Source organism: Coregonus lavaretus, assembly GCF_964263955.1.
Source record: "Coregonus lavaretus genome assembly, chromosome: 11".
Taxonomy (NCBI): domain Eukaryota; kingdom Metazoa; phylum Chordata; class Actinopteri; order Salmoniformes; family Salmonidae; genus Coregonus; species Coregonus lavaretus.
This window is the reverse complement of record NC_139998.1, coordinates 5131032-5261240: the sequence shown is the minus strand read 5'-3', so window position 1 is coordinate 5261240 and position 130209 is coordinate 5131032. Positions and strand designations below refer to the sequence as shown.

Sequence of the window (130209 nt, the reverse complement as noted above, 5' to 3'; positions counted from 1 at the left end):
TGATAATTTGAAACGGGTCCTATATGCTAGATTTAGAGTTATTTGGCAACATTAGTTGTGAATGATACAGACCTTAGAATGTCTTACAAATCTAAACATATATGGGCTGCATGATGCGACTATTGGCTATTGATGATTAGAGAAAGTCGCAAATAAAGCTTGCGCTCTGTTCCTTGCCTCGGGCTGCACAGCTGTTCTCTTATCAAGTGATCATATTTTCACCCATCAGACTAGTCTCAATTTAATCTTGTCTGTACTATTATATAAAATGAGTTTTGATTTAGAATGGCCCATTATCAAATGGGCAGGGGAAAAAGACATGTCATCTGTATGCACTCGAATAGCGAATGGAGGCCGCACGCTGTCCCGCCGGTCCATTTTTCAATGATGCCTGTTAGGTTACTTCGGTTTTATAGCAGAGCTTTGCTTAATATCAGCAGCTGAGAAATAAAATAACACTTTCACTCTGTGCACTGTTTGTGGAGCATGTTCTCCCTGCGCGACAGGTGATATTCTGCCCAAACTGTATGCCGTGGGCTCTCAACCCTGTTCCTGCATCTACCCAGTGCTTAATTTGGGAAACCAAATGATCTTTTGAACATCAACAGTAACATGTTTTCGCAACAAAACATTTCACTAAACTGAAACTGCGCTCTGTATAAAGGAGAGCGAGGAGGAGATGGAAACGCACAGTAGTGAGATTCTGTATAGGTAAAGGTAATGTCACCTAATTAATTATGAAAAATAAAAATAATGCCCTATTGCTAGGTTATTCAAAATCAAATACAAATTCACTATAATTGTTGGCTGACTCTGCACAATGAACCAACAGCAGTCCCTAGGGCTATACGTTCTGACTCGTGGATAGACATTTTGGAGCGTAGCATAAGGTAACCAGTCCATCCAGTATGAATAATAATAGTAGTCCACACTCAAAGGCGACTACTCAAATTAGTATAGGCTAGACCAATTATGTACCAAAGACAGTTTTTCTGCCATCATCAAAATCATTTTTTTTTTTTTCATAAGCCTATGCATAAGCTCTAATATGCATATGGTTGGTTTCAATTAATCGTCACCTTAGAAAGCGCTGTCCATTTCGTTAGTCTCCCGAGTGGCGCAGTGGTCTAAGGCACTGCATCGCAGTGCTAGCTGTGCCACTAGAGATCCTGGTTCGAATCCAGGCTCTGCTGTAGCCGGCCGCAACCGGGAGACCAATGGGGCGGCGCACAATTGGCCCAGCGTCGTCCAGGGTAGGGGAGGGAATGGCCGGCAGGGAGGTAGCTCAGTTGGTAGAGCATGGCGTTTGCAACGCCAGGGTTGTGGGTTCGATTCCCATGGGGTATGAAAATTAAAAAGAATGTATGCACTAACTGTAAGTCGCTCTGGATAAGAGCGTCTGCTAAATGACAAATGTAAATGAAAATGATTTCAAAGCCTGTTTTTACACTGTTTCAACATGCTGTTGAACTTTTTTCTTCAAATTGATCATCACAGTGAGGTGAGTTTTAAAAGCACGATACTGTGATTTTTCGTTTGCATTGACGTCAGTGGTTAGAGGGACAATAGAGCCCTGAGTACCAGGCCATTAGGACCTGATGGTCGTTAGCAAGTTGGGTACTACCAAATCATGTCCAGAGTGCATAAAAGGAGATTACTGTGACTCAACGGTCACGTGGAATTTTACTGCAGTTATGACGGTAATAAGGTCACCGCAACAGCCCTAGTCATGATTAAAAACCATTCTCAACGGCAAATCCGGCCCTAAATGTTTTGGGATTAAATGATTTTAAAAAAAATGTTTTATTATTTGTGTGTAGATTGAGAAGGCTATCCTGTCCCAGAGGCTGACCAAGTCTCCCTGTGCCCTGGTAGCCAGCCAGTATGGCTGGTCCGGTAACATGGAGAGGATCATGAAGGCACAGGCATACCAGACAGGAAAAGACATCTCCACAAAGTGAGTGATCTCTGTATGCACTTCAGGTGGTATTCTGAAGTTTTGAGCTTTTGTGTAACATCATTAATCTATGTCAATGGGAGACTTGCATGAATATTTGCGCTAAACCGGGATCTCATTTCAGAATACCACCCTTCTATTTTTTTTCTGTTACCCTTCTTGATCTCTTCCTTATATAATATTGTGTTCTGCTTTGTATTTCCAGTTATTATGCAAGCCAGAAGAAAACATTAGAAATCAACCCAAAGCACCCTCTCATCAAGGAAATGCTGAAACGCGTTTCTGTAAGTATTTATCACAAATACATAACCTTGTGAAGCTGTGTTCATAATACTCCATCAACTTGATTCTTGAGTGGTGCCAATGAGATCCAAGCCAGAGAATGTTCCTCATCCTTCATCAGTTGAGTGATGTCTGTGATACAATACATCTATTGATCCATTATACAGACCTCCAAAGGTATTGGGACAGTGACCATTTATTTTGTTTTGGCTCTGTACTCCAGCACTTTGGAGTTGAAATGATGTAATGACTGAGGTTAAAGTGCAGACTGTCAGCTTTAATTTGAGGGTATTTTCATCCATATCAGGTGAACCGTTTAGAAATTACAGCACTTTTTGTACATAGTCCCCCCCCCCCCCCCCCCCAAAGTATTGAGACAAATTCACTTGTGTGGATTAAAGTAGTAAAAAGTTTAGCATTTGGTCCCATATTCATAGCATGCAATGACTACATTAAGCTTGTGACTCTACAAATGTGCTGTTTTTTGTTTTGGTTGTTTCAGATTTATTTTGTGCCCAATAGAAATAAATTGTAAATAATGTAATCATTCTGGAGTCACTTTTATTGTAAATAAGAATAGAATGTTTCTAAACACTTCTACATTAATGTGGATGCTGCCATGATTACGGATAATCCTGACTGAATCGTGAATAATGAGTGTGAACGTTAAACACACATCATACCCACAAGAAATGCTAACTTCTCACCATTACAACAACAGTGGAGGTTAGAATTTCTTGTTATTGTAATGGGGAGTGGTTCGCATGTCTTGGGGTATGATATTTCTGCGTCTAACTTTCTCACTCATCATTATTCACGATTCATTCAGCATTATCTGTAATCATAGTAGCATCAACATTAATGTAGAAGTGTTTAGAAACATATTATATTCTTATTTACAATAAAAGTGATTCCAAAATGACACTACATTATTTACCATTAATTTCTATTGGCCACAAAATAATCTATGTACAGAAAGTGCTGTAATTTCTAAATGGTTCAACTGATATGGATGAAAATGGCCTCCGATTAATGCTGATAGTCTGCACTTTAACCTCATTGTATCATTCCAAAACAATGTGTCACTGTCCCAATACTTTTGGAGCTCACTGAACAGACACCGACAACTGAAATGGTAAATGTTTCTGTCAGTCTGGTGCTCTGTGGGCAGGTATTAATGTTTTAGTTTAATACTCTAACTGGATGTCACCGTCGACGAGTGTCTGCTAAATAGTGTTGAGTAGTGCACTACATTCTTCAGTAGCTTGGTGGTAGTTGAACAGAATTCAAATCTAGGTAGTGTTTTCAGTAGTTAATTACGTTCCGTGTAGCAAACTACACGACTTTTTTAGCAAAAAGAAACATATGGGTGAAGTAGGCAATTTCCATTTTCGGCATTAGAACTGGGCACGGTTTCCCAAAAGCATATTAAGGCTAGGTTCATCATTAGAACCATCGTAGGAGAATTGTTAAATCTCAGAGCTGTGTCTCAAAACCATCGTTATTAACGTTGCGCTTGAAAACGCTCGTAATCGAACATAGTCACATGGTTTATCTGTCTCTGTGACCTATAACTTCAGAACAAAATTGACTAGAAATACAAAGTTGCCAATGTCTTAATACAAACAAAGGACCTATTAAAAAGATGCTTCAAATTAACTGAGATGACTGAATTAAAATATAAATGGTAGTATATAGGCTTATTTCAGTCATATTGAAATGCATTTCATGTTCAATCAGTTCTATTTTGCTACTTGTAGACTACTCTCTGTGTAATATCTCCAATATATTTCATGTGTAGCCTAATGTGCGCAATGAAATGCCAAATCAGTGATTTTAGTGCATTTTTATTGGGTAAGTATTATAATAAGCCACCAACATTATTTGCAGCTGTAGGTGGTAATCTCTCTAGGAGCTGATCCGTCATCAGTATTGTGAAATAATGTTAAGCTAAGATTTGAATGGAGAAAGCTGATCCGAGAGCAGCACTCACTTTCTTTCTATCCTATCAGTAGAGACACATACTCCAACGACGCTCTTAGTGACCTTTCTATCTGCGTGGTGTTTTGGGAAACGCATGTTACATCTTGGGCCGTTGTTGGATTCATCGTTAAAACACTCGTAACCTTAAGTTCCATCACTAGGAAAACCGGGCCCTGCCTAATTCTCACTTAGAACATCATTTTGGTGTTTTAATAGGTTTTTACCCATTCTGTTAAAATATGACCCCAAAGTGATTTGTTTTTGCAATTTGTAGTCTGACATTTCAGATATACCTATGATAATTGTTCACCAAGTAGTTTGGATGTATTGAACTGCTTTTTCAAATTAAATTTCAGTTAAATAGTTTACTTTTCTTAAGGTTTGCTTTAACTTAGTTTACCAAGCTACCAATTACATCACACTATCTTTTCAGAATAGCTTCCCCAACACTGCTGCTAAATGACAAGGAACTGTAAATAAAACTAATTTTGTATTCCTCTCCCCATAGACGGATGCCGAGGACCAGACGGCCTCAGACCTGGCCATGGTGTTGTTTGAGACGGCCACACTGCGTTCAGGCTACCAGCTCCAAGACACCAAGGCCTATGGAGACAGGATAGAACGCATGCTGCGGCTCAGTATGAACATAGACCTCAATGAACAGGTTGAGGAGCCGGAGGAGGAGCCTGAAGAGGCAGCAGAGGCTGAGGAAGAAGAGGAAATTCAAGATGAGGATGATGAAATGGTATGTTTCTACTAAGTCCAACAACTATGTTTAGGCCAGTATCTACACATTAAGTCATTCTTATGTCCTGTTACTAACCTTTCTTCCTCTTTTCCATATAGGTAACTGATAAAGATGAATTATAAAGCACAATGAGTGGGGGTGTGATGTACCTATCCTGGAGCTGAGCCACAACCAAGACCACCCATGGCCAACCAAGTCCTAGCCTTGAAATCCAGACAGAATTTAGTGTCATTCTGTATGTTTCACTCATTATCTATGAATTAGTCATTACTATAGTGAAACATTGAATCACACTGTCTGGATTTCCAGGCTAGCCAAGACCACCAACGGTCAGTGAAGACTAGCCTGGTCCCAGATCTGTTTGTGCGGTCTTAGCCTGGTCCCAGATCTGTTGGGTAAGACCGCACAAACAGATCTGGGACCAGGCTAAGTCGAGACAACCATGGCCACCTTTCACTCACTCGGGACGATCCTGATTAGTTTTCTTTTTTAAGGCTTGGGTTTGTTTTTTGTTTTTTTACATTCCTCATGATTGTAAATTTGTTAATATTTAACTGAGCTGTCTTTGGAAAAGATGAAATATGTGATCGATACTGTCACTTGATCCCATTAAATAAATATTTCCTGGGAAAAAAGGTTACTGTGTCTTTTTATATGGTGTGATGAATATAGTTGGTTAATGTATCTGCAATACTACTTTGTACAGGTGAAGTTCCTACTTTGGTCACTAGATGTAAAAATTAACTAAATACTCTATTGAATAAAGCAATACATTAACACATTTGACAGAATACTTTACAAAATGTCTAAAGAATGTCATACTGTTGCAAGGTAGTCTCATTTCAATATTACAGAAGACCTGAAATGATAAATTACTGAAGTGATTTGTGGATAAACTATTGGCCATTGTGACAATGGACTGTTACACACTGGACCCTAGTGATTGTGTGAAAAGGAGCCATGTGTGTTTCTCTTTGTAGAAATGTATTTCTCTTTGCTCATGGCCTGACTATTTCTACCTTTCTCACAATGATGAAATGGGTTAAATGGATGGCTTTATTGTAAATCGGAAATCTCTGACAAAGTTATTTTGTTTAAATGGTTGGAAACAGGGTAGTCTATTTGGGCCTATTGCAACAAACATTGTCCAGCGTACTAACACAAGGTAATCAATCTCTCATTAAACCATCAATATGCGCTAAAATCATCCACAGAGCTGATCTCGATTGCAACCATCATTGGCCACCAATTTACCTTCCCAAAGTGGATGTTGAGGTTCTTTTAGTCCTGATTGCCAAGACTTTTCAACATAATTTCACCCTCAGTGTTATCATTGGAACAAATGAATCCTACTTTTTTTTAACAGACCAGGGCCTGGTTTCCTGATAGTGATTGAATTTAGGCTTACAAGTGTTTTAATGATTCATCGTAAAAAAATAACGGCTGAAGACGTCACACCCGTTTCCCAAAACACCACACAGTGAACTCGTTACAAAAAGTGAAACTTAATTGTGTTACAGTAGCTGTCCCGTGCTGAAAATGTTTCCAGAATATAGGTTTAAGAGCTCGCTGTAGCTCTTAAATGATATTATAACCACGATTGATAATAGACAGTACTGTGCAGCCGTCTTCATCGACCTGGCCAAGGCTTTCGACTCTGTCAACCACCGCATTCTTATTGGCAGACTAAATAGCCTTGGTTTCTCAAATGACTGCCTCGCCTGGTTCACCAACTACTTCTCAGATAGAGTTCAGTGTGTCAAATCGGAGGGCCTGTTGTCTGGACCTATGGCGGTCTCTATGGGGGTGCCACAGGGTTCAATTCTTGGGCCGACACTTTTCTCCGTGTATATCAATGATGTCGCTCTTGCTGCTGGTGACTCTCAGATCCACCTCTACGCAGACGACACCATTTTGTATACATCTGGCCCTTCATTGGACACTGTGTTAACAAACCTCCAAACGAGCTTCAATGCCATACAACAATCCTTCAGTAGCCTTCAACTGCTCTTAAACACTAGTAAAACTAAATGCATGCTTTTCAATCGAACGCTGCTAGCACCCGCCCACCCGACTAGAATCACCACTCTCGACGGGTCTGACCTAGAGTATGTGGACAACTACAAATATCTAGGTGTCTGGTTAGACTGTAAACTCAACTTCCAGACTCACATAAAGAATCTCCAATCCAAAGTTAAATCTAGAATCGGCTTCCTATTTCGCAACAAAGCCTCCTTCACTCATGCTGCCAAACATGCCCTCGTAAAACTGACTATCCTACCGATCCTTGACTTCGGCGATGTCATTTACAAAATAGCCTCCAACACTCTACTCAGCAAATTGGATGTAGTCTATCACAGTGCCATCCGTTTTGTCTCCAAAGCCCCATACACTACCCACCACTGTGACCTGTACGCTCTTGTTGGCTGGTCCTCACTACATGTTCGTCGTCAAACCCACTGGCTCCAGGCCATCTATAAATCACTGCTAGGCAAATCCCCGCCTTATCTTAGCTCATTGGTCACCATAGCAGCACCCACCCGTAGTCTGCGCTCTAGCAGGTATATCTCACTGGTCATTCCCAAAGCCAACACCTCCTTTGGCCGCCATTCCTTCCAGTTCTCTGCTGCCAATGACTGGAACGAATTGCAAAAATCTCTGAAGCTGGAGACTCTTATCTCCCTCAATAACTTTAAGCATCAGTTGTCAGAGCACCTTACCGATCACTGCACCTGTACACAGCCCATCTGAATTTAGCCCACCCAACTACCTCATCCCTATATTGTTATTTATTTTGCTCTTTTGCACCCCAGTATCTCTATTTGCACATCATCTCTTGCACATCTAGCATTCCAGTGTTAATACTATTGTAATTATTCTGCACTATAGCCTATTTATTGCCTTACCTCCATAACTTGCTACATTTGCACACACTGTATATATATTTTCTGTTGTATTTCTGACTTTATGTTTTTTTACCCCATATGTAACTCTGTGTTGTTTTTATTGCACTACTTTGCTTTATCTTGGCCAGGTCGCAGTTGTAAATGAGAACCTGTTCTCAACTGGCTTACCTGGTTAAATAAAGGTGAAATAAATAAAATAAATAAAAAATTATGGCTATTTATACAACGGGTGGGTCTAATCCTGAATGCTGATTGGTTAAAACCGCATTCCAGCCGGTGTCTATGATGTTAAAATGCCTGTTTACTCTGTTCCATCTGCCTGTGCAATCCACTGTGTCATCAGCCCAGCCAGGCAATTTATATACACTGTAAAAAGCATCTAGACATTATCTCTCATTTCGTTTAGCCTAGCATTTGGTTTTCAACAGCGGAGATTTATAATAACCTTGTCTGTCCGACATTTGCAACATTGTTTCAATATTGAAATTCGATCTCCAGCTGTCGTATGGTAATGAATGTGTCGGGACGAGACAGATAGGTTGGCAGCTTTTCTCAGCCAGTCGAAATCATTAATTACCATCATTTTTATGGATATAATTTGAAGAAATGTCAATAGAAAAACACGAAATACAGCTGGTTAGCTGTCATTTCAGCTTCAGTTTGAAGTGATTGTGTTAGCTGTGTAGTTTGCTATCTCTTCTGAACAGTGGCCTGGCGAGAGAGCAAATGTTATATGCCAGGAAAAATCGCACATCATTAGCTCATTGTTATAAATGTATTCCCCCCCCCCCCACATAAATCACTACAAAACAGCTTATGTAAATGCTGATACTTTGCTGTGATTCTGGCTACATTGTTTGACGTTACTGTGTTAGCCAAAGTTGACTAGCAAGCAAGCAAGGGATAAGAACGTTGCCAGCCATCATGGCAACAGAACATTTAGAACAAAATAATGGGTCACGTTCAAATCAAATCAAATGTCACATACACGTGTTTAGCAGATGTTATTGCAGGTGTAGCGAAATGCTTGTGCTTCTAGCTCCGACAGTGCAATAATATCTAACAAGTAATATCTAACAATTTCACAACATATACCTAATACACACATAGATTTAGAACAAAAACACTTAATGACTGGATTGCGTCTCTGGCAACCGAACCGATAGAATGAACGACCAGCCGGCTTAGGTAGCAACCCTAGATTTGTGTCGGGACTATATCTTGTGGAAGGATGAAATAGTATGAATAAATAAATTAAAATAACATTTTTCATGAAAATATATCAATCATTATTAGAATGTGTTGGTAACCCGTTGTATAAAATTGATAATGCCCTCGAAGCCGGTGTTCGTTGGATATATTGGCACAGTTTGCCGGCCCTCGACTTCATCTCGGGCCTATCAACACCTGTGCCAATATATCCTCCAAACACTGGCTTCTCGGGCATTATCACTTAACCAAAGTCATCTTTTTTTAAATTATTTATTTTACACAATACAGTTTTCCCATCAAGAGAGGAAATGTTCTGTAGCCTATGATGTATTAGTTTGTATTATGTTTGCCATGTGTTATGTATTCTAAGTGTTTTCTCGTGCTATTTTGTATGCAATGTTTGATTATGTAAATTCAGTATTTCTTTGTGAAAACTGTGAGCAAGAATTAATAGTCAAAATCACTTGTTCGCTATAGAAAATATCAACGTGACCTAAAAATAGGATATGATGACTATGGTTTTCGTAATTGCTCAACAAATCATTGTAACCTAATGGCAGGCAGGAATTGAGCTTCAAGTAAGCCTACAGATATGCTATAATTAAACAATTAAAATAATTAATACTTTCTGAAGGCACTGTAGGTCATTGCTTCACTTGTTTATAACATTGTTTAGGATATTTACAGTGCATTCAGAAAGTACTCAGACCCCTTGACCTTTTCCACATTTTGTTACATTACAGCCTTATTATAAAATTGATTAAATTGGTTTTTTCCCTCATCAATCCACACACAATACCCCATAATGACAAAGCAAAAACAGGTTTTTAGAAATTTCTACTAATTTATGAAAAATGTAAAACGGAAATATTACATTTTCATAAGTATTCAGACCCTTTACTCAGTACTTTGTTGACACAACTTTGGCAGTGATTACAGCCTCCAGTCTTCTTGGGTATGACGCTACAAGCTTGGCACACCTGTATTTGGGGACTTTCTCCCATTCTTCTCTGCAGATCCTTTCAAGCTCTGTCAGGTTGGATCGGGAGCGTCGCTGCACAGCTATTTTCAGGTCTCTCCAAAGATGTTTCATTTGGTTCAAGTCCGGGCTCTGCCTGGGCCACTCAAGGACCTTCAGAGACTTGTCCCGAAGCCACTCCTGTGCTGTCTTGGCTGTGTGCTTAGGGTCATTGTCCTGTTGGAAGGTGAACCTTTGCCCCAGTCTGAGGTCCTGAGAGCTCTGGAGCAGGTTTTCATCAAGGATCTCTCTGTACTTTGCTCCATTAATCTTTCCCTTGATCCTGACTAGTCTCCCATTCCCTGCCACTGAAAAACATCCCCACAGCATGATGCTGCCACCACCATGCTTCACCGTAGGGATGGTGCCAGGTTTACTCCAGACTTGACCCTTGACATTCAGGCCAAAGAGTTCAATCTTTGTTTCATCAGACCAGAGAATCTTGTTTCTCATGGTCTGAGAGTCCTTTAGGTGCCTTTTGGCAAACTCCAAGCGGGCTGTCATGTGCATTTTACTGGAGAGTGGCTTCCGTCTGACCAGTCTAGCATAAAGGCCTGATTGGTGGAGTGCTGCAGAGATGGTTGTCCTTCTGGAAGGTTCTCCCATCTCCACAGAGGAACTCTGGAGCTCTGTCGGAGTGGCCATTGGGTTGTTGGTCACCTCCCTGACCAAGGCCCTTCTCCCCCGATGGCTCAATTTGGCCAGGCGGCCAGCTCTAGTAAGTCTTGGTGGTTCCAAACTTCTTCCATTTAAGAATGATGGAGGCCACTGTGCTCTTGAGGACCTTCAATGCTGCGTAAATATTTTGGTACCCTTCCCCAGATCTGTGCCTCGACACAATCCTGTCTCGGAGGTCTACGGACAATTCCTTCGACCTCATGGCTTGGTTTTTGCTCTGACATGCACTGTCAACTGTGGAACCTTATATAGACCGGTGTGTGCCTTTCCAAATCATGTCCAATCAATTTAATTTACCACAGATGGACTCCAATCAAGTTGTAGAAACATGTCAAGGATGATCAATGGAAACAGGATGCAACTGAGCTCAATTTCGAGTCACAGAGCAAAGGGTCTGTATACTTATGTACTTATGTAAATAAGGTATTTCTGCTTTTTATTTTTAATACATTTGGAAAAATTTCTAACAACCTGTTTTCTCTTTGTCATTATGGGGTAATGTTTGTAGATTGCTGAGGGAAAAAAATAATTTAATCTATTTTAGAGGCTGTCAAGGCTGTAATGTAACAAAATGTGGAAAAAGTCAAAGGGTCTGAATACTTTCCGAATGCACTGTGTATTCAACTATTAAGTTTTCTGTGGTCACAGAGACACAGATAAACATCCTAATTCTATGTTTAGCGAACATTTTCTTTGTGTAAAGTGACGCGGGAGTACAAACGGGATTCTATCTACGCATTTAGCTGTTTTACGAGTGGTCTGAGGCAGGCGTTAGATTACAAGTAATTTCAAGTGCAATGTTAATAAAGACAGTTTTGGGAAACGGCTCAGGTAAATGTAAAGATGCTCTTACGAAGGTTCTAACAATGAACTTAGCCTTAATATGCTTTTGGGAAACTGGGTAGCGATGGAACTTAGGCTTATGAGTGTTTTAACAATGCATCTTTCCTACAACCGCGGAAGATGTAACATGCGTTTCCCAAAACACCACGCAGAGAGAACTGTCGCTAAGTGCGTCGCTGCAAATATTGAGGCGGCTTATTCTAATACTTACCAAAAAAATATCACAAAATCATCGATTTGGCACATCTTTGTGTGCTACACAAATACAATGAGTGTACAAAATATTAGGAACACCGTCCTAATATTGAGTTGCACCCCCTTTTGCCCTCAGAACAGCCTCAATTCGTTAGGGCATGGACTACAATGTGGCGAAAGCGTTCCACAGGGATGCTGGCCCATGTTGACTCCAATGCTTCCAACAGTTGTGTCAAATTGGCTGGATGTCCTTTGTGTTTTAGACCATTCTTGATACACATGGGAAACTGTTGAGTGTGAAAAACCCAGCAGCAGTGTAATTCTTGACAGACTCAAACCGGTGCGCTTTTGTCTTGCCCATTCACCCTTTGAATGGCACACATCCATGTCTCAATTGTCTCAAGGCGTAAAAATCCATCTTTAAACATTAAGAGTCTGTTTGTCAATTTAAGTAACATAATAACAAAAAATCCCTATCAAAATCCATCAGCTTAAGTTTTGCCTTCCGCATCTGCTGTGGAAGCTGGCCAAGCTACAGCGGTGTTTGTCAGAAAATGAGACATCCCAAAAATCGGTCTTCTCACGAAAACGTCTGTAGCGTCCTAACGGTTTGTCCTACAAATTATGACCACTCTATGGAAAGATGAGATTCTCACGAACACAATGTTTTTTTCCGTTTTGCTCTACAACCCCCACAAGTGGGCCCGGTTTCCCAAAAGCATGTTAAGGCTAAGTTCATCATTTGACCCCTCGTAGGAGCATCGTTAAATCTCCAAGCTGTTTCCCAAAATCATCGTTATTAACGTTGCACTTGAAAAACCCTCGTAATCTATCTCCTGCCTCAGACCACTCGTAAAACAGCTAAGTGAGTTGTTAAACATAGAATCACAGTGTTTATACGTGTCTGTGACTGCCAATAACAATAGTTACCGGAGTTGTAACTCCAGTTCTATGAGTGGAGCGGAGCCCCATAGGGGAGCTCTGCTCCTATTGGTTTACCCCGCTGCCTAGGCAGCGAACAGTCTGAGACAAAATTATGCACCCACCTGCAGCCAATAGGAGTACAGGTGTCCCTATAAGAGTGGATGCTTCCCCTCAATCAGCCTCCCGAGATATTTATCTTCAGCGAGACTAGAGAGGGTCGGCAGGGCCTTAAGTCCTATGGGGCTCCGCTCCACTCATAGAACTGGACTTACACTCCGGTAACTATCGTTCTATTTCGTGGAGCTCCGCCCCATAAGGGAGCTCTGCTCCTATTGGTTCAAGACGGAGCGCAACGCTCCAAAATGTACTCCCTGCCGAGCACAACACTTCCCACTTAAATTAAAAGGTCGGTCCTAGCAATGGCTGCGACCAAGTCCCACAGTACTGTGACACACTGTGTCACAATATACTGTGTCCTCGGTACAAATCCGCCCCACCTAGTCCAATGGCATTGCCAATGTCTAGTGGGCAGATAACCAGAATATGAGTCATACTAATCTGAACCAGCAGATAGATGACGTCACAATTCCGTCAATAGTTTATGACCGGTCTAATAGTAATGTAACAAATTTACAAAAACTATTTCCCTCATCATTCCACCCCAACCCAGTAACACTGGTGGGCTGAGTAATAACATTCCCTCTACTGTACTGAACATGTCAATCAGGAGTCATGTCATATATGTCTCCCTCTAAAAGGAGATGGAGACGGTGACGACCACGACGCCGCTGCACAAATATCCTCTACCCCTGTTCCTCTGAAAAGGGCAGTAGGAGGCGCTACTCCACGAGTGGAGTGGGCTCTTATACCCTGAGGCAATTGTCGCCCCGCCGCCTCATAAGCTGTCTCAATGCCTTCGCAAAGCCAATAAGACAGATGCTGTTTCGAAAGTGGTCTACCTAGTGCAGCCGCACCGTTACACACAAACAGCTGAGGCGATGACCTAATTGCTGCTGTGCGCTCAACGTAACGCACCAAAGCGCGCACTGGGCACAGGCGATGGAGCCTTTCCTCTCTCCTCTCCCCATGGGGAGGGGGAGAAAAGGTCCACAGCTCCACGGTCTGTGATCTATATGAGCTCTTAATAACCTTTGGCATAAATGCCGGGTTAGGACGTAACACCGCTCTGCTCAGATCGCCATTAATGGCCAGGCAGTTGGGTCTCGTCGAAAGAGCGCACAAATCACTGACACGCTTAGCAGTAGTCAAAGCAAGCAACAGTGCCGTCTTCAAAGACAGCATCTTGAGGAGAATTTGGTTCAATGGTTCGAACGGCGGCTTGCAGAGCGCTTCGAGTACCAGAGCCAAATCCCACTGAGGAACCGTGGCTCTAGGCGTTGGCTTAAGCCACCGTGTTCCCAAAAGGAAACGTTTCACCAGAGGGTGGCTGAAGACAGTGTCTCTGCCAAACCCCTCATGACAAGCCGAAATCGCAGCAGCAAACACCTTAATGGTGGCAGGCGATCGTTGCTTATCAAATAAGAACTGTAGGAACAAGAGAACACTCTCAACCTGACAGCACACGGGGTCCACATCTTCTGTGGCACACCACTGTGAAAACACGTTCCATTTGCTGGCATACACCCTGGAAGTGGAACTGGCACGTGAACCCTGTATGGTCCAGATTACTGAAACAGATAACCCATGGCGCTCTAGCCTGTCCCCCTCAGGAGCCAAGCCTTCAGTGGTTGGCCGATTATGGGCAACTGCCCTATCGTGCCTCCCGCCTGAGACAACGTGTCCCGTTGATGCAGAATTGGCCAAGGTGGCGCAATCAACATCTGAATCATCTCCGCGAACCATTGAGCCCCTGGGCGATCAGGAGCCACCAATATGATTGACAGCCCGCCTGATCTCACCCTGGCTAACAGTGGGAGAATGCAGGACAGCGGTGGGAAAGCATACAGGAGAACTCTCGGCCACGGTCGGTGCGCAAATGCGTCTCTCCCCAGTCCTGAGCTCGAAGGGAGAACCAAAGAGGGCAATGCGCGTTCACGCGTGACGCGAATAGATCCACTTCGGCTCTCCCGAACGGTTCCCAAATTTGGAGAACAATGTTCGGGTGCAGACGCCACTCGTCGTCCTGAGGACCCCCTCGAGACATGATGTCTGCCCCTACGTTCAAGTAGCCTGGAATGTGTGCTGCTCTCACTGAGTGAAGGTGCTCGTGAGCCCACAGCCACAATTCCGTCATCATTCCATTACCTGGCTGTGACTGCAGTCTGCTATGTGAAACCTTCACTACAGCACTCCTAGAAGTCTGTAATGTGAGGTCTTTATGAGGTAAAGCAAGGCGGCGGCTTGTTACCTTTATAACACCCGCCTCGTGTGTGCTCAGCTACGCACCCTTGGTGGGCTGAGCTACACTCAGAGTGGTGAGAGAGAGACATAGAGAGTGAAGAATCCTGAATGTTCTCAGATGTATTATGGAAAAGGGGCTCTCTTGTGACAAAGTCAATTGGAGCCAACTCTTTATTACACACAGATACATACAGTCTCCTCCGTACCCTCAACAGAAGGGTGGGGGGGGAAAGTGGGCGCAGTCGAACCAGGCGCTGTGCCAGCTTCCATTCTCTCCCCCTTGTCCCGTCATAGACGGCGTCGCTTCTGGCCGCCCTTCGGGTGATGCCAGGTCGCCGTTCCGCCGGCGGAATGGTCGGAATCTCAGGTGCTGCCGGGGCGGAGCCCTCTCTCCTGCTGCTGGAAGTCGCCGTCTGACGCCGGGCACAATGCCTCGCAGTAGACCCAGGTCTACTAGGGGCGGTGGAGGTGGACGGTTTCTGCGGCGTATGGCTAGATGCAGGTGTCTGGCCAACTGCTTCCTCTCCTCGTCCAGCTTCATGAAATGCTCCATCGCATCCTTGACAGCGACCCCAAAAAGGCCGTAGTCAGAGATGGGGGTGTTCAAGAGCGACGCTCTATCGGCCTCCTTCATGGCCGTCATGGACAGCCATAGGTGTCGCTCCGTGACCACCGAAGTGGCCATGGACCTCCCCGCACAGACAGCCAACGCTTGTGTTAGGTGGAGAATAGCGCCAGAAATCCTGGATGCCTCTTCCACCTCCTCCCTCGTGAGCGCAGTCTTACCCGTGGTTAGACTGGACAGAGAGGCCGCGAGGAGGGCAATGTTATTAGCTGCTGCTACAGCCTGGGCTCCCAACATGAAGGACTTCTCAACCAGCTGCGCTGTGAATCGGTCCTTCTGTGTAGGCAAGGTGGCTTTCTTGGACGAGGGCCAGGGACTCGAACCCGGCACAAGATACACAGCCATGGCACTCTCGAGCCTGGGGATTCCCTTTGAGAAGCCCTGCTGTCTCCCTTCCACTCTGGTGAATGGGAGGTACGCCTTGGCTGGCGAACGCGCCGCCAAAGGTGCCTCCCATGAGCCCTCAATGTATTTCCCAAGTGAGGGCATGGCTGGTGCCAAAGGCTCCGCCGCCCTCCTCGGTCGAGAATAAGAGCCACCCTCCATCATATCCACTTCCGATCTGGAGGGAATGGGAGGCAGCCTAATCTCTAAACGTTTGGCAGCCCTCTCGATGAGCCCTGGAAAGTCAGAGCGCAGAGAGGCTGCGGCGTAAGACAGGGCTGCAGAATTCTCAGAGCCCATGTCGTCATCGACCAGGGATGAACATGACCTCTCGCTTCCCAAAGGAAAGGGGGTCTTGAAAACTTGGGTCATTGAGACGGATTGTTCCAATGGAATATCCATCTCGTCCCCAATATCCCTGTCTTCTCCTGAATCGGCGCCCTCGGATGACGCCTCAGATGCTGAGGTTAACACCGATAGCACGTCCTCAAGAGGGATATTCTCCCTAAAAAATGCCCAACGCTGCTTCCTCTCCTTTAAAGAAAGGAGGGCGTAGCTGGCGCATAGTGGGGGATCAATGAGGCCGTCCCTGGCGTGCTGTGAACCTAAACACACAAAACATAAGTCGTGGGGGTCAGCAGTCGCCATGGCGGAACAGCGACATTGAGCTCTGAAAATAGCTTTTGGGGGTGGAAAATATCCTGGTGTGCTCATTAGGACGACGTCGATGACCTGGAAAATCGACTGCATTTTCTTCGTCCTGAATCTTCTTCTTCTGAACGTCGTTCAGTCCAGTCCAGTCGCTGAAGATAATGGGAGGTTGATTGATATTATAGGGACACCTGTACTCCTATTGGCTGCAGGTGTGTGCATCATTTTGTCTCAGGCTGTTCATGCTTCAAATCAAAACCAAGATGACTGCATTAAATGATAAATAGCCTACCTACAGTATAGGCCTATGTATTTCAAGATATTGAAATCAATTTCATGTTCATTCAATTTGGTTTTATTTAGCTATTTGGCTACTCTCTAATTTTTGCCTCAGTATATTTCATGATGTGTAGCCTAATATAAGCGGAATGATGTGCCAAATCTTGATTTAGTGTAGCGGACTAAACTAGATTTAGTACATTATTATAGGGCAAGCATTAGAATAAGCCGCCTCAATATTTACAGCCATAGGTGTCGTGACGTGACTTGAATTAATATGATGACTGTTATTTATCGAATCAACTAACTATGTTTAATTGTCACTCGATTAAATTAATCATGTAACAATTAACTAATTAGGAATTTGGGGCACCACGGAAGAAGTTGTTTCACGAGTTACCATCTCCCGAATAAAACTCTTAGAAGATACAGTTGAAGTCGGAAGTTTACATACACCTTAGCCAAATACAGTTAAACTCAGTTTTTCACAATTCCTGACATTTAATCCTAGTAAAAATTCCCTGTCTTAGGTCAGTTAGGATCACCACTTTATTTTAAGAATGTGAAATATCAGAATAATAGTAGAGAGAATTATTTATTTCAGCTTTTATTTATTTCATCACATTCCCAGTGTGTAAGAATTTTACATACACTCAATTAGTATTTGGTAGCATTGCCTTTAAATTGTTTAACTTGGGTCAAACATTTTACATTTACATTTTAGTCATTTAGCAGACGCTCTTATCCAGAGCGACTTACATGAGCAATTAGGGTTAAGTGCCTTGCTTAAGGGCACATCGACAGATTTTTCACCTAGTCGGCTCGGGGATTAGAACCAGCGACCTTTCGTTTACTGGCACAACGCTCTTACCCACTAAGCTACCTGCCGCCCTATACTTAAACGTTTCGGGTAGCCTTCCACAAGCTTCCCACAATAAGTTGGGTGAATTTTGGCCCATTCCTCCTGACAGAGCTGGTGTAACTGAGTCAGGTTTGTAGGCCTCCTTGCTCGCACACACTTTTTCAGTTCTGCCCACACATTTTCTATAGGATTGAGGTCAGGGCTTTGTGATGGCCACACCAATACCTTGACTTTGTTGTCCTTAAGCCATTTTGCCACAACTTTGGAAGTATGCTTGGGGTCATTGTCCATTTGGAAGACCCATTTGCGACCAAGCTTTAACTTCCTGACTGATGTCTTGAGATGTTGCTTCAATATATCCACATAATATTCCTTCCTCCTGCAGCAAAGGGACTGGTGCACTTCACAAAATAGATGGCATCATGATGCTGCCACCCCCGTGCTTCACGGTTGGGATGGTGTTCTTCGGCTTGCAAGCTGCCCCCTTTATCCTACAAACGTAACGATGGTCATTATGGCCAAACAGTTCTATTTTTGTTTCATCAGACCAGAGGACAGTTCTCCAAAAAGTACAATCTTGTCCCCATGTGCAGTTGCAAACCGTAGTCTGGCTTTTTTATGGCGGTTTTGGAGCAGTGGCTTCTTCCTTGCTGAGTGGCCTTTCAGGTTATGTCGATATAGGACTTGTTTTACTGTGGATATAGATACTTTTGTACCTGTATCCTCCAGCATATTCACAAGGTATTTTGCTGTTGTTCTGTTATTGATTTGCACTTTTCGCACCAAAGTACGTTAATCTCTAGGAGACAGAACGCGTCTCCTTCCTGAGCGGTATGACAGCTGCGTGGTCCCATGGTGTTTATACTTGCATACTATTGTTTGTACAGATGAACGTGGTACCTTCAGGCGTTTGGAAATTGCTCCCAAGGATGAACCAGACTTGTGGAGGTCTTGGCTGATTTCTTTTGATTTCCCCATGATGTCAAGCAAAGAGGCACTGAGTTTGAAGGTAGGCCTTGAAATACATCCACAGGTACACCTCCAATTGACTCAAATGATGTCAATTAGCCTATCAGAAGCTTCTAAAGCCATGACATCATTTTCTGGAAGTTTCCAAGCTGTTTAAAGGCACAGTCAACTTAGTGTATGTAAACTTCTGACCAACTGGAATTGTGATACAGTCAATTATAAGTGAAATAATCTGTCTGTAAACAATTGTTGGAAATCTTACTTGTATCATGCACAAAGTAGATGTCCTAACCGACTTGCCAAAACTATAGTTTGTTAACAAGACATTTGTGGAGTGGTTGAAAAATGAGTTTTAATGACTCCAACCTAAGTGTATATAAACTTCCGACTTCAACTCTATATGTTATATATCGATAACAGTCACTTATTAAATCATTACCTCATCAGTTTATATGCTCGGGTAAAAATGGACGTTCCATCACACCGACCCAATGTCTGTGCTCACTTGGGCGTGGTTACTGACTGGCAAAAGTTTATATGAAAAACAATTATCATTTAGAAGGCTAAAATCACATTGCTATCTTACAAACGTATTCTCATACTTAATCATATATTTTATACAACATTTAGATGCAAACCTGATAACTGAAATGTGTACACTTTCAGAGATACAGTTATTTAGTAATACCATCCTTAATGACATCACAATGGTCGCTGTCGGCGGTTCTGAAACATAACGCACTTCAGTGCGCCCTAGAATTGGCACATTTTCCTACGTTGCTATGTGCATAATAACAAAGTTGACCAGAATTTTGGGATTGAGAACAATGCGGCGGAGGCAGCAGCAGCAGAGACGAGGAAACAGCCCTTGCCTTAATTGTCCAAGAAAATTGAGGAAAGAGGAAATCCCAACTTAATTAGGTCTATAATCAATAGCCTAACTGTTAAATGGGCCTGGCTTTATAAATCATCCATATACAGTGCATAAGGAAAGTATTCAGACCACTTGTCTTTTTCCACATTTTGTTATGTTAGCCTTATGCTAAAATTGATTATAATGTTTTTTTTCCTTATCAATCTACACACAATACCCCATAATGACAAATTAAAAACAGTTTTTTGGAATGTTTGCAAATTTATACAAAATGTAAAACTGAAATATCACATTTACATAAGTATTCAGACCCTTTACTCAGTACTTTCTTGAAGCACCTTTGGCAGCGATTACAGCCTAGAGTCTTCTTGGGTATGACGCTACAAGCTTGGCACACCTGTATTTGGAGAGCTTTCCCCATTCTTCTCTGCAGATCCTTTCAAGCTTTGTCAGGTTGGATGGGGAGCGTTTCACGACTCCAACACCATCATTAAGTTTGACGATGACACAACAGTGGTAGGCCTGATCACCAACAACGACGAGACAGCCTATATGGAGGAGGTCAGAGACCTGGCCGTGTGGTGCCAGGACAACCACCTCTCCCTCAATGTGACCTAGACAAAGGAGATGATCGTGGACTACAAGCTCTGTCAGGTTGGATGGGGAGTGTCGCTGCACAGCTATTTTCAGCTCTCTTCAGAGATGTTCGATTGGGTTCAAGTCCGGGCTCTGACTGGGCAACTCAAGGACATTCAGAGACTTGTCCCGAAGCAACTCCTGCATTGTCTTGATAAAATGTGATTTGATTTGGAAGGGGAACCTTCACCCCAGTCTGGGGGTCCTGAGCGCTCTGGAGCAGGTTTTCATCAAGGATCTCTCTGTACTTTACTCTGTTCATCTTTCCCTCGATCCTGACTAGTCTCCCAGTCCCTGCCGCTGAAAGACATCCCCACAGCATGATGCTGCCACCACCATGCTTCACGGTAGGGATGGTGCCAGGTTTCCTCCAGACGTGACACTTGGCATTCAGGCTAAAGAGTTCAATCTTGGTTTCATCAGACCAGAGAATCTTGTTTCTCATGGTCTGAGAGTCCTTTAGGTGCCTTTTGGCAAACTCCAAGCAGGCTGTCATGTGTATTTTACTGAGGAGTGGGTTCCATCTGGCCACTCTACCATAAAGGCCTGATTGGTGGAGTGCTGCAGAGAAGGTTCTCCCATCTCCACAGAGGAACTCTGGAGCTCATTCAGAGTGACCATTGGGTTCTTGGTCACCTCCCTGACCAAGGCCCTTCTCCCCCGATTGCTCAGTTTGGCCGGGCGGCCAGCTCTAGGAAGAGTCTTTGTGGTTCCAAACTTGGTCCATTTAAGAATGATGGAGGCCACAGTGTTCTTGGGGACCTTCAATGCTGCAGAAATGTTTTGGTACCCTTCCCCAGACCTGTGCCTCGACACAATCCTGTCTCGGAGCTCTACGGACAATTCCTTCTACCTCATGGCTTGGTTTTTGCTCTGACATGCACTGTCAAATGTGGGACCTTATATAGACAGATGTGTGCCTTTCCAAATCATGTCCAATCAATTGAATTTACCACAGGTGGACTCCAATCCAGTTGTAGAAATATCTTAAGGATGATCAATGGAAACAGGATGCACCTGAGCTCAATTTCGAGTCTCATAGCAAAGGGTCTGAATACTTATGTAAATAAGGTATTGCATTTTTATTTTTAGTACATTTGCAAGAATTTCTAAAAACCTGTTTTCGCTTTGTCATTATGGGGTATTTGTGTAGATTGATTTATTTTATTTTTTAAATTAATTTTAGAATAAGGCTGTGATGTAACAAAATGTGGAAAAAGTGAAGGGGTCTGAATACTTTCCGAATGCACTGTATATTGTGATTGTAAATGTATTTCAGCACTCACCCCCGCCAGAGCCAGAAACCATAACATGTATTTGTATCTCTTTTGACACCCTTATAAAGTCCCAGACTTTGGTTGCGTTCCAGGCTGACAACTTTGCAGAGACGCTGCATTATCACCTTCGTAGGTGATTTGAAGATACAAATCTGATTCCTGCCCATGCGACTTGTGTCTGAACAGTCAAATCTGATTTATTTGCCCTGAAGTGGTTTTTAGACTATTATTTGGCTTATCGTGTTGCTTGCTCGCTACTCTGTTGACCGTTTGACAAGAACATGTGGTAGCTAACTAGCTTGTTAATCATTTACAAACAAATTAGTGAATGTGCTAGAAAGCTAAACAGCTACCTAGCTAGCTAGTTCTGAGCTAGTTGACTGCTGTGGCTAGCCAAAAAGGACTCGTTTTGAAAGTTGGATCATCTTATCCTTTGAGGCTTTAAACGTGTTCTTACACTATGATTTTGAACATTCAAAGCAACTGGGAAACGTCCATGGCAGGCATTGTTGTCACCTTAGCTTGCTACATAACTTCTGAGTGATAGGAAGCAACACACCCATCGTTACTATGACAACTAGCCTAGCCATGTCAGCAAATGACTGCTGTCTGAACACACACAAATCCAATTTGGTCACTTGTAACTTGCTGTTTGGACAGTCAGTATTCCAAAACGGATTTGAAAAACAAAACTGATTTGAGCATTAAGGCCTGCAGTGTGAACAAGGCTTTAGAGATGGGACAACAACCCCTAGTCCAGCTATTACATCTGCCTGGATGTAAAGCTCACTGATTGGCCAGAGTCCACACACCTGGTGTTCCTTTTTCCTGATTAGACGGAGAGAATGAGAGCCAGCAGGACATTTGAACAGACTCACTTTCAGCCAATTACGACGCAATCTGGATGCACACTAGTAAAAAATGTACATTTGACTTTTTAAAATATATATATATGGTTCAATTCTGACACATCTATTTACACTTGTTTGTCTTGTTTTATTTACAGATCCTTGCAGTACCACCACCGACTGGACCAATGCTCCCAAGACAGTTGGTATGTACTACAGTATATACATTTTACTTTCTTTACAAATTGTCTTGACAAACTTAGATTATAATAGCTGGTTAGGGTGCTCATACACACTGATTTGTGTGATCATCAGCAGTCAGGACCAACTCATGATTGGATGAGTTGGATGAGTGCTTTACTATTACCAGTCACTTTAAGAGCAGTTTTCTCCCGGTGCTGTGTGTAGTCTATACTGTACCATGCATATGTGCCTACTGTTTCTTTACTGAGGATGTAATAATGCTACCTTGCACTTTCAAATACAATTTTTTTGTAGTGTTTCTTCAATATCAACGGTTGTCTGATGCTGCTTCTTGAAAAAAACTCAAGATAAATGAGTTTGTAGATACAATAGACTTAATTTGTAGTGCATAACACATTTTCTAAATTGTTGAATATCAGCTGTGTGGTGGATGCAGAGATGGATGTTTATTTTGTGTTTGCTTTTAATTAGTTGTGTGGTGACTCAAGTGCATAATACCTACATCTGTCACTTTTAAACACTTTCCTAATATTTCAGCAATTTCTTGGACAGATTCCCTACTCCAAGAACTCCAGGAGCTCTTGGACAGTTCCGATGTTCACGATGAGGCATCACCACCACTGCTCACAGCCTCATCAGACTGGGCTACCAGACAGCAGATCTCTTCAGAAAGGCTGAGGGAGGCGAGACCATATCTCATTGACAACTGGCTGGCAGTGGAGGATGTCACCTCATCACCCTGATGTCAACAGTGCAGTACCAACCCAGCTGTCGTGTGTTGTAGAGACTGCCTACCATATCCCTTCTTCAGTGCCGATTGTGACACAGCCAGACATTCCCTAGTTCTGCTCCACAATCGGGATCCCATGGTGAAAGGCGTCCTACAGCCACTGCCTCCCACTGCAGACATCACAGTCATTGACGGCAGCCCTGCTCCAAACCAACTTGGTAACTTTTTAGTGTTTTAAAGATCTTCTAATTTGATTTACCTTCCTTGCCATGTTGAATATGCTTCAGTGTCCTTTGTCGTTAATTGTATTTTGATGTCTGATGTTTTTATTTAGCCTGTAGAGATCCTGCAACGTTTCCACAGATGGCAATTAGGATTAGCCCTGGCAGATCTGTTGCACTTGTAACCATGAATACTAAGGATGCAGTATATCTTTATTTAGTTTGTCTTATTCCAATATGTTTGACTTTTAAACCGATCAACTTTACTGACCGATTGCTTTCTTTAGGTTGTTAAAATCACCATTGCGAAACCTGCAAGGAGACCGGGACAGTAGGCATGAAAGACCTGCAAAGGAGTGGCTACTGGTCTACCACCATCAACTTTTGCACCATCTTCTCAACAGACGTGTTCTCTTCATATGAAGAGATGAAGATGGCTGCGCCAGGCAGGTCACATCAAGCATTTTTGACTATGCTTGACCAGAGGACAGAGCGTTTTGACAGAGGAAGTTTATCCTCATTATTCTAAAGCAAGACTGACAGACTGATTGTAATGCAAGACTGGTGGAGGCTATTTTATCATTTACTGCTTTTTTGTTATTTATCAGACAGGGAAAACCACCTCTGTCTTCTAAACTTCCATGTTTAGTTGCAGGTTGTAGTTTAGAAAATGCTCAGTTTTTAAATAAATACTTTTTTGCTCCATGAAGTAACCAACAGTATGCCGCCATCTTGTCTATTTCAAATCTTCTCTCATTGAGCGAGACAGGAAGGTGTCCACCCCAAAGTGCTGCATGTCATGAGCGTGTCTCAGAAATCAAGCGTTGCTTTGAATGACACTCACCTGTCTCCATTAATTTGTAGATTTTAAAAAGAGAAGATGATGACGTACACATTTATTTTATTTAATAACAGAACATTTGTAAAATTCCAACTGCAACTAGCCATGGAAGTTTAGAACACAGCGCAAGGTTTCTAAGTCGGGAATTGAGAAAGGTACCGCCAAGTAATGGTTGGTCGAAAAATTCACTGCTTACCATTAACACTAGCTACTGTACGTATCACCTGCTATCTGACAGCTGGAACAGCTAGTAATGTCGGACTAGCTATTGATTTATTAGCAAGGTGAGAGACACAGCGAGAGTGAAAGATTCCAAAGTACAACAGAAGTCTAATTCTTAATACATATCCAAACGCCTGTTGATTTGAATTGCTTATTCAGTGGCCCTCTCCTTCTCCCTGTAGATGTGATGCTGGTTGAGGTCCTGAGCGTCCCAGTGGAGGAGCGCAGACAGGGAACAGAGCCCAGACACTTACTCAAGGACCTGAACACCGGCCTGCTAAAGGAACACATCAGCGAGATGGACGGGAGAGTGACAGAAAGGTTAAGGATATTTTCCGGACATTTTGAATAAAGTTATGTCCACTGCTGGAAGTCGCTCTCTCTTGCGCTCTCTCGCTCTCATTCTCTCTCACTCATTCTCTCTCTTTCTCTCATTCTCTCTCTCCCTGATTCTCTCCTCGCTCAACCGTACACTCCTTCTTCTGTGGACGAGTTCAGACAGGGAACTGAGAACTCCAAGGCCACTCTGGTGGACATCAGGAGCGGATGCATCATCAAGCCTGTCGAGAGATGGAGAGAACTGACACTCACCTCGGGGTGAGAAAGTGTGTGTGTGTATACTGATGGAGTCTGCTTGCTGTAAAGCCCTATCTAAACCATTTACAATTGTCTGTCCCCACTTTCCAGGGGCACGTACAGACCTCAGTCAGTTCCACTATGCCTTGGGGGACTTGAATGACATCCAGAACTCCCTGGCAGACATCAGCAAGGACTGGAGGCAAAGCATCGACATCACTGAATCCTGAAGGATGTAAAATATGCTAGGATGCAACACAGTCAGCTTGCCTCAGCTGTGGAGAACCTGCAGAATATATTTTCAGGTATGCTCAGCTCCAACATAAAATGACACTTGATTGGGAACTATTATTGTTGGCTTGCGTTGCATTTGATGTGGCACTGTACGGCAGGGCTCTTCAACCCTGTTCCTGGAGAGCTAACGACCTGTAGGTTTTCGCTCCAACCATAATCTATCTCACCTGATTTCAAATGATTAGCTGGTTGATAAGCTAAATCAGGTAAATTAACACTGGGATTGGAGTGAAAATCTACAGAAGGGTAGCTCTCCTGGAACGGGGTTGGAGAGCCCTGCTGTACTGTAACAATGTATTTGTGTATTAATATTCCTCCTCCCTTCCTGTGCAGTACCTCAGATGGTGGCAGACACTCCGTAATGATAGAGCAAGCCAAGCTGCTGGAGGGCCACCACAAGCTGATGGAACCTGGAGTCTCATGGAATGACCACATGTACGAGCAGTACCGCATGGACAGCAAGAACACACACAGCATAAACCTCATTCTAAATTACTTTGGCAAGGTGCAGGGCCTGTCGGACGACCTGGCCAAGCAGCTGTGGATAGAGCGTATCAAAGGCAACCAGATGGTGACACGCGAGTCGGACAAGATGTGGCTGAAGGAATCACAAAACTAAAACCTCAGTTTTACAGCAGCACACTGACAATCTGCCACAGGGCCCTGTGTTTTGCACAATCATGTGACATAGCAAGACTTTATCCTGTATTTTAAGCCTTATCTAGAAATGTGAATTACACCAAAAATGAAAGCAACTCTGAGGATGGTGCTGGACATTTTAATGAAAAATCTTTAAGCAAACTGTCCATGCATTCGTCTCCTCCGGACTCCACTACTGTAACTCATTACTCTCCGGCATCAACTCAAGCTCTCTCCATAAGCTCCAAATGGTTCAGAACTCTGCACCCACACTTAAGTCCTGACAGCACATAATAATAATTTGGTGGGTGCTTATGTTTGTCCTATTTCACACATCTACAAGTGTTTATTAATACACATGTGTGAATTGGAAATGTGTTTTTTGCAAATACCACTCTCCCTGAGACACCCTCTCAGGAACTCCTTGTCTCCAGCCATCCGTGACTCTGTGAGTCCATCACCACCACACCACCACACCCTACTATCCTCAAACACCCACACTCTCTTGTACATCAACTTGCCTTGTGAAACAGGAGAAAGACCTACCACATGGGCCGATATGACTGGGACAAGGCTAATTATAATGCACCCACTGGTAATGTTATCTCCCAACAATTTTGCATCAAAGTTAAACATTTTAAGGTTGTTGTTTATGTTGTGCAGTACACATTTATTTTCACAGTTTACCCCGAATGATTGTGAAACCGAATTCCCGAACGGTGATTGTGCCGTTACGCACCACAGATATGTTACACAAAACAATTGGTATTTGCATTTTTTGTAAATGTGTAGCAGTTGGTATTGACTTGTTTGGTCCCCTTGACATGGTGCTCCTGGTCAACTGGTAGGTCCTCAGGAGATTACCCCTTCCAATATATGGTTAACTCTATACATGGTGTAATCCCAGCCAACTGACACTCTGGCACAAGCGATACTGGTGATAAGTCCAGTAGTGGATATCACACAACTTGTTGGATCAGCTTGAATTGAGACAAATGTATTGATACTGTTTTTACCCCTATTTATGATTTTTTTTATTGATGACTGTCCTTAGTACAACTGTCTTACCTCATCATAAATCCAAATGAAAACGATTAACCCATTATTTATTTTTGTTGTCATTTATTTGTTTTGCTCATACCAACTGAGCCATACTGTATGTTTAAAACTGTCTGTCCTTGCATCCAAAGTCCAGATAGAATAAAATGTACTGTACATTTTGGTATATTTTTCTGGAAGATAAAATTCTGGAAGCAGTAGGCATAGTAGCCCACACATATTTATTTGACTCCTAATTGTATGGTCAATTGTCTTTATTCTCATGACTTAAAGGGCTGTGAAAACATTGAACACATTATATGTTGGGATGCAAGCCAGTAATATGAATCACTGTTGATCCATCCTGTTCTGATCTAATGAGGTGGATGTAGGATAATCTGGGCCTTTCCCTTTCATGGAGGACAGAAACCTGCAGCAGTGCACCTCACTGAAGACCACTACTGAATTGGGGGTAGCATATGTTGAAGAACATCAGGGGAGTTGGTGGTGCAGATGGGCCTAGTACAACAGAAGGCAGCCATTCTCACTCAGCCTACTAGAGCCAGGCACAAAGCTCCTCTTGGTTCTCATTGGCAAAGACTGTGTCCTGCACCTTGATGGTAGGAAGGTACACTGGTCAAACAGTCTACTAAAACCTTAATGTTAAGGTTGAGATTTCATGTAAGACCCTCCAAATACCACTTTTCCCAACATGTTACACCCCAAAGATTGTTAATGAACAATTTTTAAGCTGATATGACTTGTATTATTATGATAAGGTACCAAAACACATACAGTTGAAGTTGGAGGTTTACATACACCTTAGCCAAATACATTTAAACTCAGTTTTTCACAATTCCTGACATTTAATCCTAGTAAAGAATTCCCTGTTTTAGGTCAGTTAGGATCACCACTTTATTTTAAGAATGTGAAATGTCAGAATAATAGTAGAGAGAATTATTTATTTCAACTTTTATTTCTTTGATCACATTCCCAGTGGGTCAGAAGTTTACATACACTGAATTACTATTTGGGATCACTGCCTTTAAATTGTTTAACTTGGGTCAAACCTTTCGTGTAGCCTTCCACAAGCTTCCCACAATAAGTTGGGTGAATTGCTCGCAAACGCATTTTCAGTTCTGCCCACAATTTTTCTATAGGAGTGAGGTCAGGGCTTTGTGATGGCCACTCAAATACCTTGACTTTGTTGTCCTTAACCCATTTTGACACAACTTTGGAAGTATGCTTGGGGTCATTGTCCATTTGGAAGAACCATTTGCGACCAAGCTTTAACTTCCTGACTGATGTCTTAAGATGTTGCTTCAATATATCCACATAATTTTCCTTCCTCATGATGCCATCTACTTTGTGAAGTGCACCAGTCCCTCCTGCAGCAAAGCACCCCCACAGCATGATGCTGCCACCCCCGTGCTTCACGATTGAGATGGTGTTCTTTGGCTTGCAAGCCTCCCCCAATGGTCATTATGGCCAAACAGTTCTATTTTTGTTTCATCAGACCAGAGGACATTTCTCCAAAAAGGCTTTTTTATGGCGTTTTTGGAGCAGTGGCTTCTTCCTTGCTGAGTGGCCTTTCAGGTTATGTCGATATAGGACTCGTTTTACTGTGGATATAGATACTTTTGTACCTGTTGCCTCCAGCATCTTCACAAGGTCCTTTGCTGTTGTTCTGGAATTGATTTGCACTTTTCGTACCAAAGTACGTTCATCTCTAGGAGACAGAACGCGTCTCCTTCCTGAGCGGTATGACGGCTGCGTGGTCCCATGGTGTTTATACTTGCGTATTATTGTTTGTACAGATGAACGTGGTACCTTCAGGCGTTTGGAAATTGCTCCCAAGGATGAACCAGACTTGTGGAGGTCTTGGCTGATTTCTTTTGATTTTCCCATGATGTCAAGCAAAGAGGCACTGAGTTTGAAGGTAGGCCTTGAAATACATCCACAGGTACACCTCCAATTACATTTATATTTTAGTTATTTAGCAGACGCTCTTATCCAGAGCGACTTACAGTTAGTGACATTATTTATTTTTATTTTTATTTTTTCATACTGGCCCCCCGTGGGAAACGAACCCACAACCCTGGCATTGCAAACGCCATACTCTACCAACTGAGCTACAGTGAGGGAAAAAAGTATTTGATCCCCTTCTGATTTTGTACGTTTGCCCACTGACAAAGAAACGATCAGTCTATAATTTTAATGGTAGGTTTATTTAAACAGTGAGAGACAGAATAACAACAAAAAAATTATAAATTGATTTGCATTTTAATGAGGGAAATAAGTATTTGACCCCCTCTCAATCAGAAAGATTTCTGGCTCCCAGGTGTCTTTTATACAGGTAACAAGCTGAGATTAGGAGCACACTCTTAAAGGGAGTGCTCCTAATCTCAGCTTGTTACCTGTATAAAAGACACCTGTCCACAGAAGCAATCAATCAATCAGATTCCAAACTCTCCACCATGGCCAAGACCAAAGAGCTCTCCAAGGATGTCAGGGACAAGATTGTAGACCTACACAAGGCTGGAATGGGCTACAAGACCATCGGCAAGCAGCTTGGTGAGAAGGTGACAACAGTTGGTGCGATTATTCGCAAATGGAAGAAACACAAAAGAACTGTCAATCTTCCTCGGCCTGGGGCTCCATGCAAGATCTCACCTCGTGGAGTTGCAATGATCATGAGAACGGTGAGGAATCAGCCCAGAACTACACGGGAGGATCTTGTCAATGATCTCAAGGCAGCTGGGACCATAGTCACCAAGAAAACAATTGGTAACACACTACGCCGTGAAGGACTGAAATCCTGCAGCGCCCGCAAGGTCCCCCTGCTCAAGAAAGCACATATACAGGCCCGTCTGAAGTTTGCCAATGAACATCTGAATGATTCAGAGGAGAACTGGGTGAAAGTGTTGTGGTCAGATGAGACCAAAATCGAGCTCTTTGGCATCAACTCAACTCACCGTGTTTGGAGGAGGAGGAATGCTGCCTATGACCCCAAGAACACCATCAAACATGGAGGTGGAAACATTATGCTTTGGGGGTGTTTTTCTGCTAAGGGGACAGGACAACTTCACCGCATCAAAGGGACGATGGACGGGGCCATGTACCGTCAAATCTTGGGTGAGAACCTCCTTCCCTCAGCCAGGGCATTGAAAATGGGTCGTGGATGGGTATTCCAGCATGACAATGACCCAAAACACACGGCCAAGGCAACAAAGGAGTGGCTCAAGAAGAAGCACATTAAGGTCCTGAAGTGGCCTAGCCAGTCTCCAGACCTTAATCCCATAGAAAATCTGTGGAGGGAGCTGAAGGTTCGAGTTGCCAAACGTCAGGCTCAAAACCTTAATGACTTGGAGAAGATGTGCAAAGAAGAGTGGGACAAAATCCCTCCTGAGATGTGTGCAAACCTGTTGGCCAACTACAAGAAACGTCTGACCTCTGTGATTGCCAACAAGGGTTTTGCCACCAAGTACTAAGTCATGTTTTGCAGAGGGGTCAAATACTTATTTCCCTCATTAAAATGCAAATCAATTTATAACATTTTTGACATGCATTTTTCTGGATTTTGTTGTTGTTATTCTGTCTCTCACTGTTCAAATAAACCTACCATTAAAAGTATAGATTGATCATTTCTTTGTCAGTGGGCAAACGTACAAAATTAGCAGGGGATCAAATACTTTTTTCCCTCACTGTACATCCCTGCCGGCCATTCCCTCCCCTGCCCTGGTCGACGCTGGGCCAATTGTGCGCCGCCCCATGGGTCTTCCGGTCGCGGCCGGCTACGATCACTCAAATGATGTCAAGTAGCCTATCAGAAGCTTCTAAAGCCATGACATCATTTTCTGGAATTTTCCAAGCTGTTTAAAGGCACAGTCAACTTAGTGTATGTAAACTTCTGACCGACTGGAATTGTGATACAGTGAATTCTAAGTGAAATTGTCACGACTTCCTCCGAGGCTGCCTCCCATCCTTGTTCGGGCAGGTTTTGGCGTTCGTCGTCACCGGCTTACTAGCTACTGCCGATCCCATTCTCATCACTCCACTTGTCATGTCTTGTCTTGTCAATCACACACACCTGGTGCTCATTCCCCTAATTAGTATAAGTGTTCCCTCTGTTCCCCTTGTCTTTATGAGTGATTGCCCTGGTTCTCACGGACACAGTAGTTTTTTTCTTAGCCTTTTTGACGTAGGATATGAAATATGAAAACACATGAAGCTGGGATGTCCCTCCTACCATTTCATTCGCTCTTTCGACTGTACAATAACTAACTCCTGGCTCAACCGTACATCACAGCCACCGACAAAGCACATACTTGCAATTGTTACATCGTAGCGCAACAGGAGAGAGTGGTTTAATCGCGGTATGACAGATATTTAGAGACATTAATAAAAAATTATTAATAGATTTTAAACAAAAAAAACTTTCTGTTTGTCATAGACGGAAAATATTAATATGAGATGAAAGGCGAGTTCCTAATGAGTCCAAGAAGCAAGTTAGCGCTCTGTGAGACATTCACAGCGATGGGGCAGACATTTTGATCAAGAGAGACCTTTAGAAAATATGCACATTTTCTCTAACACTAAACATAAAAATATTCCGGCTTCTTCACCTGCGTGATCGTCTGAGGCCAGTCACCCGGACAGCTGATGAAACTGTGGGTTTGCACAACCAATGAATTTCTGCACAAACTGTCAGAAACCATCTCAGGGAAGCTCATCTGCGTGCTAGTCGTCCTCACCAGGGTCTTGACCTGACTTCAGTTCGGCATCATAACAGACTTCAGTGGGATGTGCTCACCTTCGATGGCCACTGGCACGCTGGAGAAGTCTGCTCTTCACGGATGAATCCCGGTGTCAGCTGTACCTGGCAGATGGCAGACGGCATCGTGTGGGCAAGCGGTTTGCTGAAGTCAGCGTTGTGAACAGAGTGCCCCATGGTGGTGGTGGGGTTATGGTATGGGCAGGCATAAGCTACAGAGAACGAACACAATTTTATTTTATCGATGGCAATTTGAATGCACAGAGATACCATGACGAGATCCTGAGGCCCATTGTCGTGCCATTCATCCGCCGCCATCACCTTATGTTTCAGTATGATAATGCAAGGCCCCATGTCACAAGGATCTGTACACAATTCCTGGAAGCTGAAAATGTGCCAGTTTTTCCATGGCCTGCATATTCACCAGACATGTCACCCATTGAGCATGTTTGGGATGCTCTGGATCAACTCGTACAACAGCGTGTTCCAGTTCCCGCCAATATCCAGCAACTTCACACAGCCATTGAAGCGGTGTGGGACAACATTCCAGAGGCCTGACCAACTCTATGCGAAGCTGCATGAGGCAAATGGTGGTCACACCAGATACTGACTGGTTTTCTGATCCACGCACGTACCTTTGTGACCAACAGAGGCATATCTGTTTTCCCAGTCATGTGAAATCCATAGATTAGGGCCTAATTCATGTTTTTCAATTGACTGATTTCTTTATATGAACTGTAACTCAGTAAAATCTTTGAAATTGTTCTGTTTATATTTTTGTTCATTATATTTTACATTTCTTGAAATATGCCCAACTATGTATCCAACTTTGTCATCATGTAGCAACAATGTAGCTTGTACAGCAGATGGCAATATCTTTATATTTATATGAATTCATACCACATCCACATAGCTACTAATGCACCTTCTTCAGGTAAAGAATGGCATACAATAAGGATTGAGGCATATAAGGTATGTTTTAAAATGACAGTAGGACCTGTCATTGTAGATAATGGGCATCACTATTCTCAGGTACATTTACATTTTACATTTTAGTCATTTAGCAGACGCTCTTATCCAGAGCGACTTACAGTTAGTGAATACATATTTTTTTTATACTGGCCCCCCGTGGGAATCGAACCCACAACCCTGGCGTTGCAAACGCCATGCTCTATCAACTGAGCTACAGTGAGGGAAAAAAGTATTTGATCCCCTGCTGATTTTGTACGTTTGCCCACTGACAAAGAAACGATCAGTCTATAATTTTAATGGTAGGTTTATTTAAACAGTGAGAGACAGAATAACAACAAAAAAAGTATAAATTGATTTGCATTTTAATGAGGGAAATAAGTATTTGACTCCCAACGCCTGAGATGGGGTCATGTTTCTGATGTGCTTATGTCAGGCCTGTTATTTTTCTGTGTTCAAGAGACTCAAGATTATGTTCATTTAATTGGGTATAGGTAGGGATGGAAATTAAGTTGCCTGATGTTAGTACTTTTCAGACTGTAAAGTGGTATATACAGACAGGATTGTGTCGAGGTACAGATCTGGGGAAAGGTACCAAAAAAAATCTGCAACATTGAAGGTCCCCAAGAACACAGTGGCCTCCATCATACTTACAGTGCATTTGGAAAGTGTTCAGACCCGTTGACTTTTTCCACATTCTGATACATTAAAACCTTATTCTAAAATTGATAAAATCGTTTTTTTCCATAAATCTACACACAATACCCTATAACGACAAAGCAAAAACTAGTTTAGACGTTTTTGCTAATTTATAAAAACTAAACAGAAATTATTTTTACATACGTTTTCAGACCCTTTACTCTGTACTTTGTTGAAGCACCTTTGGCAGCAATTACAGCCTCGAGTCTTGTTTGGTATGACGCTACAAGCTTGGCACACCTGTATTTGTGGAGTTTCTCCCATTATTCTCTGCAGATCCTCTCAAGCTCGGTCAGGTTGGATGGGGAGCGTCGCTGCATTGCTATTTTCAGGTCTCTCCAGAGATGTTAGATCGGGTTCAAGTCTGGGCTCTGGCTGGGACACTCAAGGGCATTCAGAGACTCATCCCGAAGCCACTCCTGCGTTGTCTTGGCTGTGTGCTTAGGGTCGTTGTCCTGTTGGAAGGTGAACCTTCGCCACAGAGCGCTCAGGACTTCAGACTGGGGCGAAGGTTCACCTTCCAACAGGACAAAAGGATGAAAGGATCTGCAGAGAAGAATGGGAGAAACTCCTCAAATACAGGTGTGCCAAGCTTGTAGCATCAGACCCAAGAAGACTCAAGGCTGTAATCACTACCAAAGGTGCTTCAACAAAGTACTGAGTAAAGGGTCTGAATACTTATGTAAATGTGATATCCGTTTCTATTTTTAATATATTTTCAAACATTTCTAAAAACCTGTTTTTGCTTTGTCATTATGGGGTATTAATCAATTTTATAATAAGGCTGCAATGTAACAAAATGTGGTAAAAGTCTAGGGGTCTGAATACTTTCCGAATGCACCGTATCGTACTCTTTAAAACCACGCTAGTTAAAAATACAGATATACAAACCAAACCAAACCAACAAAAAGGGGCACAGCCTCAGAGCATCTAGATACATTTTCTAACCTCTCTGGATTACAACCAAATTATGATAAATGTACTATGTTACGTATTGGATCACTAAAATAATACAATTTTTACATTACCATTTAGTTTACCAATAAAATGGTCTGATGGTGATGTGGATATACTTAGAATACATATCCCAAATGAAATAAATGATCTCACTCCAATACATTTTAATAGAAAGTTAGCAAAAATAGATACGATCTTTCTACCATGGAAAGGTAAATACCTGTCAATTTGTTATTAACTCTTTAGTATTATCCCAGTTTACCTATTTGCTTATGGTCTTGCCTACACCTAGTGAACAGTTTTTTAAATTATGTTTAAAAAAAAATCTGTTTTATTTGTAACGGCAAGCCAGACAAAATTAAATGGGCCTATTTATATCATGAATATGAATTCGGAGGACAGAAATTATTAAATATTAAAGCATTAGACCTATCACTAAAAGCTTCAGTCATACAAAAGTTATACTTAAATCAGAACTGGTTCTCTAGCAAATTAGTACGATTGTCTCACCCAATGTTCAAGAATGGCCTTTTCCCCTTTATTCAGATTACAACCTCTCACTTTCAGTTATTTGAAAAGGAAATCATCTCCCAAATATCACTATTTCTAAAACAAGCCATAGAAAGTTGGTTGCAATTTCAATTTAATCCTCCAGAAACGACAGAACTAATAATGCAACAAATATTGTGGTTAAACTCAAATATACTAATTGATAAAAAACCTTTTTTTTGACTAAATAAAAAAAAAAGGTATAATCTTTGTAAATGATATCATCGGTAGGATTGGTGGGGTTGTCGCACATGCAGCTAACAAAAACATATGGAAATGTCTGCTCTACCCAAAATTACAACCAAATAATTGCAGCATTACCGCAAAAGTGGAAGAGGAAAGGGGAAGCGGGAAAAAGTAAGGAACTTGTCTGTCGGCCTTGCATTAAAGAACATAATTGATTAAAGAAAACTGTGATAGATGAAAAAGTATACCAGTTTAATTTAAGGACCAAAGGATTGACAGCCATCCCATATAGATTGCAAAATAGTTGGGAAGAGATTTTTGACGTACCGATCCCATGGCATAGTGTTTATGAACTGATACGCAAAACGACGTCCGAATCAAAACTTATAATTTTTCAATTTAAATTATTATATACAATTCTTGCTACCAATAGAATGTTATTTATATGGGGGATACAATCTTCCCAGCTCTGCAGATTTTGCTCCGAAGAGACAGAATCATTAGATCATTTGTTTTGGTACTGTCCATTTGTTGCTTGTTTTTGGACACAGGTTCAGGAATGCAATATTTACCTGGAACTAACCCTGCAGATAGCATTACTGGGTGATCTGAAAAGTCATGGTCAATCAATCAATAATATAATAATACTTTTAGCAAAAATGTTTATTTTCAATTTACAATCCGTAGAAACAATGAGAATAGAAAGGTTCAGAACTTTTGTAAAACATCACAGTACAGTTGAAAAATATATGGCAAATACAAATCCAATATGGATGGTGTTACAGTTTTTCTCAGTCGCTTTGGTGCATTTCTTAGATCAAAAGTGCAATTCTTGATACTACTTGTACAAATTCCAAATCATCTAGTCACTTGTGCACATCATTAAAGCAATTTCTTATTCCTTTGAACAAATTGCAATTGCTTTTGTACATATTGCAATTGATAATGTACAAGTGTCAGCTTTTTTCCACATTTTCAATTGCTCATGTCATGTTGATCAAAATATAGTAGATGGTTCTCTGTTGAATAGTCTTACCCCTCAAAACATCTAGGCATTAGTTCCTTGCATAAGCCATTACATGCAAAATTGTTGAACTATTTGTCATAAACTGTCAAGCATAGTTTTACACATTTCTATTAGACCTTTTGTACAAAAACGTAAATTGCTGAATCGTGCAGGTGAAATTAACCCTCACTCATGAAGGAATGTAAAGTGTTAGTTCAACCAACAATCAACCAGTTGTCTAAATTGCTCAAAGGTGCATCTCATGAAGAATCAATTGGCAAGCATATATAGACAGACCACAACACAGAGTTGCAATTTTCCAATAATGGATGGACCAGGAAACGAACAGGGTCAACAGCCAAGAGGAGGAAGAAGAGGAGCAAGGATGCGTGGTGGAAGGCAAAACAGAGGAAGAGGCAGAAGAGGACATAGGCGCATATCTGATGACATAAGGGCCACTATTGTAGACCATGTTGTCAATCATGGCCTTACAATGGCTGAGGCGGGTCGAAGGGTGCAGCCGAATATTGGGAGATCAACCGTGTCCTCAATAGTACAAACGTTTCGAAGAGAGAACAGGTATGTCCACCAATGTACAGTGCACTGTTACTGTATATAAGCAGTATACTGTATACTTCCTACAATGCTTCATATTACAGTAGTCCACTTGTATTTCACAGCATACAGAAATATACTCTATACAGATACATACTGCACCTTACATGCACCCACCTGTATGTTTTACAGTAAAATGTGTGTTCGCATAGTTTTTGTCTATGTGAAAGTGTGCGATGCATCACTGCATTTTTCCACACATAGGACTGCAAGATTACCTCAAACCGGTGGCAGAGGACGCCTTTTCACACCTCAACAGGAGGAGGCTATTTGCACCATGGTCCGAGCAAACAATGCCATGAGACTCAGGGAAATACAAAGGACCATTATAGAAGACAACGATGTCTTTGAAAACATCCATACGGTTAGCATCTCAACCATCGACAGGGTGCTGCATAGAAACCAGATGAGTATGAAACAGCTGTACCGTGTACCATTCCAAAGGAATGAGGACAGAGTTAAGGAGCTACGGTACCAGTATGTACAGGTAAAACATATATCTATGTAACTACTTTACAGCAACATTTTATAGTGTTACATAGTACAGTAAGCATAAACTGCACACATTTCCATTGCTGTGGAAGGAACATGCAATATATGTACATTTTATGTCACTCTTCCTTACCAAAACAAATTCAACTGTGTGTTCTGGGATATAGCGTATAATGGAGTTGGAATCAAGTGAACCCTCTCACAACTTTGTATACGTGGATGAGGCTGGCTTCAACCTGACCAAATGCAGAAGGCGGGGTCGGAATATCATCGGTCACAGAGCTACTGTGGATTTGCCAGGCCAACGGGGAGGAAATATCACCATGTGTGCTGCTATTTCGGAGCATGGTGTCCTAACCCATATCCCCCTTTTAGGGCCATACAACACCCAGCATCTACTCAACTTTTTAGAGACTCTCTACAGGGCTCTCATCCCTGATGATGAGAGGGGTCTGTTTAGAGAGGATTTGCCAAAGTATGTGGTCATTTGTGATAATGTGAGTTTCCATCGATCAAACATCATAAGGCAATGGTTTGTGACCCACCCGAGGATGCTCATAGAATTCCTCCCACCTTATTCACCATTCCTTAACCCAATTGAGGAGTTCTTTTCAGCATGGAGGTGGAAGGTGTACGATCGTCAGCCACACACACAGATGACCCTGCTGGCTGCAATGGATGCAGCATGTGAGGACACCACAGTAGACGCCTGCAGAGGATGGATAAGGCATTCCAAAAGATTCTTTCCACGTTGCATTGGAAGGGAAAATATCCGGTGTGATGTGGATGAGAATATGTGGGCTGACAGACAGGAACGTCTGGATGTGTAGAGACAGCACTAGAACAGTGCTGTGGGCAAAGTTGTGCCTTAGGGGTGGTTTCCTGTGTTTCTTTCTAATTTAGTTTTTTTTCCTTTGTGCCCCTTGGGTTGTCCAGTCTCTTTCAATCAATAACCCACATACAGTAATATGTAAATAGTACTGTTGAAATTGATATATGCCATAGAAGTGCAGCCTTGTGCATTTTCAATACAGTAACTGTCATCCAAACTGTAGCCTAAGTTTACATCAGGTAATACTGTCAAAGTACACAGTTCCATTGACAACATGCCTAAACATTTTGACAACCTTGTTCGTGAACAATGACTCAATGACTCAATGACTTATCATTCTGATGACACTGACATGATCATTGGCATGAATATTTACTTTTGAGAGATGTACTAAGGATTTTTAGTGACTGACTAGCTTTAGAAACATATCTATTGTATATTGCAGTTTGTACAAATTGTTCTGAGAAATGCACTTATTATTTTGCACATGTTAGGGATGATGTGAAAAATGCACCAAAGCGACTGAGAAAAACTGTAAGAGATAGATGGGTGGTGTTGAATGGAGTTGAAGGATGGGACTAAGAACAACTAACAACAACAAGATAACTAATGTAAAGCATACTGTGTCCATAATAAGTATATAGGTTATAGGTTGAGAGCTTTTGTGAAAGAGCACAGTTAGAAAGATATGGCATATAGAAGCAAACTGGATGGACATCATGAAAATGATCGTAGAGGTTGAGGGTAGAGGAAGTTCAGGTGTAAAAAACAAACAAAATATAATTATTGTAAAATTGACTGTGCCCATAAAAATGTATATAGTATGTATAGCTGGAAGTAGAGGCCTAAGCATTGTTGTTCACTAGTTTACTCCAATTAAGGAAGGGGTGGTGGGGTTGGAAAGTAATAAAGGGATTTTTTTTTTTGAAGGATATGTTTATGTGTATGTATGTGCATATATGTATGTATGTATGTATGTATGTATGTATATATATTTATTTACGAGAAAAAATATATAACATATGGGGGACCTTTGTAAAAATAAAAATAAATCAAGGGGCACAGGATGCGATCTCCCTTCAGCTCAAACAAACTCCATCAGCCATGTGCTTTTACCAAAAGAAGCCATCACATGCTCTGGCAAAACCTAGGCTCCATCATGCCTCCAGACTGCATTCACTTCCTGTGGGCAGCCGCCAAGAAACAAAGCTGGGTTTAAATACATGCAACTCAAGTCACATGACAAGGCAATTAACCAATATAAGTTCTTGTTAGGTTAAACGTGCAAATGAGTCACACCTGTGACATTTATATACAGTATATAAACTATACCAGGAGTATTCAACTCTATGAGGTCCGGAGCCTGCTGGTTTTCTGTTCTAACTGATAATTAATTGCCCCCACCTGGTGTCCAAGATTAGAGGGGAACAATGAAAAAACGCAGTGGAACTGGCTTCGAGGTCCAGAGTTGAGTTTGAGGGCACTATACCATACACTAGTCCCCAGCTGCAAGGAATCTGCAAAAAAAGAAAATGCATGTTATATTTTACATTTGAGTCATTTAGCAGATGCTCTTATCCAGAGCGACTTACAGTTAGTGAGTGCATACATTTTTCATACTGGCCCCCCGTGGGAATCGAACCCACAACCCTGGCGTTGCAAGCACCATGCTCTACCAACTGAGTTACAGGAGGCCTTATATAAATTCATTACATCTAAACTGTAGGCCTAGTCTATTCACCATTGCCTCATTATAATCTGGCAAACTATTGTTTCATCCATGATGTATTGTAGGCTATACCAAACTCATTGTAGGCTAGTACATTTCAGCTTCCAATGTCGACAGTTTCATTTACCATGGGCAAGTTTGTAATCAGCAGCCAACTATTAATTAAGTAAATACACACTGAGGGCACACAATTGACCTGAGACAAATTGTGAGCCGTTCAGATGGACTGATGAGTTTGTGGTAGTTGGTCTCCATGCTAGCGATGCTTGCTCCTATCTTGGTAAATAGGAGGTCAAACTGGCCTTGGTCATATCGGAAGTATAGTAAAAACTCCTCTCTAAACAGGCATAGTTGACCAGCAGATGGTACTCCCCTTGCTTTCAAACTATAGGCGGCATTCTGCGTTCTCCCTACAGTTCTCAGACATTAGCTTCGTCCACGACTTCCTGAATGAACTACAATCCTGACGCTGTGTATCACTTGCGCTACAGCATTCGAAACCTATGGCATTAAATATAATCAGCATGAAATAATATTTAAAATAAAAAAGAAACACTTACTGTAGCAGTTTCGCACAGATCCATACAGCTATGGGTGGCTACATCCGACGAAACTACACTTCCCAAGTTACACTTACACACAGGTGTTCGGGGATGCTAGATTGCTAATTAGCACAGGTGGTCGTCTCGTCTACCATATGTTTTCCATAAACAAGTGCTGTAACATGTAGCTATGGCCATGTGGGAACTCTAACCCGATCAAGGTGTGTATCAATTTAACCTTTTATTTGTAAAATATGAAAGATACCGTCCTTATGTTTCCAAAACCGTTCCCTCGCATATATTCAATAAATATTGTTGCTATCCAAGAAACACATAGCTGAAAGTTACACATAAGTACCTACTTGGGCGGTTTATCTACTTCCGTTTCTGAGACCGAACGCACAGAGGAAGATGCGTTCCTTTGGGCTTATTTTGGACCTAAACTTGTCACCTGCCTTCCCGTCTTTGGGACGACTCACATTGTTAGCGCTGAGACATGAGCATCTCGTCATTATAAACAGATCTCTGCTGCACGGAAAAGCAACCTACAAATTGGAAAAATACACTGCACGCACTGCAGCCTAGTCTGGCAGATGAGTCGCAGCAGTGCGGATTGTATATCCCATTGAAATGAATGGACCTAATGCAACTGGTGTGCACAAGGCGTTGGTGAATGTTAAATTTTTGTTGCACACATATGAAGTAAATTTTTTTGATTACATAATGAAAAAAGTTTGACTGTATAATTTATTAAGCAGCATTGATGCAATGGCTGTCATCTGATTAGGCCTACAACATTATGCCGCTGCAGTTTTTGCCTTCAATTGCAGAGCTGATTAGGCCTACAACATTATACCACTGCAGTTTTTGCCATCCATTGCATTGCTGCAGCTCGCTCTCATACGCAATCCCTGGGATGGTGGTTGCCATGGTTTCTTTGGTCACATGTGTAGCCAGCAGCAGCAGAAGATGCTGAGTCCAAAAATTCAGAGCCATTTTCATTCAGCACATTGAAAGGATTCTCTGCATTGCATGGGGATTATAAAACATTCCCGGGGCAATTAAGCGCATATCAAAGTATTTGAATTGAATAGAATTCTTTCGTTTTTTGGAAGCACAAAGATATACATTTTATTCGTATTTCTCATAGATTTGACATCAGGAATGAGTATAGAAATTCCTGAAGGATTGACGGAGCTGTTGCAGAGCTTTACCGTGGAAGTGCTGAGGAATCAGCCGGGAGATTTGCTCGAGTTCGCTTTGCAGTATTTCACCCAACTGAAGGACAGTGAAACCAGAGGAGCCGCGTTTGGCAATGACCAAAATTCGGCCACGAGACTCAGTGGGAAAGCGGTCAATTTCATCGAGGAAGCCATGCAGATTGATTCTGAAAATGGAGAGGAGGAGAGTGACGACGAGGAATTCATAGGTAGGCTAATAAATTAATAATAACAACGTTGAGCTTTCTATTATATTGTATTCTATTTCTATTATATTCTTCAACCATTGGAATATTGGAATGGAATGACAGAATAAATAGTATATGGGATGGAATGGAATCCTACAATTGCAACATGTTTGCCTCTTAGAAAATGTAGCCACTATAGCCAGTCAAAAATGTGTGATGAGCGTTCGAATCATTTGCCACATTGTAACAACACCATGCGGTGATGATTTTGTCTGGGCTGTCTTTCGCCAAATATGGACATGGTGATCGCGGCTGTTTGACACGTAATGAACATACTGTACAGCTGTGTGACATTCGATCTCTAGCAGAAAGTTTATCCTGATTCCTAATTCCTTAGAATTTCATTTGACATCATTAGGCCTACACAATGCATATAGACCAAGTTACTACAGAGGGAGCTAGAGCAACAATAGATTGCACAGTCTTCATGAAAATCACATACACCTTTGCAGTGGCGATTTTAGCATGTCAATATTGGTGGGGCAAACTCCCTTTTTTTGGGGGATGCATGCCAGCAAAGCCACAACACAACACTAAACAATACATTAATTGCACTATAACGGTGCCAAACAGTGCCCACAAAATGCAAGGGCCTACATAAAGCTGTCTCAACAGCAGATCTTTCTTTTCAGCACCATGGAGTGAATCCTTACCACCGCTACACCTGGCTATCAGCGGAGCCTTGTCTGGCAGCGAAACTGTTAATTCAGCCTCATTTACTGCCTTTTAAAAAAACACAGCTGATATTGCTGACTTGCTTAAACAAATGTGGTTTCTACTGACAATTGAGATGTACAAACTATGGCATAAGGGAGCGATGAGCGGATAAGAAGCAACCTGTAATTTCGATTAAGACATTCATGAGCAAGCTAAGATGGACGTAGTCAATATACCTATTTGTTCAGCACTTTTGAAATGTACAGCGACAGAATTCAGAACATGGGCTGTTCTTACAGTGTTCTCCCTGAACACCAAGTCAGAACCGTAGGATAAATAAAGGGGGCATATAAGCAGACAAGCTCTTACAATATTTGATGATGAAATTTCTCTAAAACAGGCTATAGGCTACATGTGCACCACCAAGTCAGAACAGGTTGAGGGGGAAGGGACCAAATTATTAGGGTGAGGCACATGGACTACTAACAGCTTACTACACAACATACACGTAGTATTACTTTCTTAGCTACAGTATACATATCTCCCTGGTATATTACATCATTTATGCAGCAGCATACAATACATTTTTGGACTCATCGTTGTGCTGTGCTCACTTGTACAGGAAGGTGGCACGGCGGTCCTTCTTGTGGGAACATTTTGTCATCAAAGTCTGGCATTCTCTGGATTTATGGTGCTTTCAAGACAACTGGGAACTCGGAAAAAAACAAGTTTGAATCATGACGTCAGTGATCTTCAGGTCGGAGCTCTAGAAAGAGGCCAGAGTTCCCGACTTGGAATTCCGAGTTGGATGACCGTTCAGCACCCAAGGGGGCTTGAACTTTCTAGCTCTCCCTGTAGATTTTGCAGTGACGTAGTGTCCCCATGAGTGACAGAACACTGAGCCAATCACGGCGCAACTAGAGAAGATTACCAACCACTACGCTCTGTATTTTCCGCTGGCTGCCCTTCCACCACAGAAAGCACTGAGCTAGGCTGAAACAGCTGCATTTTGGAGCTGCCTTACTCAAGAAAGCAAAAAAGAGACCATGTTTGTATACGGCTTTATTAACTCAATATATACAGTTGAAGTCGGAAGTTTACATACACCTTAGCCAAATACATTTAAACTCAGTTTTTCACAAATCCTGACATTTAATCCTAGTAAACATTCCCTGTCTTAGGTCACTGTCAGAATAATAGTAGACAGAATTATTTATTTCAGCTTTTATTTCTTTCATCACATTCCCGGTGGGTCAGAAGTTTACATACGCTCAATTAGTATTTGGTAGCATTGCCTTTAAATTGTTTAACTTGGGTCAAACGTTTCGGGTAGCCTTCCACAAGCTTCCCACAATAAATTGGGTGAATTTTGGCCTGTTCCTCCTGACAGAGCTGGTGTAACTGAGTCAGGTTTGTAGGCCTCCTTGCTCGCACATGCTTTTTCAGTTCTGCCCACAAATGTTCTATAGGATTGAGGTCAGGGCTTTGTGATGGCCACTCCAATACCTTGACATTGTCCATTTGGAAGACCCATTTGCGACCAAGCTTGAACTTCCTGACTGATGTCTTGAGATGTTGCTTCAATATATCCACATAATTTTCCTTCCTCATGATGCCATCTATTTTGTGAAGTGCACCAGTCCCTCCTGCAGCAAAGCACCCCCACAACATGATGCTGCCACCCCTGTGCTTCACGGTTGGGATGGTGTTCTTTGGCTTGCAAGCCGACCCCATTTTCCTCCAAACATAACGATGGTCATTATGGCCAAACAGTTCTATTTTTGTTTCATCAGACCAGAGGACATTTCTCCAAAAAGTACGATCTTTGTTCCAATGTGCAGTTGCAAACCGTAGTCTGGCTTTTTTATGGCGGTTTTGGAGCAGTGGCTTCTTTCTTGCTGAGCGGCCTTTCAGGTTATGTCGATATAGGACTCGGCTTACTGTGGATATAGATACTTTTGTGCCTGTTTCCTCCAGCATCTTCACAGGGTCCTTTGCTGTTGTTCTGGGATTGATTTGCACTTTTCGCACCAAAGTACGTTCATCTCTAGGAGACAGAACGCATCTCCTTCCTGAGTGGTATGACGGCTGCGTGGTCCCATGGTGTTTATACTTGCATACTATTGTTTGTACAGATGAACGTGGTACCTTCAGGCGTCCCAAGGATGAATCAGACTTGTGGAGGTCTACAATGTTTTTCCTGAGGTCTTGGTTAATTTCTTTTGATTTTCACATGATGTCAAGCAAAGAGGCACAGAGTTTGAAGGTAGGCCTTGAAATACATCCACAGGTACACCTCCAATTGACTCAAATTATGTCAATTAGCCTATCAGAAGCTTCTAAAGCCATGGCATCATTTTCTGGAATTGTCCAAGCTGTTTAAAGGCACAGTCAACTTAGTGTATGGAAACTTCTGACCCACTGGAATTGTGATACAGTGAATTTTAAGTGAAATAATCTGTCTGTAAACAATTGTTGGAAAAAATGACTTGTGTCATGCACAAAGTAGATGTCTTAACGGACTTGGCACAACTATAGTTTGTTAACAAGACATTTGTGGAGTGGTTGAAAAAAAGAGTTTTAATGACTCCAACCTAAGTGTATGTAAACCTCCGACTTCAACTGTATATATGTGACACGTATTAATGCCAAAATAACATGCAAAACAGGCAACCATTATTTGTTTTCTTTAGCTAAACAGGTGGGGCTCAAAACAATTGGGGCTCTGCGATGATGATACCAATTTACATTCAAAATAGAGTGAAAAAACTTCATATAAACGACCAGCCTTTTTAGGCAGTCGATACAGATGTAGGATCTTAATTTGAGCCATTTTGCTACAGCAGGAAAATAATCATGCAGCAACAGGAAATGGGAAACTTTATGTGGATTATATTTTTGGAGAGGTTGACACATTTTTCGTAAGGGCAAATCAAGTCTGACATTTTAAAGTAGAAATTACAAACGTTAAAAAACTTTTTAAACCTTTAATACACTATACGTTTGCATTTCATGCTGTGCAGGAAAATTCTCAGCAACAAAAAAGTGATGCAATTAAAATCCTACATCTGTACACAGCAGTATGGGATTGGCATACACCTCTGTAGGACTGAAAGCAAAGCAGTTGGGGGAAAAAGCACAAGTGTTTGTGACAGGTTAGCATTCCATGCCTCAGTGGTTATGGTGCTTGAGAAAGAGGAAGTCTGGATGGCTGCTAATAGGAGGATAGGCTGCCACAGGCCTATGATAAAACACATGCAGATAAAACAGAACAGACTAGAATAGAATGGAATAGATCAAGCCCCATGGATCATTACTTCATTCAGTACATATACAGTGGTCCTTTGTAGCTCAGTTGGTAGAGCATGGCTCTTGCAATGCCATGATAGTGGGTTAGATTCCAACTTTGGATAAAAGTGTCTGCTAAGTACCGGCATCTAATTTTTCTACTGCTTGAGCTCCTGCACCTCTTACATGCTGAGCAGACCACACACATGCGTGCGCCATTGTGCGCATGTTGATTTTTTTCCTCCCACATCAGACACGATCAGGACACGCAGGTTGAAATATCAAAACAAACTCAAAACCAACTATAATAACATGGGGAAAGGTCGAAAAGTATTAAACATTTATGGCAATTTAGCTAGCTAGCTTGCTGTTTTTAGCTAACTTGGCCTGGGATATAAACATTGGTTTGTTATTTTACCAGAAATGCACAAGGTCCTCTACTCCAACAATTAATCCACAGATAAAACAGTAAACTAAGTTCAGGCTTCCTTCAGGCTTCTTCTTCTTCTTTGGACTTTATATGTTGATTGGTAATCAACTTTAAGATGTATTACCACCACCAACTGGACTGGAGTGTGGACCTTAGTTCATCTTTCAATCACCCACATGGGTATATGCTCCTAAAAACCAATGAGGAAATGGGAGAGGCAGGACTTGCAGCGTGTCGAGCGTCACAAATAGAACCAAGTTCTATTTTAGCGCCTGGCAACACAGATGCTCGTGAGCAGTGTGGGTGCAATGATTGAATAACATGTATGTGTACATTTATTTTGCAACGCTTGCACACGGGACGTGTCCGGTCTGGTCAGCATGTTAATCCTGTGTCACACTAAGCAATTTGGACGCAATTGTAATTGCATGCAACGTCGGATCCTGTCATACATCTTATCATATTTTCATAAATTATTTGTTTATCCAAATGTTTGGTAATTGTAACAGCATCACTATAGACAAAATGCTGGCTGTACAATTTAGCTAGCTGGCCAAACTGTTGCCTATTTGCCAACCACAACATTTTGTTGTGTAACAGCCTGAATTTAAAATGGATAAGAATTGAGATTTTGTGTCACTGGCCTAAACACAATACCCCATAATGTCAAAGTGGAATTATGTTTTTAGAATTTGATACAAATTAATTAAAAACGAAAAGCTGAAATTAGTTAATAAGTATTCAACCCCTTTGTTATGGCCAGACTAAATAAGTTCAGGAGTATTGTGTGCAATAATAGTGTTTAACATGATTTTTGAATGACTACTTAATCTCTGTACCACACACAATTATCTGTAAGGTCCCTCAGTCGAGCAGTGAATTTCAAACACAGACTCAACCACAAAGAGCAGGGAGGTTTTCCAATGCCTCGCAAAGAAGGGCACGTATTGGTAGATGGGTAAAAAAAAAGCAGACATTGAATATCCCTTTGAGCGTGGTGAAGTTATTAATTACACTTTGCATGGTGTATCAATACACCCAGTCACTACAGATACAGGTGTCCTTCCTAACTCAGTTGCCGGAGAGGAAGGAAACCGCTCAGGGATTTCACCACGAGGCCAATGTTTTCACTTTGTCATTATGGGGTATTGTGTGCAGTGGCATGTATTCATGGATGCCAAGGGAAGCCAGGCTTCCCCACAAAATTGACCAAGAGGCAGTCAAGCACCCAAGCTAACTGGCTAACATGGGCTAGCTTGCTAGCTACATCCAGACACAAAATTGGGATTATGGTTAATTGTTTACCTCTGGATAACATTAAAACAGCCTAACCAGCTCTGCAAGGGCGAGTAAAATGGTCAGAGCTGGTTAGGCTGTTTTAATGTTATCCAGAGCGTTGGTGACTGTAACTGTGCTGCTGGCAACAATTTAATTATGCTTTTTTGCCGATGTTTACTGACTCCGGCCATATTCAACAGGTGTTGTGAGTTCATAAATTCATCAGTTATTCTGCGCTCTGGCGTACTCAGACTGAATTTATGAACGCACCCGAAATGGTTACTTGCATAGTGGAGTCTTTTGTTAAGACATGTAGCTAGCTAGCTAGGTAAACAATGAACCATAATCCCAACTCATGACATTACTACCCTGCATGAATCTGCAGGTAGCTACCCAACCAGGTTCAATGTTAGCTAGCTAACATTAGGCTCTAAATAGCCAAGCAAATGGCTCTGAAATACGAATAATAAGATCATACACGAAATATTAGCTAGCAAGCCAGCCAGCTAACCTTAGCTAGCTAGTTAAACAATGAACCATAATCCCAACTCATGACTTTACTACCCTGCATGAATCTGCAGGTAGCTAACCTACCAGGTTCAATGTTAGCAAGCAAATGGCTCTGAGATACGAATAATAAGATCATACACGTAACGTTAGCTAGTGAGCCAGCTAGCTAACAGTACGTTTTAACTTGAAATGAAACCACTTTCTGTCAAGATTAGATACGTGTAATATCTGAAAATGTAGCTAGCTAGACTATCTTACCCGTTTACATCATGCATGATGGACGCGTGTCCCTGTCACGGATGCCATGGTTGCCCTTAGTTTGAAGATGTAATCCGGAGACAGGTGTTTTCTCCATCTCTTTAGCTATCGTGCTCTAATTCCACTGATTTCAAAACTTGATCCTCCAGAAAGTGGAGAGCACCACTTATGCAGCTCCACTACACGATACATTAAAAGAAAAGCTGCGTTAGACAGGATTATCTACACATACTGACCAGCTCAAATAGACAGAAGCGTGCTATATGGCAGACCAATCCGAACTCCTCTCTCGGCATGTCCAGCCCACTCATTATCTCAGCCAATCATGGCTAGTGGGAAGGTTGCTGTCTATTTCTATGGCTTAACCAGCTAGGCTCGTAATTTAACAATTTTATTCGTATTTACAGATGGCATACAAGTTTGTTATTAAGGCACATGAAAGTTCACATGTTCCAGAAGGCATTTCAGCAAAAAAACGCATTTTGATAAAAAAAAAAAAAAATGTACGTTCAAATGGCTCTCCTGTGAAGTAGTGACCCGCGACATACACCTAGTTTCCTGAAACAAGTCACCAATGTCCTTCAATTCTCAAGAGGCTGAATGTCTCACTGGAGAAAGCATCCGAGCAAACAAAACAGCGCCCCTCTGTCTCAGTATGTTTAGCGTATCTATCTTATGCTGTCTGGTCAGAAAGAGTGTGATATTATTGTTGCCCGTAGCATTGAATGCAAGGGAAGCCAGCGAGCATTTGGCCTCCCTTGATAAAAATTTAATAAATAAATAGCCAATCAGCATTGAGCTAAACTGAGTGAGCTCAGCTGTGAATGGTCCTGACGCACCAAATAAAGTGTCAAGGGAAGTCTGTTTGGATTTGGATTCAGACCAATCACATCACAAGCCAAATGTCATTATTGAATTGTTGCATCTTGTTGTGTTGTTGTCCTCCGTTGGCTAGCTAGTTAGCTAAACTTATCCCTTTCCTAAATTAGCCATGGTTGGAGATAGGGATTTGGACCTGTGGTTTTACTTAATTCTCCATTCTGGCCAATGATTATAACGGCGATTCTGATTCAACCATTAATTCATACATTGTGCCCCTCGCCTGAGAGGATGGAAGTTCAACATGTAGCTAGGGTCGTGGAAATGTCAGTACTGAGAGAGACTTGGACAACTATTCAAGCAATCATCTTTATTTAACATCGATTAATTATTGCAATAATGAAGCCTTCGACCGCACACTCTGAAGTGTGTGTTGCCGAGAGCTTAACTAATAATGAAAAAACAGAGATCTTATATAGGAGACCTAAAAATTCTTAGTCATGGCTGGTTCCACCCCTTCCATGCAGATTGGGGGCACCATAAGCCACTTTAGGTTCATCTCCTGGTTATCTGCCTCTGGTGTTATTTTTAATCCCACCTCATCTTAGTTTCCCAGATGCCAGGATAATCAGGAATACTGAGGCCTTTGTTCTGCTCCTCCAGGCTATCTCCATTTGGTTAAACACCACATCTTGTCTATGGAATGCAGGCTCAGTCCGACCGGAGACATCTCCCACACATGCGCCACTAATCACAGAATGGAATGTGGCTGTTTTTATCACCAAGATATCAATCAATTGTCAGCTCAAGCTATCTCTAGTAAAACCATACGCCCAGAATAGCTGCAGTGTGCTAGAGTGGAGACCCAACTCAGTCCCACAGACGCAGATGAGAGAGTACTGAGAACCCTATTCCATTGCATAAAACTACCATTCAATGCATAAACAGTATTAAAACATAATCTTGTAATTTTTCTATCACACTAGATGTAGAATGCTAATGTTAACTAGCTGGCCTGGCGTATCATTGTCCATGAAAGGAAGCTAGGCTAGCGAGCAAGTATTTTAGCCAGGTAGTCTAGGACAACAAAAACTAAAAGCGTGTACTGTATGACAGAGTCACAGACCATTTAGGCAACATGAAAGAGGAGGATGGTATTGGCGTTTCTCTACAAGTAGGGTGAGTCAACATGTTTTTTTCTACTTGCACGCACACACACACACACACACACACACACACACACACACACACAAACACACAGAAATCAGTACCATGGAGACCACATCATACTGTAATTAGCTTATGTTGATTGGACTAAACAGTTTATGGTATTTTTTAGTTGTCGCTGTTTTAGACTAAGCATACAGTGAGGGAAAAAAGTATTTGATCCCCTGCTGATTTTGTACGTTTGGCCACTGACAAAGACATGGTCAGTCTATCATTTTAATGGTAGGTTTATTTGAACAGTGAGAGACAGAATAACAACAAAAAAATCCAGAAAAACGCATGTCAAAATTGTTATAAATTGATTTTGCATTTTAATGAGGGAAATAAGTATTTGACCCCTCTGCAAAACATGACTTAGTACTTAGTGGCAAAACCCTTGTTGGCAATCACAGAGGTCAGACGTTTCTTGTAGTTGGCCACCAGGTTTGCACACATCTCAGGAGGGATTTTGTCTCACTACTCTTTGCAGATCTTCTCCAAGTCATTAAAGTTTAGAGCCTGACGTTTGGCAACCAGAACCTTCAGCTCCCGCCACAGATTTTCTATGGGATTAAGGTCTGGAGACTGGCTAGGCCACTCCAGGACCTTAATGTGCTTCTTCTTGAGCCACTCCTGTGTTGCCTTGGCCGTGTGTTTTGGGTCATTGTCATGCTGGAATACCCATCCACGACCCATTTTCAATGCCCTGGCTGAGGGAAGGGGGTTCTCACCCAAGATTTGACGGTACATGGCCCCGTCCATTGTCCCTTTGATGCAGTGAAGTTGTCCTGTTTCCACCTCCATGTTTGACAGTGGGGATGGTGTTCTTGGGGTCATAGGCAGCATTCCTCCTCCGCCAAACACGGTGAGTTGAGTTGATGCCAAAGAGCTCGATTTCGGTCTCATCTGACCACAACACTTTCACCCAGTTCTCCTCTGAATCATTCAGATGTTCATTGGCAAACTTCAGACGGGCCTATATATGTGCTTTCTTGAGCAGGGGGACCTTGCGGGCTCTGCAGGATTTCAGTCCTTCACGGCGTAATGTGTTACCAATTGTTTTCTTGGTGACTATTATCCCAGCTGCCTTGAGATCATTGACAAGATCCTCCCGTGTAGTTCCGGGCTGATTCCTCACCGTTCTCATGATCATTGCAACTCCACGAGGTGAGATCTTGCATGGAGCCCCAGGCCGAGGGAGATTGACAGTTCTTTTGTGTTTCTTCCATTTGCGAATAATCGCACCAACTGTTGTCACCTTCTCACCAAGCTGCTTGGCGATGGTCTTGTAGCCCATTCCAGCCTTGTGTAGGTCTACAATCTTGTCCCTGACATCCTTGGAGAGCTCTTTGGTCTTGGCCATGGTGGAGAGTTGGGAATCTGATTGATTGATTGCTTCTGTGGACAGGTGTCTTTTATACAGGTAAAAAACTGAGATTAGGAGTACTCCCTTTAAGAGTGTGCTCCTAATCTCAGTTTGTTACCTGTATAAAAGACACCTGGAAGCCAGAAATCTTTCTGATTGAGAGGGGGTCAAATACTTATTTCCCTCATTAAAATGAAAATCAATTTATAACATTTTTTACATGCGTTTTTCTGGATTTTTTTGTTGTTATTCTGTCTCTCACTGTTCAAATAAACCTACCATTAAAATTATAGACTGATCATTTCTTTGTCAGTGGGCAAACGCACAAAATCAGCAGGGGATCAAATACTTTTTTCCCTCACTGTACGTGATTAGATTATGTTGAAATGGTGCTTGAATAGTGGAGGCAGCTCCTGTTTTCTTTGCTACTTGCAGTAACTCTCCGTGGTTCTAAATCAATAGTTGTTTAGTAGTCCGTAAATGTCGGAAACATTATCTTGCTGTAGGTAATGTAACTGTTTGTTACATGCAATATGTTTTGTGGACTTCACCGGACAGATGTTGCTCTCCGGTTTTGTAATGAAACAAATGTGTGGTTGAATATATTCTTCCACTGTGTCTTCTTATTGTCTTGGCCTTAGGCCTATATATCACGGTGTCAAGGCATACGAACTAACAGGTTATAGAGCAAACAACACAATTACCACAACACATCGGTTGTAATATGGCTTTTTTTTCTGGATTGGCTTCCCCAGTGATTTTACCCACACACCGCTACTGATTGTGTGTAGATGTGTGAGAGAAAAAACATATATTTAATCCATTTTGAATTCAGGTTGTAGCACAACAAAATGTGGAATAAGTCAAGGGGTATGAATACTTTCTGAAGGAACTGTATATTACCATGCACATAAACCATGAGTTGCCGGGGTGTCTATGCATTTCCCATTTGGCATGTCTCTTTTGTCGCGGTTTGCAGCAGCACTGACAGCTGTATTGACATGACAACTGAGTCGGAGTTCGGAATGGATATGATGAGTAATGTAAACTTTTTTCTGCTCCCTGATTCGACATTTCATACAGACAATTGCGTGAAATAGGAAGGATTTCTATCTCTTGCAATGCTATGCAACTAATTTGCAGCCAATTTTTGGGGGGTGACACACGGAGCAACCCAGATTACACTTTGTTGCAAGCAACATGAATTGCATCCAGATTGCTTCGTGTAACATTGCCGTTACACACTGAACAGAAATATAAACGCAACATGTAAAGTGTTGGTCCCATGTTTCATGAGCTGAAATAAAATATCCCAGAAATCTGCCATACGCACAAAAAGCTTATTTCTCTCAAATTTTGCACACAATTTTACATCCCTATTTTTAATTTTAATTTCAAATTTTTTTTTTTTTTACTTCTTTTTTGGGGGGATGGATCATCTTAACATTGCAGATAGATTGTATCTTCTATCAATGTAATTGTCTGCATCACTTCCAACCCCCCATGTTTTTTATATATATACTCCCCTTTATTACTTTTCAACCCCGCCATCCTTTCCCTACTTGGAGTTAATTAGTGAACAACAATGCCCAGGCCTCTACTTCCAGTCTATACTTACTATCTACACCTTATGGACACAGTTAATTTTACAATAATTCTATTATATATATATATATATATATATTTTTTTTTTTATTATAATTTTTTTGCTCCTGAACTACTTCTACTCTCAACCTCTCCGATCATTTTCATGATATCCATCCGGTTTGCTTCTATATGCCATATCTTTCTAACTGTGCTCTTTCCCAAAAGCTCCCAACATACAACCTATATACTTATTATGGACACAGTATGCTTACATTATTAGCTATCTTTGTTATTATTTGTTGTTATTTGTTATTAGTCCCATCCTTCAACTCTATTCAATACCTCCCATCTATCTCTTAACACCATCCATATAGGATTTCTATTTGCCATATATATTTCAACCGTACTGTGATGTTTTACAAAAGTTCTGAACCTTTCTATTGTCATTGCTTCTACAGATTGTTAATTAAAAATAAACATTTTTGCTAAAAATATTATTATACACTGCTCAAAAAAATAAGGGAACACTTAAACAACACTTCCTAGATCTGAATGAATGAAATAATCTTATTAAATACTTTTTTCTTTACATAGTTGAATGTGCTGACAACAAAATCACACAAAAATTATCAATGGAAATCAAATGAATCAACCCATGGAGGTCTGGATTTGGAGTCACCCTCAAAATTAAAGTGGAAAACCACACTACAGGCTGATCCAACTTTGATGTAATGTCCTTAAAACAAGTCAAAATGAGGCTCAGTAGTGTGTGTGGCCTCCACGTGCCTGTATGACCTCCCTACAACGCCTGGGCATGCTCCTGATGAGGTGGCGGATGGTCTCCTAAGGGATCTCCTCCCAGACCTGGACTAAAGCATCCGCCAACTCCTGGACAGTCTGTGGTGCAACGTGGCGTTGGTGGATGGAGCGAGACATGATGTCCCAGATGTGCTCAATTGGATTCAGATCTGGGGAACGGTCAGGCCAGTCCATAGCATCAATGCCTTCCTCTTGCAGGAACTGCTGACACACTCCAGCCACATGAGGTCTAGCATTGTCTTGCATTAGGAGGAACCCAGGGCCAACCGCACCAGCATATGGTCTCACAAGGGGTCTGAGGATCTCATCTCGGTACCTAATGGCAGTCAGGCTACCTCTGGCGAGCACATGGAGGGCTGTGCGGCCCCCCAAAGAAATGCCACCCCACACCATGACTGACCCACCGCCAAACCGGTCATGCTGGAGGATGTTGCAGGCAGCAGAACGTTCTCCACGGCGTCTCCAGACTCTGTCACGTCTGTCACATGTGCTCAGAGTGAACCTGCTTTCATCTGTGAAGAGCACAGGGCGCAAGTGGCGAATTTGCCAATCTTGGTGTTCTCTGGCAAATGCCAAACGTCCTGCACGGTGTTGGGCTGTAAGCACAACCCCCACCTGTGGACGTCGAGCCCTCATACCACCCTCATGGAGTCTGTTTCTGACCGTTTGAGCAGACACATGCACATTTGTGGCCTGCTGGAGGTCATTTTGCAGGGCTTTGGCAGTGCTCCTCCTGCTCCTCCTTGCACAAAGGCGGAGGTAGCGGTCCTGCTGCTGGGTTGTTGCCCTCCTACGGCCTCCTCCACGTCTCCTGATGTACTGGCCTGTCTCCTGGTAGCACCTCCATGCTCTGGACACAACGCTGACAGACACAGCAAACCTTCTTGCCACAGCTCGCATTGATGTGCCATCCTGGATGAGCTGCACTACCTGAGCCACTTGTTTGGGTTGTAGACTCCGTCTCACTAGAGTGAAAGCACCGCCAGCATTCAAAAGTGACCAAAACATCAGCCAGGAAGCATAGGAACTTAGAAGTGGTCTGTGGTCACCACCTGCAGAACCACTTCTTTATTGGGGGTGTCTTGCTAATTGCCTATAATTTCCACCTGTTGTCTATTCCATTTGCACAACAGCATGTGAAATGTATTGTCAATCAGTGTTGCTTCCTAAGTGGACAGTTTGATTTCACAGAAGTGTCATTGACTTGGAGTTACATTGTGTTGTTTAAGTGTTCCCTATTATTTTTTTGAGCAGTGTATTATTGATCGATTGACTATGACTTTTCAGATCACCCAGTAATGCTATCTGCAAGGTTAGCTCCAGGTAAATATTGCAATCCTTTAGCCATTCCTGGACCTGTGTCCAAAAACAAGCTACAAATGGACAGAACCAAAACAAATGATCTAATGATTCTGTCTCTTCACAGCAAAATCTGCAGAGCTGGGAAGAGTGTATCCCCCATATAAATAACATTCTATTGGTAGCAAGAATTTTATATAATAATTTAAATTGAAAGATTCAAATTTTTGAATCCGGTGTCGTTTCAAGCAACATGAATTGCATCCAGATTGCTTCGTGTAACATTGCCGTTACACACTGAACAGAAATATAAACGCAACATGTAAATTGTTGGTCCCATGTTTCATGAGCTGAAATAAAAGATCCCAGAAATCTGCCATACGCACAAAAAGCTTATTTCTCTCAAATTTTGCACACAAATTTGTTTACATCCCTGTTAGTGAGGTGTGACATATCAAGAAGCTGATGAAACAGCATGATCATTACACAGGTGCACCTTGTGCTGGGGACAATAAAAGGCCACTCTAAAATGGGCAGTTTTGTCGCACAACACAAGCCACATATGTCTCAAGTTTTGAGGGAGCATGCAATTGGCATACTGACAGCAGGAATGTCCACCAGTGCTGTTGCCAGATAATTTAATGTTCATTTCTTTCTCTACCATAAGCCGCCTCCAATGTCCTTTTAGAGCATTTGGCAGTACGTCCAACCGGCCTCACAACCGCAGACCACGTGTATGGCATCGTGTGGGCGAGCGGTTTACTGATGTCAACGTTGTGAACAGAGTGCCCCATGGTGGCGGTGGGGTTATGGTATGGGCAGGCATAAGCTATGGACAACGAACACAATTGCAATTTATCGATAGCAGTTTGAATGCACAGAGATACCGTGACGAGATCCTGAGGCCCATTGTCGTGCCATTCATCTGCCACCATCACCTCATGTTTCCGCATGATAATGCACGGCCCCATGTTGCAAGGATCTGTACACAATTCCTGGAAGCTAGAAATGTCATCCATTGAGCATGTTTGGGATGCTCTGAATCAACATGTACGACAGCATGTTCCAGTTTCCACCAAAATCCAGCAACTTCGCGCAGCCATTGAAGAGGAGTGGGACAACATTCCACAGGCCACAATCAACAGCCTGATCAACTCTATGCGAAGCCGATGTCTCGCGCTGCTTGAGGCAAATGGTGGTCACACCAGATACTAACTGGTTTTCTGATCCACGCCCCTACATTTTTATTTAAGGTATATGTGACCAACAGATGCATATCTGTATTCCTAGTCATGTGAAATCCATAGATTAGGGTTTAATGAATGTATTTCAATTGACTGATTTGCTTATATGAACTGCAACTCAGTAAAATCTTTTAAATTGTTGCATGTTGCGTTGATATTTTTGTTTAGTATAGAATATAAACTATTGTGGAGCTCCTGCACCTAAATATAAACAGTACCGGCACCCAAAATGAGTATCGGCACATATTTCAGTCCAAGTTAAGCACGGATAGTATAGAATAGAATACCATGGCCGATGCAGACCTTCTACATCCAGCAGATACCATAGTCACTTTACTCCCATGGCTGGCCCCTTGATCCTAACACAGCATCACCACAATGTGCTGTTCCAGTGAGTTATACTAGTGTGACATGCATATATGGAATTGTGGAAAGTTGTGTGTCCTGGGCTTCCGTAATCAGTGAATCTGAAGTTAACAGTCTGCGCTCACCACAGTCTGAGTCCATCTCGCTCCAACCCATCACATTTCTGTCTGATTATTTTTTATAAACAATTAGTGATGCAGCAACAGTACAAAACCTAAGGGTTTTGCATTACCCTACACTAGGCTAGCTCTGTGAGATGGTTGTTTGAGGACAGGTGCAGTAGGTGCATTCAATCTTGCTGTTACTAGCAGGCCTTGACTGCACCTTTCATGGCCCATGATGACGTGGTCCTATTATTCACCCTTACACAACACAACAAACCCAGGCCCTCAGCTCATAATTATATATTCAGACATAGACAGCGAGAGAGAGAGGCTGGCCAGCTAGGTATTCATGGATGAGATTAGACCTTCTACCTCATGTATTTTCAACCTGGACTCAGGTGTAGACGTAACATAGTAAAAGGACATTTGTCTTCCTAGTATGATATGTTACGTTTCGTATGGTATGTATTAATTTGTGGATGTCCATCATCCATTTCATATGATATGTTACAAATGAGAATTAGTATAATATGTTACGAATTTGCAATACTTAGATATGTTCCGAATTACAATTTGTTGTGGCTAACGTTAGCTAGATGGCTAATGCTAACGTTAGCTAGGCTAGGGTTTAATAGCAACAGCATAACACAATTCTCATCCAAATTGGAAAATGTAGGCTACATTGGTCCTAGCGCTAACTGAGTAAAGAGTGAGCTATTTACAATTTATCACATCACGGGTGAGCTTACCAGTTTAATTGAGTTAAACACTTTCTAAAAGTCGAAAGTAATCCGACGGTGGGTAGATTGTGTTTGCCGCCATGTTTGTTTTTCTGCATCAACCAAACATAAGTAGAGATGACAAGATGAGTTGGGTCTGTTTGCATGTAATATGCATGTTGAAGGCGAAGGGGGTGTGTCGTCTACCATCATTCACTTCCGGAAGTTTACGTGAAAGACGAGTGAACCATCCCTTCACCTCATTTTGCTATAACGTCTTTGGTCTGACAGACGGTTTACGTGACACCCAGAAAGCAATGAATGACGTCAACAAACATGGCTCCACACATAGCCGGCAAATGGCTTAGCATTAGTGCAACCTTCAAAAAAGTATTTTACACACGTGTCCATTACAGTGTTTGCAAGAATCAGACTGCTTGATTTGTCACCAGCACTTGAAACATGTGAATAAAACAGTAAATAAAGAAATTATTACTACACAAACCATTATGCTTCATATATACAGTGTATTCAGACCACTTGACCTTGTCCACATTTTGTTACGTTACAACATTATTCTAAAATTGATTTAATAGTTTTTTCCCCCTCATCAATCTACACACAGTACCCCGTAATGTCAAAGCAAAAACAAGTTGTAATACATTTTGCAAATGTATTACAAATAAAAAACTGAAACATCACATTTAAATAAGTATTCAGACCCTTTACTCAGTACTTTGTTGAAGCACCTTTGGCAGCGATTACAGCCTTGAGTCTTCTTGGATATAACGCTACAAGCTTGGCAAGTTTCTCCCATTCTTCTCTGCATATCCTCTCAAGCTCTATCAGGTTGGATGGGGAGCGTTGCTGCACAGCTATTTTCAGGTCTCTCCAGAGATATTTGATCGGGTTCAAGTCCGGGCTCTTGCTGGGCCACTCAAGGACATTCAGAGATTTGTCCCAAAGCCACTCCTGCATTGTCTTGGCTGTGTACTTAGGGTCGTTGTCCTGTTGGAAGGTGAACCTTTGCCCCAGTCTGAAGTCCTGAGTGCTCTGGAACAGGTTTTCATCAAGGATCTCTCTGTACTTTGCTCCGTTCATCTTTGCCTCGATCCTGACTAGTCTCCCAGTCCCTGCCGCTGCTGCCACCACCATGCTTCACTGTAGGGATGGTGCCAGGTTTCCTCCAGACGTGACGGTTGGCATTCAGAGTTCAATCTTGGTTTCATCAGACCAGAGAATGTTGTTTCTCATGGTCTGAGAGTCTTAAGGTGCCTTTTGGCAAACACCAAGCGGGCTGTCATGTGCCTTTTACTGAGGAGTGGCTTCCGTCTGGCCAATCTACCATAATGGCCTGATTGGTGGAGTGCTGCAGAGATGGTTGTCCTTCTGGATGGTTCTCCCATCTCCACAGAGGAACTCTAGAGCTCAGTCAGAGTGACCATCGGGTTCTTGGTCACCTCCCTGACCAAGGCCCTTCTCCCCCGATTGCTCAGTTTGGCCGGGCGACCAGCTCTAGGAAGAGTCTTGATGGTGCCACATTTTTTGGTTCCCTTCCCCAGATCTGTGCCTCGACACAATCCTGTCTCGGAGCTCTATGGACAATTCCTTCGACCTCGTGGCTTGGTTTTTGCTCTGACATGCCCTGTCAACTGTGGGACCTTATATAGACAGGTGTGTGGCTTTCCAAATCATATCCAATCAATTGAATTTACCACAGGTGGACTCCAATCAAGTTGTAGAAAAATCTCAAGGATGATCAATGGAAACAGGATGCACCTGAGCTCAATTTCGAGTCTCATAGCAAAGGGTCTTAATAGTTATGTGAATAAGGTATTTAAGTTTTTTATTTTTAATACATTTGCAAAAATATTTTAAAAAATACTGTTTAGTTTAGTCATTATGGGGTATTACCTTGTGTAGATTGCTGAGGATTATTATTTTAAAAATCCATTTTAGAATAAGGCTGTAATGTAACAAAATGTCGGAAAAGGTCAAGGGGTCTGAATACTTTCCGAAAGCACTGTACATATGGTGTGCTACAGTAGAAATGAGATAACAGGATATACAGAAACTATTATGATAAGGTAATAAGGCACTTACTTTGATAGGAACGCACACATGTCCAAAGTTATTATTAGTAAGGAAAACAATAAAGACCTGGAAAATGCACCTGTCATTCAGTTGCCAGCTTTGATACATTTTTCTAGAACATGTCCTCTGTATGGTATCACTGCAATATTGGCCTAATTTCTTGATTTGTCCTTAAAGCTGAGATCCGCGAAAGGTGCCACTGGTCGCCCCAGGCGCATTTGTTATTGTTTTTGTTTTTGAAAAGGAAGATATGAGCTTTCAGCAAAGTAATTAAAAAAAATCATAGTATACACTCTGCTGTTCTATCACGTGTGCAATGATATGCAATGATGTCCGAGGGAATAAAACAGTGTTCGTTGTTTGAAGTAACGTATTTGTTGTTGTAATATCGCAAACAGACATGGCAGTTTCCAATGTAATCCTAAATGATCACCTAACACCTCGCTTTTCCACTTTTTTCAGCTCCTGTGATGAGTCGATTCATTAGAAGAGCTTCAGGTGAGTGTGTTATTTTTTTTTGTTTCTGGTGTGTTAGTGCCGGGGTGGAACAAAAGCCTGGACATTATTAGTAGGCATATGCTTCTGCTGTAGTCTGTTTAGCTTTTCAACCGTGAGATACCCAGTCCCAGAGAGCCTGACGTCAGCAGTCATTTAGTCAGCAGCACTGTAGTGTCTGTTCTTAGAATAACACAGCACCATTTCAATAATTGACTTGCTTTACCAGTAATCTTACATTTTCTACAGTACTCTGTCTGGCCTGTTTGTTCAGTCAGCAGTCTACTTACAAAACAGAGATCTCTTACTCAAGGATACTTTCGGAAGTTACACAGGTAGTCAGGCTGCACACTTTTTTAGGTCCACTCTGTAGTAAAGATCACAGAATGTTTTTGGTTCTATTTTATCATATTCTTTTGATTTTGTTTAAAATTAGAGTAAGAATGAGTATGTAGGACAGGTAAAGTCTTCGGTCGTTGTGGTTATGAAAAACCCCTGGATAATGTAACTAACTGGTAGGGAAATCATTTAAACCAAGCTTTTCTCTGAAAACCTTTGACGCATTAACACTCACAGAGGCCGTTAATCAGATCTGTTCCTCCACTGTGTTTCATTTTACCCGGCCTCTGCTTACAATAGAGATGAATTATCACTATCATCTCAATATTCCATTAGCAAAGCCCAGGAAGGAAGTACATCACTAAATGATGTAGGGTGACATGAGATGAAACTAGCGGCAGCAGGACCGTGTTGATATGAGGATCCATCCTAGTCTGTTGTGTGGGAAGTTGATGTTATTGATGAAGACGGACAGACAGAGGAGTGACTGTACTGTTATCTGGATGGTTGGTAAGAGGATGGTTGGCTGGAGGCATCTAGGAACTGATTGGCTAGGCCGGTCAACGATACTGACCGCTGCGCTCACCAATGAGCGTAGCACTGTCTGGTTGACCAGGCTAGCTGTTGGGCACACATGCCAGAAGAAAGGTGAAAAGAGAGGCCCCCTGGACAGCCTTCTTTAAAGTCTTCAGGGGAGGTTTGGGGTCAGTGTTTTGTTTTTGTGTGGTATTAGAGAAGCTGAACTGTCGTCACACTGTGAAAAAGGTAAATGGCATCTTCAATCAAAAAGTATTTATTGTGTCAATTTATAGTGTAAAATGAAGGTATTGTCACCCCATAATAGATACAGTATGTGCTTTATATTTCTTCCTTACACTTCCCATTTATGTACTTCCTCACACGTAGGGGCTGAATTCTGGCTCAGTTCTGGTTGTGTTAACTCACTCTTTATCTCTCTGATCGGTTTAAAAAGTGATTCTTTATTATGATTACTAAATCTCTCAGAGATGTCATGGATATCTACATATTTGTACAATATATTCCTTTGTTGGAACATGGACCTCGTATTAACTTTAATGAATCTCTGACACAGACAACGTACATCTCGATGAAGCTCTTTGTAGGCCCAATACTTTAAAACAAGGAAGTTGTGTATACTAAAAATAATTTTACACTAAGGCTCTAAATCACGCCTGAATAAGACAGTTGCTTATAAGACTAGGATCAGTAATGGATTAAATACTGTGACACCTTTATGTGCACAATCCTGGATTTCTACTTTAATATAGACCATTTCTTAGATTCCTTGTAAACCTTTTCTGACAAGCAACATATGTCTTTAACAGAATGTGTCTGTTTCTGGTCAGTGTATTGTCTTTTCACTGAATGTGAATTGTCTTGCAGTAACTTTCAATAATCTCTTCTATCATACAGTGTGTGCCGAGGCATTCAACCCTGATGAAGACGAGGAGGACAAAGAGCAGAAGGTAAGATGGCCCTGCTTTTCAAACAGTGGTGCTGTACAATAAACTATTACAGAGGAACTGTCGAAGAAATGAACTCTCTGGAGATAAGAAAATGATGACAAGCCAAATGTCTTTGGCCACAGAGCTATCTTTTCTAAATGATGTTGTACTTGAGGAGTATTGGCATTAGTCCCTGGAGTATACAGATAATGGGATGTGAAGGAAAATAACAAGTGTCCTTTCAACATATCTTTGTCAATAACATAGCATGTGGGTGCTTTCCCAGGTCACCCACCCTAAAACAGATGAGCAGAGGCAGAGACTACAGGAGGCCTGCAGAGATATCCTCCTGTTTAAAAACCTGGACCCGGTAAGAATGAAGAATGTTCTATTATTATTATTCCCTCATCGTACTGTAGTGGCCCTCCCTTTCCCTCCATTCACTGTCTGCTATGGTTCAGTACACACGCACACACTATACACAGAAAGGAGAACAGACTGTAGCCCGGGGCCAGGAGCTTTGTGCCATGGCCCGATGCACTGTGGGATTTTTTTTGCCAAATATTTTTAAGTACTGTAACAGCATGTAGAGAGGAAATCAAGTTGAAGTATTCATGTATCCTACGTACTGTATGTATGATGCTGTGCAATGTGTAATGAGTAATGTGTAGCCTAGGGCCTTACTCTTACAAATACTCAATACAATGTTTTCTATTTGAATAGACTTCTAATTTAATATAATCCTCAGGTCTTTGTTTCAGTCTTTATTTGTATTTATTGTTTGTTTTCTCATACCACAGGAACAATTTTCCCAAGTACTTGATGCCATGTTTGAGAAGTTCTTTGAGGTAGGAGAGCACATCATAGATCAAGATGATGATGGGGATAACTTCTACGTCATTGAAAGGTAAACCCTGACATACTGTAGTAACCTTAACACTTAACAACCTCATCAAGCGATTTGGACCTCTTGGCGTAATGGTTAAAGTGTTGGACTGACAGCCTTTCGGGGTTACTGCCCAAATGTTCTACAATACATCACAGTATATTTGGCAATAGTTTCATTTTAGTTCATCACCGTATTTGTCTTGAAAGGACTTTTATATGATCCAATTAGTTATCTCTCTAATTCTTGTTCTCTGTCCTTCCTCTATCGCGTCCTCCCTCTCAGAGGGATATTTGACATCTGCATGAGGGTTGATGGCGTAGAGAAGACTGTGGGAGCCTATGATAACCGGGGGAGCTTTGGGGAGCTGGCCCTGATGTACAACACCCCCAGGGCTGCTACCATCATCGCCACATCGCCCGGCGCTCTCTGGTGCCTGGTGAGTGAGTTCTCTTCTGTTCCCTGAACTGTTCCTCATAGTACATGCAGTAACCGACAGTACTGTACGGTGCATATTTTATGATGGGGTAGCAGTTGTCTGGCAGTGTTCTGACTTTTCCACATTTTGTTACGTTACAGCCTTATTCTAAAATAGATGACATTGTTTTATCCCCTCATCAATCTACACACAATACCCCATAATGACAAAACAAAAACAGGTTTTTAGAAATAAAAAACTGAAATAAGACATACATAATACATAAGTATTCAGACCCTTTACTCAGTACTTTGTTGAAGCACCTTTGGCAGCGATTACAGCCTCGAGTCTTCTTGAGTATGACGCTACAAGCTTGGCACTCTTGTATTTGGGGAGTTTCTCCCATTCTTCTCTGCAGATCCTCTCAAGCTCTGTCAGGTTGGATGGGGAGCGTCGCTGCATAGCTATTTTCAGGTCTATCCAGAGATGTTTGATCAGGTTCATGTCCAGGCTCTGGCTGGGCCACTCAAGGACATTCAGAGACTTGTCTGAAGCCACTCCTGTGTTGTCTTGGCGGTGTGCTTAGGGTCGTTGTCCTGTTGGAAGGTGAACCTTTGCCCCAGTCTGAGGTCCTGAGTGCGCTGGAGCAGGTTTTCATCAAGGATCTCTCTGTACTTTGCTCCATTCATCTTTCCCTCGATCCTGACTACTTTCCCAGTCCCTGCCGTTGAAAAACATCCCCACAGCATGATGCTGCCACCACCATGCTTCACTGTAGGGATGGTGCCAGCTTTCCTCCAGACGTGACGCTTGGCATTCAGGCAAAGAGTTCAATCTTAATTTCATCAGACTAGAGAATCTTGTTTCTCATGGTCTGAGTCCTTTAGGTGCCTTTTGGCAAACTCCAAGCAGGCAGTCATGTGGCTTTCACTGAGGAGTGTCTTCCGTCTGTCCACTCAGTGAAAGACCTGATTGGTGGAGTGCTGCAGAGATGGTTGTCCTTCTGGAAGGTTCTCCCATCTCCACAGAGGAACTCTGGAGCTCTGTCAGAGTGACCATCGGGTTCTTGGTCACCTCCCTGACCAAGTCCCTTCTCCCCGATTGCTCAGTTTGGCCGGGCGGCCAGCTCTAGGAAGAGTCTTGGTGATTCCAAACTTCTTCCATTTAAGAATGATGGAGGCCACTGTGTTCTTGGGGACCTTCAATGCTGCAGACATTTGTTGGTACCCTTCCCCAGATCTGTGCCTTGACACAATCCTGTCTTGTAGCTCTACGGACAATTCCTTCGATCTCACAGCTTGGTTTTTGCTCTGACATGCACTGTCAACTGTGGGACCTTATATAGACTGGTGTGTGCCTTTCCAAATCATGTCCAATCAATTGAATTTACCACAGGTGGACTCCAATCAAGTTGTAGAAACATGTCAAGGATGATCAATGGAAACAGGATGCACCTGAGCTCAATTTCGAGTCTCATAGCAAAGGGTCTGAATACTTATGTAAATAAGGTATTTCTGTTTGTTATTTTTAATAAATTTGCAAAAATGTCTAAAAACCTGTTTTCGCTTTGTCATTATGGGGTAATGTTTGTAGATTGATGAGGGGAAAAAAAAAGGCTGTAATGTAACAAAATGTGGAAAAAGTCAAGGGGTCTGAATACTTTCTGAATGCACTGTATGTATTAAGCTATCGATAAACATCTGAGAAAGCTCAGTGAGGTAAAAGCCCTATTTTGTACAAAGAGCTTCCAAGAATCCTTCCTCTCTGAGATGTAAGCATTACACTCTGCACATTAGCAGCACGAGTCCTTGTACAGGTGATAAAACCCAAATGCTACCCGACCATGGCGTCGAGTACTTGGGAAAATTAGAATGGGTAATTCATAATAGCATTGTATTTGGTTCAAAACATTCTCTAAGATGTTAACCTCAACTGGAGTTGTGCATAAAGGGTGTGACCATTGAGCAAGTTGAGGAAGCTAAAATCCTAGGTATAACTTTGGATGGTCAATTATCATGGTCCAGTCATATTGACAAATGTACTATGAAGATGGGGAGGGGTATGTCTATAAAAAGATGTTCTGCGTTTTTGACACAAAAATCAACTGTACTAGTTGTTCAGGCTCTGGTGTTGTCCGATATTGATTACAATCTGATAAAATGGTCAAGTGCAGCAAAACAATACCTATCAAAGCTGCAGCTGGCTCTAAACAGAGCAGCACGCCTTGCCCTTAACTGCACATACAGAACTAACATCAACAACATGCATCCCAGTCTTTCCTGGTTGACAAGAGATAATCTTCTTATCTTTTAGTTTTTATGAGAAATACAGTGGGGGAAAAAAGTATTTAGTCAGCCACCAATTGTGCAAGTTCTCCCACTTAAAAAGATGAGAGAGGCCTGTAATTTTCATCATAGGTACACGTCAACTATGACAGACAAAATGAGATTTTTTTTCTCCAGAAAATCACATTGTAAGATTTTTGATGAATTTATTTGCAAATTATGGTGGAAAATAAGTATTTGGTCAATAACAAAAGTTTCTCAATACTTTGTTATATACCCTTTGTTGGCAATGACACAGGTCAAACGTTTTCTGTAAGTCTTCACAAGGTTTTCACACACTGTTGCTGGTATTTTGGCCCATTCCTCCATGCAGATCTCCTCTAGAGCAGTGATGCTTTGGGGCTGTCGCTGGGCAACACGGACTTTCAACTCCCTCCAAAGATTTTCTATGGGGTTGAGATCTGGAGACTGGCTAGGCCACTCCAGGACCTTGAAATGCTTCTTACGAAGCCACTCCTTCGTTGCCCGGGCGGTGTGTTTGGGATCATTGTCATGCTGAAAGACCCAGCCACGTTTCATCTTCAATGCCCTTGCTGATGGAAGGAGGTTTTCACTCAAAATCTCACGATACATGGCCCCATTCATTCTTTCCTTTACACGGATCAGTCGTCCTGGTCCCTTTGCAGAAAAACAGCCCCAAAGCATGATGTTTCCACCCCCATGCTTCACACTAGGTATGGTGTTCTTTGAATGCAACTCAGCATTCTTTGTCCTCCAAACAAGACAAGTTGAGTTTTTACCAAAAAGTTATATTTGGTTTCATCTGACCATATGACATTCTCCCAATCCTCTTCTGGATCATCCAAATGCACTCTAGCAAACTTCAGACGGGCCTGGACATGTACTGGCTTAAGCAGGGGGACACGTCTGACACTGCAGGATTTGAGTCCCTGGCGGCGTAGTGTGTTACTGATGGTAGGCTTTGTTACTTTGGTCCCAGCTCTCTGCAGGTCATTCACTAGGTCCCCCCGTGTGGTTCTGGGATTTTTGCTTGTGATCATTTTGACCCCACGGGGTGAGATCTTGCGTGGAGCCCCAGATCGAGGGAGATTATCAGTGGTCTTGTATGTCTTCCATTTCCTAATAATTGCTCCCACAGTTGATTTCTTCAAACCAAGCTGCTTACCTATTGCAGATTCAGTCTTCCCAGCCTGGTGCAGGTCTACAATTTTGTTTCTGGTGTCCTTTGACAGCTCTTTGGTCTTGGCCATAGTGGAGTTTGGAGTGTGACTGTTTGAGGTTGTGGACAGGTGTCTTTTATACTGATAACAAGTTCAAACAGGTGCCATTAATACAGGTAATGAGTGGAGGACAGAGGAGCCTCTTATAGAAGAAGTTACAGGTATGTGAGAGCCAGAAATCTTGCTTGTTTGTAGGTGACCAAAGACTTATTTTCCACCATAATTTGCAAATACATTATTTTATTTTTTAACTTGTGAAGACTTACAGAAATCGTTTGACCTGTGTCATTGCCAACAAAGGGTATATAACAAAGTATTGAGAAACTTTTGTTATTGACCAAATACTTATTTTCCACCATAATTTGCAAATAAATTCATTAAAAATCCTACAAATTTTCTGGATTTTTTTTTCTCATTTTGTCTGTCATAGTTGACGTGTACCTATGATGAAAATTACAGGCCTCTCTCATCTTTTTAAGTGGGAGAACTTGCACAATTGGTGGCTGACTAAATACTTTTTTCCCCCACTGTATTACTGTGATGAAAATTCCATATTGGCTGCATAATTAAATAACATACAGCTCAGACACCCATACACACCCCACAATACATGCCACCAGGGGCCTCTTCACAGTCCCCAAGTTCAAAACAAATTCACGGGAACGCACGTGTGATTCTCACGAAACTGGCACTTGACAAAATGATCATGTAAAAAAAATATATATATAATACATTTTCCACCATAATTCCTCTTGGATGACTAAGATTAGGATCTTTAGGTATCTATTTAATAATTATTGTTATGTTTATTGATCAGATATGCTTTTTTCCACTATTTCCAAAACAACCAATGCAAAAATTCTCATTACCGCAATAGTTTTCAATGTCCAAAAAAGTTATAAACAAATCAATTTCGAATATCTTTTAACATTGCTCACCAAATGGAAAGGCCTGAGTTAAACATAACACTGAAAACAAATATATTTAAAATTAAATTACACAAATGTATTTTGTAATGTATCTCATTACAGCAACACATAACCTTTTCTGAATCTTGTTTTTTGTCATAAATAGTTGTGTATACAGTTGAAGTCGGAAGTTTACATACACTTAGGTTGGAGTCATTAAAACTCATTTTTCAACCACTCCACACATTTCTTGTTAACAAACTATAGTTTTGGCAAGTAGGTTAGGACATGTACTTTGTGCATGACACAAGTAATTTTTCCAACAATTGTTTACAGACAGATTATTTCACTTATAATTCACTGTATCACAATTCCAGTGGGTCAGAAGTTTACATACACTAAGTTGACTGAGCCTTTAAACAGCTTGGAAAATTCCAGAAAATTATGTCATGGCTTTAGAAGCTTCTGATAGGCTAATTGACATAATTTGAGTCAATTGGAGGTGTACCTGTGGATGTATTTCAAGGCCTACAGTGAGGGAAAAAAGCATTTGATCCCCTGCTGATTTTGTACGTTTGCCCACTGACAAAGACATTATCAGTCTATAATTTTAATGGTAGGTTTATTTGAACAGTGAGAGACAGAATAACAACAAAATAATCCAGAAAAACGCATGTCAAAAATGTTATAAATTGATTTGCATTTTAATGAGGGAAATAAGTATTTGACCCCTCTGCAAAACATGACTTAGTACTTGGTGGCAAAACCCTTGTTGGCAATCACAGAGGTCAGACGTGTCTTGTAGTTGGCCACCAGGTTTGCACACATCTCTGGAGGGATTTTGTCCCACTCCTCTTTGCAGATCTTTTCCAAGTCATTAAGGTTTCAAGGCTGACGTTTGGCAACTCGAACCTTCAGCTCCCTCCATAGAATGCAGAGCATGCGCGGACCAACTGGCATAATGTTTCCACCTCCATGTTTGACGGTGGGGATGGTGTTCTTGGGGTCATAGGCAGCATTCCTCCTCCTCCAAACACGGCGAGTTGAGTTGATGCCAAAGAGCTCAATTTTGGTCTCATCTGACCACAACACTTTCACCCAGTTCTCCTCTGAATCATTCAGATGTTCATTGGCAAACTTCAGACGGCCCTGTATATGTGCTTTCTGGAGCAGGGGGACCTTGCAGGCACTGCAGGATTTTAGTCCTTCACGGCGTAGTGTGTTACCAATTGTTTTCTTGGTGACTATGGTCCCAGCTACCTTGAGATCATTGACAAGATCCTCCCGTGTAGTTCTGGGCTGATTCCTCACCATTCTCATGATCATTGCAACTCCACGAGGTGAGATCTTGCATGGAGCCCCAGGCCGAGGGAGATTGACAGTACTTTTATGTTTCTTCCATTTGCGAATAATCGCACCAACTGTTGTCACCTTCTCACCAAGCTGCTTGGCGATGGTCTTGTAGCCCATTCCAGCCTTCTGTAGGTCTACAATCTTGTACCTAACATCCTTGGAGAGCTCTTTGGTCTTGGCCATGGTGGAGAGTTTGGAATCTGATTGATTGATTGCTTCTGTAGACAGGTGTCTTTTATACAGGTAACAAGCTGAGATTAAGAGCAATCCCTTTAAGAGTGTGCTCCTAATCTCAGTTTGTTACCTGTATAAAAGACACCTGGGAGCCAGAAATCTTTCTGATTGAGAGGGGGTCAAATATTTATTTCCCTCATTAAAATGCAAATCAATTTATAACATTTTTGACATGTGTTTTTCTGGATTTTTTTGTTGTTATTCTGTCTCTCACTGTTCAAATAAACCTACCATTAAAATTATAGACTGATCATTTATTTGTCAGTGGGCAAACGTACAAAATCAGCAGGGGATCAAATACTTTTTTCCCTCACTCTACCTTCAAACTCTGTGCCTCGTTGCTTGACATCATGGGAAAATCTAAAGAAATCAGCCAAGACCTCAGAAAAAAATGGTAGACCTCCACAAGTCTGGTTCATCCTTGGGAGCAATTTCCAAACACCTGAAGGTACCACATTCATCTGTACAAACAATAGTACGCAAGTATAAACACTATGGGACCACGCACCCGTCATACCGCTCAGGAAGGAGACCCGTTCTGTCTCCTAGAAATGAACGTACTTTGGTGCGAAAAGTGCAAATCAATCCCAGAACAACAGCAAAGGACCTTGTGAAGATGCTGGAGGAAACAGGTACAAAAGTATCTATATCCAAAGTAAAACAAGTCCTATATCGACATAACCTGAAAGGCCGCTCAGCAAGGAAGAAGCCACTGCTCCAAAACCACCATAAAAAAGCCAGACTACGGTTTGCAACTGCACATGGGGACAAAGATTGTACTTTTTGGAGAAATGTCCTCTGGTCTGATGAAACAAAAATAGAACTGATTGGCCATAATGACCATCGTTATGTTTGGAGGAAAATGGGGTCGGCTTGCAAGCCAAAGAACACCATCCCAACCGTGAAGCACAGGGGTGGCAGCATCATGTTGTGGGGGTGCTTTGCTGCAGGAGGGACTGGTGCACTTCACAAAATAAATGGCATCATGAGGAAGGAAAGTTATGTGGATATATTGAAGCAACATCTCAAGACATCAGTCAGGAAGTTCAAGCTTGGTCGCAAATGGGTCTTCCAAATGGACAATGTCAAGGTATTGGATTGGCCATCACAAAGCCCTGACCTCAATCCTATAGAACATTTGTGGGAAGAACTGAAAAAGCGCGTGCGAGCAAGGAGGCCTACAAACCTGAGTCAGTTACACCAGCTCTGTCAGGAGGAATGGGCCAAAATTCACCCAACTTATTGTGGGAAGCTTGTGGAAGGCTACCCAAAACGTTTGACCCAAGTTAAACAATTTAAAGGCAATGCTACCAAATACTAATTGAGTGTATGTAAACTTCTGACCCACTGGGAATGTGATGAAAGAAATAAAAGCTTAAATAAATAATTCTCCCTACTATTATTCTGACATTTCAATTTTTTTTAATAAAGTGGTGATCCTAACTGACCTAAGACAGGGAATTTTTACTAGGAATAAATGTCAGGAATTGTGAAAAACTGAGTTTAAATGTATTTGGCTAATGTGTATGTAAACTTCCGACTTCAATTGTACATGTTATGTTTATGTACACATATTTGGATAAAGAACAAATGGCATGCTATCAGATTAAGCCAAAACTACTACAGTATACATTTAATTTTTCGGAATATTTCGTAAATATCGGTGCATTACTGTAATGAAAAGCAGGTTTCGTTTATGATAATGCATGTTTTGGTAATGAGTGTTGCATAGTTTGCCATTGAAAAACTGTACTGAGCTCTATTAGAGATTCAGTAACCCAATACAACATCAAACTGCGTCATTTGTTAAGCCCACATAACTTGTATAATACTAGAATCACTGATCTTAATACAATTGACTAAAATACCCCTTATTTTAGCATAAGTATAAGTACTGTAATTACGTGCATGTATTTTCAAAGTTAAAAGGTTATTTTATTTTTTACATAATCTTTTCTCCAAGGTCTTTACAGGTAATATTGGTGTATTAAAACATGGATATGTGTGGTTCTAAGGTATTTTAGATCTATTTCTAAATGTAATGGCATCCTATGGGCAAATGGCATAACATGATATGGATGTAAATAATCTAAATAAGTGGGATATGGACCAAAAACTGTCTTGGGATATCAAACAACAGTACAGGTAAGTGCCGAAACAGGTACACATGTAAAAATGATGGATATCCTCTTTTAAGTGGGTGGGTTGCTCTTTGCTGAAACACAAACTTGTGGCTTTAAGTAAATTAAATGGGGTTTATACACACATATTTCTTGACAACTCCTACTTAATCAAATAACTGAGGTTTTACAAAAACTCTATACAATAGGCATAAGCAGTGGTCCTAGTAAAAAATCAAAGTTACCAGCACAGCACACCCATTGACTATACAGTGGGGGAAAAAAGTATTTAGTCAGCCACCAATTGTGCAAGTTCTCCCACTTAAAAATATGAGAGAGGCCTGTAATTTTCATCATAGGTACACGTCAACTATGACAGAGAAAATGAGGAAAAAAAATCCAGAAAATCACATTGTAGGATTTTTTATGAATTTATTTGCAAATTATGGTGGAAAATAAGTATTTGGTCAATAACAAAAGTGTCTTAATACTTTGTTATACAGTGATCCCTCGCCACTTCGCGGTTCACTTATCGCGGATTCGCTATTTCGCGGATTTTCATAATGCATTTTTTTTTTTTTGGTGCATTGTGCTCTGCATTCTGATTCGCTAAAAACTCACTCCCGCTTCTTGTATCAAAACATGCTACGAATTGTGCTATCATTTTGTCGTCTCGTGCAGTTATGTGTACGTACATAAAACAGCTTGGCAAATTTACATTAAGTTGGCCAAATTATCTTGTAATTTCGAACATCTCCTAAACCCATAATGTCGACGAAACGGCCTGGACCGACAAAAGCACCTGCGGATGGGCCCAAACGGCGGAAGATGCTACCTATCTCAGATAAAGTTAAACTTCTGGACATGCTAAGGGAAGGTAAATGACAAAGCCACAAAGCGACGATGAAAGAGAAGAGGGAGAAGAGGACACGAGAGATGAGGAGGAAGGACTAACGCTTGGTCGCTTAGCAACCATGGTGCGAATGGCCACTGAACTTAAGCGAGTAGCTGAGGAATGGGACCCTTTGATGAGCCGTTCATTACAGTTCTCCAACGTAATCGATGGTGGCATGTCGGTGTACAAGGATCTTTTTGCAAAGAAGAAAAAAGAGCGACAACAGCTGCCTATCACTATGTTCTTCTCCCGAACAAACACACCTGCACCGCGGGCTTCAGAAGAAGAGAACACTGCAGAGCGCAGTCAGGATGCAGCGGCCCAGTCTGAAGAGCAGTGAAACGGCCTACACGTGAGTCACTGTATTTGTATACATGTAATAGTTGCTAATTGTAAAAAAAAAAAGTTTTCTATTTCGCGGATTTCACTTATCGCGGGTCATTTTCGGAACGTAACCCCCGCGATAAACGAGGGATTACTGTATACCCTTTGTTGGCAATGACACAGGTCAAACGTTTTCTGTAAGTCTTCACAAGGTTTTCACACACTGTTGCTGGTATTTTGGCCCATTCCTCCATGCAGATCTCCTCTAGAGCAGTGATGTTTTGGGGCTGTCGCTGGGCAATACGGACTTTCAACTCCCGCCAAAGATTTTCTATGGGGTTGAGATCTGGAGACTGGCTAGGCCACTCCAGGACCTTGAAATGCTTCTTACGAAGCCACTCCTTCGTTGCCCGGGCGGTGTGTTTGGGATCATTGTCATGCTGAAAGACCCAGCCACGTTTCATCTTCAATGCCCTTGCTGATGGAAGGAGGTTTTCACTCAAAATCTCATGATACATGGCCCCATTCATTCTTTCCTTTACACAGATCAGTCGTCCTGATCCCTTTGCAGAAAAACAGCCCCAAAGCATGATGTTTCCACCCCCATGCTTCACAGTAGGTATGGTGTTCTTTGGATGCAACTCAGCATTCTTTGTCCTCCAAACACAACGAGTTGAGTTTTGACCAAAAAGTTATATTTTGGTTTCATCTGACATTCTCCCAATCCTCTTCTGGATCATCCAAATGCACTCTAGCAAACTTCAGACGGGCCTGGACATGTACTGGCTTAAGCAGGGGGACACGTCTGTACTGCAGGATTTGAGTCCCTGGCATCGTAGTGTGTTACTGATGGTAGGCTTTGTTACTTTGGTCCCAGCTCTCTGCAGGTCATTCACTAGGTCCCCCCGTGTGGTTCTGGGATTTTTGCTCATCGTTCTTGTGATCATTTTGACCCCACAGGGTGAGATCTTGCGTGGAGCCCCAGATCGAGGGAGATTATCAGTGGTCTTGTATGTCTTCCATTTCCTAATAATTGCTCCCACAGTTGATTTCTTCAAACCAAGCTGCTTACCTATTGCAGATTCAGTCTTCCCAGCCTGGTGCAGGTCTACAATTTTGTTTCTGGTGTTCTTTGACAGCTCTTTGGTCTTGGCCATAGTGGAGTTTGGAGTGTGACTGTTTGAGGTTGTGGACAGGTGTCTTTTATACTGATAACAAGTTCAAACAGGTGCCATTAATACAGGTAACGAGTGGAGGACAGAGGAGCCTCTTAAAGAAGAAGTTACAGGTCTGTGAGAGCCAGAAATCTTGCTTGTTTGTAGGTGACCAAATACTTATTTTCCACCATAATTTGCAAATAAATTCATAAAAAATCCTACAATGTGATTTTCAGGATTTTTTTTCCTCTTCATCTTTTTAAGTGGGAGAACTTGCACAATTGGTGGCTGACTAAATACTTTTTTTCCCCACTCTACATTAGAATTAGCTTATTATCATTACCGAAATTAAGGTTCTCAGTACCGAAACTGACCTAAAAAATACGTGGTAATGAGAAATGTGTGTTTCGGTAATGAGAGGCCCTTAGCTCAATCTGCAAGTAATAGGAGACAGCTATTATGAGTTAGTAAACAATTGAACACATCACTAGAGCCCATTCATGCCTCCATGTTGGTAAGGTAATGGTTCTCTAAGTTTTAACCAATTTGAGCTTTTTAATCATTTCGGTAATGAGAAGGTCAAGTGTCGTAAAGGGGGTGTTTGAGAATAAGATCCTCATTCCCGCATATAAGTGAATAAATTAAATGAACTTGTGCTCATCTAAGGACTACTCCTTTATTTAAAAAACGTTATTATAAAAATTATTAGTGTTTTTACAGCAAATCAAAAAAGTGTTACGGTAATGAGAAACATGTCCACAGACACTGTGTTTTTACGTAATAAATATTCTAGTTTAATGTAAACTTCAACTAGTATAAAACGTTTATGATTTATGGACAAACTACAGCAACATATTTTGTGTTTTATTAAAATAAGTTAGGTTTTTCTAAAGTAAAATTGTATAAAATGACCAGAGAATTTAATCCGGACGCATTTCGGTAATGAGAATTTGGGGTGAAAATGTACAAAATTCGGGCGAAAATGTCAAATGTATTTTAAAATAAGACACTGTGCCATAAACTAAGCATCTTAGTCTTCAGAATGATAGCTGATTGTTGCAGATGCATTATGGTTTTCTAACACAATTTGTTACTGCCATGGTTAAAACTGGTTTCATGAGAATCACCCACCATGGTATTATACAAAGCTATGTTCGCATGGAATTCCCTTCCATCTCCAATTACTCAAGCAAACTGCAAAATTATAAAATGTATAAAACAACATCTCATGGCACAATAGGGACTGTGAAATGACACACACACGAACATTCACATTTTAGTCTGTTAGCAGACGCTCTTATCCAGAGCGACTTGGGCCTTACGCAAGGGCACATCGACAGATTTTTCACCTAGTTTCACCTAGATTTTTCACCGCTAGGCTACCTGCCACCCACACATAGACACACTATAACACTCTAACACACAATATACACACACATTATTCTTTAGTTGTATTGTTTGTATATTGTATTATATATTTATGTGACTGTTCTTGTCTATGAATGTATCAGTGTTTTGTTATTTGTCGTGTTTTATGTTTTTGTGTGGACCCCAGGAAGAATAGCTGCTGCTTGTGTAAAAGCTAATGGGGATCCGGATAAACCAACCAATGATAATAGCATGATATAATTATAGGACACTTCTGCAGCTTTTTGGGGAAAATCTTGACATTGGTTAGCGCTACAGCTCCCTCTGCTGGAAAATTTTATGTTAGACACAGGGACTAAAAGGAAAAAAGGGCCTCGCGAGTGGCGCAGTTGTCTAAGGCACTGCAGTGCTTGAGGAGACACTACAGATCCGGGTTCGATCCCGGGCTGTGTCGCAGACGGCCGCGACCGAGAGACCCATGAGGCGACACACAATCGGCTCAGCGTCGTCCGGGTTAGGGGAGGGTTTGGCCGGCCGGGATGTCCTTGTCCCATCGTGCTCTAGCGACTCCTGTGGCGAGCTGGGCGCATGCACGCTGACACGGTCGCCAGTTGTACGGTGTTTCCTCTGACACATTGGTGCGGCTGGCTTCCGGGTTAAGTGAGCAGTGTGTCAAGAAGCAGTGCGGCTTGGCAGGGTCATGTTTCGGAGGACGCATGGCTCTCGACCTTCGCCACTCCCGAGTCTGTACGGGAGTTGCAGTGATGGGACAAGACTGTAACTACCAACTGTGTCTGTTTGTTTTCAGGATCGTCTGACATTCAGGAGGATCATTGTAAAGAACAACGCGTTGAAGAGGAGACTTTATGAGGAGTTCATTGAATCACTTCCATTCCTTACATCATTAGAGGTATAGGTCTATTGTCTTTCTGTCTTTACCAGTAGAATATGTTTTTGTGAACGCAAAAGTGTATTTTTCTACATTAGTACGAACACATCCCTGCAATCCAAACTGTGTGTGCCGTGTTATTCCCAGTTTTCAGATTATGTGTATTTTAAAGTATAGAACAAACTCATCCCTGCAAACCAAACATATTAACCAAACATATGTTTCTTAACAAACTTTGCCTTCCCTGTTATCCCCAGCTTTCAGAGAGAATGAAAGTAGTGGACGTGCTGTCTTCTAAAGCTTTCAGCGATGAAGAACAGATCATCACTCAGGTATTGTTTTCTCCATCTTCTATTCTATTGTATTCAATATGATCTTGCCAAGTAATTGCACTTCTTCCGAGTATTTATTTCATTCTAATGTACAGTGCATTATGAAAGTATTCAGACCCCATGTATTTTTCCACATTTTGTTACGTTAAAGCCTTATTCTAAAATGGATGAAATTGTTTTTTTCCCCTCATCAATAACCTATAATGACAAAGCAAAAAATTGTTTTTTAGACATTTTTGCTAATTTTTAAACGGAAATATCACATTTTAAACGGAAATATCACATTTACGTAAGTATTCAGACCCTTTACTCAGTACTTTGTTGAAGCACCTGTGGCAGCGATCATCGCCTTGAGTCTTTCTTGGGTATGACGCTACAAGCTTGGCACACCTGTATTTGGGGACTTTCTCCCATTCTTCTCTGCAGATCCTCTCAAGCTCTGTCAGGTTGGATGGGGAGCTTTGCTGCACAGCTATTTTCATGTCTCTCCAGAGATGTTCGATCAGGTTCAAGTCTGGGCTCTGGCTGGGCCACTCAAGGACATTCAGAGACTTGTCCCGAAGCCACGCCTGTGTTGTCTTGGCAGTGTGCTTAGGGTTGTTTGTCCTGTTGGAAGGTGAACCTTAGCCCCAGTCTGAGGTCCTGAGTGCTCTGGAGCAGGTTTTCATCAAGGATCTCTCTGTACTTTGCTCCATTCATCTTTGCCTCGATCCTGACTACACTCCCAGTCCCTGCCGCTGAAAGACATCCCCAGAGCATGATGCTGCCACAACCATGTTTCACAGTAGGGATGGTGCCAGGTTTCCTCCAGGCGTGACACTTGGCATTCAGGCCAAAGAGTTCAATCTTGGTTTCATCAGACCAGATAATCTTGTTTCTCATGGTCTGAGAGTCTTTATGTGTCTTTTGGCCAACTCCAAGCAGGTTGTCGTGCCTTTTACTGAGGAATGGCTTCTGTCTGGCCACTCTACCATTAAAGCCTGATTGGTGGTATGCTGCAGAGATGGTTGTCCTTCTGGTAGGTTCTCCCATCTCCACAGAGGAACTCTGGAGCTCTGTCAGAGTGACCATTGGGTTCTTGGTGACCTCCCTGACCAAGGCCCTTCTCCCCCGATTGCTCAGTTTGGCTGGGCAGCCAGCTCTAGGAAGAGTCTTGGTGGTTCCAAACGTTTTCCATTTAAGAATGATGGAGGCCACTGTGTTCTTGAGGTCCTTCAATGCTGCAGACATTTTTTGGTAGACTTCCCCAGATCTTTGCCTCGATACAATCCTCTCGGAACTCTACGGACAATTCCTTCGACCTCATGGTTTTTGCTCTGACATACACTTGTCAATTGTGGGACCTTATATAGACAGGTGTGTGCCTTTCAAAATTATGTCCAATCAATTGAATTTACCACAGGTGGACTCCAAGTTGTACATTTACATTTACATTTACGTCATTTAGCAGACGCTCTTATCCAGAGCGACTTACAAATTGGTGCATTCACCCTATAGCCAGTGGGATAACCACTTTACAATTGTTTTTTTTTTTTTGGGGGGGGGAGGGGGGGGGGGGGGGTAGAAGGATTACTTTATCCTATCCCAGGTATTCCTTAAAGAGGTGGGGTTTCAAATGTCTCCGGAAGGTGGTGAGTGACTCCGCTGTCCTGGCGTCGTGAGGGAGCTTGTTCCACCATTGGGGTGCCAGAGCAGCGAACACTTTTGACTGGGCTGAGCGGGAACTATGCTTCCGCAGAGGAAGGGGAGCCAGCAGGCCAGAGGTGGATGAACGCAATGCCCTCGTTTGGGTGTAGGGACTGATCAGAGCCTGAAGGTACGGAGGTGCCGTTCCCCTCACAGCTCCATTGGCAAGCACCATGGTCTTGTAACAGATGCGAGCTTCAACTGGAAGCCAGTGGAGTGTGCGGAGGAGCGGGGTGACGTGAGAGAACTTGGGAAGGTTGAACACCAGACGGGCTGCGGCATTCTGGATGAGTTGTAGGGGTTTAATGGCACAGGCAGGGAGCCCAGCCAACAGCGAGTTGCAGTAATCCAGACGGGAGATGACAAGTGCCTGGATTAGGACCTGTGCCGCTTCCTGTGTAAGGCAGGGTCGTACTCTCCGAATGTTGTAGAGCATGAACCTGCAGGATCGGGTCACCGCCTTGATGTTAGCGGAGAACGACAGGGTGTTGTCCAGGGTCACGCCAAGGCTCTTCGCACTCTGGGAGGAGGACACAACGGAGTTGTCAACCGTGATGGCGAGATCATGGAACGGGCAGTCCTTCCCCGGGAGGAAGAGCAGCTCCGTCTTGCCAGGGTTCAGCTTGAGGTGGTGATCCGTCATCCATACTGATATGTCTGCCAGACATGCAGAGATGCGATTCGCCACCTGGTTATCAGAAGGGGGAAAGGAGAAGATTAGTTGTGGATCGTCAGCGAAGCAATGATAGGAGAGGCCATGTGAGGATATGACAGAGCCAAGTGACTTGGTGTATAGGGAGAATAGGAGAGGGCCTAGAACTGAGCCCTGGGGGACACCAGTGGTGAGAGCACGTGGTGCGGAGACAGCTTCTCGCCACGCCACTTGGTAGGAGCGACCGGTCAGGTAGGACGCAATCCAAGAGTGAGCCGCGCCGGAGATGCCCAGCTCGGAGAGGGTGGAGAGGAGGATCTGATGGTTCACAGTATCAAAGGCAGCAGACAGGTCTAGAAGGACAAGAGCAGAGGAGAGAGAGTTAGCTTTAGCAGTGCGGAGAGCCTCTGTGACACAGAGAAGAGCAGTCTCAGTTGAATGACCAGTCCTGAAACCTGACTGGTTTGGATCAAGAAGGTCATTCTGAGAGAGATAGCAAGAGAGTTGGCTAAAGACGGCACGCTCAATAGTTTTGGAAAGAAAAGAAAGAAGGGATACTGGTCTGTAGTTGTTGACATCAGTGGGATCGAGTGTTGGTTTTTTGAGAAGGGGTGCAACTCTCGCTCTCTTGAAGACGGAAGGGACATAGCCAGCGGTCAAGGATGAGTTGATCAGCGAGGTGAGGTAGGGGAGAAGGTCACCGGAGATGGTCTGGAGAAGAGAGGAGGGGATGGGGTCAAGCGGGCAGGTTGTTGGGCGGCCTGCAGTCACAAGTCGCAAGATTTTATCTGGAGAGAGAGGGGAGAAAGAAGTCAAAGCACAGGGTAGGGCAGTGTGAGCAGGACCAGCAGTGTCATTAGACTTAACAAACGAGGATCGGATGTCGTCAACCTTCTTTTCAAAGTGGTTGACGAAGTCATCCACAGAGAGGGAGGGAGGGGGGGGGGGGGGGGGATTCAGCAGGGAGGAGAATTTGGCAAAGAGCTTCCTAGGGTTAGAGGCAGATGCTTGGAATTTAGAGTGGTAGAAAGTGGCCTTAGCAGCAGAAACAGATGAAGAAAATGTAGAGAGGAGGGAGTGAAAAGATGCAAGGTCGGCAGGGAGTTTAGTTTTCTTCCATTTCCGCTCAGCTGCCCGGAGCTCTGTTCTGTGAGCTCGCAATGAGTCATCAAGCCACGGAGCTGGAGGGGAGGACCGAGCCGGCCGGGAGGATAGGGGACACAGAGAGTCAAAGGATGCAGAAAGGGAGGAGAGGAGGGTTGAGGAGGCAGAATCAGGAGATTGGAGGGAGAAGGATTGAGCAGAGGGAAGAGATGATAGGATGGAAGAGGAGAGAGTAGTGGGAGAGAGAGAGCGAAGGTTGCGGCGGCGCATTACCATCGGTGTAGGGGCAGAGTGAGTAGTGTTGGAGGAGAGCGAGAGAGAAAAGGATACAAAGTAGTGGTCGGAGACATGTAGGGGAGTTGCAGTGAGATTAGTGGAAGAGCAGCATCTAGTAAAGATGAGGTCAAGCGTATTGCCTGCCTTGTGAGTAGGGGGGGACGGTGAGAGGGTGAGGTCAAAAGAGGAGAGGAGTGGAAAGAAGGAGGCAGAGAGAAATTAGTCAAATGTAGACGTAGGGAGGTTGAAATCCCCCAAAACTGTGAGGGGTGAGCCATCCTCAGGAAAGGAACTTATCAAGGCGTCAAGCTCATTGATGAACTCTCCAAGGGAACCTGGAGGGCGATAGATGACAAGGATATTAAGCTTAAATGGGCTAGTGACTGTGACAGCATGGAATTCAAATGAGGAGATAGACAGATGGGTTAGGGGAAAAATTGAGAATGACCACTTGGGAGAGATGAGGATTCCTGTGCCACCACCCCTCTGACCAGATGCTCTCGGGGTATGCGAGAACACATGGTCAGACGAGGAGAGAGCAGTAGGAGTAGCTGTGTTTTCAGTGGTAATCCATGTTTCCGTCAGCGCCAGGAAGTCGAGGGACTGGAGGGTAGCATAGGCTGGGATGAAGTCAGCCTTGTTGGCAGCAGAACGGCAGTTCCAGAGGCTGCCTGAGACCTGGAACTCCAGGTGTGTGGTGCGTGCAGGGACCACCAGGTTGGAGAGGCAGCAGCCACGCGGTGTGAGGCGTTTGTGTAGCCTGTGCGGAGAGGAGAGAACAGGGATAGGCAGAGGCATAGTTGACAGGCTGTAGCAAATGGCTACAATAATGCAGAGGAGATCGGAATGAAATGAACTAAACATCTGGGAAAGGAGAGAGCGGGCCTCCCTCACCACAAACTCCCAAATATAACTCTCCCAACTTCCACCTCAGAAACTATAATTGTTTCACTGAAACACCCGAATAAAACTCTCCCAACTTCCACTTTAGAAATTAGAATTGTTGTAAACTACAGCGGTTCAATGTTTCAAGGAATAGACTCAACTTACTTTATTCAGCTAGCTAACTATGACGCCATAGCTAACTAGCATGCTAGCATCCAATAACACACGGTTTAGCACCAATACTTGGTTACCACAATCTACCAATAGTGTGTTAACACACTAAACAGATAATTCGTGTCCGTGTCTAGTTCCTTTCATAACGCAGCAATAATTAAGCGTTGGCTAGCTAGCACAAAGATATTGTATTTAGCTGCTACAGTACTGCTAGCTAGCAATGGCTGCTGTGTTGACTTTGTTTGAAAAACGGCGTCGCTGCGAACGAATGTAGCTGGCTAAAATTATATTGTATTTAGTTGCTATAGTACTGCTAGCTGGTAGCGTTGGCTAGCTAGGAATGGCTGCGGTGATGACTTTGTTTGAAAAACGGCGTCGCTGCGAACGAATGTAGCTGGCTAAAATGATATTGTATTTAGTAGCTACAGTACTGCTAGCTAGCAATGGCTGCAGTGTTGACTTTGTTTGAGAAACGGCGTCGCTGCGAACGAGTGTAGCTGGCTAGCTAACCTCGATAGTTACTCTATACTACACCTTTATCTTTGATACAAATACAACTATGTAGCTAGCCAACATTACACTAATCAAATCGTTCCATTCTAATGTAATGTGTCATATTACCTGCGGAGCGAAGTACAGCATGACTACTCACCTCGCCTACCGGAACCTGTAGAAACATCTCAAGAATGATCAACGGAAACAGGATGCTCCTGAACTCAATTTCGAGTCTCATAGCAAAGGGGCTGAATACTTATATGAATAAGGTATTTCTGTTTTTTTGTTTTTAATACATTTGCAAAAATTTCTAAAAACCTGTTTTCGCTTCGTCATTATGGGGTATTGTGTGTAGATTGCTGAGGAAATTGTTTTATTTAATCCATTTTAGAATAAGGCTGTAACGTAACAGAATGTGGAAAAAGTAAAGGGGTCTGAATACTTTCCGACGGCACTGTATTGTTTATTTGCTATTTTAAATACTGTAATGTATGTTTTGTTGCAGGGTGATCAAGCAGATTGTTTTTATATAGTTGAATCTGGTCAAGTTAGAATCACAATGAAGAGAAGCAGGGTAAGTTTGTGCCTCTTAGCCATATCGTACATAGACATTTTGTTAAGACGGATTTGTGGGATTTTATGTTTGTGTTTATGTTGCTCTCTTATGTCTTCTCTCTAGACGAAAAAAGACAGAGAGGATGAGGAGGTGGATATAGCCACGTGCTCTAGAGGGCAGTACTTTGGAGAACTGGCTCTGGTCACGAACAAACCCAGAGCTGCTTCAGCTTATGCTGTGGGAAGTGTTAAATGTTTAGGTATACTGCCTTTATTATGTGGGCTGTGTCTCAAATCCTTATATACTCCTCCGTCCTTGTCCTAATTGTTTCTCAAAGGTCATTAGAGGAGTCTCCTCCAATTCAGTTTGAGAGGAATTGAAGAAACAAGGAAACTGTTTAGAGTCATCCCTTCCTGTGTCTTACACCTCTCCTCTTGTGTTTACCAGTTATGGACGTCCAGGCGTTTGAGAGGTTGCTGGGCCCCTGCATGGACATCATGAAGAGAAACATTGCAAATTACGAACAGCAGCTGGTCACGTTGTTTGGAAATAGCACCACTGACATTGAGGAGAAAACCCAATGAAAACCAGAAAGGGAAAAAAGACTAAGTGAGATGCACTATGATGATGAAGATGTGAGAAACCAGGGTAACACTTTACTTGACACCCAGCATCATAACACGTTATGACACGGTCATAACCATGTCATAATATGTCATAAAAGCTGACATAACATGTCATAACACTGTCTTGACCCATATATTTACACCTGTTGTGACATATATTGCGTTATTTTATGGCTGGTTATGATACCTGTTTTTTCCCTGCCAAGAAGTTTCCTTTCTTTTGAAAGTTTGTTTCTTAAGTCTTAAGTTTCTATCATATTTTAAATAAATGGCAGAAAATACACTTTATGACACTGTCATGAAGCATTATGACCATCCTGTGTCACTTTAATTGGACTAAGAAAATACGCTTTCTGACACTGTCAAGAAGCATTATGACCATCATAATCATATAAGCCAGATATACCTATCACATACATGCCCTTATGTCAGTCATCAGTCAAAAAGAGGGTGTCTTGTCCTGCTCCTGAAATCTGCTCCTGCATTCATCCCAGTCATCAGCAACAGAGCACTGGGGTATGTGCATGTCTGACATCAATTTTTGCGCAATTACAATAATTTAATATGGTCAATTTCAGAAAATGTTATATAACATAAACATACTGTTGACAAGTAGGCTATGGTGAAATGGAATGTTTTGCCTTGTGTGGTAGGTTTTGTGGGTTTTGACACTCTAATGTAGGTGTCATAACCAGCCATAAAATAACTACCGTGGTAAGTTTTGTGGGTTTTGACACTCTTATGAAGGTATCATAACCAACCACAAAAATATTGCAATATACAGGTCTAAATATATGTGTCATGACTGTGTTATGACCACATTATGACAGGTTATGACAAGTTATGTCAGCTGTTATGACATAATGACGCTGGGTGTCAAGTAAAGTGTTACCGAAACCAGTGGGTAGAAAGTATTGTATTCCTTTCAGAAAATGTGAAACACAGTATGTTACCATTGGTGATTTAGAAAGGGTAAGACAAAATGTGTACATTTGATTCCAGATGACATACAATGGTATGTTTTAAAGGATTTTGTCTGGGAGTAATATCTTTATTGAAAGAAAGATTAGTGTTAATCCAAAATGTCAATGTTCATTTGTTCTGTCCTTACAACTTTTTCCTCTTAGATTTTCTACAAGTTTGCATTTCATTGAATTTATCACATTTTGACATTTTAAGTCACTTGTTTGTATAATGATCACTATAAAATTATGGATGATATATAAATTGGCCTTTCAAATATTATGATAATATCATATTTCATCATGTGCCAAAGGCCATTCAAGTCCTAGTTAGATTATGATGGTGTCACCATAATGTCACGGTCATCATTGCATTTCACATTTAAGTTTTTTGTTAATAATTTGATATTCTCGTGTTGACTTATCTTTTAGCAAGGGGTACCATGCATTTAATAGGATACAAAAGGGAACTAGGTCATTGTGTTTCAACATGGGGGTATGAACAAACAATTGTGTCATAAAACGAAGGGATGAATAGAACAATGTATGTTGATTTCCTAATGTTACACTGACATTATACATTCACTTTTCTTTTAAAACAGACTTGGGATTGTGTTGATCTTTTGTTCTACATCAGAAAATACGGGAAAAAGAGAGCTTCTTTCTACATCATAGAATGTACATTTACCCATGGAAGCAGTAGTCTTTTTTTCATAGCAAATGTGTCTCCTCAAACATGTGATTCAACCCCCTGAACATGTCTGTGAACAAACGGTAATACATTCTTCACTGTATGCTTTAAGAAACAGTTAATAATGCCAGACTTTTGCACAACAAAATAATCATAGTTTTGTAAGAATATAAATACAGTTGGCTGACCATGTAAGTATTTGATATTAAATCTTTGAGCTCTTGAATCCTCTAAGCTGCAGCACTAGACACTAGTCACCATACCAGTAATATGGTTTTTGAACACATTATTGTCTTTATTGAGATAGTTTATTTCCTTGTGTTTCTCATCTTAAATGTACATTTTTTGTTATTAAATGCAACTGTTCTCGTGTGCCAGTGAAACATAATAATATGCGGCTTTTAGCCATGACTTCAACGACATTGATAAAGTATGTCCCAAATCGCACCCTATTCCCTACATAATGCACCCTATGGGCCCTGGTCCAAAGTAGTGCACTATATAGGGAATAGGGTGCCATTTGGTACATAGCCATAGTTATACTGTATTTATTGCTGTCTACCTCTACATAAATTACAAACAACCTGTACCTTTTGGAAAAAGTGCACAATGGTCCCCTGCTCTCTCAGTAACAGTCTCTCTCTCTCTCTGTCTCTCTTTCTCTCTGTCTCTCTCAATTCAACTCAATTCAAAGGGCTTTATTGGCATGAGAAACGTATGTTTACATTGCCAAAGCAAGTGAAATAGATAATAAACAAAAGTGAAATAAACAATCAGAAATTAACAATAACATTACATTCACAAATGTTTCAAAAGAATAGAGACATTTAAAATGTTCTATTATGGCTATGTACAGTGTTGTAACAATGTGCAAATAGTTGAAGTACAAAATGGAAAATAACTAAACCGATAAATATGGGTTGTATTTACAATGGTGTTTGTGATTCACTGGTTGTCCTTTTCTTGTGGCAACAGGTCACATATATTGCTGCTGTGATGGATCACTGTGGTAGTTCACCTAATAAAAATTGGATTTGTTTTCGAATTCTTTGTGGGTTTGTGTAATCTGAGGGAAATATGTGTTTTAATACGGCAGCCTCTCTCAATAGCAAGGCTGTTCCACTGAGTCTGTACATAGTCAAAGCTTTCCTTAAATTTTGGGCCAGTCACAGTGGTCAGGTATTCTGCCACTGTGTACTCTCTGTTTAGGGCCAAATAGCATTCCAGTTTGAGAAAAAAAAAGTTAATTATTTCCAATGTCTCAAGTAATTATATTTTTGTTTTCTCATGGTTTGGTTAGGTCTAACTTGGCTTATACATGAGGTAGTTTACTATTCGTTTTTTTTTAATGGTATGATTCCCCTCTAACTTTGTGCTAGCAGTGCTTTTGATTTTGTGAAGAAGGCTCACTACAGACTGTGGAACTTTGCGTATAGCTGAGGAAATCAATTATTATTGTCTGTTGTCGGTTATATCTAACTTTTTATTACAATAAAGAACAGTTTTGTATTAAGAAGCTGCTACGCTCATTTCTTTTAGGCACTAACTTCACTCAAGATGACAATATTGGTTAATGACCAATTTAACTAATTGAAGTATTTGAGTCTCTAACATTGTCTAATTGCTGCTGGACTTGTCATGCAGGGTGTCCTTGCAAAATAAACCTTGGTCTCAATGGGACTTCCTGCTAAAATAAAGGTGAAATAAGATACACAAAAAAAGAAAATACACTGCTCAAAAAATTAAAGGGAACACTTAAACAACACAATGTAACTCCAAGTCAATCACACTTCTGTGAAATCAAACTGTCCACTTAGGAAGCAACACTGATTGACAATACATTTCACATGCTGTTGTGCAAATGGAATAGACAACAGGTAGAAATTATAGGCAATTAGCAAGACACCCCCAATAAAGGACTGGTTTTGCAGGTGGTGACCACAGACCACTTCTCAGTTTCTATGCTTCCTGGCTGGTGTTTTGGTCACTTTTGAATGCTGGCGGTGCTTTCACTCTAGTGGTAGCATGAGACGGAGTCTACAACCCACACAAGTGGCTCAGGTAGTGCAGCTCATCCAGGATGGCACATCAATGCGAGCTGTGGCAAGAAGGTTTGCTGTGTCTGTCAGCGTAGTGTCCAGAGCATGGAGGCGCTACCAGGAGACAGGCCAGTACATCAGGAGACGTGGAGGAGGCCGTAGGAGGGCAACAACCCAGCAGCAGGACTGCTACCTCCACCTTTGTGCAAGGAGGAGCAGGAGGAGCACTGCCAGAGCCCTGCAAAATGACCTCCAGCAGGCCACAAATGTGCATGTGTCTGCTCAAACGGTCAGAAACAGACTCCATGAGGGTGATATGAGGGCCCGACGTCCACAGGTGGGGGTTGTGCTTACAGCCCAACACCGTGCAGGACGTTTGGCATTTGCCAGAGACAGAGGTGGGTAGTAACGAGTTACATTTACTCCGTTACATTTACTTGAGTAAGTTTTTGAAAAAATTATACTTCTAGGAGTAGTTCTAAAACACTATACTTTTTACTTTTACTTGAGTAGATTTGTGAAGAAGAAACTGTACTCTTACTCCGCTACATTAGGCTACAATGAGGTCGTTACTTTTATTTTTACCTCTTTGGTATTCTACGCGTCATTGTCTTTATCCCCCGGCATACGCCTTATTTTAATGTTTTATTTTGACAGAGAGAGAGACTTCCGCTAAGGCTCTACCACGTGACTGTGTTTCACCAATCAAACGTAGTTGTGCAGTCTCGTCACGTTACCATACTCAATCTCAGCGGCGGGACGGGTTAGCTTTACAGTCGTAGCAACACAAAAATGTCAGAATTAGCCGTCGGCAATGCAGACACAGACGAGGAGGAACACCCGCACCCCTGGCCTCATATTGAAAGCATGTTTACCTTAGTAAAAGTGCGAAAGTGCAGCTACATTATGCGGTGTCTTCTGTGTCTACCAAAACAAACTGACATTTCAGCATTCAAGAACTCAACATCTAACTTGAGGAAACATGTAGCGGTAAGTTTCCTAAATTAGTTTTTTTTTGCTGTGGATAGGCGAATGTTTGTCTTTTAGGTTACATATGTTTTAAACATTTTCTCTCTCTCTCTCTCATATATATATATATATCCAAATTTGATGTAATAAGTCTCTTTTAATGTCTTGATCTCCCTGTAGCCTCACAGATTTGTTTTTATCCACAGAGGGTTCACCCCAACAAACTGGCAAAGTACACAGACTTACTAAAGAACCACAGAAAGCGTAAGTCCTCCTCTTCCAGTGATACTCTTGTGAAAAATGCAAAAATCACAGCCTTCGCTGCCCCAGGGCGGGTAACACAAGCAACGCTTGACAAGCTGGTGCTAAATTTTGTATGTGAGGCCAACCAACCATTTTCTGTGGTTGAGACGCCATCCTTCAAGACTTTGATAGAAACCTTGCAACCTCATACAGTAATGACAAGGAAAACGTTATGCACAAGAATACAAGAAGCTGCAAAACACAAGAAGAGCATAATCATCAAAAAGCTGAGTGCTGTGAACTATGTTGCTACCACAACAGACTGCTGGTCTGCCAGACAACGTAGCTACTTAGGTGTCACCTGTCACTGGATAGACAACACCTCACTGGAGAGGCACTCCGCTGCATTGGCTTGTAGACCTGTCAAAGGCTCGCACACGTTTGATGTCCTTGCTGCTGCATTAGAGGAAATACATTCTGAGTACCACATCAGGGAAAAAGTGACCAGGACGACAACAGACAGTGGCTCAAACTTCCTGAAGGCCTTTCGATTATATGGTGAGGAGAAAGAGGAGGAAGCCATCAATGTACAAGAGGAGAGTGACTCCACCCTTGATGATGCAACAGAAGATCAGAGTGAGTCAGAGGTGGAGTATCAAGATGTGTCTGCTATTCTGGAAGACAACACAGGCCTTGAGTACCAACTTCCAAGGCACCAAAAGTGTGCATGCCATCTCCTCAATCTTATATCCACAGTTGATGCCACTGCTGCAGGAGGAGCTGCAAACGAAACCTACAAGAGGCTGTCTCGGTCTGCTTTTGCAAAATGTCATGCTCTTTGGAATAAAACCAGCAGGTCAACCATGGCTCATGAAACAGTGGAACGTGAATGCAAGCTGCAGTTTCTCCGACCCAATCAGACACGCTGGAGCTCCCTGTTCCTCGCTGTAGAAAGGATTGTGCGCATTCACCGAGAGCAAGGAGAACAAGCAATTCGCAATGTCTGCACAACATTAAAGATAAAGATGTAAGTTGACAAAATGTATATTTTGTTTTTAAAGAATAATAAAAATAAATAAGCCTTGCTGATTAATGGGTGAATCCACTTGTCTCAAGTAACTAAGTTTTCTTTGCATGGTGGTGTGACATTTGTGGATGACTTGAATGAAATAATGTAACTAATTTTTTTTATTATTTTTTTATTTGTGTATTTAACATGTACAATGCATAATAAAGACATTGTACCAGAAATAGCTATAAGTAATTTTTTTATTGTTACATCTTTTATAGGTTCAATCCAGCTGAAATTGGGTTTTTGGTCGAGTATGCTGCTGTGATGAAGCCTGTTGCCATGGCCCTTAATATCCTCCAAGGGGAATCATCTGTGCATATGGGCCTCCTGCTGCCAACACTTTACCAGTTGCGGGACAAGCTGAAGAAGTTGGAGTCAACTTGCAAAATGTGTACACCTCTTGTTCACGCCCTGCAGCAAGGGATCCAGAAACGTTTTGGAGACGTCATGAAAGAGCCTGAGCTGATTGCAGCAGCAATACTCCTACCAAGATTCAGAACATCCTGGACCACAGAGGAGAACATCTTAAATGCTGGTAAATATACTTGTTTATCAATTAAAATGTGAACCAGTAGACATTGACCTATATAACTCTGTATAATGTTACTGTCATTTAGGATTATAGTGTGTCAGTGACAAACCACAGGGTGGCAATATAGTTAGAAGCTCAGGTAGCTTTTAATGTCAAACATCAGCAGCTTGACAGCCTATACAGTAGAAGGGTAAGAATAATGTGCAGACTTAATTCGTTTGAAAAACGATTTATCTTGCCCTAAAACCCACAGGCCTTGACTACATCAGAAATCACCTAGACACCGACTTGGATGATGTCACCAGCGCAAACAGCGGCCTCTCTGATGTAGACGACTTCTTTGCATCCATGGAGTTGGGAAAATCACAAGTAGGAGAGCTGGAGAGGTACCGTTCATGTATGTCCCCTGCAGGTATGGATCTACTCCACACCTTTCCTCGCATCAAGAAGCTGTCACTCAAAGTCAACACAGGTCTTCCTGCATCTGCAGCCTGTGAGAGACTTTTCAGTCATGCAGGACTCCTGTTCACTGCTAAACGATCACAGCTTCACAGCAAGAACCTTGAGAGCCAGCTACTGTTGAAGCTTAATAGTGACATCACTGAGTGATTCTTTGGTGAAATAGTTTCTTTCTGCATGTTTTGACACACACACACACACACACACACACACACACACACACACACACACACACACACACACACACACACACACACACACACACACACACACACACACACTCCCAGTGGGGCCTTCAATATAAAAGGGTTTTCATGTTACTGTGCCAAAGAGTTCCTGGAGTGTTGACTCCAGTCAACCAGTCAAAGGGCCAGTGTCAGCCTAAAGGTTAGAATATTGCCAAATCTGTGACTTTTTTTGTTAGATATTGGAACTGGAAGTAAACATAATGCCCCATCTACAACTACATCACTCTCCTCTGATGCCTTTTAGAGAACATGCATTCAGCTTAATTTGTGTTCTGGGATACTAGGCCTGCAATATTGTTTTATTTGGCCATCTATCATGGACTGGTGCTTTTTCAGTTGATGTGTACTACTGCTCTTTTCCTCTGCTCAGTGAGATGTGCAGTGTGGCCTAATCACAGATCAGAGTATTAATTTCTAGGCACACGGAAAAAGGGCTGTTGCTTGCCATGCAATACAAAGGTACTGAGTAGGCCTAATCAACACCTATTGATTATTTTACGTTGACCGCTTCCTTCTGGTGTGCAGTTTTCTGTTCAGCATGCCTGGTATGAAATGTTTGTGTGTTTCCTTCTGTTGTTCTGTCACTGTGGAGACACACACACAGTTTATGAGAGTTTATGGGCTGCCTCATTCTAGTTCTGCCTGGTAAAAAAAGTATAAAGGTTTGGAAATTTGTGTTACTTGTGCTTATTTATTTTTTATTTATTTTATTTTTTAAGTACTTGAATTTACCTGAATTATTTTAATTTAAGCTATTTTGTAATTTATTTTAATTTATTTTATTGATTGGATGAACTATAATTTGCCTAAAGATGATTATTTTGTATTTTTGTCTGTCTGATCGTTGTCTTGTGTTAAAAAATAAATCAGACGTTACTCAACAGTTACTCAGTACTTGAGTAGTTTTTTCACCAAGTACTTTTTTACTCTTACTCAAGTAATTATTTGGATGACTACTTTTTACTTTTACTTGAGTCATATTATTCTGAAGTAACAGTACTTTTACTTGAGTAAAATTTTTGGCTACTCTACCCACCTCTGGCCAGAGAACACCAAGATTGGCAAATTCGCCACTGGCGCCCTGTGCTCTTCACAGATGAAAGCAGGTTCACACTGAGCACATGTGACAGACGTGACAGAGTCTGGAGATGCCGTGGAGAACGTTCTGCTGCCTGCAACATCCTCCAGCATGACCGGTTTGGCGGTGGGTCAGTCATGGTGTGGGGTGGCATTTCTTTGGGGGGCCGCACAGCCCTCCATGTGCTCGCCAGAGGTAGCCTGACTGCCAATAGGTACCGAGATGAGATCCTCAGACCCCTTGTGAGACCATATGCTGGTGCGGTTGGCCCTGGATTCCTCCTAATGTAAGACAATGCTAGACCTCATGTGGCTGGAGTGTGTCAGCAGTTCCTGCAAGAGGAAGGCATTGATGCTATGGACTGGCCCGCCCGTTCCCCAGACCTGAATCCAATTGAGCACATCTGGGACATCATGTCTCGCTCCATCCACCAACGTCACGTTGCACCACAGACTGTCCAGGAGTTGGCGGATGCTTTAGTCCAGGTCTGGGAGGAGATCCCTCAGGAGACCATCCGCCACCTCATCAGGAGCATGCCCAGGAGTTGTAGGGAGGTCATACAGGCACGTGGAGGCCACACACACTACTGAGCCTCATTTTGACTTGTTTTAAGGACATTACATCAAAGTTGGATCAGCCTGTAGTGTGGTTTTCCACTTTAATTTTGAGGGTGACTCCAAATCCAGACCTCCATGGGTTGATAAATTTGATTTCCATTGATAATTTTTGTGTGATTTTGTTGTCAGCACATTCAGCTATGTAAAAAAAACACGTTTTTAATAAGATTATTTCATTCATTCAGATCTAGAATGTGTTATTTTAGTGTTCCCTTTATTTTTTTGAGCAGTGTATGTATGTTAACATTGCAGTGTATAAAATGTATGGTGAGCATCAAAGGGTGCAAAACTATATCCCACTGTACAATAACAAGTCTATTACCCGTGCAGACTATAGAGCAGTAACTTGCCGCTTTGGCCGCCCAGTGTGGCTCGCTTGTGGGCGTGCTGGCAGCATATAGCAGCAAGTTCAGTTGTGCGTCAAAAATTCAGCATAGTATGAAGGTTTGTATGAAGGTCTGGTTATTAAATGGGTAAATACTGTCATCCATCTCCGTTTCATGAATTTATTCACAGGTAAATAATAATAGATTAATAAAAATCACGTTTAAAATCAGAAAATGTATTTAATTGTTTATTTGCATATGATAGGCAAATATGAAGAAATACAACATTATTGACACCTTGACACCGAATGAATTTTCCCCACTAATATTTATATTTTTGGAGGGAGAGTAGGCTATTTGCTTTTAAATCGTGACTTAATCCACCAGTGGTGGAAAAAGTATCCAATTGTCATACTGAAGTAAATGTCACGACCGAAGCCTGCCTGGTTCGGGCAGGCTTCGGCGTTCGTCATCACCGGAGTACTAGCTACTGCCGATCCCATTCTCATCACTCCACTTGTCATGTTTTGTCAATCACACACACCTGGTGCTCATTCCCCGAATTACTATGTGTACAAGTGTTCCCTCTGTTCCCCTTGTCTTTGTGAGTGATTGTTTGTTGTGAGAGCGTGTAGCTCGGTTGAGCTACTATTCACTGTGTTTATGCCAAGGTGGATGTTTTCCCTTGTAATAGTTTCGTTTGACGCTTTGGGTGTTTTATTTATGTAAACGGAATAAACTCTGGACTTCGGTATTTTACCTCCAGCGCCTGACTCCTTCATTCACACCTCATCACAGAATCACTCATCTGATCTGATATGGAGTCAGCAGGAGAAGACCCCATGCCTGGAGTTGTGGCAAGGGTCCAGGAGCATTCCTTGATGTTGGCCAGGTTGGGGGAAGCGATGGATCGGGTTCTTCAGGTGGTACAACGCCTGGAGAGGAGAGGATCCGATCTATCGAGACCAGCTGGTCAACCGGATCCAGCCACCTACACCCCAGCCCCTGGAGGGATCCAGATATCCCGGCCACCAGCGTTTGATGGGACGGCAGCGCGATGTAAGGGATTCCTACTCCAACTGGAGTTGTATTTCTCCAGCATCAGACCGGCGCCCCAGGAGCGGGAGAAGGTATCTGTCCTTATTTCCTGCCTTTGTGGGAGAGCCCTGGAGTGGGCCAACGCGGTGTGGAACGAGGGAGGTACCGCGTTGGAGGACTACGGGGAGTTTGCTCGCCTCTTTTGGGCCGTTTTTGATCACCCGCCTGAGGGTCGAGAGGCGGGCGAACGACTGGTTCATCTGAGGCAGGGAACGAGGACCGCTCAGGACTACACGCTGGAGTTCCAGATGCTGGCAGCGGGGTCCGGGTAGAACGAGCGGGCCCTGCTCGACCATTTCCGGTGCCACCTAAGGGAGGACATCCGACGGGAGCTAGCCTGCCGGGATGCCATGCTATCGTTCTCCCAACTGGTGGACATAGCCATCCGGCTGGACAATCTGCTAGCAGCCAGAGGACGTCCTGGTAGGGGTCTGCCTGTTCCCACTCCGGACGACTCTGACCCCGAGCAGATGGAGCTGGGGGGAGCCGCGGTTGAGAGAGCGCAGGAGGATGGCGACAGTGCCACTCTGGTGGCACGAAGGGACAATCCACCTCACGTCGCAGTCAACGTTCTTTTGGGTCTGGAGGCGATAGGCAGGGTACTCACGCATCACCCCAGGTAACGAACACCCAAACGTGTTCAGAGCCCTTTGCGGTGCACTGTACTTTATCTATCTCCTTTCCCGATCACATGGTAGGTTCCCAGTGTAAGGTGCTAGTCAATTCAGGTGCAGCTGGGAATTTCATGGACAGGGCATTTGCACGCCGTCAAGGCATTTCATTGGTTCCCCTAACCATTCCACTCCCCATCAGAGCACTTGGCAGTCGACCATTAGGGTCCGGGTTGGTTAAGGAAGTTACGGTAACAGTCCCCATGATTACGCAGGAGACGCATGTTGAGCAGATCACCTTTATGATTATTGAGTCTCCTGCTTACCCTGTAGTCTTGGGTATCCCGTGGCTAGCCCTTCACAACCCCAATTTCTCATGGCCGCAGAGGGTTCTTACGGGGTGGTCGTGTGAGTGTCCGGGTAGGTGTCTAGGTGTTTCTCCCAACTGGTGGACATGGCCATCTGGCTGGACAATCTGCTAGCAGCCAGAGGACGTCCTGGTAGGGGTCTGCCCGTCTCTCCATTGATGTTAGATCGGGTTCAAGTCCGGGCTCTGGCTGGGCCACTCAAGGACATTCAGAGACTTGTCCCGAAGCCACTCCTGCGTTGTCTTGGCTGTGTGCTTAGGGTCATTGTCCTGTTGGATGGTGAACCTTTGCCCCAGTCTGAGGTCCGTAGCACTCTGGAGCAGGTTTTCATCAATGATCTCTCTGTACTTTGCTCTGTTCATCTTTGCCTCGATCCTGATTAGTCTCCCAGTCCTTGTCGCTGAAAAACATCCCCACAGCATGATGCATGGTGCTGCCACCACCATGCTTCACCGTAGAGATGGTGCCAGATTTCCTATAGATGTGACGCTTGGCATTCAGGCCAAAGAGTTCAATCTTGGTTTCATCAGACCAGAGAATCTTGTTTCTCATGGTCTGAAAGTCTTTAGGTGCCTTTTGGCAAACTCCAAGTGGGCTGTCATGTGCCTTTTACTGAAGAGTGGCTTCCGTCTGGCCACTCTACCATAAAGGCCTGATTGGTGTAGTGCTGCAGAGATGGTTGTCCTTCTGGAAGGTTCTCCCATCTCCACAGAGGAACTCTGGAGCTCTGTCAGAGTGACCATCGGGTTCTTGGTCAACTCCCTGACCAAGGCCCTTCTCCCCGATTGCTCAGTTTGGCAGGGTGGCCAGCTCTAGGAAGAGTCTTGGTGGTTCCAAACTTCTTCCATTTAAGAATGTTGGAGGCCACTGTGTTCTTGGGGACCTTCAATGCTGCAGAAAATATTTTGTACCCTTCCTCAGATCTGTGCCTCGACACAATCCTGTCTCTGAGTTCTACGGACAAACCCTTCAACCTCATGGCCTGGTTTTTGCCCTGACATGCACTGTTAACTGCGGGACCTTATATAGACAGGTGTGTGCCTTTCCAAATCATGTCAAAACATTTGAATTTACTACAGGTGGATTCTAATCAAGTTGTAGAACCATCTGAAGGATGATCAATGGAAACAGGATGCACCTGAGCTCAATTTCGAGTTTCATAGAAAAAGGGTCTGAATACTTATGTAAATAAGCTATTTCTGTTTTGTATTGTTTATAAATTTGCAAAAATGTCAAAAAACCTGTTTTCAATTTGTCATCATGGGGTATTGTGTGTTGATTGATGATGCAAAACATTTTTTTAAATACATTTTTGAATAAGGCTGTAACGTAACAAAACATGGAAAAGGTCAAGGGTTCTGAATACTTTCCCAGTGCACTGTATATGGAAGAATCCACATTTAAAAACGGTGACCAATCAATTGGTTGAAAGAACAGAAGACGCTTGGTCGACCAAGATTATTTTTTGTCGGGGACAGCCCTAAAATGCTTTGCTAGATTCTTTAATCCACTGTTTCACAAGATGGCAGCCTGGTTTGCTAGTTCTTAGGAGTCCCTAAAACATTAAACAACACAAATTACGACAACATGACACGACAATGCCTCTTCCCCCTCAGGAGGCTGAAAAGATTTGGCATGGGCCCTCAGATCCCCAAAAAGTTCTACAGCTGCACCATTGAAAGCGTCTTGATTGGCTGCATCACCACTTGGTATGGCAACTGTTTGGCATCCGACCGCAAGGCGCTACAGAGGGTAGTGCGTATGGCCCAGTACATCATTGGGGCCGAACTCCCTGCCATCCAGGACCTCTATACCAGGTGGTCAGAGGAAGGCCCTAAAAACTGTCAAAGACTCCAGCCACCCAAGTCATAGACCTTCTCTCTGCTACCGCACAGCAAGCGGTACCGATGCACCTAGTCTGGAACCAACAAGACTCTGAATAGCTTCTACCCACAAGCCATAAGACTGCTAAATAGTTAGTCCAGGTAGCTATTGGTTAACTATTTAACTATCTGCATTGACCCTTTTTGCACTAACTCTTTTGACTCATCACATATGTAACTGTTACTGTTTATTATCTATCCTGTTGCCTAGTCACTTAATCACTAACTATATATACATATCTACCTCAATTACCTCGTACCCCTGCGCATCGACTCGGTACCCTGTGTATATAGTCACGTTATCGTTACTCATTGCGTATTTATTCCTTGTGTTATTATTTTTCTATTATTTCTATATGTTTCTCTCTGCATTGTTGGGAAAGGCCCTTAAGTAAGCATTTCACTGTTAGTCTATATCTGTATTTTATTTTATTACAATTTCATACACATGTCAAAACGCCCATAAAGCTAGATAGCTGGCTAATGTTAGCTAGTCAGCTAGCTTGCTAAATAGCGATTTTAATAAATTAACTTTACATTAACTAACATGTTCCTCTCAACTGTAAATGTTTTGCATGAATCATTATGACATTAAAATTATTTACATTTGCTTCCATCCCAGCATTGGGTTGCAGAGCGTCAAATCCTTCAAGGAAATCGCTCGATATGATTGGTTATCGTCCCGCATTCGCCGCTGGTGAGTTGGGGATTTCTTACCCACGCCACGTTCGCAGCGCGCAACGGTCCCGCCCACTCCGTATCGCACTGATTTCCTTCCATCAGAGAGGAAGAGGAAGAGAGAGGCCCAACTGCGGAAAATCTGTCTCCCTCCAGCAGGTGGTGTTTTTTCGTTGTTTCGCAGTTTTTGTATTGCGGTCAACGAGAGAGTTTCGAATTTGGTCAACAAAAAAATGAATGTCTTATTTTCTACGTGAGGTTTATTTGATCGAATATAAGTTTCGTAATGCTTAAGTTGTTATGAGTGTATTGATATAAATAGGACACGTGACATACTGGCAACTTTGAGAAAAATCATTTTATATCGGAGTTGTCTCGAGATGGCTATGCATATTCATGTAATAATGTCTGTAATAATGTCTGTGGCTAGTAGCAAAGCATCTCTCTCCTTTGAATACAGGCGGTTGACGTCAACAACCCTCATTGCATATTCAAAAATATATGACAATAATGAGATGTACGCACCAATTCAAAGAAAGCATAGGCGGGAGCTAGACAGCCCGCCGTTACGCTTTATGGACAACGACTCCCATTGTTAGGGCGGAGAGACATGCATCTTGTCAGTATATCCATAATCTTTGCCCGTTGAAAATTAATAGGAAGCGTTGTTTCAACGCGCGGTGCCGCCCCCTAATGTGCATATGCCGTAAGTGTGGTTGATTATTAATTGTGATAAATGTAAAACTGTTATAGATTGTAATTACACATTTGTACCCAAACCTCAGTCACAGCTGTATGTCACATTATGTAACACTGTGATTCGCTGTACCTGACTATGTAATGAGGGGCGGCAGGTAGCTTAGTGGTTAAGAGCGTTGTGCCAGTAACCGAAAGGTCGCTGGTTCTAATCCCCGAGCCGACTAGGTGAAAAATCTGTCGATGTGCCCTTGAGCAAGGCGCTTAACCCTAATTGCTCCTGTAAATCGCTCTGGATAAGAGCGTCTGCTAAATGACTAAAATGTAATGACAATACTGTATTTGGATCTCTTCACAACATGCAAGCCGTTGTTAAAATGAATTCAGACAATGTTGATATTATATTGTTATTCAACAGAGATAGTATAAGAACATTCATGTGAGTTTCAATAACAAAGGAATAATTGTACTCTTCTTGTTATGACCAATCAGCTGTTTCTAGGAAATAACGGGCGTGCACATTCAGCCAATGGGCGTTTGATCAACAAACCAAACCAGGCCCTTTTAGTATCGTCAAGAACCCACCAATCACGATTATAGATTATCTTTACTGACGTTTTTATTCACCAATACATGACCGTGTTTGTAAGTATTCCTTCCCACCCCTTCAGTGAACGCTAGAGAGTTACTTGATGGCGACAGGTTTGGTAAGTTAACAGATTTCTAAGAAACAAAACTCTAACTAATCTTGAGAAATAAGCAATGTGATTTTCTTTATCCAGCTCTTATAGTTTGGTGGAGTGGAACAGTTGTCATTCGACCGTTCGATGTCGATTGACAACTTATTGTAAACAGATTTTGTTCATTGTTATGTTTGTGGTTTTGGTTGTAATTAGCTTGCTAGGCTAGCAGCTTGCTAGCTATTCATCAAGATAGTGACAAAGACAGCCTGCTTTCAAAGTAGTTAAACAATGTTTCGGTAAAAACAGACTGAATGTAAACTTTTCGGTTCATTCACTTGACAATCTCGAACACTGAGCGCTGTCGTGTCTGAACTTGTTGACATTCTTTTGTTTACAAGTGAGCTTGGTTATTTTCTAGCTGTCAGTCAAGGAAGCCTATTCCCTTGTGACAGCACTCAACAAAATAACAGATTGAATTATAGAAAAAAAGTAGTTGGACAGTTAGCTATAGGCTATGTCAACTTTTCAATGTCATTCTATGTTTTAGCTAGTTTTCCAAGAATCAAAATGTAAATAAATAAATTGCGCAAGATTAGTTGTCGATTATCTAGAAAGCCATTCATAGACTAGATATAGTCGTAACGTTACAAATTGGCTACAATTTAAGTTTCAAAGATAACGTAAAAAATTGGCTACATTTCATTTAGCCACAGCTATGAAGCAGAAAGCTTGTTATTGTCTTCAGCTGATCTTTTATAATGTAGCCTACATTGCTCAGACTAGGTGGCATGACACGTTGATATTTCTCAATTCCAGTTTAGATCTCGTTTATCAATGAAATAATATAGCTTCTTTCTCTCGATATTTTGTGAATTTTTGTATGATCATAACAGAGTTATTGACCAATGCTTGTTACGCAGTTATGAATGAATGAGCTCTGGTGCGCATGCGCGAAGTTCCCAAAGTGTATAAACAAGGGCTGCACGCATATGGTCACATGGCTGTTCTTTATCTAGTCCACACAGACAAAGGACTTTGTTATAGGGAGGCTTTTTATCCCCTATGTAATTACCTGACATTTTGATTAAATTTATTACGATTGTAGAATAATGCAGTCATCTATGCTTTTTTAACCAGTGCTTTTTGTTTTTATTATTCACCTATTAATATTCAATGCAAACATAAATTACATAGGCCTAGCGTTTAACTATAAAAAAGCCAAATAATTTAAAGCATATTCATTTATCATTTTGTATTTTGTATATTTTATACATACCTGTTGTGGTCAGATTCTGAAAATGTAATTTATCATTGTCTCCAGTGTCTGTCTACAGACATGCCAGCTGACATGGCGTAATATGTTTTGGGAAGTTAATAAGACTGAAGGAGTAGAGGAAAACAAAATGGATGCTAATAGAATGGAACACTCCTTTGATCTTCTGAAATGCAATGAGGCTCTGTTCTCCTCACCTGGCTGCCCCCCTACTCCTATGGAGTATGGTAAATATATGCTATTATGTAATAGGTCTACATAACACACACACACAGGTATAAGACTGCAATGTAAAGTGTTACCATAAAGGACAGGAAACTATATTTTCTATGTAATTCTATTCTATTCTGAACGCTTATAAGCACAGCCCTGACCAACCTCACTCCCCTCCTGCTCCAGATGACCTGCCAGAGCTGCAGGAGGTAGAGGAGAACCAGTCCTCTCCAGTGCTGTTCCGTGTGGGAGCTGGGGTGTCACATCGGGAGTGTATAGCTGGTTCCCCTCACACCAACTGGCTGACTGAGCTGGCTAACATTGCCACCAGCCCTCAGAGCCCCCTACTGCAGGAGCCTGCTCCCATCAAGAGGTACCTGTTGTGTTTAGAGGTTGACAATGCACATGCACACTTATTTACTGTAGCACACACACACACACACACACACACACACACACACACACACACACACACACACACACACACACACACACACACACACACACACACACACACACACACACAGACTGACAGAGCCACACATCAACAAAGCATTAGGTTGATGTTTGATTGATATGTTGATATTGATATGTATATTAGTATTTATCCTTATCAGGTTGTCTCCTGGACGGGCCAAGTGATGGTGTTAGATTGTTAATGTGTTGATCATTAATATGTATTTCTCTCATCAGGTCGTCTCCTGTGCACATCTTTGCCACCAGTCGTAGTTTACATTCCTACGCCCGACCGCCCCTAGCCAGCAGTGCACCCAGCCCCTCTAGGGGTCACCTTAGGGAGCGCAGCAGACGTGTCAGAGTACGACCTTTCACCTTTTACCTTTCAGTTCAACCGTTTCCTGTGTGTGGACCCTATCACCCTCTCCACTCCTATACTGAATGAATAAAATGTTTTTGTACGCGTCACCTCACCTAGACTATCTACTACAAGATTATGTATGACCATTGTTGTGGTCAATTACATTTTAGTTTAGTCAATTCAGGAAGTAAACTGAAATCCTTCACTAAAATTCAAATTTTCCCTCAATGGATTGGAAATTCATTGAGGAATTTCCTTAATGGACTGAATTGAAGTGGCATTGGCCAGCCCTGATGGGCATGCTTCATTCAGCGCAATGTAACTGTTCTATAACATTGCGACAACACTGCAATTTATAACGTGCTGTTTTGTAATATGTTTCTCTTTGTTTGAACGTCCCCCATTCAGGCCAGCAGTGAGTCAGAGTCTGGTGTGTTCTCTATGTCATCCTTCTCTGATGATGAAGACATGGGTTGGTCTAACTCCTGGCCCTCAACAGCCTGGCACTGCTTCCTGAAAGGTATGGACGCACGCACGCACGCGCACACACAGACACACACACACAGAGAGAAAGAGAGAGAGAAATGGATAAGCTTTTCCTAGAATTTTGGCCTTGAGTGCTTTTACCTTTTACTTGTGGAAAAAGCCTAGTTAACACATTGATAACAAGTGGCTGTGCAGTCTGGAGTCAGGACTGTATCAGGCAACAGATCCCAGATCCTGTGGCATGGCATGGATGAAAGAGAACTTCCTCCAGTTGATCAGTAGCAAAATTGAGGCTATGCTTATTGGGACACCCAAGCAGGTCATCTGCCCTCCAATCAACGGCTAGGTCATCCACCTGTCCACTGTCATCTCCAACCTAGGAGTCAAGTTTGAGTATGTAAAACATACTTTTTCCATCTTAAAAAACATTGTCTGGGTCATACCATCACTATCCCAGCCAGATGCAGAGAATCTCATCCATGCCTTCATCTTCTCTCGGATCGACTACGGCAATGTGCTCTTTGGGGGCCTCCCAGCAATCAATCACTCACTCACTCACTCACTCACTCACTCACTCACTCACTCACTCACTCACTCACTCACTCACTCACTCACTCACTCACTCACTCACTCACTCACTCACTCACTCACTCACTCACTCACTCACATGTTTTGCTGTTAATCAGGCACCCGGCTGCGGTTCCACGGGGGTTCTAACAAGGAGTGGCAAGAGGCTGAGGACCTGGAAGACTCTGATGACGAGTCAGATGATGACAGAATAATGCCGTCCACCTCCAGAAAGGTAGCAAAATGTTTTACAGCGAAAAATGACAAAAAGTCCACCTAGTCCCTCCCTGTTTGTTTGTTTTCTTCCGTTTGATGCCTTATGAACATGCCCTTGATAATCGTCAGAGCTGATATGATTGGGTATCCTCCCTCTCACATTTTTCTCTCTGGATGTTGATTGATTTACAGAGCTACGGTTCGGAAGGTCTGAAGCTAGTGGCCCATGAGGAGAACGTGTCGTACAGCCAGGCTGTCCTCAAACTCACCTTTGACCCCGGCTCGCCAGAAGATGGCCTCTTAACGGCAGAGTGCAGATTTCATCACCCCTTTTTTGTGAAAAACAAAGGTAAAAGAACGAAATGTCTTTGAATTGTTAACAAGATAACTGAATCAGTTAAGGGAACATGACGAACTGGAACTGCATGCAAATGATAAAGGCAGGCGCTATTGGTCTGATCTCCAGAAGTTGTAGCTATCATCAGATTGATTAAGCAAATGTTCAGCTCTTAATGTTCCATGGAAGCGGATAGGCCTATTTGTAGACTAATCTTTGAGACTGCATGGTGATAGGGCATGCCTTATAGTACAGGCCAGATTCACATCTTGGACAGGTTCACATCTTTGTTTGTGTATCTTTTAAAATGTTTACATCTCCATATCTCTTCCTGTCCCAGGCTGGTCCTCGTTCTATCCCAGCCTGACGGTGGTGCAGCACGGTATCCCCTGCTATGAGATGCAGGTGGGGGACCTATGTCTTCCTCCAGGCCACAGAGATGCCATAAACTGTGACGACTCTGTTGTCTTCGACACCTTCAGGAGGTACAGAATAATACCAATGTTAAACAACAAAAAACGTATGCACACTCATATATGCTCCCGAGGGCTTAGTTTATTCAGACAATATCAATGCCTCAGTATGACTCTGTAGATAAGATTTATGGTGAAATGATATAAATTGTATCTACAATCTCCTCTCTCTATATATATCTCTCTCCAGTTATGACTTCACCCCTCTGGACTCGTCAGCTGTGTATGTTCTGAGCAGCATGGCCAGACAGCGTAGGACCTCCCAGTCCAGCGGTGGCGCTGTCTCCCCCGACCCAGAGAAACTCTCTAGTTCCTCCCACCCCTCCTCCGCCAGCAAATCAAACAGGAGCAATACCTCAGGGACAGCCCCTGGCGGGGCCACGCCCACCAAGTGCAAGCGGCCAATGAACGCCTTCATGCTCTTCGCTAAGAAGTACAGGTTGGAGTACACACAGATGTACCCTGGGAAGGATAACAGGTGGGTAGGAAGACCAACACGTGTTTGTGTGTGTGCTTGCGTGTGGGTGTGTGCATTAGTGGTACAGTCCTGTTCTGACAAACTGTTTACAAAATGAAAGGATCTCTATGTAAGGAATGTCTCTGAGTAGGCTATTGCTTTAGACCAGGGCCACAGGTAGGATTACAGTAGTGGAGAAAAGACTGTTGTCTCTCACAGTAATTGATAAAGTTCCACACACATGAGTGAATGTATACATTAACAAATGAATGAGTGACTGAATGAATGAATGAATTACGGTATAAATGATAGTATGTCCTTGTGTCCCTATACAGAGCCATCAGTGTGATCCTGGGTGATAAGTGGAAGAAGATGAAGAGCGAGGAGAGGAGGATGTACACTGTGGAGGCCAAAGCTCTGGCTGACGAGCAGAAGAGACTCAACCCTGACTGCTGGAAACGCAAGAGAACCAACTCAGTAAGTTGATCACAGTGACCACGTTTACATGCAGACCAATATCCCGTTATTATTCGGGATACTCAAGTATTCTGTTTTCGAGTTGACACACAAACATCATATCCCGTTTACAATAACCTGAAAAGCTTGTATCCTGGCTATGGGAAACCCAGATCAGATGTCTGGGATGTGCTGATCTTAGACTGGATACTGTGGCATGTAAACATCTTATCCCGTTTACTGTTGTTTTTCGCGGTCTGCGCAGGCTCAATTTCGCATATCATGGGTGTTGTGTGATGATGTTTTCATCTGATTGTCAAACAAATCACTTCAAAAAGTAGGCTACCTGCGGAGTTCGATCCACCATAATTCCATAATAATTACTTTTGCTGATATTCTGTGCTGGACCGTATAGCCTGGCTACTTTCACCTCTAATTTAGACAACTTTCTGCTTGTAATTTCCAACATTTGGTAGGCCATATTATATAATTTCCGACATTTGGTAGGGCATTTGTTTGTCAACTACAGTATAGTTAGATACATGCAGCTTCTCTTCTGTCATAACTTGTTGCCCCAGAAGACTAAATAAAGTAGTGCTCAGCAGAATAATGTCCTACGTTGATAGAATGAATGTATTGGTAATCTAATTAACACCGGTAAAGTTGTCTGTTTCATTTAGGGACCGGGGAGAAAACACAAAAACTCCAAAACAGTGGAAAGATTGGTCCTGTGCAAAATGTCCAAATATCATCAGTTTGACCGGTTTTAAGGAAATTAAAATCTGTGAAAATGATGAAACACATTTCAGTTCGTCTCAGGTGCGTATTTGATGCGGTTGAAATACTGTCTGCTTGCATAACAGTGTCAAAGATAATATTACACGCGCATTCACATTTTCTCAAGAGATGCGGAAAGAAAGAAATCATATTTCTCCACTCCTCTTCCCGAGACAAAATTAACATTTGTTGTATAATTTTACTGCAAGAAATGCATAATTCTGTAGGAGTTATGAGCTATTATCCGGAATACTGTGCGCATCATGTAAATGGGGTCACTGATCATAAAGAACTCAGTAAGGTGTAATAGGTATGATGCTGATCTTATTTCCAAGGCCCAGTTTCTCTGGTTTAAACCCAACTCTGTAAAGACTGTTATTATAGGCATGATCATAAAGTTCCAATTGAAATCATCCAGGTATATAGTTTACCAGGCAACTGCGCCAAATCCAGGGCTTAGCTAAAACAAATAGTGATAATGTAAGGTCACAGAGTTATAAAACCTATAGGACGCACTGCTACAAATGTCACTGCAGCCTATCAATGGAAAGATAGGAGGTGCACACTCTAGGTATTATAAAGCTGTGTGTAAGTTCTGAGCATGCTTTAAAGGCCCAGTGCACTCAAAATTCTGTTTTTCCTGTGTTTTGTATAATATTTAACAGCTGATTAAACAAACACTGATATTGACATATAAACGGCTGCATATGACCTTTACCCTCCACCTCTCTCTTCCTCTCTCCTCAGGGGTCCCAGCACCAATAGATGGCCTTTGACCTTCAGACACTGGTGTGTGTGGCGTGGAGAGGTCAGAGGTCAAAGGTGAACTGACCGACCAGGCGACCCCACTATCTCTCTAGCCTGGTTCCAGATCTGTTTGTGCTGTATAGCCAACTCCTATGGTCGTTGGACCATAAGACAGCACAAACAGACCTGGAACCAGGCTACTCTGTCTCTCTCTCTCTGCTCACCTGTCAAATTGATGAGACTTAACTGTGATGCTGAATACACTTGCTTTTATAACTTAGAGACCTTATAGATAGGCCTACAAACATTTTAAAGACAAAACGACAACTATGAACTATATATCAAAAAGCAGGTCATCTAATGTAACTAACCGTGCTTATATATTCTTACATCTTAAAATGACAAGAGATGCCTTGTTATTCCTCTATAAGAAAGGAAAGGCTCAGTTTTTATTTCTTCAGGTAATTTCATATTTCGAGGCGTGAAACCTTGAGATCAGGGTTGCAAAATTCCGGTAACTTTCCAAAGATTCCCTGGTTTTCCATAAATTCAGGTTGGAAGATTCCTGGAATCAGGAGGGTATAAGCAAGAAATCCAGAATCCTCCAACCAGGAATTCTGGAAAACTTGAGAATTTTGTTAGTTACCGGAAATTGACTACCCTACTTGAGACCCAGTGGTGCTAAGTTCGGTGAAGGAAGGAGGAGCAGTGATACAAAATGTATATTTTGTATTGTAAAAAGCTTTGGTAACACTTTATTTGAAGGGTCCATAATAAAACATTTATAAGGCATTTACAAACCGTTTGCTCATCATTTATTAATCATGCAGGAATGTCCACCAATGGCATGTCCATCTTTTTGTGAGAAATTACACTGGTCACTCAAAACATTTATAAAATATTTAAAGTATAAATAGCGCTCACTTTAGATTAAGGACTGCAAAAATACTTTACTAATTATTAGTAAATGGTTTATAAATGTGGGCGTAATGATTCATAAATGGTGAACACACAATTTATAAATGCCTTATTAAATGGTTTAATACGGAACCTTAAAATATAGTGTTTTTTCTCTTCTCAGCTGTTGTTCATATTGATTATATTTGTACAACTCAATATATTGCACAGATTGATAAAGCCTTTCATGCATTGTATCATACACTACATGCCCAGAAGTATGTGGACACCTGCTCGTCGAACATCTCATTCCAAAATCATGGGCATTAATATGGAGTTGGTCCCCCCTTTGCTGCTATAACAGCCTCCACTCTTCTGGGAATGCTTTTCACTAGATGTTGGAATATTGCTGCAGGGACTTGCTCCCATTCAGCCACAAGAGCTTTAGTTTGGCCGGGCACTGATGTTGGGCGATTAGGCCTGGCTCGCAGTCAGCGTTCCAATTCATCCCAAAGGTGTTTGATGGGCTTGAGGTCAGGGCTCTGTGCAGGCCAGTCAAGTTCTTCCACAACGATCTCGACAAACCATTTCTGTATGGACCTCGCTTTGTGCACGGGGGCATTGTCATGCTAAAACAGGAAAGGGCCTTCCCCAAATTGTTGCCACAAAGTTGGAAGTATAGAATCGTTTAGAATGTCAATGTATGCTGTAGCGTTAAGATTTCCCTTCATTGGAACTAAGGGGCCTACCCCAAGCCATGAAAAAAAGCCCCAGACCATTATTCCTCCTCCACCAAACTTTACAGTTGGCACTATGCATTCAGGTAGGTAGCGTTCTCCTGGCGTTCGCCAAACCCAGATTCGTCCATTGGACTGCCAGATGGTCAAGCGTGATTCATTACTCCGGTGAGCTTTACACCACTCCAGCCGACGATTGGCATTGCGCATAGGGATCTTAGGCATGTGTGCAGCTGCTCGGCCATGGAAAACCATTTCATGAAGCTCCCGACGAACAGTTATTGTGCTGACAATGCTTCCAGAGGCAGTTTAGAACTCAGTAGTGAGTGTTGCAACCGAGGACAGATGATATTTACGCGCTACGCGCTTTAGCACTTGGCGGTCCCGTTCTGTGAGCGTGTGTGGCCTACCACTTCGCGGCTGAGCTGTTGTTGCTCCTAGATGTTTCCACTTCACATTAACAGCACTTACAGTTGACCGGGGCAGCTCTAGCAGGGCATACATTTGACAAACTGACTTGTTGGAAAGGTGGCATCCTATGACGGTGCCACGTTGAAAGTCACTGAGCTCTTCAGTAAGGCCATTCTACTGCCAATGTTTGTCTATGGAGATTGCATGGCTGTGTGCTCGCCTTTATACAACTGTCAGCAACGGGTGTGGCTGAAATAGCCGAATCCACTAATTTGAAGCGGTGTCCATATACTTTTGTATATATAGTGTATTAGCTGTGAGCTTTAGGGGCTATATAAAGTTTGTTATACATACTGCCCATCTGAGGCCAGATCTACCTTGGGTCGTGTTCATTAGGGAACCAAAACAGAATAAAACAGTCTGAAACAAGGAGGGACCTCCTGGACTTGTCCAATAAGGAACTTAAGGTTACTTCCGTAACCCTGGTTGTCTGGTAATATGAGTGAGATGTATCACATGGGGATTCGCTAGGATCACCAACATCATCAACCTCTCCCTCGCCCATGGAACTGTCCCTTCCAACTACAAAACAGCTGCACTTATCCTAAAGAAGACTGACTAGATTCCTCCATCCTCAACAACTATCACCCCATCTCCAACATCACCTTCCTCGCCAAAACCCCTTAAACAGACTGTTGCCTCCCAACTACAAACCCACCTCCTGAACAATAACGTATTTGAGCCCCTCCAGTCTTGTTTCCGACCCCTCCACAGTACTGAAACTGCCCTCCTCAAAGTCATCATCATCCTCCTAACCTCTTCTTATACTAATGCCCTCAACATCCTGATTCTCCTCGACCTGAGTGCCGCCTTTGGCACAGTGAGCCATCAAGTCCTGCTCACCAGTCTGGAGGGTCTCGGTGTTGAGGGCACCACACTCTCCTGGCTACAATCATACCTCACCAACCGGACCCACTACATCTCCCTCAATAGCCATACCTCTGACTCTGCTGCTGTCACACAGGGTGTCCCTCAGGGCTCTGTACTGGGTCCCTTACTCTTCATCATCTACATCCTCCTGCTTGGTCAGATCCTCTGCCACTTCAACCTCAACTTCCACTGCTACTCCAACGACACCCAAATCTACCTGACACCAATTCTCTCCTCGACCCACCTCTGACCCACATTGAATCCTGCCTCTCTGAAAAAAAAAACTGGATGCAACACAACTTCCTAAAGCTAAACAGTGCAAAACCGGCTGCAGGCCACCTTGCCGTTCCCAAGTCCAAGCTCCAGAGCTTCGGCGACAGGGCCTTCTTTAGGGTTGATCCAAGGCTCTGGAACTCCCTCCCTCCAGCCATCTGTGACTCTGAGTCCATCACCATCTTTCTGTCCACTCCTAAAGCCCCATCTCTTCACCTTGGCCTACCCCTAAGCTCCCCCCACCCCCCACACACTCTCTCCCCCCCCACACACACACGCACAACACCTGCTAGCTCACGCATACACTGACCCTCTTTTCCCTTCTTTAAGCCCTCTTCTCTTTGTTTCATATTTGTGTTTCTTTCTGCTGTTGTCTTGTTTTGATCAGTTTTTTTGTTTAGTTTTTACAATTTTAAAGCGACTTTGGGTCATTGAAAAGCGCTATATAAGTCCCATGTATTATTATTACATTTACATTTACGTTTTAGTCTACTCTCGGAAGGACCAATCAAAAGTGTATGTTGGTGACAGACAGGTAGAGTGGCGAATGAGGTGCGCCCCCTTAACTCCTTATAAGGAACCACTCTCCCGCCCTCTGGTCATTCTCAAGCATGCTTCTCTTCCTCACGCTCTTGCGAGCAGGGAAATGCTGTAATACATCTCACTGATATCAGAAAACCGGGGTACAAAATTGACCTTAAGTTATCTTTCAAATACTCATTTCAATGTATCACATACTGTATGATGATATGGCCAACTCCCGAATCGCAAACATGCTCACCGAAGCCAGGGTTGTCCCAACATCAGCAACCCTCAGAGGCTCCGAAACTAAGGAAGTATGCAGCAAGAAGGTGCAGAAACAAGCTGTTGGGAAAACTTCATAACAAAGTGAGGGGAAGCCCAAAACATGGCGCACAAAATCTCAGTTTAATGAAATATGTCCCAAGAAACAGTGTCCAAGAGGTAAACTCCTCCATAAGAGAGGGCCCTTTCAAGCCCCTCCGAAGGCTGTCACCCTCGCCAATATAAATCACCATAATCCAAAGAGAGAAGAGCATTACACCCTTGCCTAAGCTCTCGTTCAATCCAAGTAGATGTGCAATGCGTGTACTGGACAACGACAGGGACGCCCTTCTGGGGAAGGGGACAGGCGAAAAAGTGCGACAATAAGAAACCGGGGCCAAAGGATGGGGTTAGGTATGCGGTTAGCCTGAAAAACCCTAGGGCAGAATGCAGGTGCGAACAGTGGCTGGTAGAGCACAGTCCACACACTCACTTTAGGGAAGCCAAGGGCAGTAGTAAAGCGAAAGATGGAGGAATATTACATCTCCACGCTTCTCAGCGGCTAGTAGCTGCTGTGAAAGAATCTTAAGCACGATAGACATGTCCCAGGTTGAGTAACCTCGTCCCCAGGCTATTGCGCACAACGCATATAAGCCTGGGATATCAACGATTCAAAGTTGGCCTTAGTAGGAGTGACCATAGAATTCTATAGGAGTGACCTACTGAGTAAAGTATTTGTCATCATTTAATTTTGGAGAATCACATGACTGCGAGGTGTGGGGAGGGTTAAGGGGAAGGTGTTGTAGGTGACGATTGGTTGGTAGATTAAGCCGATTAAGCCAATGCCTATGCACTGGGAGTTTCTCCTGTTCTTTCTGTATAGGCTAACGAAGGCCAACAAGTTTGTCGCGTTGGTCCATCAGACCCTTTGCGCATTTGGGCGGAAGTGTCTGGGAACGAGATTACAGGACGAGAGTGTGCATAAGGGGGCTGGCACTCTTTTTCAAGAGTCGCAGACCTGTCTTCCTTTCCTTTTATTTTTGTATTTATCACCGGCTGTGCCCTCGAGAGAGTAGAGAATTGCTTTGTTCGCAAGGGTATAAACCCTGCATGCCAATAGCTGCCAGGACTGGTCGTGAGTAGGGTATAACTGCTGACCGGAAAGTCACTGGCCATCGAGGGGCTCGAAGATGAGGGGGAGGCCCTATTGCCTTGCTCTGTGTAGACGGGAAAGGGAGGGTAGGCAACATAGGAGGAAAAGCCTACGGCATCACCCTATTTCATGGGTTTGTCAGCTCTCCCACCCCAAATGGCATGGTCACTGTTTTTGGGATGGGTTCTCCCATGGCCCTCACAGGGTCTTCGCTTCTACCAGGCTGCAGCAAGTCAGTCCGGATAGATGCGGGAAACGGGCTCCCTCTAGACAGAGCAGGCAATGTATATGAAGGAAGTAGGAAGCGACTGCATGTATTCAAAATCCTGTATTCATAATTATGCATTCATAATCCTGGGCAGTAGGACAGCTATGTGACTGGTATGTCTTTTCCCTGCTCCATGTCAAGAGCGAAGATATATCCTCAGCCACTCGCTCCCGTAAGATGGGGAGGCAGAGCGGGCAGTGGCCCAGTTGCGTGAACCAATCGCAGTAGAACGGGACGAAGAAAAGCCGAAGCTGTCTGGGGCTCTGACGCCAGAAAGTAAAGTAAGGATTTACTATACTGACTGATCTCTAGCTCAAGCGAGAGTGTTCTCCATAACAGAGCCAAGTCACCTTTATCATGTAGAGGAAAAAACGCCCCTCAGAACCTAAAAGGGCTGAGGGGTTTCACAGAGAGCCCTGGAAACCTGTTCTCCCATAGAACGGGGGAAGGGAATATAGTTAGGGTTCGCCTGCATTGTTGTCTATAGTGGTAGTGCCCTCTGCCAGGAAAGCTGGGGCGGTGCATCTCAGAGCTGGTTTGACTGTGATTGCTCGCTCAATAACAGTTAGAGGCAAAAAGGCCATAGGCAAGGGGAAAAGGGCCACAGTGGATGGCAAAAGACAGATTGCCGTCCTGTTCCGTGTGTCGGTGAGTCCGGAGGGAGGGCTGACATGCTGACTCATGCCCCTGGCTAAAAACCTGAGAAGGCGCCGGGGGGAGAGCCTGGTTTTGTCTTAAGACAGCCCTGCCTTCCTACTGCTGCAAAACGCAGAGAGGGGAAGGAGTGGTAAATGTTAAACCCAAAGAGAAAGGGTAGGGCAGGGAGCCGCCAGGGCTGCGCCCTAGGTTAGCCAACCCTTCTTACCTCCCTTAGGAGGGTTAGAAGGGCGGAACCCTACTGCGGCTGCAGCGTATCTATGCTTACCTACGTTTGGCCTGGTTCAGAGCTTAGCCTGAGTCTTGGCAGACTGTTGCGTCGCCTTCTTTCTTGCGCATGTCACACTTCTGCCACATGGCGGCGACTGTGTGCCCGAACAACTCCTTGTGTGTCACTAGGGCATCCAGGAGGTCCACCTTTTCTTTGTCTGTTAAGCTGGATAAACTCAGCCAAAGTGCCCTTTCTTCCACCACTGCCAGGTTCATGGTACGACCACAGCCTTGATTGGCACTACGGGAGGCACAGAGGTTTAGGTCTGTAATCATACATATCTCCTCCCAAGCATCTGGACCTAGGGTATATGAGTCCAGTTGCTTCCCCACCTCCTCCAGTAGTTCAGACTGATAAGCCAACTATAAAGAGGTCACATTGAGAGCTCTGATTGCCTGGGCCGAGGCTTTGTACGTTTTCTGCAAAATAGAGGCAGTAAAGTGCTCCGTCTTTCTAGAGAGTGGGGTCCCGGTGTCGTTAGTAACACAGCGCGAGGGGCTGAGATGGCTAGCCAGGGACGGCTCTACCGTGGGAGTCTCTACAAGTTGTACAGGTCCCTTAACAGGCCCCGAGCCCCTACAGGAGGCGGCCACGCGAGTCTCACTGCGACTCGCTTGCAGACATGGAAGAGCCCAAACTCTGATGGAGGAAGGGCGTTTGAGGGCTGGGCTCGTCCTAGGATGGGATAGCAGAGGCCATTGTGAGGAACAAGGCTTGCTAGGAGGACAAAGCAATGCCTGTTGTAAGAACAACGTGTACATGTGGGGAGTTAGCAATGCTACCGTGTTTGCAGGTAGGATATGCTAGTGAGGTTAGCTTGCCTCTCAGCGAGCTAGCCAAGTTAGCCTTGCAGTGTGGGCTAACCAAGTCTAAATAGCTAGCCATGCAGCTAGCTACTAACGGAGACTGAGAAGTAGAAAAGCAATTTTGAAACAAAGCAAAAACCTTTTGTTCAGTACTCAATCTCTCGACAGGGTCTGAAGACCTACACTCGGCAAAAATATCCTACACGGAAACAGGGATCCAGTCATGCTGAGAGCTAGAGAGCAATAGTCCTCACGAGAAAGAGAAGCGAGAATGACCATAGGGTTGGAGTGTGACTCCTTATAAGAAGATGATGGGCTCACCTCATTCGCCACTCTACCTGTCGTCTCCAACATGCACTTTTTATTGGTCCTTCCAAGAGTATTGGTGATCCTAGCGAATCCCCATATGTGATACATCGAAATGAGTATTTGAAAGATAACCCTTATGTTATTGTTCTGTTGCAAAACGTTTTGAAAGGTTTCCTTCCAATCTCTAATGAACATGACCTAGATACCCTGTTTCCTGATTCACACTGTAGGGTCGAACCGAACCGAACGATTATGGCTTGGATATTTTATTTTCACATTGTCCTTTCTAGCATGGTTCCAGCAACTGTGGTAGATGTATAACCAGGCCATAATAGTCTCAGTACAGCTCGGCTAGGCTTGGCTTGGCCCTATAGTGTGAATCAGCAATCTAGTTGCTAAACCACCTGGCCGTGTCCTGATGATGACGTGTATTTGTGCACTCATCCAAACAGCACTTCAGGCCTAAGCCTTCACTGTAAGTGTTTTAATTTCTTTTTGCACTTTATATAATATTGTACAGTACAACCAATCAAATGTATGCTAGTGGAAGCTACTGGTAACTGCCAAAATAAAGGAAACATTGGAGTAAATGAGGGATACAAAGTATATTGAAAGCAGGTGCTTCCACATGTGTATGTACATGTATAAAAATGCCCAGTTGACCATTATTTTGAAAGAGGGGTCTCAAATGAGCATAGGGGGTTTAAAGGGTATGTGTGTGTGTGTATGTATGTGTGTATCAGTCACCAGATCTCAACCCAATTGAACACTTATGGGAGATCAACAAAACACCACATGATGGAACTTCTCATGGAAGAATGGTGTCGCATCCCTCCAATAGAGATCCAGACACTTGTAGAATCTATGCCAAGGCACATTGAAGCTGTTCTGGCTCGTGGTGGCCCAACGCCCTATTAAAACCCCATATAGTCGATTGACAAACCCCTGCCCTCATTTTGAATATTGAATAGCTCCTTGTCTGTTTATGCTAGAGACTTATCGTTTCTTGTAGTGGCTGCAGCTCAATCGCTTCTTTCCACCGATTCCATAACATGGGGCCTTGAAAGCGGTCTTTTTCTACACATGAGCGGATCCGTACAAGAAAATTGTTTGAGCTACAAACTAATGAGTCACCACCATCGAAAGATGAGACTCTCACGAACACAAAGGTGTAGGTTGTTTTGCTCTATGACCCACACAAGCTTCAGGGGAGTCTTCTGAAGGTAAACCAGTACCGGGCTGTAAAAATGGCACAACATGCATAGGTTATAAAAAGTTTGGTTACGAATAACATGACGAAACATGGATCTAAAATGTATTTATTTATTTTAGTTTTCTTCTCTCAGATATAGGACAGACACTTCAAAACCTTATTCCATATTATTTATTTTTGGACTGTTTTGCCATGTACAAATGTGTTACTCAATGCGTTTCTATGGGCTATAGCAGGAAAGGCCAAATTCAATGTTTCATCAAATAGTTTTTAAATATATTTGTTTATACCTACAGGGTCCTAAAATTCCAAATCAAATGGCTAAATGATCAATTTTAGGACCATATTAAAACAATTCCATATGTTAGCTTAGTAGATATTGCGATCTGTGTTGGTGTTTCCTTTATTTGGCAATTACCTGTGTATAAAATGACATACGGTATATCTTCAAGAGATCTATCCGTTTTTACATTGACACAAAAATGGCCAAACTGTATACAGTAGGTCTAGCCTGAGTGCCAGTCTGTTTTGTACTCTATGGCATGACAATGAGTGACAAGGAGTTGGCAGTAGAGAAAGAAACTGGCACCCAGGCTAGTACAGGTCATGTGATGTTCTGCTTGCAGGTTGCCATGGCGTTGAGTTTATACAGCTTTGTTGTTGATAATGTACAGGTCCACGCCACACCAAACTCTTGCACAAAATATCCTTGTATTATATTATAAATAAAAGTTTAAACTTGCAATCTTATTCACCTGTCCTATCTTTTGTTTTTGCACGTGTCTTGAGCCTTTAACAGGAGGGACAACTCAGTCTTCTTAGCACAGCTGAAGATTTCCCTCAGATCTCCCAGGTTTTCATGTCTCTCAATAGCCATGTGATCTCTATGTGTTTAAAATACACAATTTCACAACGAGCAAAACCATCTTCCTGTTACCTTAGAAACAAGTTGGCCACCCTTAAGGTACCCTTCCCCAGATCTGTGCCTCGACACAATCGTGTCTCAGCGCTCTACGTACAATTCCTTCGACCTCATGGCTTGGTTTTTGCTCTGACATGCACTGGCAACTGTGGGACCTTATATAGACAGGTGTGTGCCTTTCCAAATCATGTCCAATCAATTTACCATTTACCACAGGTGGACTCTAATCAAGTTGTAGAAACATCTCAAGGATGATCAATGGAAACAGGATGCACGTGAGCTCAATTTCGAGACTCATAGCAAAGGGTCTGAATACTTATGTACAGTGGGGAAAAAAAGTATTTAGTCAGCCACCAATTGTGCAAGTTCTCCCACTTAAAAAGATGAGAGAGGCCTGTAATTTTCATCATAGGTACACGTCAACTACGACAGACAAATTGAGGAAAATTTTATTTTAATGAATATATTTGCAAATTATGGTGGAAAATAAGTATTTGGTCACCTACAAACAAGCAAGATTTCTGGCTCTCACAGACCTGTAACTTCTTCTTTAAGAGGCTCCTCTGTCCTCCACTCGTTACCTGTATTAATGGCACCTGTTTGAACTTGTTATCAGTATATAAGACACCTGTCCACAACCTCAAACAGTCACACTCCAAACTCCACTATGGCCAAGACCAAAGAGCTGTCAAAGGACACCAGAAACAAAATTGTAGACCTGCACCAGGCTGGGAAGACTGAATCTGCAATAGGTAAGCAGCTTGGTTTGAAGAAATCAACTGTGGGAGCAATTATTAGGAAATGGAAGACATACAAGACCACTGATAATCTCCATCGATCTGGGGCTCCACGTAAGATCTCACCCTGTGGGGTCAAAATGATCACAAGAACGGTGAGCAAAAATCCCAGAACCACACGGGGGGACCTAGTGAATGACCTGCAGAGAGCTGGGACCAAAGTAACAAAGCCTACCATCAGTAACACACTATGCCGCCAGGGACTCAAATCCTGCAGTGCCAGACGTGTCCCCCTGCTTAAGCCAGTACATGTCTAGGCCCGTCTGAAGTTTGCTAGAGTGCATTTGGATGATCCAGAAGAGGATTGGGAGAATGTCATATGGTCAGATGAAACCAAAATATAACTTTTTGGTAAAAACTCAACTCGTCTTGTTTGGAGGACAAAGAATGCTGAGTTGCATCCAAAGAACACCATACCTACTGTGAAGCATGTGGGTGGAAACATCATGCTTTGGGGCTGTTTTTCTGCAAAGGGACCAGGACGACTGATCCATGTAAAGGAAAGAATGAATGGGGCCATGTATCGTGAGATTTTGAGTGAAAACCTCCTTCCATCAGCAAGGGCATTGAAGATTAAACGTGGCTGGGTCTTTCAGCATGACAATGATCCCAAACACACCGCCCGGGCAACGAAGGAGTGGCTTCGTAAGAAGCATTTCAAGGTCCTGGAGTGGCCTAGCCAGTCTCTAGATCTCAACCCCATAGAAAATCTTTGGAGGGAGTTGAAAGTCCGTGTTGCCCAGCGACAGCCCCAAAACATCACTGCTCTAGAGGAGATCTGCATGGAGGAATGGGCCAAAATACCAGCGAAAACCTTGTGTAGACTTACAGAAAACGTTTGACCTGTGTCATTGCCAACAAAGGGTATATGACAAAGTATTGAGAAACTTTTGTTATTGACCAAATACTTATTTTCCACCATAATTTGCAAATAAATTCATAAAAAATCCTACAATGTGATTTTCTGATTTTTTTTTTCTCATTTTGTCTGTCATAGTTGACGTGTACCTATGATGAAAATTACAGGCCTCTCTCATCTTTTTAAGTGGGAGAACTTGCACAATTGGTGGCTGACTAAATACTTTTTTCCCCCACTGTATATATAAGATATTTCCTTTATTTTATTTTTTTATAAACGTGCAAAAATGTCTAAAAACCAGTTTTCGCTTCGTCATTATCAGGTATTGCGTGTAGATTAATGAGTAAAACAAATATTTAAATCCATTTTAGAATAAGGCATAACATAAATAAGTAACGTAACAAAATGTGGAAATGATCAAGGGGTCTGAATACTTTCCGAATGCACTGTAATTGGTCTAGCCTAAATTAAACAAATTAAGAGTTGGCCTACAATTATAGTGAATTTGTAGCCTATTTGATTTTGAATAGCCTAGTAATAGGGCATTTTTATATTTTCATAATTAATAGGCTGACACATTACCTTTAGCTACAGAATATCTCACCACCGTGAGCTGGCATCGTCTGCTTTGAAGGATATATTTTTCATTATTCGAAAGGCCTACTTCAACATGTAGCATGTTTTCATTTCCCTTACAATACATTCAATTAGTAATAGAGTTATAGCAAATAAAACAGTCCCATAAAACGTAAAAGAGAATGGTATCAACCCCCAAGGCGTGCGGTCAAATTAGTTGCTGCTCATCATTACACTATTGTCTTTCTAAATTAAATCAACCTCTTCACCCTCCTTATCATTCAGTTAGGCCTAATTTAAATTCAATTGTGAATTAAGGTGCACAATTATCGCTCATTCATCCATTTGTCATTCCTTCAGTGTGGAGAGCGAGACGCATTAGCGCCTGTATGGGTACCAACGTCCTACAGCACATTATCTTGGCGGGTTAAGTTGGGAATAGGTGTGAAAAAAACGAGTAAAAAGGCTCTAAATACTTTTCTGTTTGTGATTTCAAAATTCTGACAAATTAGCTTTTAGGGAGGGGGGGGGGGCAGATCTTTTAAATACTGAACCAAAATATAAACGCAACATGTAAAGTGTTGGTCCCATGTTTCATGAGCTGAAATAAAAAATCACAGACATTTTCTGTACGCACAAAAAGCTTATTTCTGGCAAATTTGGTACATACATTTGTTTACATCCCTGTTAGTGAGCATTTCTCCTTTGCCAAGATAATCCATCCCCCTGACAGGTGAGGCATATCAATAAGCTGATTAAACAGCATGATCATTACACAGGTGCACCTTATGCTGGGGACAATAAAATGCCACTCTAAAATGTGCAGTTTTGTCACACAACACAAAAGATGTCTCAAGATTTGAGGGAGCGTGCAATTGGCATGCTGACAGCAGGAATGTCCACCAGAGCTGTTGCCAGATAATTGAATGTTCATTTCTCTACCAATGTCGTTTTAGAGAATTTGGCAGTACGTCCAACCGGCCTCACAACTGGGGAGGCGGTGCTGAGGAGTATTTCTGTCTGTAATAAAGCCCTTTTGTGGGGAAAACTTATTCTGATTGGTTGGGCCTGGCCCCAAGTGGGTGGGCCTATGCCCTCCCAGGCCTACCCATAGCTGCGCCCTTGCCCAGTCATGTGAAATCCATAGATTAGGGCCTAATTTATTTATTTCAATTGACTGATTTCCTTATATGAACTGTAACTCAGTAAAACCTTTGAAATTGTTGCATGTTGCGTTTATATTTTTGTTCAATGTATTTACAAAATCAAACGTCAGTGGCTGTTGGCCTATGGCGGTTTTAGTGTTAATGAAATATGTTTCGTTGTCAAAACATGTTACTATCGATGTTGTTCCCAAACAGATGATTTCACTTGGTTTCCCAAATTAAGCACTAGGTAGCTGCAGGAACAGGGTTGGAGAGCCCATGGCATACAGTTTGGGCGGAATATCACCTGTTGCACAGAAAAATTAACGGAGTAGCCTACCCTCCATTCGCTATTCCAGTGCATGTATTTTTTGTGTTGCCCCTGTTCCTGCCGATTTGATAATGGGCCATTCTAAATCCAAACTAACTTTACATATTAGTAAAGACAAGATTCAATTGAGAATAGTCAGATGGGTGAAAATATGATCACTTGATAAGAGAACAGCGTGTGCAGCCTGAGGCAAGGAACAGAGCGCAAGCTTTTTTTTGCGACTTTCTCAAATAATCAATAGCCTATAGTCGCATCATGCAGCCCATATATCTTTTGATTTCTAAGACATTGAAAGGTTTGTATCATTCACAACTAAAGTTGCCAAATAACTCTAAATCTAGCATATGGGACCTGTTTCAAATGATCACTTTTACGCTCAACATAGCCACTTCATACTGTACAGTTGTGGTTAAAAGTTTTGAGAATGACACAAATACTAATTTTCACAAAGTCTGTTGCCTCAGTTTCGATGATGGCAATTTGCATATACTCCAGAATGTCATGAAGAGTGATCAGATGAATTGCAATTAATTGCAAAGTCCCTCTTTGCCATGAAAATGAACTTAATCCCCAAAAAACATTTCCACTGCATTTCAGCCCTGCCACAAAAGGACCAGCTGCCATCATGTCAGTGATTATCTCGTTAACACAGGTGAGAGTGTTGACGAGGACAAGGCTGGAGATCACTCTGTCATGCTGATTGAGTTAGAATAACAGACTGGAAGCTTTAAAAGGAGGGTGGTGCTTGAAATCATTGTTCTTCCTCTGTTAACCATGGTTACCTGCAAGGAAACACGTGCCGTCATCATTGCTTTGCACAAAAAGGGCTTCACAGGCAAGGATATTGCTGCTAGTAAGATTGCACCTAAATCAACCATTTATCGGATCATCAAGAACTTCAAGGAGAGAGGTTCAATTGTTGTGAAGAATGCGTCAGGGCGCCCAAGAAAGTCCAGCAAGCGCCAGGACCGTCTCTTAAAGTTGATTCAGCTGCGGGATCGGGGCACCACCAGTGCAGAGCTTGCTCAGGAATGGCAGCAGGCAGGTGTGAGTGCATCTGCACGCACAGTGAGGCGAAGACTTTTGGAGGATGGCCTGGTGTCAAGAAGGGCAGCAAAGAAGCCACTTCTCTCCAGGAAAAACATCAGGGACAGACTGATATTCTGCAAAAGGTACAGGGATTGGACTGCTGAGGACTGGGGTAAAGTCATTTTCTCTGATGAATCCCCTTTCCGATTGTTTGGGGCATCCGGAAAACACCTTGTCTGGAGAAGACATGGTGAGCGCTACCATCAGTCCTGTCTGTCCCTGATGTTTTTCCTGGAGAGAAGTGGCTTCTTTGCTGCCCTTCTTGATACCAGGCCATCCTCCAAAACACTCTCACCAGATAATCACTGACATGATGGCAGCTGGTCCTTTTGTGGCAGGGCTGAAATGCAGTGGACATGTTTTTTGGGGGATTAAGTTCATTTTCATGGCAAAGAGGGACTTTGCAATTAATTGCAATTCATCTGATCACTCTTCATGACATTCTGGAGTATATGCAAATTGCCATCATTGAAACTGAGGCAGCAGACTTTGTGAAAATTTGTATTTGTGTCATTCTCAAAACGTTTGACCACGACTGTAATAGGCTTGATTACCAACAATGATGAGACCGCCTACAGGGAGGAGGTGAGGGCTCTGGGAGTGAGGTGCCAGGAAAATAATCTCTCACTCAACGTCAACAAAACAAAGGAGATGATCGTGGACTTCAGGAAACAGCAGAGGGTGCACCCCCCTATCCACATCGACAGGACCGCAGTGGAGAAAGTGGAAAGCTTCAAGTTCCTTGGTGTACACATCACTGACAAACTGAAATGGTCCACCTACGCAGACAGTGTGCTCAGGAGGCTGAAGGAATTTGGCTTGGCACTTAAAACCCTCACAAACCTTTACAGATGCATAATTGAGAGCATCCTGTCGGGCTGTATCACCGCCTGCTACGGCAACTGCACCGCCTGCAACCGCAGGGCTCTCCAGAGGGTGGTACGGTCTGCCGAACGCATTACCGGGGGCAAACTATCCGCCCTCCAAGACACCTACAGCACCCGATGTCACAGGAAGGCCAAAAAGATCATCAAGGACATCAACCACCCGAGCCACTGCCTGTTCACCCCGCTATCATTCAGAATGCGAGGTCAGTTCAGGTGCATCAACGCTGGGACCGAGAGAATGAAAAACAGCTTCTATCTCAAGTCCATCAGACTGTTAAATAGCCATCACTAGCACATTAGAGGCTGCTGCTGCCTATTGAAATCACTGGCCACTTTAAGAAATGGAACACTAGTCACTTTAATAATGTTTACATATCTTGCACCACTAATCTCATATGTATATAATGTATTCTATTCTATAATATTCTACTGTATCTTAGTCCATGCAGCTCTGCCATTGCTTGTCCATATATGTATATATTCTTAAATTCCATTCCTTACTAGATTGGTGTGTATTGGGTATTTGTGAAATTGTTAGATATTACTTGTTAAATATTACTGCATTGTCGGAGCTAGAAGCACAAGCATTTTGCTACATCCGCAATAACATCTGCTAAACACGTGTATGTGACAAATAACATTTGATTTGAGCTGGCTCCTTTCTCAATATAACCACCACCAACAACAACATACAAGTCAGACAGACAACATCCCGTCATTTCCAAATTAGCAGTAGATAACATGATCATAATAGGTTGATAAGGAGAGGATGGATGGAACTCTGATGACAAACACAGTAATGACACACACTAATGACCCAGTCTGATGACCAAGTTCTCTGGTGAACTGACCATGATAACAGTAAAAAAAAAAAGGAAAAAAAAAAAAGTATTCAGACCCCTTGACTTTTTACACATTAATACACTTAATAACAGTACAGACACATTAATGCACTTAATAACAGTAGAGAACAAAATGAAAAATGTATGCACTCACTAACTGTAAGTCGCTCTGGATAAGAGCGTCTGCTAAATGACTAAAAATGTTGTTGTTTTTTAAATAGAAAAGGGGAAACTCAGATATGAGAATGATGCAGATTCCACAATTTCTTGACTTTGATTTGCAGTTCATTGTGTCTTCCAGACATCACCCTTTTTTCTTGTTAAGAATCGTGCTAGATTCGCAGGCTGGTGAGAGTGTACCTTTTACTGTCCATTAGAGATCTAACAGTCCTGGTTTTCAGCAATGAGAGCAACATGAGGGGATGGAAGAGATTAACGGGCCTTAATATCTCATGAAATAACAATGAGCTGAACAGCATCCAGAATGCCATTCAGACACAGCATCATCCAGTGACTTAGAACAGGCCAGGACAGGGTAAGACAGGGCACTTCAGCAAGATAAGCTCTTTGAGGGAGGCAGAAGCTTTTGGGTTTCAGTGCCACACATTACAGGTGAATGGAGTGGACACAATGCTGTTGGTCTGTGTTGTTTGAGATTCATACAATACCTTCACATCATTCTTATGGAATACCAGATAAGCTGATCATGATGAATGCAACTTTTTGCAATCAGTGTTAAATGTAGAATTCTTTGAAGGTGAGCTCTCCAAATACAGTGCATTCGCAAAGTATTCAGACCCCTTGACTTTTTCAGCCTTATTCTAAAATGGATTAAATTGTTTCCCCCCCCCCTCATCAATCTACACACAATACCCCATAATGACAAAGCAAAAGCAGGCTTTTAGAAATGTTGGCAAATGTATTACTAATAAAAAACGGAAATATCACATTTACATAAGTATTCAGACCCTTTACTCAGTACTTTGTTGAAGCACCTTTGGCAGCGATTACAGCCTCGAGCCTACTTGGGTATGACACTACAAGCTTGGCACACCTGTATTTGCTGAGTTTCTCCCATTCTTCTCTGCAGATCCTCTCAAGCTCTGTCAGGTTGGATAGGGAGCGTCGCTGCATAGCTATTTTCAGGTCTCTCCAGAGATGTTCGATCGGGTTCAAGTCCGGGCTCTGGCTGGGCCACTCAAGGATAATCCACTCCTGTGTTGTCTTGGCTGTGTGTTTATGGTCGTTGTCCTGTTGGAAGGTGAACCTTCGCCCCAGTCTGAGGTCCTGAGCACTCTGGAGCAGGAAGGGTCTTGGTGGTTCCAAAGTTCTTCCATTTAAGAATAATGGAGGCCACTGGGTTCTTGGGGACCTTCAATGCTGCAGAAATGTTTTGGTACCCTTCCCCAGATCTGTGCCTCGACAGAATCTTGTCTCCGAGCTCTACAGACAATTCCTTCGAACTCATGGCTTGGTTTTTGCTCTGACATGCACTGTCAACTGTGGGACCTTATATAGACAGTTGTGTGCCTTTCCAAATCATGTCCAATCAATTGAATTTACCACAGGTGGACTCTAATCAAGTTGTAGAAACATCTCAAGGATAATTAATGGAAACAGGATGCACCTTAGCTCAATTATGAGTCTCATAGCAAAGGGTCTGAATACTTATGTAAATAAGGTATTTCTGTTTTTTATTTTAAATACATTTGCAAATAAACCTAAAAACCTGTTTTTGCTTTGTCATTATGCTGTGTTGTGTGTAGATTTATGAGTAAAACATTTAATTAAATACATTTTAGAATAAGGCTGTAACGTAACAAAATTTGGAAAAAGGGAAGTGGTCTGAATACTTTCCGAATATACTGTATCTCAGCATTGCATTATTATATTGTCATATTTTTTCTCAGGAAGAGTCAGTGTGATAGTGAACTAACTCCAACATGGATATAGAGCAAAGTCACATCTGCAGTCCACGTCCAGTCTGACTTGTTTACCCACAGTCTGGGCAGTGGCCAGCTCCATTCATGTTTATTTATGACATACCACAGTGTGTCTGCAGGACCTGATTAATGCAGGGGTTTACATGGGCTGAAGCCCTGTGGCCCAAGCCTGTAAACGGCCCTTGAGGCAGAGAAAAATTAGTATTTTTTTTTTACTGCAACCGCCAACCACAGTCGCCCGCACAGATAGCCTGCTGCCGCTATGCTAATCATCAGATGGGCGAGGAGAGGAGGTAAGGAGCCCTCATGGGTAAATGGGGGGCCCTGTCTTGATGTGTTATTGAGCCCTAAGCAATATTTGGTTGGGGGGCACCCCTATCTCGTGAGCAAAACACTTTAGTCGCCCCACTCTTGACGGCAGAGAGAAAGTTAATTTCCTGCAATTCTACACATTTTGCCATGGGGCATAGATAAATTGTTGCAGTTTTAAAGCAAGTTTTCTGCAATTCTACACATTTTGCCATGGGGCAGAGAGTAATTTTTGCAGTATTAAAGCTAATTACCTGCAATTCTAAACATTTTGCCATAACTTATGCCATGTTAATGATATCTGAATTAGAGTGACTAGTAAAATCAATGGGGGCCCCCTGGAGGTCAGTATTCGGCCATGATTACTACACGTTTAGATAGCTGGCTAGAATATTTTACCAATCTAAAAATTGTTAGCTGACATTGCTAATTGAGTGATTGTCAGTGACTGACATAACAAGAGAAAAACTGTTGATGCACAACCACATTTCAAAATTGCACCTTGTGTATCCTACCATTTTGTTTGGAGCCCGACTGAGCTCCAAAAAAAACACAAAGCCCCGGGTAGGGCTGTTGCGGTGACCATATTACCGCCACACTGGCAGTCATGAGTCATGACTGCAGTAAAATTCCACAGTAATCTCCTCTTATGCACTCTGGACATGCAACAACCGTCAGGTCGCTAATGGCCTGGTACTCAGTGCTCTATTGTACCTCTAACCACTCTGACATCAATGCAAATGCAATAAATCACATTAACACTTACCATCAAAACAGAATCATGCTTTTAAGACTCACATTATAACTCACATTTCTGTGAATTTGGTTGGGTCGCCCAAAAAGTTACATATTGCAGCTTTAAAGGGATATTGCCATTCTTTACCAATTTTGCTTCATTCTGAGACCAGACAGGTGAGTCGGGCCAGTGAATTATTATTTTGATGTAGCCTAATTAGGCTCTTCCCGCAGAGCAAACCTTTACACAAAAATATCTCTGAATACATTCTCTCAAATGTGCACCTTCTATCAGATTTTTCAACCAAACATTTATCTTTTTATGTTGTATTTAGTATGGGTGCGGAACAACAATGATTCAAACAACTGAAGGTACTTGTCAATATCAAACTGAAAGAAAAAGAATGAAAGAAACCTGGCAAGAGCCGTCTTGTGACAAATGTGGCTTGAAGCTTCATCCTTCTTCGCTTGGAGAAGATTGTGGAGATGGACTTTAGGTGTCCCTGCCATCCTGAATGGAATGGTCGGTTTACGCCTGCATTTCTTTATCATCCTGCCATTATGGCATTCATGTTGATGCTTAATGTACAAAGACCCAGGTGTGATAAAGGAAACCTTAAGGGGCTACTTGTGTATTTGTCAATCCTCATCCCTCCCTTGATGTGGTTGATCATACTGTTCTCTGATGGCCAGTACTTTGCTTGTGCAAAGACAAACTGGAATGGTACATTTGTCATTACTAGGGACAGGCGTTTTGGTCGTTTTTTTTCTACCCTGCATTTCTATCATCTGACCACAAGAGGCCGATATAGCACCTTCTCACACCACTTGGGAATTAATTGTCACGTGTGCATACCATGTTCAGCTAACTCAATTATACATTTAGTCCAAAATCAATACCCAACCATGTGGTTTGACTTCAAATGAAATGTTTGCCGACAATTATTCTCAACAGCAGCCTACACTTTAGACTAATGTATGCAGCCAACTTGAGTTCAAAATAATTGGTCCAAAATAAAAAAGCGAAAGCAAAGTAAAGCTCATTGTAACTGAAAAAATGATTAAAATATAAACAATAATATAGAATTGTTTGAAGAAATGTAGAATTCAAATGTATTGGAAATGATTTTCTAAGCATACAGTTGATGTTTACATCCAATCTTAAAGATTATTTGGTCAAACAACTTATTTTCAACCACGCAAGTTTTTGGTACTCATTTGAAGTGGAGGCGGGGTTGGGGGGATGGGCGTATTTTTCCTGTAATAAAGGTCATAGAGATCTGCTTCCGGCAAACTACTTCCTTAGCCATTGGTCGCATGTATTAGTATTAGCTTGCAATTTCTCTATGGTCCTTCTATTTGTATATATACAGTGCATTCGGAAAGTATTCAGACCCCTTGACTTTTTAAACATTTTGTTACGTTACAGCCTTATTCTAAAATTGATTAAATGAATTGTTTTCCTCATCAATCTACACACAATACCCCATAATGACAAAGCGAAAACAGGTTTTTAGAAATTTGTGCAAATGTATTAAAATAAAAAAACAGAAATACCTTATTTACATGAGTACTCACCCTTTGCTATGAGACTCGAAATTGAGTTCAGGTGCATCCTGTTTCCATTGAACATCCTTGAGATGCTTCTACAACTTGATTGGAGTCCACCTGTGGTATATTTAATTGATTGAACATGATTTGGAAAGGCACACAACTGTCTATATACAGTGGGGGAAAAAAGTATTTAGTCAGCCACCAATTGTGCAAGTTCTCCCACTTAAAAAGATGAGAGAGGCCTGTAATTTTCATCATAGGTACACGTCAACTATGACAGACAAATTGAGGGAAAAAAATCCAGAAAATCACATTGTAGGATTTTTAATGAATTTATTTGCAAATTATGGTGGAAAATAAGTATTTGGTCACCTACAAACAAGCAAGATTTCTGGCTCTCACTGACCTGTAACTTCTTCTTTAAGGGGCTCCTCTGTCCTCCACTCGTTACCTGTATTAATGGCACCTGTTTGAACTTGTTATCAGTATAAAAGACACCTGTCCACAACCTCAAACAGTCACACTCCAAACTCCACTATGGCCAAGACCAAAGAGCTGTCAAAGGACACCAGAAACAAAATTGTAGACCTGCACCAGGCTGGGAAGACTGAATCTGCAATAGGTAAGCAGCTTGGTTTGAAGAAATCAACTGTGGGAGCAATTATTAGGAAATGGAAGAAATACAAGACCACTGATAATCTCCCTCGATCTGGGGCTCCACGTAAGATCTCACCCCGTGGGGTCAAAATGATCACAAGAACGGTGAGCAAAAATCCCAGAACCACACGGGGGGACCTAGTGAATGACCTGCAGAGAGCTGGGACCAAAGTAACAAAGCCTACCATCAGTAACACACTACGCCGCCAGGGACTCAAATCCTGCAGTACCAGACGTGTCCCCCTGCTTAAGCCAGTACATGTCTAGGCCCGTCTGAAGTTTGCTAGAGTGCATTTGGATGATCCAGAAGAGGATTGGGAGAATGTCATATGGTCAGATGAAACCAAAATATAACTTTTTGGTAAAAACTCAACTCGTCGTGTTTGGAGGACAAAGAATGCTGAGTTGCATCCAAAGAACACCATACCTACTGTGAAGCATGGGGGTGGAAACATCATGCTTTGGGGCTGTTTTTCTGCAAAGGGACCAGGACGACTGATCCGTGTAAAGGAAAGAATGAATGGTGCCATGTATCGTGAGATTTTGAGTGAAAACCTCATCAGCAAGGGCATTGAAGATGAAACGTGGCTGGGTCTTTCAGCATGACAATGATCCCAAACACACCATCCGGGCAACGAAGGAGTGGCTTCGTAAGAAGCATTTCAAGGTCCTGGAGTGGCCTAGCCAGTCTCCAGTTCTCAACCCCATTGAAAATCTTTGGAGTGAGTTGAAAGTCCGTGTTGCCCAGCGACAGCCCCAAAACATCACTGCTCTAGAGGAGATCTGCATGGAGGAATGGGCCAAAATTCCAGCAACAGTGTGTGAAAACCTTGTAAAGACTTACAGAAAACGTTTGACCTGTGTCATTGCCAACAAAGGGTATATAACAAAGTATTGAGAAACTTTTGTTATTGACCAGATAATTATTTTCCACCATAATTTGCAAATAAATTCATTAAAAATCCTACAATGTGATTTTCTGGATTCTTTTTTCTCATTTTGTCTGTCATAGTTGACGTGTACCTATGATGAAAATTACAGGCCTCTCTCATCTTTTTAAGTGGGAGAACTTGCACAATTGGTGGCTGACTAAATAGTTTTTTCCCCCACTGTAAGGTCCCACAGTTGACAGTGCATTTCAGAGCAAAAACCAAGCCATGAGGTCGAAGGAATTGTCCGTAGAGCTCAGAGACAGGATTGTGTCGAGGCACAGATCTGGGGAAGGGTACCAAAACATTTCTGCAGCATTGAAGGTCCCCAAGAACACTGTGGCCTCCATCATTCTTAAATGGAAGAAGTTTGGAACCACCAAGACTCTTCCTAGAGCTGGCCACCTGGCCAAGCGTATCAATCGGGGGAGAAGGGCCTTGGTTAGGGAGGTGACCCAGAACCCGATGGTCACTCTGAATGAGCTCCAGAGTTCCTCTGTGCAGATGGAAGAACCTTCCAGAAGGACAACCATCTCTGCAGCACTCCATCAATCAGGCCTTTATGGTAGAGTGGCCAGATGGAAGCCTCTCCTCAGTAAAAGGCACATGACAGCCCACTTGGTGTTTGCCAAAAGGCACCTAAAGGACTCAGACCATGAGAAACAAGATTCTCTGGTCTGATGAAACCAAGATTAAACATTTTGGCCTGAATGCTGAAAACCAGGCTCCATCCCTACGGTGAAGCATGGTGGTGGCAGCATCATGCTGTGGGGATGTTTTTCAGCGGCAGGGACTGGGAGACTAGTTAGGATCGAGGGAAAGATGAATGGAGCAAAGTACAGCGAGATCTTTGATGAAAACCTGCTCCAGAACGCTCCGGACCTCAGACTGGGGCGAAGGTTCACCTTCCAACAGGACAACGACCCTAAACCCACAGCCAAGACAACGCAGGAGTGGCTTCGGGACAAGTCTCTGAATGTCCTTGAATGGCCCAGCCAGAGCCCGGACTTGAACCTGATTGAACATCTCTGGAGAGACCTGACAATAGCTGTGCAGCGACGCTCCCCATCCAACCTGACAGAGCTTGAGAGGATCTGCAGAGAAGAATGGGAGAAACTCCCCAAATACAGGTGTGTCAAGCTTGTAGCGTCATACCCAAGAAGACTCGAGGCTGTAATCACTGCCAAAGGTGCTTCAACAAAGTACTGAGTAAAGGGTCTGAAAACTGATGTAAATGTGATATTTCATTTTCTTTCTAATAAATTTGCCAAAATGTCTAAAAACCAGTTGCTTTAGTAGGTCTTTGTAGACAGAAGGTGCTTTCTGGTAAAAGGGGTACATTGGGCATCAAAAATAAATGAGGACTAAGGCACTCTTCATATAATGAATTAAAATGCCTTTATTTGTATGGCATTCTCTCTACCGCACCTGCTGTCTCGACCTCTGAATGCTTGGTTATGAAAAGCCAACTGACATTTACTCCTGAGGTACTGACCTGTTGCACCCTCTACAACCACTGTGATCATTATTTGAGCCTGCGGGTCATCTATGAATGTTTGAACATCTTGAAGAACAATCTGGCCTTAATGGTCATGTACTCTTATAACCTCCACCTGGCACAGCCAGAAGAGGACTGGCCACCCCTCAGTGCCTGGTTCCTCTCTAGGTTTCTTCCTAGGTTCCTTTCTTTCTAGGGAGTTTTTCCTAGCCACCGTGCTTCTACATCTGCATTGCTTGTTGTTTGGGGTCTTAGGCTGAGTTTCTGTATAGCACTTTGTGACATCTTCTGATGTAAAAAGGGCTTTATAAATACATTTGATTGATTGTTCAATGGAAACAAAGATTTTAAAACTCTGACACGTTTCGGCTGCATGGCCTTCATCAGGGAGTACAAAGATACAATAATAGAATATCTTCTTTTGAACAGCATTTTCCAATCAACTCTGATTGAAAGAAGGAGTGGTTACAGATTTCATTGGACAACACTTAGTAAACAACTATACATTAAAAGTGAAATAGATATGTTATCAACATGCAAATCAAGGCTAGAATCATTAGAACCACTAGAAATATCCAATTAGTCCAAAATCAATACCCAACCATGGCTCTCGTCTACACTCACCACTTTGCCCAGTACTATTCAGGTAAGAACTACTTTGTATTTCTAGTGGTTCTAATGATTCTAGCCTTGATTTGCATTTTGATAACATATCTATTTCACTTTTCAATGTTTAGTATTGTTCACTAAGTGTTGTCCAATGAAATTCTGTAACCACTCCCTCATCAAATCAGTTGGGAAACAATGTCAGAGCAAAAGGAAGCAAGTTTTCTTCCAGGACAACCTTGTACGTGGCTTGATTCATGCGTCCTTCACAAAGACAAATCTGCCCGATTCCAGCCTTGCTGAAGCACCCCCAGATCATCACCGATCCTCCACCAAATTTCACAGTGGGTGCGAGACACTGTGGCTTGTAGGCCTCTCCAGGTCTCGGTGTAACCATTAGACGACCAGGTGTTGGGGAAAGCTGAAAATTGGGCTCATCAGAGAAGA

The 130209-nt window shown here is 42.5% G+C and overlaps 3 protein-coding genes across 5 annotated transcripts in view; all 3 read left to right on the top strand.

The window, feature by feature from the left end:
• LOC311137710 (endoplasmin-like) overlaps positions 1–5607 on the top strand; it is a 22281-nt gene extending 16674 nt beyond the window's left edge. The window contains exons 13-17 of one of the 3 annotated variants that reach the window (XR_014613966.1): positions 1821–1957; positions 2163–2241; positions 4731–4967; positions 5069–5299; positions 5396–5607. Coding sequence is in view for 1 of the 3 variants with exons in the window: in XM_084172263.1 (XP_084028389.1) it covers positions 1821–1957; positions 2163–2241; positions 4731–4967; positions 5069–5092 (477 nt within the window). In the remaining 2 variants the exon portion in view is untranslated. Of the gene's footprint in view, positions 1–1820; positions 1958–2162; positions 2242–4730; positions 4968–5068 lie in introns of all 3 variants that reach the window. The other 2 variants (XR_014613967.1, XM_084172263.1) reach the window with 2 other exon arrangements.
• A 36184-nt stretch (positions 5608–41791) lies between these two features.
• Positions 41792–83261, top strand: LOC311137004 (cAMP-dependent protein kinase type II-beta regulatory subunit-like; the record flags this gene model as incomplete). The annotated part of the gene is made up of 11 exons (XM_084171332.1): positions 41792–42056; positions 60602–60637; positions 62408–62460; positions 62726–62809; positions 63240–63346; positions 63611–63764; positions 76437–76538; positions 76775–76849; positions 82627–82695; positions 82801–82936; positions 83125–83261. The coding sequence occupies 11 exons, from the start codon at positions 41792–41794 to the stop codon at positions 83259–83261; spliced, it is 1218 nt and encodes a 405-aa protein (XP_084027458.1).
• Positions 83262–98518: 15257 nt separating this feature from the next.
• Positions 98519–106167, top strand: hbp1 (HMG-box transcription factor 1). The gene is made up of 11 exons (XM_084171961.1): positions 98519–98580; positions 99878–100056; positions 100229–100415; positions 100736–100859; positions 101268–101379; positions 102032–102147; positions 102321–102477; positions 102806–102950; positions 103129–103416; positions 103731–103872; positions 105376–106167. Exons 2-11 carry the CDS (start codon positions 99915–99917, stop codon positions 105391–105393), a joined length of 1431 nt encoding a protein of 476 aa, XP_084028087.1. The 5' UTR covers positions 98519–98580; positions 99878–99914; the 3' UTR covers positions 105394–106167.
• The last annotated feature ends 24042 nt before the right edge of the window (positions 106168–130209 follow it).

What these genes read in the sequence shown, in the direction of transcription:
- hbp1 (XM_084171961.1), top strand. Translation starts at nt 99,915, where the DNA reads ATGTTTTGGGAAGTTAATAAGACTGAAGGAGTAGAGGAAAACAAAATG. An exon ending in CCCTACTCCTATGGAGTATG is followed by an intron (nt 100,057 to 100,228) that starts GTAAATATATGC and finishes CTCCTGCTCCAG; the next exon opens with ATGACCTGCCAGAGCTGCAG. An exon ending in GTCTTCGACACCTTCAGGAG is followed by an intron (nt 102,951 to 103,128) that starts GTACAGAATAAT and finishes ATCTCTCTCCAG; the next exon opens with TTATGACTTCACCCCTCTGG.